Source organism: Vulpes vulpes, chromosome 13, assembly GCF_048418805.1.
Source record: "Vulpes vulpes isolate BD-2025 chromosome 13, VulVul3, whole genome shotgun sequence".
Taxonomy (NCBI): domain Eukaryota; kingdom Metazoa; phylum Chordata; class Mammalia; order Carnivora; family Canidae; genus Vulpes; species Vulpes vulpes.
In genome coordinates this window covers 20,466,428-20,610,606 of record NC_132792.1, presented here as the reverse complement: position 1 = coordinate 20,610,606, position 144,179 = coordinate 20,466,428, and the positions used below count along the sequence as shown (strand labels likewise).

The 144,179-nt window shown below is 37.8% G+C and overlaps 1 protein-coding gene and 1 pseudogene across 2 annotated transcripts; both read left to right on the top strand.

Moving 5' to 3' along the window:
* The first annotated feature begins 74,779 nt into the window (after positions 1 to 74,779).
* SLC30A8 (solute carrier family 30 member 8) lies at positions 74,780 to 110,725 on the top strand. Of its 2 annotated transcripts, none has more exons than XM_025993371.2 (8): positions 74,780 to 75,092; positions 84,191 to 84,390; positions 93,905 to 94,051; positions 96,554 to 96,707; positions 100,287 to 100,437; positions 102,038 to 102,143; positions 106,941 to 107,075; positions 109,060 to 110,725. In XM_025993371.2, exons 1-8 carry the CDS (start codon positions 75,022 to 75,024, stop codon positions 109,203 to 109,205), a joined length of 1,110 nt encoding a protein of 369 aa, XP_025849156.2. In that variant the 5' UTR covers positions 74,780 to 75,021; the 3' UTR covers positions 109,206 to 110,725. The 2 variants fall into 2 exon arrangements, with proteins under 2 accessions (XP_025849156.2, XP_025849157.2); XM_025993372.2 differs by having other exon boundaries at positions 74,954 to 75,092; positions 109,063 to 110,725.
* On the top strand, positions 108,172 to 108,263 carry LOC112916075 (U2 spliceosomal RNA; annotated as a pseudogene).
* Positions 110,726 to 144,179: the final 33,454 nt, after the last annotated feature.

Here is a 144,179-nt window from a genome sequence, read left to right as displayed (position 1 = left end):
AATGGGAAAAAAATGTGATGATCACTAATGTAATGAACATCTGCATAGAGACTATGTATAAATATCCTCCAGGGAGGGCTAGGGTATGGAGTACTAAGGTATTGGGAAGCAAAGTAGAGGACATCCACATATATGTGTTAGTTATTTAAATGTAGGTCAGTTACCCTGCGACTGAATCCACATATATTCTAAAGCCCTCCTGTGGTGACTTCCTAGCTGCTGCCTAAATTTTCCTTCAGACACGTGGGATGTCAGCATTTCCTTTTTTCTATAAGTATCACTGGCAACTTATCAGACTGGGGAATATAAGCACAGTTTTGCAAATGAAAGCTTCTTAAGATTTTTATTTACTGAAAGTTTACAGTACTATCATGTCCCTGAGAAGACTAATATAGTCTAAGTTAAATGGACAAGAAAGTTCAAACATCAGTTACCTAAAAGGAGAAGGTTGCACATACTTAGATGAGGAGGGAGCCAATGAGTGCAATGGAGAGAAGGAGGTTGACTAGACCCTTCTGCAATTGAGGGTAAGAGGTGAATCTGTCTGGAAGAGAACAGGCTTTGGGTCCAAGTCTGAGTGGGGGCAGATGAAGGTCAAGTACAAAACTCTGACCAAGAGAAAAGACTAAAGGTCAACATGGGGGAAAGTTAATCTCTTGTCAGATCTAAGCTAGAAATAAAAGGCTAGGGGATTTTAGCAACTGCCTCTGTTTTCCCAATGAATTGATAACAGTCAGGTCCAGATAGACACAGATGAAAGCAAGCTCAAGGTTAATTAGAGGATCTTGTGGACACAACAGAAGGATCACACCATCTCCAATCCTCTCCATTTCCAGACTCGTGTACACACACACTACCCTGTCATCCAAATCTGCTTATTCTTATATCCAAATCGAAACACGTTCAAGCATTTTTCCTTATTAAAATCATACTGCCAGTCTCTATGGACTAATAGTGCATTGTCCCGATATAGGTCACAGAATATCACTAAGATCGTTATTGGTTAGAGCTCATTTCCTGACCTTTAAAAATTTATATCCATGCTACTTGGCACAAACTTGCCATTAATATGTATATAGAGTCCTTAGAACAGAAAAAAAAAAAGCTGTGGGCATACTCTAGGGAAACCTGTTTTTGGAAAGTTATCTTTCATATTTGAATAGTTTCTTGGAAGGCAAGATCTTCACCAAAAGCTCTGAAGTGTGAAGTAGGAACAGCTAAGTACTAAGAAGAAGGAAAATAATAATTGCTTGGTAGGGATGGTTCTAGTGACACACTCTCTAAAAAGCTTCAGCCCAAAGTAGAAAGAGTGGATAATAAAATGAGCTAGTGGAAATACCTCTACCATCTTAGACTGAGTCAAGAAAAAGACTCTAAAATGAAGACTGAAACAAATGAAGAGAGATCTGGAGACTTGGATAATCTAGATGCTCTTCCTGGTGGTCTGACTAGTTCTGACTTTAATAATAATTCCATGACCGTAACTGGTAGTAATTTGATGACCAAGCAAAACATGTTTCAAGAAATTAATTCTTTATATATGAGAAATCCACACTTTGGGCAGTCCATTCATCCTCTGGAGAGCCTGTCTGTTGACTTAATTAAGACCTCTGATGAAGAATAGCAGTGCCTTCCCCATGTTGCCAAAGTGTGCTTTGACATTACAGTGCAACATGAACAAGGGCAATAAAATCAATATTGTCTAGAAAAATCCTTCAGGTTCAGAGTGTTTCTGGAATCTCCCAATCTCCTCCCCTGGTCACCATCACCATCACCTAACATGATATTAACCAATGAGTCACTTCTGCTGCTCTCCCCATCAACACTTACTTTCCACCAACAGAGTAGTGATTTTGAGGGGACAGACGTTTGGCTAAAGTCAGGGCTCTGTGCTGTGGTGCCTAACACCTAGTCCCTTCTGAAGGGCATGGATCTGTGTATTTGTCCTTCTCAGAGAGCACCCATCCTCATCACAAGAGGCTGGGTAAGACCCATGAACAGCACAACAGGATCTGATTCCCTCCACCCCACACACAAAAAAACTGGGCATAGCAGGCAAGGACTACAGACCAAGGAGGCCTAGTCTGGAAGAGGGTTCAGAGGAGCCAGACTAAAAGCCTGGCAAAGAAGAGAGTCCTTGTCAACACAAATCTCTGCAAGTTCTTTAGCTTGAGGAGAAGCGTTAGCTATTGCTCATGAACCTTTGGGGGAAGGTGAAATTTTGTGGTTCTTTGTTCTACTTTAGTCATCTTCCCCATGTGTTCATTGTTTGGGAGAATGGGTAGCCACTCAGATCTTTCTTTCTTTTTTAAAAAAATATTTTATTTATTTATTCATGAGAGGCAGGGAGAGAGAGAGAGAGAGAGAGAGAGAGAGGCAGAGACACAGGCAGAGGGAGAAGCAGGCCCCATGCAGGGAGCCTGATGCAGGACTCAATCCCAGGACTCCAGGATCACACCCGGCAGAAGGTGGCCCTAAACCGCTGAGCCATCCAGGCTGCCCCACTCAGATCTTTCTAAATTGCTGTAGAGTGAGGAAACTAGAATTCTGGTCAGATGACATGGCCTAAAATTCTTTCTACTAGCTATTCTAATACCATATTGAGTGATTTCAGATGGCAAGATATTTCAACTTCTGACCTACAGAATCTCACCTGTAGAATGAGGATAGCACCACACTAGGAGTTCTGTGGCCCATGGACCCAATCAGCCTACCTCCTCTCTTTGTATGGCTCAAAGATAGGAATATGTTTTTACATTCTTAAATGGCTGGAAAAAAAGTCAGAAGAATGATATTTTGCGGCACATAAAAATTAGATGTCAAATTTTAGTGTCCATAAGTCACATTTTATTGGAATGCAGACACCCTGTACCGTTACAGACTGTCTGTGGCTGTGCTTTTGCTATAAAGGTAGAATTAAGTGGTTGAGGGCAGCCCGGGTGGCTCAATGGTTTAGCGCCGTCTTCAGCCCAGGGCATGATCCTGGAGACCTGGGATGGAGTCCCATGTCAGGCTCCCTGCATGGAGCCTGCTTCTCCCTCTGCCGTGTCTCTGCTTTTCTCTCTCTCTCTCTGTGTCTCTCTCTTTCTGTCTCTGTCTCTCATGAATAAATAAAATCTTTAAAAAAAAGAATTAAGTGGTTGAGACAAAGATTATATGTCCCACAAGCCTGTATTATTTACTAAATTATCCCTTTATAGAAAAAGCTTGCTAATCCCTACACTATACCTTATTTGCCTAATTAAAAAAATAGTTGTGGGGAGAAAAGTCCATAAAGTCTGTAAAAAAATTTTTTTCATGTTGCAGAACACTTACAACCCTGGTGAATTATTATTATTTTTGTTTTTGTATTGAAATCACATTTATGGGAATCTTAATATCCAACAGCATTACTACCATACAACCTAACTCTGCAGACTTTTCATTGACTGAATAGGGTGTATTGTTGGCTGAGAGATGAAAGAGAAAAGGGCTGCTGTTATTAATCTGGCTCAGTGAAAGTTGTTCCTTCCTGCCCATCAAAAATACAGCTGAATTCTAGCCTGGGGAATGTATTTGTAACAGAGTTTATATTAACAGAAAACTGAGACTAATAAGCCACAGTGATTTAGAAAAGCATAAGAAAACATCTGCTCTTTGGTTGAGATTTGTCCAAATGTAAAATCCTAGCTTAAAATGCAGTAAAAGCAAGTTGCTTAGCAAGAATTCATGGAGCGTCTACTATTTACAGAGTAATGAGCTGTGGAAAGAACTATGCGATTGGCAGGTCTTGTCTTGGACAGTCCTCTTTGCCTTTGGGCCACTTCCTGACCTTCCCACACCCCTACCCATGAATAATATGCATGCCGGAACTTCCAGGCACAGGTCTAATTCTGGATCTTTCTTGATTTCTTCCTTATCACATTGGTTTAGTTGGACAATAGACAGCAGTGATGGATAAATTGAAATAGATGGGCTAAAGTTCCACTGTAAAGTTACCTGAGCAGCAGGATGAAGTGTTTGTGCTTAATTCTAAAGACAGTGAGGTGTTTTAAAGTTTTATAACTGGGGGTGGACAAGGAGATTGGGGCTGTATTTCAGGATGATTAATCAGGTAGCTGTGTGTAGGATGGATTGGAGTGGGTGGAGGCAGAGAGATCAATGGAGTAGTTTTCCCAGTAGGCCAGGCAAAGAGTGATGAGGCTCTGAACTAATGTGGGGGCAGAGGGGATGAGAAGAGAGGAAGAGGCATGAGAATCAGTGCAGAAGCAATTGATTGAACGTGGGAGTTGAAGAAACGCTTCGAGCTACAGATGCCTGCTTAATGGAAGCAGGGAAATTAGGAAGAGGAGCTGGTTTGAGAGGGAGATAATGAGTTTGGTTTTGGACATGTTGAACTGAACGCGTCAGCAGGACATGCAGATTGAAGTCAGAATAGTAGATAGAGATGCTGTTCCTGAGTCCAGAGCTCACTATCCAGTAGTAGTTGGTGGGAGGTAGGAAAGGAGAGGGAATTCTACTCTGACATGGAAAAGGAGTCTACACTAGGCTCAGATGCCAAGAGCAAGAAAGAAAAAAAAGAGAGTGGGAACAACCTGGAAAGCCAGGGAAATATATCAATTACATCTTAAGAAACCTGATGAATAAAGGAAAGGACAGGCGAGTGGTATTAGTGCTGGTTGGAAAGAGAAATCACAGAGGAGAGAATGGCATGGGAGAGGCTGTAAAGACCACAATGCCAACAAGATAAGGCAGCAGAGGTACTCAACACAGCTAAAATATAGATGCAAGAGATAAAGCCAGTTTGTAGTAAATATTGCAATAAAAATTTCATTACCTGGTAGCTCATCAATGTTCCAGAGAAAAGTAAATAATGTTCTCCCATTGTGCTCTATAAAACTTCTTCCTTCCCTGTCTCCACTCCAGAGACAATTTGGCTTTTCCTAAATCTGATTAGACTTAAATCCCCTGTTGGCTCAGTTATGTCTTTGTTTTTATCACATATGTTTTCCAGCTGCCAAAAGCTGTGGAAGGAAATTTTCTGAAGGAAAATATTCCTTTTCCTTTGTCAAACCACTGGGTAGTTTTATTTTCCCCAGGTAGCTCAGCCTCTCACCACTTTATTTTTGTTCTCTTAGTTCAAAATATGTTTTGGGAACAAAAATATTTCAAATGAACTTCATGTTCATATTTTTTTCTCTATGCCTGTATTTTATTTTCTTTTCCTTCCCTATTTTTGAGTGACAATTGAGGTATTTGGGGTCTGTAAAGAATCAGAAGATTTCTTTAGTACTGCTTATCATGCTTTACTCAGCAAATCTGTTCCTTTGCTCACAGATAATTAGTATTTTTTTTTTTTACTAATCAATAGAAGGAACAGCAGAAATTGATGAGCTTTCTGATCAATTAAATCAGATCATGTTTTTAATGATTAAAGTCCTTTTTCAGAAGTTCTCATTATAACTCCAGGATGGATTTTCAGTGACAAACTCCAAATAACAAAACCAAAACCATCTAACTACCCATCACCTATTAGCATGTATTCAGTAGAGCAGGATGTGCACACACTCATACTGGTACACATGAGCATATATACATACATACACCACTGGTAAGATGTGTGCAAACCTACTCAGATAAGTCTTTTTTATAATTGTTAAGTGGTACATTATAGAAAGTTCAGAGATCAAGTTCTTGCATCTTTATCTTTACCCTGAAAACAAGTCCTTTAAATACAAACCTGTTTAAAATAAAGATAATCTCAGAAGCCATTGAGCAAGTTCATAAAATATATCCTATGCATTTTCCACTTTAATATCAAAATATTAAAAATACTTTTGGATAATGACCTTCTTTTAAGTTGTAATAACCAGCACAATTCTTTAAAAGTCATAAGCCAAGATTTGAGCTGCCCAAGCTGTGGGCTGCACTGGGGCATGAAGGTGCTTGGCAGGACCTGGGTGTTTGTTCAACCACCAGCTTTGTCTGTGATCTGGAAGGCAGTATCAGCAAATGGCATTTCTTTTGTGTAGTCCTTGAGATTCATCCTAGCAAAGCTAAGTTTGGAATCATGTGAGATAGCCAAGGAAGAGAGGCAAAGGGAGATCCAAATGATTAAGTCTGTGGGTGGACCAGAAAGAACAGGTATCATGGATAGAAAGGAAAAAGATCAGGCCCAAAACAATGTGGAGGAGTCTGCGGAATTGTTCTTTCAACCAAATGTACTGGCCCAGCCATGAGGACAGGAAATCTCACCCACTGTGGAGCCTCTAAGGCCCTGTCTCATGTGATGCAGCAAAATAAAAAAAGATATGCAATTCTTCTAATATGGGAATTACCTTTATGGGAGTTTTAATATCCCCAACAACATGATTAACTTACCCATAAACACTCTGAATCTGCAGGTATTTCTGTGATTGAATGAATGCATTGTTAGTTGAAATTTATACTTTTTATCTATACTGCCAAGTCAACACTGGAATGCTTGGTACGGAACACTAGAATGGTACCGAATACCAGAGCAACAAAGAAGGCCATCACAAGGTGGTGTGAATACTGTGGCAGTGTGTTATGTTCTTGAGAAAAGAACCAGGCTCATTGTTGGCCTTGACCCCCACCTGCCTTCACCAACTTTTTCCTGTGTGCTTGCAACCAGTCAGATATGCACCTGAGATAGGAGTTATTAAAGCAGAGGCTTAGCTTGGGAAACAGTTGGGCCTTCCACAAGGCAACCCAAGTAAAATCAGGCAGGCAGATGTTGGACTTAACCAATGGACCTAGACAAATAGGCTGAGGAGCAGAGGTGGTCTTGGTCTGATGTAGGGCAGGGAGTTTGCAGAATGGTGGCAGGGATTAAATGGGAGAGGAGAAACCAGTGTGCACAGTGGCACATAGGTGTAGCCATGAGGCTGGGGTCAGAACTAGGAAACTGTAGGTGGAGTTGAGGCAGCACCCAGTTCCCCTATTTGCAAGGCATGGGAACTTTTCTATGTAGGACCATTAGAGGTCTTCAGGCAACAGCTGCTCATGACATACAGCTTAACCATTTCATGCCTAACAATGTGAATTCATGGGAAGTATTTAGAGACCAACACAAGCTAAATTATAATCAGGGGCTAGAGCATCTCATCAATAGACAAAACTGTAAGATTTTTTTCTTGGCAGAAATGCTTTGGATGACTGCTCATCTTCTTTCCAAAATGCTTCCTTTTCTCAGTTCATTTTACTACAGTAGGGAGAATGTCTCATTTTTTCTTTAGCACTTGCTAAATCTCTCGTTTTAGAGAAGTTATGATCTAGGCAAAGCTGGAGTAAAGAAGGGTCAGCCAGAGGACTTTCCTTTGGCGTCCATTTATGAAAGGACATGAAAACACCATAGAAATAAATCAGAAATGTGGCATGGCCTCTTCTTATCGAGGACTCCATATGTGACTCCTTACAGAACAGGCAAAATATAAATCAGGCTAATTCCTTCCAAAGTAGGCAAAACTTCAAATGAAAAACAAAAAACGCATCCTTGAGAGCACTGACCCTTCTCTGATGCAAACACACAAATGTATATGGGATAATATCTTGAAAATATTAAATCATGTGTTTTTTATTCCTCATTCTCATATGTCTCATTGCTTGGTAGCCATCTGACATTATAGTCTTAGAGAAAGTGGGGCAGAAAGTTCTAATTTGGGAAGGAACAGGATATAATATAGAGAAAGTTCTGATTTGAAAGGAAGAGGGTATAAAAATCCTAATTTGTTCAGCTTTCAGATGATTGTCAAAAGGAGAATGGAGTGTTATGCTGAGTGAAACAAGTCAATCAGAGAAAGACAATTATCATATGGTTTTACTCATATGTGGAATATAAGAAATAGTGAAAGGGAACATGAGGGAAGGGGGGGGGAAACTAAGTGGCAAAAAATTAGAGAGGAAAACAAACCATGAGAGACTCCTAACTCTGGGAAACAAACAAAGGGTTGTAGAAGGGGAGGTGGGTGGGAGTATAGGGTAACTGGGGGACAGGCATTAAAGAGGGCACATGATGAGATGAGCACTGGGTGTTATGCTATATGCTGGCAAATTGCATTTTTAAAAAAAGAACAGAATGTCACTAAATCAACCTTATAAGAAATGCTAAGGACACTTTTTTCCCCAAGATTTTATTTATTCATTCATGAGAGACACACAGAGAGAGGCAGAGACACAGGCAGAGGGAGAAGCAGGCTCCATGCTGTGAGCCCGTCATGGGACTCCATCCCCAGTCTCCAGGATCACGCCCTGGGCTGAAGGTCGTGCTAAACCGCTGAGCCACCTAGGCTGCCCTAAAGACACTTTTTTTAAGTGGAAAAGGAAAGGCCAGAATTAGACATAGGAAAAATATGAATAAAAATATGTAAATTATGACAGCAGTATTAAAATGTGGAGAAGGGAGTAAAAAGCAAGAGTTTTTTGTTTTGCTTTAGAATAAATTTGAACTTAGATGACCATCAACTTGAAGTAGACTGCTATGTACTTAGGATCTTATATGTGAACTTCATGGTAGTCAAATCCAAAACCTATAATAGATACACAAAGAATAAAGAGAAAGAAAACCAAACATAACACTACAGAAACTCATCAGTCACCAAGAAAGAGAGCATGAGGAGAAGAAAGGAACAGAAAACTACAAGAACCACCAGAAAACAAATAACAAAATAGCAATAAGTACATACCTATAAACAATTACTTTAAATGTAAATAGCCTAAATGCTCTAATCAAAAGAAATAGGGTGGCAGAATGAATAAAAAACCAAGACCCATCTATATGCTGCCTGCAAGAGATTCACCTCAGACTTACAGACACATATAGACTGAAGTGAAGGGATGGAAAAACAATTACCAAGCAAATGAAAGTGAAAACAAAAACAAAAAAACCCCAGCTAGAGTAGCAATACTTAAATCAGACAAAATAGACTTTGAGACAAATAGTATAACAAGAGACAAAAGTAAACATTACATAATGATAAAGGGATCATTCTAACAATTGCAAATATCTTTGCACCCAATCCTGGAGCACCTAAATACATAAAGCAAATATTAACAGAGAGAAATTAATAGTAATACAATTATAGTAGGGAATTTTAATAGCCCACTTACATTAGTGGAAGATCATCTAGGCAGAGGATCAATAAGATAACAGTGTCTTTAAATGACATATTAATGCCTTTGAATTGAAACATATTACATATTGTTTCATCCAGAAGCAACAGAATACATGTTCTCTTTGAGGGCGCATGGAACATTCTCCAAGATAGGTCACATGTTAGGTCACAAAACAAGCCTCAATATATTTAAGAAAATTGAAACCATACCATAATCTTCTTGACCACAATTGTACGAAACTAGAAATCAATTGTAAGAAAAAAAAATCAAGAAAAAACACAAATACATGGAAGCTAAACAACATGACACTAAACACCAATAGTTCAATGAAATAATTAAAGAAAAATAAAAGAAAAAATACATGGAGACTAATAAAAATGAAAACACAATGGCCTAAAATCTTTGGGATGCAGTGAAAGGCCTAAGAGGGAAATATATAGTGATACAGGGCCTACCTCAAGAAACAAACAAACAAAAAATTTAAATAAAGAATCTAACCTTACACCTAAAAGAACAACCAAAGCCCAAAGTGAATAGAAGGAAGGAAATAATGATCAGAGCAGAAATAAATGACATAGAGACTTAAAAAAAGGAAAGAAAAAAAATCAATAAAACCAAGAGCTGGGTCTTTGAAAAGATAAACAAAATTGATAAATCCTTAGCCAGATTCATCAAGACAAAGGGAAAAAGGACCCAAATAAATACAGTCAGAAACAAGAGACGGGAAATAACAACTTGCATCTCAGAAGTACAAAGGGTTATAAGGGAATTCTACAATAATTATATGCCAAAAAGTTGAACAATGTAGAAGAAATGGAAAAATTCCTAGAAACATATTGTCTTCCAAGACTGAATCAGGAAGAAATAGAAAATCTGAACACACCAATTAATAGGAACAAAATTGAATCAATAAAAAAAAATTACCCAACAATTAAAGTCCAGAATCAGATGGATTCACAAGTGAATTCTACCAAATATTTATCTTCAAACTATTGCCAAAAATAGAATAGAAAAAAATCTAGATACATTTTATGAAGTGAGCATTATTCTAATATCATAACCAGACAAAGATAACACAAAAAATAAAACTGTAGACCAATATCCTTGATGCACGTAGACGCAAAATTCTCAATAAAATATTAGCAAACCATTCAACAATACATTCAAAGGATCATTCACCATGGTCAAGTGAATTTATCCTGAGGATGTAAGAATGGTTCAATATTTGCAAATCAATTGATAGGACACTACATCAACAAAATGAAGAATAAAAATCATATGATCATCCCAATAGGTGTAGGAAAAGCATTTGACAAAATATAACATCGTTCATGATAAAAAACTCTCAACAAAGTGGGTTCAGAGAGAACATACCTCAACATAATAAAGGCCATATATGAAAAATCTATAGCTAATATCATACTGAGTAGTGAAAAACTGAGAGCTTTCTGTCTAAGACCAGGAACAAGACAAGGATATCCACTCTCACCACTCTTATTCAACATAGTACAGGAAGGCCTAGTATAACAATCAGACAAGAAGAAATAAGAGGCATCTATATTAGTAAAGAAGTTATACTGTTACTATTTGCAGATGATGTAATACTATACGTAGAAAACTCTAAAGACTCAACTAAAAAAACCATTAGAAGCAATATATGAGTTCACTAAAGTCGCAGGATACAAAATTAACACCTAGAAATTGGTAGTATTTCTCTACACTAATAATGAAGTAGCAGAAAGAGAAATTAAGAAAACAATTCCATTTACAATTGCACCAAAAAGAATAAACTACCTAGGAATAATCTTAAAAGAAGAGCAAGACCTGTACTCTGAAAACTATACAACATTGATAAAAGAAATTGAAGATGACATAAGCAAATGGAAAAATATTCCATGCTTATGGTTTGGAAAAATTAATGCTGTTAATGTGCCCATACTACACAAAGCAGTCTACAGATTCAATGCAATCCCTATCAAAATACCAACCGCATTTTTTCACAAAACTAAAACAAATAATCCTAAAATTTGTATGGAGCCACAAAAGACCCTGAACAGCCAAAGCAATCCTGAGAAAGAAAAAGCTGGAGGTATCATAATTCCAAATTTCAAAGTACTCAGTGAAACTGCAGTAATCAAAACAGTATGGTACTGGCACAGAGATAAACATGTAGATTAATGGAGCAGAATAAGAAATCCCAGAAATAAACTCATGCTTATATACAGTCAATTAATCTATGACAAAAGAGGCAAGAATACACAAAAGGGAAAAGACAGTCTCTTTGCTAAATGGTGTTGGGAAAACTGGATAGCTATATGTAAAAGGATTTTAATTAGATCACTTTCTAACAGCATACACAAAAATAAACTCAAAGTGGATTAAAGACCTAAATGTGAGACCTGAAACTATTAAAATCCTAGTGAAGAACATAGCCGTGGTTACTCTGACATCAGCTATAGCAGTGTTTTTCTAGATATGCCTTCTAAGGCAAGAGAAACAAAAGCAAAAATAAACTATCGGGGCTATGCCAAAATAAAAAGTTCCTGCACGGCAAAGAAAACCATCAACAAAACAAAAAGGCAACCTACTGGAGAGGAGAAAATATTTGCAAATGATATATTTGATAAGGGTTTCATACCCAAAATATAAGAACTGATAAAATTCACTACCAAAAAACCCCCAAACAATCCAATTTAAAAATGGGCAAGGGGACCCGAGGAGACATTTTTCCAAAGAAAACATACAGATAGCCAGTGGACACATGAAAAGATAGAAAAGATACTCAACATCAATAATCATCAGGGAAATGCAAGTCAAAACCACAATGAAATATCACCTTACACATGTCAGGATGGCTAACAAAGACAAGAAATAAGTATTGGTGAGGATGTGGAGGAAAAGGAACCCTTATGTACTGTTGGTGGGAATGTAACTCGGTATAGCCATTGCAGAAAACAGTATGGAGGTTCCTCAAAAAATTAAAAATAGAAATACCATATGCTCCAATAATTCTATTAGTAGGTATTTACCTAAAGAAAACAAAAACACTAATTCAAAAAGATACATGCACCCTTGTTTATTGTGGCGTTATTTACAGTAGCCAAGATATGGAAGCAACTTCTGTCTAAATGTACCACATCTTCTTTATCCACTTGTCCATCCATACAAAATTCCACTGTATATATATATCTACATCTATATTTTTATATATTACATATATATTTTTTAAAGGAAAAGAGAATGGAAGTAAGTAAAGACAGGAGTCGCAACACATTTGTGTTAACTTTCCTCATCAGGGTTGAAATTCTAACAGGATATATTAGGTAAGTTGAGAGAAGATCCAAAAGTAGAAATACTTTTGACTTTTCTATTATAGGGTTGATAAGAGACCAGCTTTCATGGTGGTTCCTCCTACACCAATGTGTGGTGGCCACCTCAGGATAAAATCCTTGATGAAGAGCATTTATGCAGAGAAGACTCCATCTCTACAATGTGGAAGGTCAAGAGATTCTCACATATTTTACAGAGAGATGTGGGAAGTAGCTGATGGTGCTTGTTGGTGGCTTGGCAGGAGGGATGTCACAGGGGTGTGACATCTCTCACCTGACTACTGTTAAAAAGACCATTCTGCCTGGGGATCAACTGGGAATTGCAATGAGATCTTAGGGATATACATAACATCAGCGATTACTAAAAAGGGGTCAGGTGGGCAGGGATAATCATAGGACACGGATGTAAAGGTGTTTAAAGTAAGAAGACCTGCTACACAGATTTTTTCAATTGATGCCAACAGGATGATTCATCACCAGACGGCCAAAGGACGCTATTTCAGTGACCAAGGTAGCCAGAGAAGAACTCAAGGATTTATGTGTGAGAAAATGATACGTTCTCTTTGCCATGGGGAGGCCATGTGGGCCCTTCCTCCCCATCCCCCAACAACCATCTGCCATCTTGGAGAGGAGCAAGAGGAGGAAGAAAAACATACACAAGGGGAAAGAACTTTATCTGAACAAGATTAGATCATGTAAAGAGATTGTTTAGTTTATTGGTTTAGGCCAAATTTAATAGATAAAATTGATTTTAAGTTTTTTCTCCATTATCCAATAAGCTAAGGGCTTGTGAGGAAGATTAGATTAGCTCTGGGAAAGGAAGAAACTCAATGTCTTTACACGTATGAATGTATGTTAAATTTTGACCTCACTATGTTAATTATGTTTTATGTCTATGTTCATGTTATTTTAAGAACTTTAACGTGTCTCTTAAGAAGTTATCTGAGTAGAAAAATTGTAAAAGTAAACAGGAGACTATGAAGTACAGAAAACTAGGAAAAATATTTTCTGAAAATGAGAAAGATGTTAAACCTGGAGACTGAAGTTTAAAAATCTTATGCTTATGTGCTTGTATATACATTTACACATCCATGTTGGGCAAGAGTGTGTTTAACACCTGTGAGTTTTTACTGATAGAAAATTAGTGAAATGAGTTTAAAAACCATACAATAAATTCCTTATTTGGAACAGAAAAAGGAAGAATATGATTTACATTGATACAAAATATTTTTTCTTCTTATATTAAATAAATGAATGGGCACCAAATTATAAGCGTGCTCATGCCCCTGTATACCTTGGTATAGTCCTGGCCTAAGATTTAAAGTTTTCTACAGGCAGCAGCTATAGAAGCACCCAGACAGAGGCAGTGGCATTGCTCTGACTTGGACATTTGTTATACTGTCTGTTTTTCTCCCATCCCAAATGTTTTTGGACCTAATTCTTGATTTATACAATCACCATGGGAGCAGCTACTTCATTCACCATGTCCTCCTCACTCTAGCTACAGTTGAACAAATGGTGCAAGTTGCAGCAATCAGTCCCTTCAGGGATGTTGAAACCAAGAAGGAAGAAAGGGAGCTCAGTTTTTTCTGTATGGTTAATATGAGTCTTAAGATGTGGGCTAGTGGATGATTCCAGGTCTGCTCATGTGATCAGATGCAGAGGTTACAGAAGGCATAGTAGAATTGAGTGACCCCAATAATAAATACGAATATGACTAGCAGAGTCTGATCTGGCTGGTCCTCAGGAAAACTGAGAAAATTGGGAAGTTTGCCATTGATGGATCCCACCACCCCATTCTGATACTTCATTAGGGTCCCTCATTTGCACTCAGTAGACTTTTAGTCATTGCTTTCAGCTGTTAATTTGTATGTTAGCAGAACATACAACACAGAACACAAGAAAGTGTTATCTTGGGGACAAGGGAACCATCTTCTATCTCTCACAGACCTAAGGGTTGTCAAACTCTCAGCCTCACATGGAGTGGAGCAGCACTATGGGTAAGGCGGCCCTAGCCACATCAAGATGGGGCAGTGAGTGCCCTATCCCAGTGCTCAGTGGTACAGAGGAATAACCAAGCTGGTTAGAAAGTCATCTTGTTTTTGTGTTCAGTCTACTGAGGCTCCCTACTTTATCCATTGCTTTTTAATTTGCTATTTTCTCTTTCTCATAGCTTGTTCAGAGTTTTTTTGTTTTGTTTTGTTTTGTTTTGAGAGAGAGAGAGAGAGAGAGAGAGAAAAGTGTGAGTGAGGGCAGGGGCAGAGAGAGAAAGAATCTCAAGCAGGCTCACGCTCAGTACAGAGCCCCACATGGGGCTCAATCTCAGGACCCTGAGATCATGATCTGAGCCAAACTCGAGAGTCAGATGCTTAAGCAACTGAGACACCCAGGAGCCCCAGAGGTGTTTTAATTATAGGAGGGGTAATTATTGTAGTTTCTTTCTTTAAGCGATTATTGGTGATCCAGACACTGCTTGACTGGTGTAGTTGGCATCTATAGTTTTTACCATCCAGCATTTCCTGGTAACAGAATGATTCTCCCTCAAAAACCACTCCGACCATACCCTCTTGCATGTTTCAGATGGAATTAACTCTTACTGCTCAGGGTGAGCATGCAACACAGCCTAGGCCAATCAAAACATCAGAATCTCCTGGCCAGGGAGATTGATTGAAGACTGGTCACATGACCCAGTCAGTGTTAGGCTTGTGCTAGGACCACTGGGAAAGCCACATACTTTTTTTCTCCCCTTCTGGGACTTTTTGGTAATATGGAAGAAGTTGCCCTAGATTTCTAGGGATCACCTTGTGAAGATGAAGCCAATGACCTGGAAAGACAAAGCTGAGAGATTAAAAAGAAGCCAAGCCTTAATAACATCTTTTAAACTCTTGTATCCAGTTGTGTCTGAAAGCTTCCTCTACTAGATATTAGTCATATAAATCACTAGATGATTTTCATGCTTTGGCCACTTAAAAAAAATCTCTTTGATAAGAGTCCTTACTATCATTTTACTATTTCTCTGTGACTTTGGGAAAACTAAGCAATCTCTCTAGGCCTCAATTTTTTTTATGCATTTATTCAACATATAAAACTTTATTTAGCACACACCAACAAATACCACTTATTCACGACACTTAGAACATTTATAAACAGAAGAGAGCAGGATGTGTGATTGCCCTCCCAGCTTCAGTCTCCATGTGTCACAGTGATTTGGGTCATGTGCCCATCCTTTGATCATTCACCATGGCCAGGAGAATGTGATGCTCTAATTGACCCAGATTGTGTGATTTCTTTGGGTCCTTTTAATTCTATCCTTTTAAGTTTGTAAATAAACTGGCTTTCAAGTTGTACAAGAATCCATTTTAACATCACAAGGAAAGTCTATACAATCTAAAGTGGCTGTGCACTCTGGAGGACTCACATTTCCTTGACACCCTGAAAATACAGATGCCTTTGGACAAGGTCTTATTCTGATGAAGCTATTCAGAATAGCTGTTGTTGTTGACAGTAGTGTTGTTGACACTTAGAAAATGTCAAGTAGTCATTTTCTAACTTTTGGGGACTCTATATGGGTGGTGTGGTAATTTTATTGATGACTCTCTCCTGTTCCTCATTTCTCCCATAACTCATTATTGGCAAAGAAGAAGGCACACAATGTCCTAGTCATACTAAATGTCCTTTAAAAAATAATATTTTAGTGAGCAGAAGGAGCGAGAAGTGAGAGGGGCTTCTTAATTTGAAAGCAATTTTAGGCTGCTAAATTTCACCAGAAAATGGAATATTTTAAATTGACTACAATGGTGAAGAGTAGAACAACTGTATAGAAACTTGCCTACTGTTTCCAAGCATATCAGACATATCTTGAACCTCATAAGACTTTGAACAGATTTATTTTTTATATAAGAAGTAAAAAAATGTTGAAAGTCATTCCTAATGAAAATCAATCTTTTTGTTCTATTATGCATTGATGAAAGAAGTTCATGATTATTAGAACGATTGAAGTCTGAATTCTTTTTAATGAATATTACATTTCTACCCATTAATAGGAAGCACTGCAGCCAGCCAGACTCGAACCCAGTTTTCACTCCCTGTAGTGTTTCCATCAGGGGTTCTCGGAGTCAAGTCCTCTGAGCCTGTCAGTAGTGTAGGAGGATGAGGGCTTCACTAGTCAAATGGAATGCCAGGCAAAATAAAAGCAGAAATTGGGCTTTGGATCCAAATAGACATGTGAAAAGTGAGCAAATAGGGTGATTATGCTAACACAGGGATGATCACAGCTTTAATTAATTGGAAGGAGTCATCCTGCGATGGTATTTTCTGCCACCTTGATCCATTCTCCACATGGAGCTCTTGGGCATTTAATTATTGTCTTTATTTTCTCAATTGCTTCCTTACCCATGGTGTTCCCATCTCAAGGAGCAGCAGAAGTTCCTTATTAACTCTTAACCCAGAAGTTGGTTGCCATTTTTGGTTCTTCCCCTCTCTTCTCTTCAACCCTCCACTTCTACTCTATCTCCAAGACTTATCTAACTTTCTTCTCAAGTATCTCTTGAATCCTCCCTTTCTTGCCAACTATTTTGCTACTTTCTTGGCTCAGAGAATTGGCCATAGAATACTTTCATAGTTTTGTATACTGCTGAGTGTTTTTTACTTTTTAATTTTATTCCAAAGAAAAGAAAAACCCATTAACACACACACACACACACATACACACAAATACACAAGAAAACACACACAGTAAAAGAAAACTATAATGAATAGCTACAATCTCACCTACATTTCAGATTCTTATTAAAAAGGAATTAAAAATGAGACTATAAAAAGCAAACAAAATTGCTTAAAGTTTCATCAACTTTTGTAATACCATCTCATAGTGTTCCAAAACTTGAAATATTGGGGTTATTTATTTTTAACCAAAGAGTTATTTCAGTAATTATCATGCACCACCTTTTAGAAAGTATTCAGTCCATAGCAAATGCTAAGTCAAAACTTGTTCAACGGAAATGCAAATGAGAGAGATATTATCATCAAAAGTGAACATGTTATGGGAAAGAATATATTGATGGGCTGTTAGGGGTCAGTGGACTCTAATTTAGAGGGTTAGGAGCCACTGCTATCATTTGTGGAGCCCTGGAGAAGAGTACAGTAGAGGTCAGAATAACATAAGCTTAAATATTTTAGTTTTAAGTCAAGTTAACAAGTGTAAAATTCTTTTCTTCTTGTCCTGGTAAATATTCTTTCATTTTCATTCTTTCATTCATTATAACTTGGAAGGCTAGATTTGAATTTAGAATTCTTGAACTCTTCAGACTTCTGCTCTAGAATATGATGGTGCTGGGAACACCCATGGGTTACCAGCTTTGTCTACTCACAGTGGCTGTGTTCTGTGCCCTGAGGCACCTCAGACCCCTAGGGCTGGGCACATTGACAACGTGGTATTTCCATGGGGGGATGGACCCAAAGAAGCTCACACATACCCTAGAAGTGGATTTACTCTTTAGTTGTGGTGCGGTTTCAATATAATTTAATTGTATTAATTACCTCTTCCTCTCAAAAACTAACATATCTTGATTTTATCAACTTGTATGTGATCCTTTCACATTTTGTTTTTTCATTTACTTCTAGGAAAAAACTTTCATATTTTATGGTTTCCCGCATCTATATTATAGGATAAAACTGAAATCAGTCAGTGGTTCAGAGACATACTCTCTTATACCTGCATTTATTAACCATTGCTGAGAAACAGTCCACTACGAACTCTAGTGGCTCAAACAACAAGGATTTATTTTTTCTCACAATTCTGTGGGCTGGTTGTGTAGTTCTGCTGGTTTTGCCTGGCTTGTTCATGTGGCTGCATTCAACTGGAGGGTTGACTGAGCTAGAAGGCCCAACATGGCCTGACTCACATGCCTGGCTATCGGTGCTGGCTGTAGACAAAGGCACCTAGTTCTTCTACATGGCCTCTTACCCTGCAGTAGGCTGGATGGGCTTCCTCTTGTTAGCTAGGTCAGGGCAGTGGTCCAAGAGGGTAAAAGCAGAAGCTGCAAAGTCTCCTAAACCCCAGGCTCTAGGATCCCCATAACATCACTTTTGATGCATTCTATTTACTGGTCAGAATAAGACACAAGGCCAGCCAAAATTTAAAGGGTGGGGAAATATGCTTTACCTTTAGATGAGAGTAGTTAGAAAATACTGTGGCCATGTTTCTCCAATCTGTCATAGGATCTTAGTTTTTTCTTTGTTTACCCGAAAGTAGTTTATTAAAAATTATCATTTCGATGGTTTTAGCAAATCACCTTCCCATCTTCATTCTATCCTGTCTTCCTAAATTAAGATAACTCATTCCAGATGTCAGTGGTGGATGGAGGCAGCCAAAGTATTTTATCTTTACAAAACAACAAAAAATTCTAAGCTTCTCAGATTTTTTAAAATTGGAATATCACCTATAAACTTATGCCTTTAAAATTTAAAAAATAATGGTAGAAAATAATGTGTAGCAATTAAACAAATATACCCTAAATAACTAGAGAATAAACTGACACTAGAACATCTTACTTCAAGTAATTTCTTGTAAATGATTCCCTGTAAAAGAGGAACAAGAAAAACCCAGGAACTAATTTCTCTACAGAAGAAAGAGTGATATTGAAAACATATTTAATATTACTACTAATTAAAGAAATGCAAATCAAAATAGGATAGATTTTTCTTCACTGATTGAAATGTCAAATTAAAAATATAAAAATGCCTAGTATTGGTGAGTTTGTACTAAAATGGGTACTCTCATGTATTGGCTGGAGGAGAATTTGGCACATGCACAATAACTTTAGATTTTACAATCCATTATTCCAACTCTAGGAGTTATAAGATCACTATGAGTTAAATGCAAAAATACTGATACATGAGGATATTTGGAAGAGAGAAAAGAAATAATTTATATGTCTCCAATAAATTGTAATATATCCTGTTGATAAAATGCTATGAAGTCATAGAAAATTATATCACAGGAAAAACTTTATGTAATATGGAAAAATGGTCATTGATACAATGCTAACTGGAGGTTTAATATACAAAACTAACTATATATAACTATTTTCCATTTTATTAATTTTTTATTTATTTAAAAGATTTTATTTATTCATGAGAGACACACAGAGAGAGGCAGAGGCAAAGGCAGAGGGAGAAGCAGCCTCCCTGCAGGGGACTCTACCTGAGCCAAAAGCAGATGCTCAACCACTGAGCCACCCAAGCACCCCCTATTTTCCATTTTAATATATGTACTAATTGTTCTCTGCCTGCCAGCCTCCCATCAGATTGATTTTCCATTCTTGATTGCTTTGCTGTGTGCTCTGAGAGGTTGATTCTTATAGATGGCATTTTGGAAGTTTCCTCATCAGAGGGTTTATTTATTTATTTTTAAAAATATTTTATTTATTTATTCATGAGAGACACACAGAGAGAGGCAGAGACACAGACAGAGGGAGAAGCAGGCTCCCCGCAAGGAGCCCGATGTGGGACTCCATCCCAGGACCCCGGGATCATGCCCCGAGCCAAAGACAGACGCCCAACTGCTGAGCCACCCAGGTGTCCCACATCAGAGGGTTTATAATTAGTTTTGGTCAATGAAAGGTGCTAGTCCAATACTGAAGGGCTGGCAAAGAAAGTGATCTGGCATTTGATTTCTTTCCCCTGTGGTACCAAACCTATGGCTCTCTGTGACTATAGCTCCTGCCAGGCAGCTTTTATTTATTTCCCTGTGGCCTTTGGCTAAGGGATGGAAATACTTCCCGTCCTTACTATTCTCTGTGTGCCTCACCATGTCCTGTCTAATCCCTTGACTCTACCCACACTACTGAAAGCAGTCCCTTCATTAAGTCTCTGTATTTCAATCTTCTTTTTCAGGATTCAATTTTCTACCTAGATTCTGCCTGAGACAACATTCACACATAATCATAAAAAATACACAGTTCTTGAAAACATTAACAGGAGTTTTCTTGTGGATGGTAATACATTATAGTACCATATTAAAAAAAAACAAGGGAAAGATTATTAAAAAGTGAGGTTTTTTTTAGATGAAATTGAGCTAATGTGCATTTTAGCATTGTTTATATCACACTAACACTTTGCAGATGTCACTGTTGTTGGAAATACATTCGTATCATTTGTTTTTCCTACTCTGTGAGCTGAGTGGGTAGCCATTACCCTCCTGATTTTTATCTATTAGGAAGCGAGGTTTAGAGAGTGAAAGAGACTTGCTCAAACTCCACAGCTAGTAACAAGAATTGGAGACCAGATCATATTCAGTTCTTTCTACAATGTGGATGTTGCATGGGCCTGCATTTTGGAGTGTACCATTATTACAGATGCTGGTGATGCTTGAAGTATAAGATTTTGCTTAGAAAGTCTTCTTAGATTAAGGCATTTTCCCGATCATAAAAATAGACACGCTTGTTTGGAAAATGCAGACGTAGTGAATACATTAAAAGAAACCTATCCCAAATGATACTATTAGAATATGCTTATTCTTATTTCTTTTTGTGTTTTGTAAGAGAGACTATTTCTTCCTTAATACTTGCATATATCTAATAAGGATAGATTTACCAGATCACTTCAAAAAATAGTCCAATTGTTTATGTTCTTTATTTCAAGTCCTTTTTCTGACTCTCTTTCCCAATGCCCTACTCTTGCCTGCAGTTTTATTTCATTTTTTTTTGTCATCACTTACCTTTGATTTTATTTTCCTCACTCATTCCCAGATGTTTTATGGACCCATTTATAAGTGTTATGTGTCAGTCTCTGCATTAAAGGAACATAAAAAGGGAAATCCAACTGAGAACATCCTAATAAGCCAATAGCAATCTACCCCTACCAAAGAAAAATTGCTCAAATCCCAAATCTTACTTTTCCAAGGCTTATAGGGGTCCTTCTGATCCATTCTTCAAATTAGCAATTCAAATCTTTATTTCATGTATCCAAACTCCAGAGTCTTTGTGCACGTAAAATTCCCATTAAATTTAATGCTATCTTAGGGTATAAAATATATGATGTCTGACATTTATGTGCGATTGAGAGTAGTGTCGTGTCTGGAGCTTTATTTCAGTTGCTGAGATTGCTTTATATCTTTTGATTTCTGGATCATTTTGCTGCATTTCAATAGCCACTATTGTGGCTCTACTTGAAAAATGTTCATTTTGTACTTTTTAAAGTGGATGCAATTCTGCATGGTTGAGTGCACACTACTTCCAAGGCTAGTGCTTTTTGTTAGTAGCACTGCTTTTGTTTCCTTCCCTGAGTCCTTCACCACTTCTTTCTACTTCACAAATAGTTCTTGCTGTTTGCCTTTAAGTAGGCTACATTCTTTAAAAAATTTCTTCTGAAGTCCTGTTCATCCCATTCAATACCATTTCACCTCACATATTCAAAACTCTTTCCCTCTGACAAATAAATAAATAACCTCTAACTTAGGAGTTTTAACCAGTTTCTCCATAAGAGATATATTTGAGGTTAGAGAACATTCTGGTCTGAGTAACTTGGATCATCAAATTCAATAACACAGTGGATGACATTGTTCTTCTGTCATTTTGTGCCCACTTACATTCTCTATCAACCCTCTGTGAGAGTCCATAGGAATGACATGTGGGATCCAACAGTTTGCTCATTCTGTCCTCTCTGTGTGTTTATGAATTAAGGTAAAGGCACAGGACAGCTGAATTCTTGCCACAGGAGAGCAAGTAGAAGGCAATATAATAGATGATTAATTCAAAGTCTCCTTTTCCTCCTCATGATAGGAGGTGAGAATCTTCCAAAATTACATGACAGAGGCAGATCCCAACTTTGGGAGGAAGGAACAAATAACCACCTACAGTACTTTCAGAATTAACCATGTTAAGTTTATGTGTGCTTAAGTTGTTATGATTTTAGTGCAATGGAGACTTTGAAATTTGTTTCTGAATGACTAGGTTTATCCAAGTTGGAGAGCACAGTATTTAGCGCTATAGTCCTTCCCACAGATTTGCACACAGTTATTTTATCGAGTCAGTATAGAACAAGAGAAAGAACACTTGTAATGGAGTTGGAGGACCTGCACTCTAGGGTGGACTAGTGAATTTGGGTGAGTGTTAACCTGTCTGGTCTTTAGTGTATTCACCTATAAAATGGGAATAACTGCCTTTGGATGACCTACCTTAGATGAGATATTATATGGTAAGTGTGCTTTAAAAATTTCTGTACAAATGTAAAGGATTATTATTTCAGTGGGCATCAGTGTCACTGCTATTGTTATCACTAATACACTGTTGATCCTCAAATCTTTATTGCCAAACCCAGTATGTCTCCTGAGCTCAGATCTATATTTTCAAGTACCCCCTGAATATGTTTTTGTTTTGAATATGTTTATGAATGTAAGTAAAGGCACATTCAATTTGAATATATCTTAAATGATACTTATCTTTTGAAGCTACTCTCTCTCCTGCATTTTTATTAATGACACTGCTATATTCCTCATCACTTCAGACAGACATCTGGGAAGTATTCCCCACTCTTTCATCATTCATTATCTTATAAAGAGTAAGACCCACTGGTCTGCTCTACAAAGTCACCTAACTCCACCTGTTTCTCTCCATGGCCATCTAAGTCCTAGGTCAGCCTTCTTGTCATTGTGGAAATAACAGACTTGCGTTAGAATAAATCTCTTGGAATTATGCATTAAAGTTTTTTTTTTCCTCAAATGTGTCTATAGGGAAAAGCCAACAGCAAAGATCAACACTTTCAAATTCATAGCTTTTATGGAGTAGAGGAGTCCCAGGAAGAAGTCAGTGTGCATTATAATTTCATGAAAAACTCAGTTTTCTGCAACATAATGTAGCAAGTGCAAATTCCTAAAAATAGACAGATAGTGAGTAAAATACATCTAATCACAAACATGCAAAACTGACAGTAACTTAGAATTAAGGATTATATTAAGGAGAAAACTATGAATCTTAGTGAAAATTTTAAAGGAAATCTTCATCCCCCTTTAGCAAACTGGCTAGAATCTCAATTTTATTAACAATATATGATGTACTATAGGTTTAATTTTGTTCAGTGCGGTTGAATAATTCTATTTATTTATTATACTTTTGTGATATTGGATTTACAAGTATTTTTCAAGTTTCTTCTGTACTTTTTATAACAAATCATGACTAGCTCAGTGCTTTGCAGATTTAAGGGCTCTTATGCCAAAAAACTTTCCTTCCTGTTGAGATTTCTCATAAAAGACCATGGTGATATGTGCTCTGTGGTTTCACAGCAATTTTAATCATGTTTGAATCAAAATTTGGGTTGTCTTATGATTTTCCAATTCCATATGATCTTTCACTGGACTAATTAAATAACCTTCTTACTTGTTTCTTTTTCTTTCGCTTCATTTTCCTTCAATTAATTCTCCATATTGATACCAATGATCTTTTTAGAATGTAAATGAAGGGGGCCGAGGTGGCTCAGTTGGTTAAGCATCTGACTCTTGATTTCAGCCAAGGTCGTGGTCTCAGGGTCCTGAGATTGAGCCCTGTGTTGGGCTCCACACTTGATGGGGAGTCTGCTCGGGATTCTCTCTCTCTGCCTCTCTTCCTGCTCATGTGTGCACTCTCTCTCTCTCAAATAAATAAACAAAATCTTTTAAAATGCAAATGTAATCAAGTCACTTTCCTGTTGCAAACACTTTATTGGGGTTTGGAATCCTACAAAATGAAAATAAAAGACCTTAGCATGCTATACAAGTTCCTCTATGATCTTGCCTCTCTTGTGTCATATTTGTTCATGCTCTTTCCTATCCCTTATGCCTTGGCTATCTCCATATTCCAGCCTTTTAAACTACCTATCTGGGCGCACCATGTGGGTTCATGTCTCTGTAACCTTGTCTTGAATTCCTTCCCTAGCTACCTTTTCTTGCCTTTCTTATCCTGGTAAAATCCTGCTGCATTCTTTTTTTTCTTTGTTTCCTTTGTTCCTTTGTTTCCTTTGTATCTTTTTTAAACTTTCAATTGGAAATAATTTAAAGTAAAAGGCTTAGGACATTTAAAATAAAAAGTTTTAAAAATAAAACATTACAAAAAAAAATCTCTGTATCCTTTCACCCAGAGTCCACTGGCTTTTAAGTGCTATTCAATTATACCAGGATAAGTATGCTAAAAAGTAAAAAAAAAAAAAAAAAAAAAAAAAAAAAGTATGCTAAAAAGTTTATCCCAACCATTTCTTATTAAAGCACCCAAGTGACACCAATTTCCAAACATTTCTGTTTAAATAAATACCTCAAGAGGAGAAATAAGTCTGTTTTCTGTATTTGCTAAAATGGAGGAGCTACTGATTTTTGTTTTTGTTTTTGTTTTTTTTCCTTTGGAAAGGCAAAAAACCACAAAGGTAATCAGATATGAAACTGGTTCCCTCTGCCTTTTCTTGGTACTTAAAAAAATTAAACTACAGTGAATTCTGAGAAATACAGTTACTCATCAAGGGGAGTGAAGAAAATTGTGAAGCTGTCTGCTATAGTTATCATACCACTTGTTTTGTACTCCCACTACCTAAGAAATAGGGAGATACAGGGCATTTCCAGGAAGAACCAGACTGTAATTAACCACAGCAAGTCTTCTTTCCTCCAAGACAGACCTATTCGAGTTCTTAAGTTTGAGTTCAGTTACTATTTTATCTCTTCTGCTTCTCTCTATCAAACTATACATCATACTCCCTTCCTACCATTATTTATCTGTCTCCACTAGATTCTGAGCTCTTCAGAAAGGAAGGGCATGTTTTAGTCATTTTTCTTTTTGGCAGAACTTATTATAGTGCCCAGGAAATAATAGGAATGGGAAGATATTTGTTGACTGATGAACTAAATTAATGAAGTGCAGCAGAAATTAACAAAGATGACCTTGAGGTTTGTGAAGTATCTTTAGAAGGGAGACATCTTGGCACTAAAAAAAATACTACTGGTGTGACAACTTTTAGGTTCTGCTCTATTGTTTTAAATAGTTTTAGCTGACATAGCTAATTATGAGACTTTTATAGAACTACTGAGATGTTTTTGAATTCTGTAAAGTGATTAGAAGAGGTAGCAATCAAGAGACCACCTGTCTATCCCTCATGCATCCTGAAATGTTGGTGGTTGTATCTCAAAGACATTGGCACCCTCCCATGCTATGAACTTTAAGACTTGACCTACAGGTGTGTTTTACCTATAATTCCTAAAGGAGTCTTTCCATTTAAAAGATTGTGTTCTTAACTGATCCCATTTTTTTTGACCAAAGAAGCAGCCCTTAAACTTGTCATTGAACTAACAATCACTAGGTCAGAAAGGAGTTGTTTTTTTTTTTTTAAACAGTCAGTCTTAAAAAGTAAATGTGAAAAGCAATGTCTTTCCTTCTCCATAACTCCTTATGAATCTAAGCATCGAGGCAGATACACTTCTTACTAGGTTGTCCTTTTAAGTGGCTCTTGTTGGAGTTCTCTTAAGTTACTTTGCTGTGTATTGGCCACTGGCGGTCTATTCACTCTCCATAAGTTAAGCCTCAATATCTCCTGAGGAACTTGTTAAAAATACAGATGTGAAGGCTCTTGCTTATGATGACAAGTGGATGGCCTTTGATGGACATTTCAATGCGTTTGCACTTCAAAGTTTCTGATTCTTTTCAGTAATCTAAAAAGAAAAAAAAAAAGTATCTTAGGATAGCTTTCCAAACTAAATCTCTGTTCTTATTATTTCTAATCAATAAAACAAGATACCTTTCCAACTGAATTTTTTTGGTATCTCTTTCCTTTAACTTTCTCAGTAAGAGTGACTCAATTTGTGTTCAGTTTTTGTTTATTTGATTAACACTATGTTGCTATTGACATCTGATTTTGGTTTTACTATAAGGCCTATGGTCTTTGGAGACAGATAAAACAAAAGCAAAAATAAACTATTGGGATTACACCAAGCTACAAAACATTTGCCCAGCAAAGGAAACCATCAGTAAAGTTAAAAGGCAACCTATTGAATGCCAAATTATGTTTGCAAATGATATATTTCCTAAGGAATTAATATCCAAAATATACAAATAACTCATACAACTCAACACCAAAAACCAAGTAATCCAATTAAAAAATAGGCAGAGAGCCTGAACAGACATTTTTCTAAAGAAGAAATACAGATGTCCAACAGAAACACGAAGAGATGCTCAACAACATTAATAATCAGGGAAATGTAAGTCAAAACCACACGGAGATATCACCTTACACATGTCAGAATGGCTAAAATAAAAAACACAAGAAATAACAAATGTTGATGAGGTTGTAGAGAAAAAGGAACCCTCCTTCACTGTTGGTGGGATTGCAAATTGGTGCAGAAACTCTGGAAAACAGTATGGAGCTTCTTAAAAAAATTTGAAAAATAAATATCACACAGTCCAGTAATTCTACTATTATCTGAAGAAAATGGAAACACTAATTTAAAAAGATATATGCATCCCCATGTTTACTGCAGAAATACTTACAATAGCCAAAATATAGAAGCAACCCAAGTGCCTACTGAACACACACAGAGGAATATTATTCAGCCTTGAAACAGAATGAAATCTTGCCATTCATGACAGCATGGATGGAACTAGAGGGTATTATGCCAAGTGAAATAAGTCAGACAGAGAAAGACAAATACCATATTATTTTACTTACATGTGGAATCTAAAAGCAAAGCAAATAGTCACAACAACAACAAAAACAGAAACTAGACAAAGACTCATGGGTACAGAGAACTGGTGGTTGCCAGAGAGGAGAGGGGTGGGCTGTTGGGTAAAAGAGGAATTAACATGTATAAGCTTCCAGTTATAAAATAAATAAGTCATGGGGATGAAAATCACAGCATAGGGAACCTGGTCAGCAATATTGTAACAATGTATGGTGACAGATGGTGATTAGGAACTGTATAGTATATAGAATTGTCAAATCACTAGGCTGAACACATGAAACTAATGTTGTGACATTGTATGTCAACTATACTTCGATAATAAAAGAAAAATAAGATTAAAACTAATAATGAAGATAAGAGTATTTTATTACATCAACTTCAAGAGTCTTATCTGTAGTATTTTAAGATATCTGAAACTGGGATGTATCTTTCAGTTGATGGCATTTTATAATCTCTCAGGGAAACAGCAGCTGTGGTATGGTTCAGAGTGTCAGAATCAAAACATGCTGAATGGGTGGCAACAGCATGGAAGGAAATCCTGGAGACAGAATTTTAAACCACTAGAAATCAGTTGTTATTCTGAGTATTGGCAATATTTCTAGAGCCAGAGTCAAAGAAAATTAACTACATAATTACAAAGCCATGTTAGTGTGATGCTTGGTAAAGGCTTTTCATGATATTATGGGTTATTTTAGGAAAGGCTTCACCACCAGCACTCTTCCCGGTACAGGAGCTATTATGTGGAATTACTTGGATTTTGATTGATGACTCTAAGTTGGAAAGTGATGAATAGGAGGATTTTGGTTTTGAAGAAGTTGTAGGAATACCTTAACCAATTTATTTTACTTGCATTTTCCTTTTTATGTATGCACAAAGTTGATTTATGATAAAAAGAATCTATGTTTAATTAAGCCAAAAGCATTTTTCCAATAAATATAATATAAAATTACAAGTGATAAGAATGCCTTAGGTTATAGTTTAATCAGAAGCACTTCTTTTCTCTCTTAGTGGTAATAATGGAAAATAATGGAGTTTCTTACCACTGATGGACTCTTAGATTCTATGAAATGAATTTAAGAAAATGTGAGAGCTTACTGCTTGCTTACTTCATGTCAGGCACTCTTCCAAGCATGTCACATATATTAACTCAAATTAATTCTCACAAAACCCTATGAGATAGGTGCTATTGCTGTTCTCATTGTACAGAAAAGGAACAAGTCACAGAGGTATAACTCTGACTCTTAATGAGTTTCTAGATTTGTGACCCAGAACACTTTTTTTCACTGACACAGTTCCTCATATGCAAAATGGGCATCATAAAGTGCACCTCACAGGGCTGTTGTGAAGATTAAATTAGTTGATTATATTATTATATTATATTATATTATATTATATTATATTATATTATGCTATTTAGAGCCTAAAAAGATCTAAGTAAGACCTTGACTCCACAAATTATGGATTCCCTTTCTTGGTCATTGTTGATCACCTACACAACTTCTATTATCCACTTCCTTCATAACAGAACCCTGATTTTGTTCAGATAATTTACCATCTCCCCTAAGTAGCACTTGTGTCTCATTGGAACCTAATTCACCTGAACTATAGTAGTAATCTTTGGTCATTTTAAGCTACTCATGATACCACTCTCCTTCCTAACAATGGGTTTAGGGACAAGGGGCTAAGCCAATCAAATAAGGACATTACCCTAAGAGCAAGGAAATGGCACAGGCATTTGATCCAAAGGGGCATGAAAAGTTTATGGGTTCTGGAAAAGGTCTTAGAAAAATACATGTCTTTTCTTCTGAACATTGTGGGGCTCACAACTGGGCAGCCATTTAGCTACCAGACTGAAGATGAAGTGGGTACACAGCTAGGGACAGAATTAAGGTATCTACAGAGAAACAGCTGGTATTACTGGATTAAGTCAATTCTGCAACCCACCTCAATTTTGGATTTCCAGTTATTGAACCAATTCAACTCCTTACTATTTAGGCTATCTTGAATTGAATTTCTGTTATTTATAGCTGAAAGCATCCTGCCAGAATGAATAGCTCCAATTACCTTGCTCTTATGCATTGCAGGTCCTATGCTAGGCACTTTGTATACATTATATACATCCCTGCATCATTATCTTTATCTTAAAGCTGAGGAAATGGAAGTCAAGGGAACATAAACAGAAGATGGCACAGACAAGATGCAAACTCAGCATTCCTTTCTCCTTTTGCTTCAAAATCAATGATCTTAACTGCCATATTCTCCTTAAACTTACATCTGATAGAATTTTACAAAATCTGTTAAAAATTTTATTTATGGTACTCTGTTTTATGGGAGAAATATTTGCCTTTGTAAGAACTTTTTTTAGCTAAATATTTAACCCAGCGTCATTATACCTATTTTAATATCTTTCCACAAAGTCATTGCTTTTTTAACTGCGGAGCCATCTGTATTTTTATTGTTGGTTAGACTGATTATATCACTGGCAGATTCAAATTCCTCCTGGACCCAGAGAAGTAACGAGTGAAATGACCAGTGATGGCTTGTTCCATGAGCTTTTCCTGCTTCTCACATGTTCTCTCTCCATCTCTGGGTCCTATTACAGTGGAAATACTCACAGAGTGTTTGAGTTGGACTCAAGAAGTTGTCCAGCCAGTCATCCATGGGGTTAGAGGTCATTTAGTCGTCATTCATTATTTCTCTACTCCCTGAGATGGAAGGTGGAGTTTTGAGAAGTCAGCTCTTCTTCAATGGGCTTATGAACTATAATTGGTTCTACTAAGATAGAAACATATCGCTATATTTAAAGAATCAATAGTCTCAGTCAATTATTAAAGTAGGTTAATAGCTACCTAGTGTCCAAGGACTAATGCCATATAGACAGTGATCCATACCCCACTTTAATTATAATTGGTCTAGGTCCTTAAAGCACAGGGTACTGTCTAGATGAAGTACTTAATAACTCTGTAATGATGAGAAGTAATGTGTATATACAAGGATAGTGAGAAAAAAAATCAAGTGATTAAAAGAAAAAAACGCAGCTGGTCACAGAAAATACACTTTCATAAAATTTTAAGGTTCACAAAGTATCTGTTTCTTTTTGTCCCAGTTTAGTGGTATTGGCTGAGTCCCAAGATTTCAAGGTTTCAGGTCCCAGCAATTCAATCAGGTAGGTAGTTAAGGAGACCAGTCTGAATGGCTCAACAAGAGGCAACTGGAATGTATCTAGGCACAGATGTTTATTATGATGATGTGAAGTATGAGAAGATGCAATTTGAAGAGAACAGAATACCACAGTATAGGACATAGTACAATAATGTAGAGTCCATGAATCTGAGTTTAATGGAAATGGGCTTGGGGTAACAAAGGCCTAGACCCCTTGCTTTAAGGTAAGATAACTCAACAACCATTCCAACTCCAGAACTCCTACGGCCAACATCTTTGTTGTTACTCCATCATAGTTCAACAGTTCTCTGCCCAACCAATTCTGTCCTTCTTTTAGATGTCAATTCCAAGTTTACTCCCTCATAAGCTTTCTGCACAGAAATCATCTTGATCTGTTTTCCAGGTAGCCCAACCCAAGATACCTCTCTTCTGCGATTTAGAGAGGCAACTGTTCCAGATTGTGTAACTATAAAATGGCAAAGTCTGTAGTGGCCATGTCACATGAGTGAAAAATAAACCTTTATTGTATTACATTGATATTTAGGGTTAATCTGCTATCACAGCCTAACTTTGCCTATCTTAACTAATAAATACTCACAGAGTCATCCATGTCCTTAGTGTTCCTGGTGGGCTCCTGCCAGCTTCATCCAAGTCCCTATCTTCAGGATACTTTCAAGATGGTCCCACTAGGCTTTGCCAATCCCAGAACAAGAACACAAAGATTAAATAATAGAGCCTTTATATATGTAACCCTGCCCTGAGACTTAAAATATTTTTGGCTGTAATTTCTCTGAGAGTAGCATAGTGGATCTATTTAATAGATGAGACCACTTCAGGTCAATGAAGTATAGCTGGACTCTCGTTTCCTATTGTACACTGTGGGGGTTTTCCCAAATCTATTGGAGTAGGGGGACAAGTTGAGAAGAGGGGAAGAATAAAGCAATTGGCCTCCTAATGTCTCATGCTTATGGAGTCTGACAGAATTTCTTCCTGAGTCATCCACAGAGAGAACTCTAGGGGCCCATTTGCCTGGGTGTGGCAGGAAACCATGTAACTCTTCCCCAAGTTTTGCAGTAGGGATGAATTCTTGAATTTCTCAGTAGTACAGGTGGGACATTATGACTTTATGTATCTAATTTTACTCTTGTGTCACATAAAAGAAAAATGGGGAAGCACTTGTAATTTCATTAGGGTGGTCCAACAGGATGTTACCATTTCTCTTTTGCCCCAATAAGTAAACCCTCACACACAGTCTCCCTGTTATAGCATTGGTCAATCAAACATGCATTTTCTAGAAATTCCATTCTTGTCTACTTAGAAAGCACTACTTTTTCCAGTGTAATTTTTGACTCTTTGATCCTTCTTATGTTTTGTAAATCCCTGTATTTTAGTCTTTTTCTAGGTGTGAACGATTGCTCCAAAGTGGGCAGATTGGGAAGTTCAAACTCATGGGTTTCTCTGATTTTCATACAATTTCTCCACCAGATATATAACTGATTAATTACTTGAAATGAAGCACATCTTGCCACAGTGTCATGAAGAGAGTGTTCATGTGAATTGACTTTGATTCATCTCCTTATGAAATAATAACCAAGAAATTATTTGATTAAGGGTGTTTGACTCCTTCCTGATAACATTGTAAAGGTTCATATTAGGCAAAATGGCTCTGAGCTATGTGAAACAACTGATATAAACCCCAAAGAGATGTTCAAATTATTATTTTTTATGTTCAAATCTTTCCTTTGATGAAGTTTTAAGAATCCATCCTGTTTCAGGAAAAAATATGCACCTAATCAAGAAGAAGAAATGGCTGTTAAGCTACAAAATCTTCATTTTTTCCTAGGCTTTTTAGTAAGTTTTAGAAAAAATTGTAACTCCTATTTATTGAGCAGTTGCTACATGCCAAGAATTTTGTATACCTTCTATTATTAAGCACTCACAACAGTTTTGTTTTTACAGATGGGAAACACCAGAGATCAGTTAAATTTCTTAAGATCACTCAATTATTCATAGTACTCAGCAGAAAGAGGATTTAAACCCATGTCGTTCTGATCCACTATCTAGTTCTTCTCACATTATACCTACTCACTCTGTGTAATGAATACAAATTGGTAGAAATACTCGTCTTCCAGAGATTTCATTATTGATGTCTATATTAAATGGAATTGTAAGTTGTTTCTGAATGTGAGAAGTACAGTTAGAGTTACTCAAATCTGAAGCAACTTATTTTAAAACTATCTTTAGGACATTATGAGACAAAGGAATAAGTACACAGAGGGGTACAGACAAAAATCTGAGAGTGCTATCTGGACTAATACCATCAATAGCACAATAACTTTCATTTATTGAGTACTTCTTATGTGGCTGGCACTATTCTAAAAGGCTCTTATGAATTGTCTAATTTAATTCTCAGGACAACCCTAGCAGACAAGAACTGCTATTAGCCCCATTTTATAGGTAAGACAATAGAGAGTCAGAGGCTGAATTATCTTGTCCAAGGTCATTTAGCTAGTAAGTGTTTGATCCAGGAATTGAACTTGGGTGGTCTAACTCCAAAAGAGTTCCTTTAGTTTGAAGGAGCTTCTGTAGGATAACTGTACAAAGGTATCAAAGACAATTTAAAAGTTCTTGTGGATAAATAAGAAAGAAGATTAAGATATTTGTTGGGCAAGCGTACAGAACAAAGTAACACCAAGAAAGTATGAGGATTTTGGATAAAAGTTGACTAGGGATAAATTCTTGATAAGTCAGGAACTGCTTTCTCCTTCTTGTACATGAATTGATTAAAGTCATAGCTCTTTTGAGGATGTTCCTCATATTTGGTGTAAAAAAAGATAGGATTAACTGTAATCAAACACTCCATTTCCCAAATCAAGATTTTGTTAGAAAGATACCATTGTTATATTTGGTTCCTGATCGTCTGGCAACTCCAGAGGTCCCAGGATCATCCTTATAAAGCCCTTTTATATCTTCCTGGGACCTCACAACCGTGAGTCAGGAATCAGGAGGCATAATCCTACTGAAAAAAGATCAGTTTTCCTACTAGAGCTTCCAGAAAAGAACACTCTAATTCTTGGGAAAAGGGTTGGGAGAAGGAAATTAGATAACTTGTTAACACTTGTAACATTTTGGCCAATACAATCCAATGGTGGGCTCCTGCTTTAAAATCCATACTTAATGCTGCAGCCAGAGTGTTACCTAAAATACAAATCTGATCACATTCCTTCCCTGCTTCTGACCGCTCAGGCTCACATTTCCCTTTGTATAGAGTCCAATCACTGAGATGAGATATAAAGCTCCATCTTACCTAACTCTTGCTGACTTCTGCAAGCCATCTCTCACGTCTTCCTTTCTCACACTCTACGGTCTGGCCATAATTATCTGTTTGGACTTTCCTGGATATGCCTTGCCATCTTTTGCAGCTGGGATTTTGCACTTGTACTTTCTGCATGGAACAATCTTGATAACTCCTAATACATTTTTTAAAGGCTAACTTTATCTATGAACTCCTCTGAGAAGCTTTGCCTTCACTTACTCACTCACACATTCACCAAATATTTATTAAACACCCACCTTGTGCTAGGCGCTACTGAATGCTGGGCTGAATTTTGTGCCAGCACCTAAGATGTCTCATAACACCTATACTTAGCTCTATACACTTGTCACATTGAGTTGTATTTGTTTTCTACGTAATTTTTTTCTCCCACCAGGTTGAGAGGAGCATCTGGGAACAACCAATGTCTTATTTATAGTTTTGTTGCAATACCTAGCTCTATGCTTGACATATAGAGTAACTATTCAGAAATATTTATAAGAAGAATGGATGAATGAACTATTTTTTTTCAAATCCCTTCTTCCCTCATAGAACACAAAACAATCAGATTTGATTCACAATTAATCTGAAAACATCCTCCTTCCTTTCTTCCCTCCTTCCTTCCTCCCTTCCTTCCTCTCTTCCTTCTCTCCTTTATTTTGCAGTTAGATTTACAGAATGGCTTCACCTCAACAGAAGCCCGACCATCCGCCCTCAAGTGAAACCATGGCAGTCTGTCCAGAATCCGTAGCTAGCAGTTCCTGATGTAGCTTCAAATAGTTCAAGAGACAGAAAGCCAAAGCTCCCTAACATATCCCTAGTCCCCTTTCTTACCATAATTTATCTTGAAAAAGTACTGACAAAGCCAGGGTGAGCAAGTGTGCAATTGTGGAAACATTGAAAATAGTTTTCTTTCTTTTTTTTTTTTTTTTTAAGATTTTATTTATTTATTCATGAGACACACACACACACACACACACACACACACACACACACACACAGAGGCAGAGACACAGGCAGAGGGAGAAACAGGCTCCATGCAGGGAGCCTGATGTGAGACTCTATCCTGGGTCTCCAGGATCACACCCTGGGCCAAAGGTGGCGCTAAACCACTGAGCCACCAGGGCTGCCCAGGAACATGGTTTTCTATATAGAATCTTTCTTTTACTTTTCAGAAGCCTTTTATTCCATTTTGCTAAATATCCACGTGGTTCTCAGGGGAAGAAAATCTTGATTTACAGTTGGCTTTCAGCTTCCGCCCTACCTCCTTAGCTGGTCTTGGCATTGACATAGCAAGCATATGGTAAAATTCAATAAATATTTGTTGAATTGAATTATCTTAGTGGTAAGGGAAATGAACCCTGTAGAACCCCACAAAGCCACAGTGGTTAGGAGGTTTATTTGTGTTTAATCAGTTTAGAACCCTCGGGACTTGAAATATGATGGATAAAAATTGACCACAGAAATATCTTCTTGTGTTATTTCCCTCATTGTCTTTTTCCCTTTTACCTCTAGCCACACAGGGAAATCTTACATGGTAATAAAATAAAGGTATTTCTATGGACCAAGTGAAAACAATTTGGTTGACCTAGATGTGGGTGGTAGTTTTGGGGGTGATCCAACCGCTAATACACTGTATATGTTAAAGAGCCTTAAAGTGAATGCCCACAGGGCTTCACTGTGATTCTTTGGAATAGATTCTTTGGAATTCTTTGGAATAGGAATTTCTTTGGTGTTCAAAGAAATGCAAAGGACCAAGGAATCCTATTATAGCTTTTCTTGTTTGTTTGTTTGTTTGTTTGTTTTTTAAATCTCCCTATTTCAGCCAATCACATATGCTGGAAGTGATAACCTAGAAAGAAAAGGAAAGATAGGATAACACATTGTTCCTTTTCTTTTCAGTTTCCTTACTCATCTTTAATCATCTATGAGCCTAAAGTAGAGAGTACTGGTAGAATTATGACAAGAAGTGAGATGAAAACAGTTGAGTTAGTTTTGTTCAGGGTTTGCACTATTATGGTAAGAATAAAATAATTACTTCTGTGAGCCACAAAGTACAAATTGTGCAATTTCAGTGACTCCACATATGAAAGAAATGCTCTTATATTTGCATTTAAAACTCATTGCATGATACAGACAGAAAAGTTCATGCTAATAATTTAAATTTTTAATTTTTCTTGCTGAGAACAAATGAAGCACCAAATGAAAACACATCATGACAAGCTGAGAGAGAAGATACAGACAAAAGGGAAAGATTGTGCCGTAGGACTTTTAACTACACTTTTTTTGTCTGTTTTTTTTTTTTTAAGATTTATTTTTATTTTTTATTTTTTGAGACAAAGTGTGCAAGCATATACACAAGCATCAGGGTAGGGGCAGAAGGAGAAGGAGAGAGAGAGTCTCAAGCATACTTTGTGCTAGTGCAGAGCCTGATATGGGGCTTGATCCCACAATCCTGAGATCATGATCTGAGTGGCAATCAAGAGTTGGACGCTCAACGGACTGAGCCCCTAAGGCGCCCCTGCCTGATTTTTAAATGTGACCCCACATTTTCATTTTGCAAATACGTAACTGGCACGAGTTACAAGAACAACAATGTGAATATTCATTCATTCAACAAATATTTCCTGAGTGCCTGTTTGTGCCTAGACTTACCAAGATAGATTAGACATAGAAGCAGAGCTGAGCCTATGGAGAGAGGGTAAGAAGCTGAGCCTTGGAAGCACAGACTAGTGTTCTTCAGGTGAGACTCTGGTACAAGTTAGGGAGGCTTCTCATGTTGCCCCTGGGAGACAGTAAGGTGAGGCGCCCATGGATACCGCTTAAAGAAGACTCCATCGTATTGGTGGAATCTGTGCTGCATCTCCTCATCTGGGACTGGAGTGAGAAACAACTTACTTCAATAACCAGTGCCTTTCACAGGTTGCCTGACTTCTGGGTTCTACTCTGCTCCTAGTATTGCTTGCATTCCGCTGGAAGATGTGCCACATGTCTCCCAGGTTAGCTAAAGGTATCAAGGACTGGGCTCTTAGCCTGGCTCAGTTCTCCCTCACTTATCCTTATAGGAAGCTAATAGAATTAAGCTCTTAATATCAGTTTTTTTTTAAATAAAGATTTTATTTATTTATTCATTCATGAGAGACACAGAAAGAGAGAGGCAGAGACATAGGCAGAGGGAGAAACAGGCTCCGTGTAGGAAACCTGATGTGAAACTCAATTCCCGGGTCTCCAGGATCACCCTCTGAGCCAAATGCATACGTGCTAACTGCTGAGCCACCCAAGTGTCCCTTAATATCAGGCTCTTAAAAAAGGATGGAACTCTGTTCCTTTGAGTTTGATAGACAACCTTTTTTCTACTTTAATCTCCTACCCTGGTCATGAAGTAAGACATTCCTAGCTATCCTCCTCCTCTTAGAATGAGAGTAGCTGGTGATTATTATGTCTGGGATTCCTCTTAGATCATGGCTTGACAGATTCTAGATCTACAACTTCAGCAAACTTATTTTAAAACAAAATTAAAGGAGTTGAGATGAATTAAAGGAGTTGAGATGGAATTTGAATCTTTAACCAAATAAAGTAAATTTATCCCTATTCTTATCCAGTCCTATTGGGTCTTGAGATAGCTTTCTTCTAGGCTATTTCTTTCCCATTGCTCCTTGATGGCCCATGTCCCTCAAAGTTGTTCTATCAGATTCTGGAACTTATATTATATTGGCTTATGCATTTTTGAAGTTTGGTCATTGATAGTTGGGGGAGGGGGATGCTTTTCATTTGCTCAACTGTTTTGTCCCATTAAAATAACTTTTAGTAACATTAGGGAGTAAAACTTCCTTGAGGAAAGGATTTATTGTTAGAAAAATGCCACTTAGGTGCCTCAGTTGGTTGAGCATCTGACTTTTGATTTCATCTCAGGACTTGATCTCAGTGTTGTGGATTCAAGTTCTGCAGTGAACTCACCCTAGCATGGAATGAGCTTTAAAAAAAGGAAGAAAAATGTACTTTTTTTTCCTTATAATGGTACTTCCTTGAGATAAACAAACTTGACATTCATTCTTGCTCTCCTCATCTCCCAAACTGAGTTAATTGCAAAATGCATTTAAAAACAACAACATTGTACAAATGATGTCCCATGGGTAAGACAGTCAAAGTCTATCAATAAGCTTTTCCAAAATTCTATTGCTTCATTCATTCATTTAGTCACATATTCAATATTTATTGAAGGGCCATTGCTTGCTAGGAAGTGAGGTAGATGTAAAACGGAGTTTTAGTCTTCATGGAGCTCAGCTCATTGTCCAGTGGGAGGCATGTTTAAGATTTTCAACTGATCATAAATTTAAGTAATTACAAGATGTGCTTAGTACTACAAAGTAAATGTATAAAAACCTGCAGTATTGGGACGCCTGGGTGGTTTAACGGTTGATCATCTGCCTTTGGCTCAGGGCATGATTCCGGAGTTCTGGGATCGAGTCCCACATCGGGCTCCCTGCATGGAGCCTGCTTCTCCCTCTGCCTGTGTCTCTACCTCTCTCTCTGTGTCTCTCATGAATAAATAAATAAAATCTTAAAAAAAAAAAACTTCAGTATCATAGAACAGGAGGTCAGGCCTCATTGAGAGAAGACTGTTCATGGAATTTTCTCCTAAGAGTGGAATGAGCTGAAATGCTAAGCTGTTATAGAGACAGCAACAGCTCTCAGCTCTTCATCTTCACATTTCTGGGCTCATTCTTTCATCATTTCATTTTCTTACACCAGCTCTTATGGTTGGAATTGTGGCCCAGGATTCTAGAAAGGAGACAGTGCAGTATTGATATTGAAGACTCTCTTCCATACTGATGGGGTTTGAATTTTGCCCTTTTGCAGGCTAAGAGGAACTTATGAATACATTAGGAGACCACTGCCTTCTCTCACATGGGGGGCAGATATTGTTACATAAGTAGAGGCGCTTCTTCTTGCTGAGCCTAGATGAATAATTCTTACAAAATGTCCAGGTGGTTGCTTCCAAATGATTAGAATTGCCATGAGGTATGTAGCCTACTTGCCAGCCCACATCCCACACTTCTGCCTTAGTTGTTAAGTGGAACATGACTCGTTCTGTCTAGGCTTGAGGCAACTGGATGCTTCTAATGCCTATGGTCTGCCCCTGACTTCTGATTCATCTAACCTTCAGGTCAAGGAAATTTCTTCTTCCAGGTTTCTGCAAACTGCACTCTGACCCACTTCCAGGCTCCAGGGTGCACAGGCATGAGTTATTAAATTAACCCTATAAATTTCTTAGAATTGTATTTGGCACCTAGTATTTGAAAAATAGATATAAGTAAATACTAGCTAATGAGGAATAAATAAATACCAGTTCAAACTCTGATCATCATTAGTAGCATTATTAGAAGAGAAAGGGCATTACTTTCAGGGAGCAGTCAGGCTGGGGACTCAAGACAGAAATGTAGCCAAGGCGGAATGGAATATTGTCACGTGAGCACAGCAACCTTTTTTTTTTTTTTTTTAGCAATATTTTAACCTTGCATTCTGCTTGTCCTTAAAGCCCAGACCTCTCCTCACTTCCTGCTCATACACAAAACCATGGGGACTTGGATCACTTGGCTTCTTTGCTTTCCTAGGGCCACCAGGAGCTGGGGGTACTAAGAAAAATTACCGTGGCCCCTGTCTTAACGAGCTTGCATTCCAGTGGAGAGGCAGAGAATTAAAGAAAGTAAGTGAATACAGCAGACTTCATTCTTTCCTTCATGTAACTTGCAGTCTGGAAGAGGTACCAGTGTCAAATAATTAAGCATGTAATTAAAATTTTACATAAATTATATGAAGCTAAGTAGCAGGGTTCACGAGAATGGAATATAGGGAGACCTAATTTAAAATTAGAGCATCTGGTTAGTGAACACTGAGAAAGTAGAATTCAAGCTGGGGGTGGGCTCATTTTTCTGTGATTACGTGCTTTGAAGGATGAAGTTTTCTCCAGGTATTTCAATAGTTTTATCTCACATAAAGTCATGAACATGCATCCTGACCATCCAGGATAAGTCAACAGACCCAACTCTCTTTGTCTTGGCCTGGGTGCAAGGATAGCAATGTTAAAACGTTCAAAAGCTCCAATACACTATGAACATTTCTGTCCTATTTTAATCTTTGTCTTCCTAAGGAATCAGATTCTCGGGAAAACATGACTTCCTCCTTGCTCCAAACCTGTGTCAGGGGTAAACTGCTACTGAATATACTACGTGGACACTAATGCTCTTGTGGGGAAGGATGAACAGCATATTGTAATCAAAGAAGAAAAGATGTGAATATTCGATTATATTTGAGATAATTTTGGTTTTATGTCAGAGATGTCTAGGTTATCTTTTAGCATAGATATATATTAATAGTATAAACTTCTGTTGGGAATCACCCAAATCTCTTTTTCTTAGTGAAGGTCTTATGACCACCTCTTGATCTTATCAATGACTGGGCATTATAATAGATCCTCAACTAACGCTAGTTTGCTTCTTCTATCCTCTATCTTTTAGTTTCTCTTTGCATTCTTTCTGCACATTCCTTATTCCTTTCCCCTGGCTACAACTTATTACTTATTGATCCAGAGAGTGGAAAAGGACCCACGGAGCCCAAGGGTCTGTAAATTGTATTTTGAGGGTTCCCCGGGATCCAAGGAGGACCGTCAAGGGCATGAGTAAGTAGAAGGACCCAGCAGGCTCAACTCCAGATTCCAACACTGATTTTTGTTCCCTGAGTTCAACTGGAGTAACATATAAACATGCTTTAAAAAAAAATGTCCAGTGCTAAAAAAATATTTGGAAACCACTAATAGTTCTAGTCCTTGTTTTATAAAAGGTGAAACAGCACCAGTGAGGGGAAAAGGCTGGCTCAAGGCCACGTAGACTGTAGAGTGAGACCCAGTTCAAACCTAGGCCTTCAGGCTCATGAGCCAAGGCATTTGGGGCTCTGTTCTCAAATGTTCTGCATTTGGCCTCCACCCCATTTCAGGAAAAGCAGGTCTTCTAGGGGAATTTTGCCTTGGGAACATCACAGTTAAGAATTTCTGATTCTATTCATTTAGGATTAGGTACTCACAGTTGGCTGGATACCTTAAGACATTGCTGAATACAGAAATAATTGAGAAATGCCTCCAGACATGAGATAGCAGAAAGTGTGGGCAGAATTGAAGTTGAGATGCAATTTGAAAAAGGGCATCACCACCTGGGGAGACGATGTCCGAAACAGACAATAAGTGAATAAGAAAAATTCTAGAAAGCTGGCTGCAAGTATGGCATGGGAGTAGCAGGCAGAAAAGCATATTTAGGGTTGTAATGGGATTCAATAACAGGAAATAAACAGACCGTTTGGGATGGGGCACACACACAAAACAATACCAAGTCACAGCGTATTGGGGAGACTGTCCCTATGGTCTTTGGTAATACTGTTCTTACAAAAAAGGCTGTTCCATTTTGTTAGCTCAGCAGCAAAGGAGAGAGATGAATTGGAGGAAGTTCTGAGCAGAGCAATGAATGGGAAGGAAAATTGGCTTTTAGGGTAAAAGGTAAAAATGCATAATGCTTTTGAGGGACTGTCATAACAGTTTTCCATTACAATGCTAGAAACCAGAGACACTAAGTGAGGAGTGAAATTACTCAGGTGCATTGAGATTTAGTGGAAAATGATTGCATATGGTTAGGAATATCAGAAAATAGGTTATACTTGGGGATAAATTTATCAGGAAATCAGAATCAGTTTATCAGGAAATTGAGTCACCATGCTAGAAGTAGGAGCCGCTTAATATGAAGTGTAACATATACATCTTTCCTCATAAACTCTCAGGTATGGGATGCCTGCAGCCAAACCGTTTTGTGTTCTTCTTGAACAGTCTTTGTTGTCTTTGAAGCGTCTTTGCACCTGATGATTCTCTTGTCTGGGTCAGTAGTTGTCCACTTCCTCTCTTATTCCATCGAGATCACTGAATGACTAGTTCTTTCTTACTGTTCAAGTCTCAGCTAATATGTCACATTCCTTTCTATTAAGATGAAGCATTCAGTGGTTAAGTAACTTGATAAATATCAGTGTCTCACTCCAAACCCGCGCTTCCATTTCAATACTGCTTTACTGAACAAGAAACAGATTTCAAGTAAAGAAAAATGAGTGTATTGATATCACAGGAGTCAGAGAAGTAAGAGCCTCCCTTCTTAAGTCTAGGAAAGCTCAGCCAAAAAGAAAGAGTGCCTGGTGACCACAAGTCATCATTTGGGGTATCTTGAAAAAAGCTTTGTGGTAAAAAATGAATGGGACCTTGGGAGAGCCACCAGTTTATATAGAATGTCAAATGGATAGGTTTTCTAGAAATTTTACCAAAATAATTACAAACCAGATCCCTGAGGGCCAAATATCATCAGTCTCTGATACAGATTTTGGTACCAGAAAGTGGGTTAGATATTAAATAATCATATGTATGTGAATATATATTTATGCATGTTTTATTTTAAGGAACTAGTTCATACAATTAATTGTGGCAGCTGGCAAATCTGAAATCTATAGGGCAGAAAACTGAAGGATTTCTATGTTGCAAGTTGTTTTTTTTTTTTTAAGATTGATTTATTTATTTGAGAGAGAGAGCAAGTGCGTGCCAGTGTGTGTGTGTGTGGCGGGGGGCAGGGGCAGAGGGACACCATCTCAGACTCCTTGGTGAGTGTGGAGCCCAATGTGGGGCTCAATCCCACGATCCTGAGATCATGACCCCTGTGTTGCAGTTTTAAGGGAAAAATTCTCTGGAAAAATCATAGTTTTTATTCTTAAGGTCTTTCAACTGATTTTTTTTTTTTACAATCTTTTTTTTTTCTGCTTTCATTTTATTTTTATTTATTTTTTATTTTTTTAAATTAATTTTTATTGGTGTTCAATTTACCAACATACAGAAAAACACCCAGTGCTCATCCCGTCAAGTGTCCACCTCAGTGCCCGTCACCCATTCCCCTCCAACACCCGCCCTCCTCCCCTTCCACCACCCCTAGTTCGTTTCCCCTCTTTCAACTGATTGTATGAGGACTCTCCATACTGAGGGTTATCTCCTTGACTTGACATGAGCCGACTGTAGATGCTAAACACATTTGCAAAATATCTTCACAGTAACACATAGGTTAGTGTTTGATCAAATAACTGGATCATATAACCTAGCCAAACTGACACATAAAACTAACCATCATCAATGCCTGTCTCTATTTGTTCTCCACTTCTAGCTTACCTTTCAAATTACAAAGAGTAGAACTACACCTGGCAGTTCAGGTAGGACTTCACCAAGAATGTAAGAATAGAATAGGGGTTTCTTTTCATTTTCAGTGCACATCATAATTTCTGAATTTTTTTTTGGTAGTAGCTCTTTGTCAGACTATTGGTTTGGCTTTAATTATCTCTCATTCCCTCATTTATTTATTCCACAAATACTGATAAGATACTACTGGGTTCTGGGGGATGGAAAACAGTCTTTATATATCAGTGCTTTGGGGATCCCTGAGTGGCTCAGCAGTTTGGCGCCTGCCTTTGGCCCAGGGCGCAATCCTGGAGTCCCGGGATAGAGTCCCACGTCGGGCTTCTGGCAGGGAGCCTGCTTCTCCCTCTGCCTGTGTCTCTGCCTCTGTGTGTGTGTGTGTGTATATTATAAATAAATAAATAAATAAATAAATAAATAAATAAATAAATCTTAAAAAAAATAAATCAGTGCTTTCTGCAATCATGGAAATGTTTTGTAATCTGTACTATTTAATACAATAGCCACTAGCCACATATGGCTATTTAACACTTAAAGTGTAGCTAGTATGACTGGGGAATTGGATTTTTGTTTTCATTCCATTTTAATTGATTTATATTTACATTTAAATACCCAAATGAGGCTACTGTATTTGGCAATGCTGTTCTAAATTGCTGTTTCTTTTACTAAGATCTAGAGATCCAACGGATTCTGATTATTGCTCCAGAAAATGGGAGAATTAAAAGGGACTTCAGGGATCACTTGGTCAGCCTTTTATAGATGAGGATACAGGGGTCAAACGAGTAGCTGAAGGTTAGAGCTTGTTGGCAACAGAGCAAGACCAAGAACTTGAACCAGCTCTCAGTCCACTGTTGATTGAATCTCTTAGTCTGTACTCTCTCTAATTAGACCATTTGATTTTCCCCTTGGAATCCCCAGCTCATTTAGACACCAATTAACAAATACATCTAAAAATGGAACTCAACCATGCATATGGTTTCAGAATGATTACATCTTGCCTGCACCGTGGCAGAATGATCTGGCATTTTCTCTTTCAGAAGCCAGTTGGCTTCAGATACACCTATCACCTCTGCAGTGATGAAAATGGGATGTTCTCTCCAGTCATGCATGACCTCCATATGCTTTACTGAAGAAAGAACCCCATTTTATCTGCATAACACTTAGTCATCAGTATTTTCTTTGGAGGAAAATGCAACTTGGCCCACATGATTCAACTTTTAACACAGTAGCTTCTTTCATAAATCTCTAGGTGACCGTAATGGGGTGAGCAATGCATCCTAAGACTTTCTCATATGGCCACGGATTGACTTTCTTGTACTATGAATCTTTCTTTGTTCACTCCCACGGTGTAAAATAAATAGATTTATAGACCATGTACCATTGCCAGGATATTGTCCTTGTTAAAATGAGCTTGATACCTTTTAGCACTATACCAAAGCATGATGCCATGTTGACTCTGTCTTTTAATTTAATATCAACGTATAAAATACAGGCCATGAGGACTCAAAGGAAAGTTTGCCTTTGCTTTTTAAAAATAAAGCAAAATTTTAAAATAATGGCAATCATCTGTTGCATGAATGAACCTGTGTCTTGTAATGTGCTTTGGATTTGAGGAGCAGATGGAAAGTGTCTCTGAGATGAGAACGATTGAATAATATAATTTTAAACATGATTTGCCAAAACCGATTTTCTGTCACAGTGATCAGTTATTGAAGATGAAATTCTTATACCAGCTAGCAACGAGGATTTTTATTTAAGGGAAGGAGACGATACTATCTCTTGGTGCAGAGTTTTATTATTTGAGGCCAGAGATCCAATCCACTATCTGTGATTGACACAACGATCCAAGTTCCATCATTCTTATGAGAGGCAAGTCATCCATCCATTGCTATTGGTGAACCAAATTTAGATTGGATATTTGAGCCATAATTACAACTCCTCCAAATCTGCTCAGCTAAAAACAAAACAAAACAAAACAAAACAAAACAAAACAAAAAACAAAACAAAAAAACCCCCCAGCAATAGCTAACATAGAAAAATCTATAGGACAAATCATTACAAAATCAGCTACAATACAAAGACAGTGGTCTGGGGTTGGGATAATTATGTTTATTTTGCTTTTATGGGAAAGTTTCAAAAGTTATAGTAAGTGCAGCAAAACCAAGTTCATTGAAATAATCTTTCATTCACTCTCATCACCTTTACCATTTTGGTATTAATTGCCTTGCTCTGAAATATATGATTAGGGATGTATATGGCCCCCAAATTTTTAGGGAAAGAAGGTCTAGGGAAATTTATTGTTTAATATTTATTGGCATCATTTTTTATTTGTATAATTTTTTTTTTATTTTGATGAGTAAAACTATGTTTCTTCCTTAACCAGCCTTAGGGCATCAGTGAAACAATGAAAACATTCAAAACCATCAGCAGCAGTATGAATAAAATATCAGCCATGTCCTAGCAACATTTCATGTTTAAAACTTTTATTAAAGTTAACAGAAGTTTTGCCTGCACAAGGACTGCTGGATGGGCAATCCATAGAGGAAGCTAATTTTTAAATGGGTAAATTAAAATCAAATGCTCCCAGATGACAAAAATAAGCAGAATGGTGTTTAGAGTGATATGTAATGATGGCCACAGCTGGTCTGATATGCTCTATTCAGACTTTTCCAATTTTATTTGTACAGAAACTCTTTCCATAAATGGCTCCAAAGAGAGAACTGCCATTGCTACCTTAGCAAGGGAGTGTGGACATTGCTCAGAGGAGACACTTTTAGTGCCTAACCTGAACTGAAGAATGAAGAATGATCTTTCTCCTCATGGTGTCATTAGATCACAACTATCCTAAAAAAAAAAAAAAAAATTAGAGAACCACCACTACCCAACTTTCACAGATGATGAAGCCAAGGTAAAGATCAGATGTGTAGCCTGCCTCACACGTACAGCTTCCTCATGACAGAAAGGATTCCAAAAGTTGCTGAAATTCTTTAAAAGTTAAATGGATAAGTGTGGAGCTCTGGCCTTTAGTCCTGCTGGCTCGATGCTACAAGCTGAGGAAGACAAGATCTAAAATCCTTATCTACTCCTCTAACAAATTGTTGCTGAACGTTTATTATGATCCCGCCTTGGGGCTGTTGGCTCTTTGAGGAGTTAACAAACTTATATTCCTGGATTCAATGTCACCATTTGTTTGATAATTCTCTTTCCTTTGTGTCAGTTTTGCTCTCTGGCAGACCCTGTCCTCGTGGTGGCATCCCATGGCTCTAGCTTTCATTCTCCTGAACTGGATATCCCATAAAGTAAGGATGATCTTGACTGATGCTTCTAGCAAAAGTCCTGAGTTTTATTGGATTGTTAGGCATCATGTGCTTCTACCTAAACCAATCATGGTGGCCAGAGGGACTGAATACTGATTGGCTAGGCCTGTGTCACACACCTCATGTAAATTTCATTAGCAAAGAAAATTAAGGTTCGAGGTAAGCTAAAATACTGTTCAGTCTATAAATGAGAAAATTGAGGCTCAGAGAAATTAAATAGCTTGCTTGACTGAGAAAAAGACGGTGATGAACTGTAGGGACAAATATCTTTACTTCTAGCTCCTGAGAAAATCTTCCCACACATCCATCACATTCCTGATCACTCAGGTCAGGAAGAAGTGTTCCATTCATCTCTTAAATCCATCCACTACAAATAGGAGAAAACAAGAGAAGCTACCTTCCAGATTTTATAAACACTCAAGAGCTGAGTATATTTTGGCTGGAAAGTTGTTTGTTCACTTGTGTTTAATAAATGGCCCCTTATCTGACAATACTGAAACACCCATTTAAACTACAACATCTGTATTTACGTTTGCTGAAGACACGCTGTTATTAAGTTGAAAAATTGCTATCTCAACAGTCTCATGTGCTTTCAACTTTGTCCACCAAGGTAAAAAGTCTTTAACAAAGAGCCTTAGTGCTGTTAAGGACAAATACTGAGAATTCAAGGGAGACATTCTATTGAGGGGATGATCTAAGAGGAATTACCACCCTGGATACCAGTCAGGAAAATGCTTCACAGAAGACACAGCTCAGCAATTATAGTGATTAAGATGCTTAGAATTCCCTTTATTTATTGACTTTTTCAAGCCCTCTCTGTTTTGAAAAACTAAACTGTAGTGCAAAGCATTTCTGAATTTTTAAATCCCCATTATACCTTGTAAGATAGGTGCACTGGGCAAGATTATTAGAATAAAAATATGTTGATTAAAAAGAAACCCTCTCTAAAGAAGATGACAGAAGACATGGCTGCTTTGTATGTTTGGGGTGGCCCCAGAGAGAGAGATGTTGAGACTTGTTCAAATTCTTTCCACTTCCCTGAATTTTATAGGAATTCAGCAACATTAGCTTAATAAAAAAGCCATCAAATAGGTGGAAATTGAAGTCTGACACTGTGCATTCTGTTACTTGCTCATTCTGAATGACAGAGCTGAGGATTTCTTTCCAGTCCTGTGGGTGTTAAGTGCCAAGAAAGATAAAATGAGCAGGAGCGATGACATAAGGTTGCCATATGGCATGGCGTACTGCATGGGGATGATGACCCAGAGAAAGGCAAGAGGTCTTCTCAGGAGTGGCCATTGGTCTTGCAGAGCAGGAATGTGAAAAGCTGAGAGGAAAGGACCTGTGGGAGGTGGCCAGACACCAGGTCAGACACTGGACATACAATGAAGCTTCACCTCTTGGGGGGTGGATAAAGTACATGGAGTCCCAGAGTGTCTGAGAGGATTAGGGAACTGGCTAAAAAGGCTGTGTGTTCTTGGCAGAGCTAGAAGTGAGTGACTATGGGAACTGGCTGGTGTGTGTGTGTTTCTATAACCAAATTTATACTTGTATCTTCAATTTGCCTCATTACATAAGAAATAATAATAATCATAATGCTACATATACATCACCTCATCTAATCGTCACAATAGCCCTGAGAAAAGAGATAGGCAGATCAAAGGCCAGTATTGTCTTTCTCATTTCACAGATGAGAATACTAAAGTCTGAAGGTGCCAAGTGATTTGCCATAAGACAGGCAAGTATTTCTTGTAAACAAGTCCATGAAAATGTAGGCACGACAGAGTATAGTGATTAATTGCTTCAACCCTGAAATCAAACAGAAGTTTATATCCTGGTTCTCCCATAACTGTCATGTTACCTTGGGAAAGCTCCTTAACTCTAAGCCTGAGCTGTCTCAACTAAACATGGAGTTAAAATAAAACAAGCCTTTATAGGTGTTTGGATGATAAAATGAGACACATAATGCATTTAGCACAAATTCTGGCACAGAGTAAGTGTTTGATGAACATTACTAGCTATTATTATTGTTATTTTCAGGCAGGTTACCAAGACAGGATCCAAATATAGAGAAAGATAGGGAGCCATTTATCAGAAATGGTGTTCAAACTAGGGACTGGGTTTTTTTTTTGGGGGGGGACTGGGTTTTTGAACCAAAGAGGAACCTAATTATCAGAATTTAGACAAAATATAAAAGCAGACTTAATAGCAGACCTTTCTTGCTTGCCTACTCCTCATCCCTTCCTTCTTTCTTTTTAGTAACAGTGCTCCCAGTTTCCTTCGGGGAACTACGCCTGCCAAACTCTTGGTTACTAGGTTACAGTTAGGTTCCACCCTCCTGAGCAAGAGGAGGCACTCAACTAGACCTGACTAGAACACATCTCTGGCAGTGGTGATTGGTTTATTTGGTCTTGGGCAAGTGGATTAAGTTTACCAAATTGGATTGAATCATGGGACTTTTCTGTGGACTACTAGTCAGGGAGGCACCTTCCTTCTATTGGGGTTGCAGAGAAGCAGGAGGCCATCTTGCCACCCCAAGGGGACACCTTCCTGATAGTGAAGTCCATCTGGAGGAAAACAGACCTGAGAGATGGAGGGAAACTGAGTCCCAGTTACATGGTTTGAGGTAGCTGCACAGCAAACGATCCCTGCTCCTATTGGAGTTTTTTCCCCCCCTCTCTTTATAATTGGAGAGTTTGGTATTCTCAGTTTCAAAATGTCTTTCTTGCTCAACATCTGGAAATGCCTTAGATAATGGGGCTAATGTGTGTCTTAGGTGGAGCCCCAGGTGGGTAAGAGGAAGGCTGAAGAGATTAGGAAGCAAGCAGTAGCATGTGGCCTGAGTCCCTCCGTGAAGAAAAGCAGGACATCCTGGTCCTCTCTATTCTGGCTATTGCCCTCCCACCCCCCAGCCCTACTTCCTGAAAAATGTCTTTGCCACTGGGAGTTTGTGAAGTAACACCATTCATAGGTTAAGTTACACATCACGAGCGCTTTAATGCTTTCCTGAGGTAGATTCAATGTGCCAGAGCGCCTTGTGTCCAGACCTTGAAATGGGATTCCTAGTAAATGGTTTAATGTGTATCATATTGTCCTATCTCACCAACTGTTCAGAGAATTTTAATTAAGTTCTGTCGTATTATCTCTTACTCTTAATAAAGCCCTTTATTTCATAACTTAGTTCAGAACAGTTAAATATTTCATTTGAAGTATAAAACCCCATTCACCATGCAGGAACTCTGTATAGGTAAAAGAAGTTGGTATGCATGAAAAAACCCTTCAGAATCAGCTGAGTAACAAGATCTGGGCTCTAATTTCAGCTCTGCTGGAGAGACCGGGGCAACTCAGACTTCTTTCCCCGGGGCAAACATGAGAATGCTGAAATTGTTTTACTTTGTTGAGCCTTGGCAGGGGTATGAGGGCGACAATGTCCTCATAGCATACAAAGTACTTGGAAAAAAGTCATCATATTATGTATGTAGCATCAAGAACATGTTCTTATGGATGCAAATGCATCAACAAACTGCCCTATGCTAACATAACTTAAGAATTAGCATAGGGCAAGCACTGAGGTGTATTCCAAGGATACTCCTTCTCTGAAAGTCTTTTGTTTTACCATCAAGTGATCACCTGGAGTTCTTCACAGTCAGCACTTTCTCTGTTTCATGGACTGCTTGACTAATTCATGAATTCACTACTTATTTCCTGAGTATTTTACTATTTGCTCAGTGCTGGAGATATCAAAAGCAGGTTAAGCATGGTTGGTTATTCATTATTTCATTGTCAATAAATATTTGTTGAGTACCTAGCATGTGTCAAGCAGTGGATGTATAAAGATGGGATAGCATGGTCACTGTCCACTAGAACCTCACTACTCAAATTGTGGTCTGGAGACCAGCACCATCAGCATCCCCTAGGAGTTTGTTAGAAACCCAAAGTTTCAGATATCGCCTCAGACATTCTGAATTAGAATTAGTGTATTAACAAGATTCTCAGGCAATCTGTATGCACGTGAAATTATGAAAAGCACAGCATGAGGAAGGCAAATGTCATAGTGCAGTTTAGTGGGAAAAGAATGAACTAGTAGAAACTTAGTTGGCTAGTGGTTGCCAACTTTCTGCTCTGATGCTTTCTATGCAATGAAAGCAAGTCACTTATCTATGCTCTGACTCAATGCATTACCTTCAAAATGAAGATAATAATATCTGCCCTTCCTCTCTTGTGTGCTATTGTGAAGATTAGATGAGAAAATAGTTGTACTGTGTTAGTGTCGTCCAAAAGCAAGGCATTGTTATTATAATATTTAAGGTTTAGAGGGTTCTGTATATTGTGCCTCGCTGCGTTGCCCAGGAACTGGGGTTTGATTCTGATTGAACAATTCCCTGCATTATGATTCTATGTTAAGGCACTCTTATCTCTAGGATGCAGAGATGTGAATAACAGTTTTGTTAACACGCCAGCATGCAGTGAGGTTCTAGTGCTTTTTAGCTATATACATACAGAAAGGATTGTAGCAGAAATTTTATAAATCCAACTCATTTCAATAAAACTTATTGAGGGCTTGACTCCTGGGAAAAACCATGGGGCATGGCAGGTTTGGTTCCCACCCTCACAGAGTGTTTATTTTAGGATGATGATATAACACAAAATAATTATAATTAATGATATAATAGGTAGGTGCTCCAAAAGATGTTCTGACAATAGGCAAAGACATGAGTAGGTTTGTAAAACACAAGAGATTTGTAAAATAAGAACATGGCAGATTATTTAGAGATTGCATTTTTGTCACCTGCTCCTTCAGCAAACTCTCAGGCCATTGGGTCATGAGATACCTACAGGTATTGTAGAAAACTGTTAATGGATCTCTAGAAAGTGATGACCCAGCTCTAGGTGGGAACAAACACCTTGTTTTATTAACCATCAAAGTATAGAATTCAGACACGTATCACTTAGGAGCCTGAGCTCTTTTTTCTCCTGTGGTTTAGAGAAATTTCTCCAGGAAAGTGCTCTTGGACTGCTTATAAACAGTTTGAAATAATTATGAGAGGAAATCAAACTAGGATTTGGATGAGAGAAACAATGTACAATAACCATTGCTGAACCCCTAACATTCCTATTTCATACCCTCCTCCCATCTTGCTCCTCTGAATTGCTATTTAGATTCTACCACACAGCTTTCGAGTGGCAAGGGAGTATACTCAGTGGAGTAGCAAGGATTTGATGATGATGGAAAGTGGAAAATCAATCTGGATGAATTAAGTTTTATTACTGAACACTTAAGCAGTGGGGTAATCACTTAGAGTGAATTCCCCCATCAAAGGCTAAGCTGACCCCTGCCAACTTCAAATCCCCAGCCTTTCTATTACACGGCACATCATTTTAAAAAGTGAATTAACTGGTTGTTTAGTGAGCCAGAGGTTCGAGCTTCCCACTTCCCCTCATTCAACAGATTCTCAGCCATGTGAGAACATGGAAACTCGTGACACATCCCACAGCTGTACGAAAATGACCAAGTCAGCCCTCCAGAATGACTGCCAGAGAGGCCTGGAGCCATCTCAGAGATGAGGATAAGGAGGTCTGAAGTCTATTTTAGGCTCTACAAGATAATCAGCTTCTTTGTTTCTCTAAATGGAAAGCCAGCAAGAAGAAATGCTGTAGTTTGCACGTGCACGGGCAAGCTGGTGAATAGCTCGGGGTTATCTTTGCCAAGTACCATCCCTGCCTGCCTTCTGCCTACCCAGTCTTCTCCCATCAGTCTTCTGTTCCAATTCTCTTTGTTCCTTTTGGGTAATTACTTCTTCCCTTGTGCACCTCCTCACTGGGTCCCCTTGGCCGCCCCCCAAGCCCTTCACCAGGCTTGCATTGTCTTTTAGTCGTGGTAAGTATTCATGTTATAATTATTCTTTCCTCACTGTCATTTTATTTCACTTCACAAATAGGCATTGAGCACCTACTATGTGTCAGGCAATAGACAAACAAGATCCCTTCTCTCCCCGAGATTCCTTTTGGGCAAAGGAGGCAGATGCCATCCAAATACATGAAATAGGTTCATTTCAGTTAGCAAATAAGGGGAAGAAAGACAGTTCAAGAGTTACATGATGAAGAGGGGGGCAAGCACTGGGAGCCACATTCTACAGGATCACTGGGGAAATGCTCATTGAGACCGTGGGAGATAAGCTGAGATCTCAGCAATGAGAAAGGGCCAGCCATTTTGAGATCTGAGAGGATCATTCTGGACAGAGGAATCACAGGTGGAAAGCCATTGGTGGTTCCAGATTTTTAATACAGAGGTACTTGAGAATAGGATAATAGGAAAGTGGGATTCAGGATTTATCTAGAAGTTGCATTTGCAGAGCAAGCCCACTCTTCTTGCATATGCAGTGTGTTGAATATTTGCTTTTATTGTGAGTGGCTTGGAGAAGGTTTGTAGAGATTTTATGGAGGGGAGAAGAGCTCGTTTGTCAATGGCATATGTGACATCCTGCTAATAATAATAAGGGCTATGGCTTAGATATAATACAGTGTAGACTATGGGCAATTCCCAGTGTCCTAGCTGCACATCCACTCTTAGTGCTTCAAAAATATATCAGAATGCAAAAGTGCCATAATTAAGGGTATTACTTTCAAGTCTGCTTTGATTTTTTTTAAGAATTTTATTTTACTTTAAAGACTTTATTTATTAGGGAGAGAGAGAGAGAGAGAGAGAGAGAGAGAGAGAGAGAGGCGGAAGCAGGCTCCATGCAGGGAGCCTGAAGTGGGACTCAATCCCGGGACTCCAGGATCAGCCCTGGGCCAAAGGCAGGCTCTAACCCACTGAGCCACCCAGGGATCCCTGCTTCAATTTTTATATAAAAATTTAGAATAAGAATTATGAATTATACATTACTCCCAGCATACCTCACAAACTGTTGGGTAGCCTGGCTATCTTCCAGGTGACTCTCCTTCTTCTTGCCATCATCAAAATTTCTCCTCAGGTAGTTATTAGAGTGAAATTGGAAGTCTAATGATTTAGTTTACACCCAGTGGCCCTTAGGAAATAGTCATCTAATATGTCTATTCTTTAAGTATGAGCATTAGAACAGGGGGAATTATTGGACCAGTAAAAAGTGTTTGGGTGTGGATGAATAAGTTCACGCCTAAACCAGGGTATAGGAGACCAATGTTTGGACAAAAGCCCTTCCTAGCACTCTTGAAACTACCCCATGTAGCTCTCCTCATACATACCGTGTTGCCTACGATTCTCATGTTTAAGAATACTGCTCTCTCTCCCTACTACTTTGTGGTTTTTAGGCTTTTGAAAATTAGTTCTGTGACACACTAGAAATGCATAAGACTCAACAAGGAATGAAAGCAATTTGTAGCTACCATCGTTTTTGTCCTCCTAGAAGGCCCTCTCCTCCAAAGAATTTCTTATTCCTATGAAGCATAAAGGTTTTTTTTCTGAATAACAACACAAAAACAATAATAGTTATAATAATAGCCAACACAGGTGGTGTTTTCTGTGTGCCAGGCTCTGAACTGACATTTTGACTCATTTAATCCTTGCAACAACTCTGTGTAGTAGGTTTTGTTGTCCATCTCCATCTTAAGAACAAGAAAATGGAGGCACTTATGCTAAATTCACACACTTGTAAATGGGTGGATAATTCAGGAACTGAATATGTAAAATCACCTCAATAAGAGCTTCAACCATGAAGTCACATCCCAGAGGACAGGATTTATTAATCACTAAACTCATCTGTGGAGAATATGTCAACGGCTTCCACTGTTTGGGATGAGGATGCCTTATCAAGAAAATTTATTCTTGTTAGGGAGTGCCATAAAGCTAGAGAGAGGTTTTCAACTTTTAATTATTAAACAGTGAAATAGAATTTCAGATGAATCCCTCAGATGTAATTTATATTATAATGTTTTATATTGCTTTATGTACAGATGTCAGGAAAGATGACTCTAAATGAATTTTATAGGATTAAAGAAGGGCTCACGGTCTCGGCTCCAGAGATGAAGGGCTAAAAGAAATCTTCATTGAAACCTGAAAATGTCAGAGGTAAAAGGCCTTTCAGACTAAATATTTGGCTTCCAAGGTAAAACCACAAGGTAATGCTAACAGCAGGATCTGTCTCATCTCTCTTTTTATTATATTTGTCTTTTTCTTATGAACATGATCAAGAATTCATTGCCTAGAGGTCATCAAAATTATGTAATTGTTCTTAACCTAACTTTTCAGAGACTTTTAGCCCTTGCAAATTTAACTCAGAAACAGTCTGGGTTATTTTTCTAGTTGATACTATACCATTTCTCTTTCACTTTCCAAAAAAAAAAAAAAAAAAAAGCCTTACAAAACAACAGTTGTTCACAAATAAAATAAAAGCAATTGCCCATCTGTCATTATTAGTCTTTTTAAAACTAAGACTTGTCTAATTTCTCTTCAACTTTTGACATACAACTCAAAACACCTTTCCACAGACAGGTTATACGGTTATTTCAAATACCGTCTAAAAACTCTATAAAGAGATTTGATTAAAATGGAAGCACAGATGACTGATACTCTTAAAATAATTGCTGTCTTAGTGATTCAACATGAGCCCTGCCATTTATTACACTTTTAAGTGAAATAATCTAAATTAAAATCTTCTAAGATCAATAGCTCATTTTTTTTTAAAAAACCACAGAGCATTCTTAATGCATTACTAGACCGGATAAGTCATATTTTCAGAACTTGAAAGTCTATAGCAGCTCAAAACGAATGTAGATTTAGAGTAATATTTTATAGTGGGCCCCTTTTATTTTTTTTTTGCACAAATATATTAAAAAAGATCTGCTATCCTAAGTATAAAATTTCTCTAAACATATCTAGTTCCTTCTCTCCTTGTACTTCCTCACTTGAAAGATTTTAATTTTTTTTTTTTTAATGTGCAAAACTACTCATCAGTCTGGTCTTTTATCACCTGAACAACAATTTGAGACATCTTTGCATTACTGTCAGGTGAAAGTAAAATTTTGGTGAATGTGTAGGAAGAAAATTGTGCAAATAATTCACTAAAGTTGAAGCTCACTCAAAGATGTGGTATTGGGAAAAGGCAAAGGGCTCTGAGCCTCTGACATAGGCCCGGTGTCCTTGTGGAGTCAGAGTTGATAAAAATCAAATATGGCAGTCCCCTTTTGTGTGGCTTCCATGCCAAGGAATAAAGAAGCTCTAATTTGGAATGGACAGATCCAAGTATTCCTTACCGGTATTAGTAAAAGTGCTCTGGAGTAGGTTCCAGGCAGATTCTGCTGATAGGCTAAGAGAAGCCTCGATGTGATACTGATAAACTGGAGAACAAGCAGGGGTAGGTTGAGGTCTAAACAATTTTCAGAGTTCTATTCTGCCCACAAAGCAATTCACAGCTTTTGTTGTTGTCTCTACCACCTGTAGTTCATCCACTTAGTGTTAGGGAGACATCTGACACCAACCACGGGCTAGAGTTCTTTGGAAGTGTTGCCTATTTCCTGTCTTTGTAATTCAGACTGAGTCTGTAAAGGAGAAAGAAAAGGAGATGCCTGGCCAATACCAGAGCTCTGCTTGCTCAAGTCTCCCTGTCCATTGGCCACTCCCACTCTGGTCAAAGAGGAGGCTAAGGGGAGTGTGAGAGGAATACATTCTCTTAAGAATTCTCCTACTATGTGACCAGGCCTGGCATTTAGTCATCCTTCCTTCTCTGTAATGCACCCCTCTCTGCTCCATCCTCCTGTGCCACATCACCTAGTCACAAGTGTGCTCATTAAGCCCACGTTCCATTCTGCATGGCTAATATCATGTACAGGCCCTGTCTAAAATGCTCTCGGGAAGCCTAGCAATCTTGAGAGGTGATGCAAGCTACAGTACTGGGAAGGTGAGATACTATATTAATATAAAATGTAAAGTGTTCCTACAGCATTGTCTCTGGCATGGGGACTTTTACAGAAATAGAAACCAGGGTATTAGAGTGGTCATTTACATCTAAAGCTGCTTTATTGGGCATTTATACTCAAGCTGATTACTTATTAGTAACTAAGTTTAGAAGCAGTGGTAAGACTGGCTTTTGTATGGCCTGTAGACTCATTCTCATTGGTTTATAGTTGGATCCTCTGTGGGACAATGAGATTAAAGGACCTATTTACATTTGCAGAGTTAAGCCCTTGCATCCTTTAGTAGTGGGTAACATGTCTTGAATTTGAGGAGAGATAGGCAGTCTTCCAAGTACTGTTCATACTTTATCTCTTTTATTTTTCAATTCACTATTTATTTAAAAAGTTATTATTTATTTATTATTTTTATAAGCTTTTATTTATTTATTCATGAGAGAGAGAGAATGGCAGAGACATAGGCAGAGGGACAAGCAGGCTCCATGCAGGGAGCCCGACGTGGGACTCGATTCCGCGACTCGAGGATCAGGCCCTGAGCTGAAGGCAGACGCCCAACTGCTAAGCCACCCAGATGTCCCCATACTTTATCTCTTTTAATCATCATAGCAATCCAATAACTTAGATACCATTCTCATCATTGACCTTTTATAGATAAGAAAACTACTTAAACTACAAGCCCAATTGCCTAGCTCCTAGATGGCAGAACTGGAATTAAAACACAGGTTTCTTGTGCCCAGGGTCACCTCAACCACTGACACACAGCCTCTCCTCAGCTGAACTCATTGAGGTTTCTAATAGCTGGGCTCACTGTCTCTAAGAACTCTTTACTTGAGGACCAAGGTCCACTTTGGGCCCCAGATAAACCCATAGTGGAGACAGGCAATTTTAAACATTGTCTTACTCTCATTTAATAAGACTTAGTATTAGCTTCCATGCCACACTGGAGCTCTGGGTGTCCACCGAAGACTGCTGAGGTGCCTGACCCCTCACTGAAACCTGAGTCTCCTTTCCCACCGCGAGGACCAGAGAGCCCTGCAGTGTCCTGGGCATCCTTGTTGATGACCATACTCTGCCTTTATTCCACAGAGGACCCCAGTCTTTATTCTCCTTCATTGCCTCTGACATTGAATTGGTCATTCCTCTCGACCATTAGAATATACACTCCTTAGGAAAGAGACCTGTTAGACTCAGTTACCACTGCAGCATCAGTGCTGAGCACACTGATTGGCACAGAATTGGCATCATCACACCTTTGTTGAATGAATTAATATGAAGTTTCTCCATCTCAGTTTAAAGGGTGTATGTACCTCAGGCCAGGATCCATCTCCTCTACCTTCATTATTTGCTCCTTTACCACTGAGGAATTAACCATCCTCCCCTGGACCTAAGTTTTAATACATGACAAGAGATAGAATGTGCCAACATTTAAACCTTCCCATTTACTCAGATGACACAGAGACTAAAGGTCTACTCCCCTGACCATATGCCTTCATGTTTTAAATATGTGATCTATCTGATTTTATGCAATGCATAAACAGACATCAGAATGACACTAACGATGGCATTTACATAAACAGGCTATCAATATTAAACTAACACGATGGAACCTTTCAATGTAACATTAATTGGAAACCTGAACTAATTTCGTTATTAGCCATTAATACCCCGAGGACATCATCATACTTCCTGAATGCTGAAATGAAAGTTTGTGGTATTTTTTTGTGCGCAGAGTAATATGAAAACTTCATAACATAAGGTAATAGTTGAGTTTTGAATTTATGCTTTATTTAAAGCAATCACCCTATTTCACTTGGTCATTTTTAATGGCATTTTAAGGTATCATTTACCTAACATAAAATTCACTTGTATTACATGTACACTTCGAGGATTTTTAGTAAATTTACAATTGTGGAATTTCATCACATTCTAATTTCAGAACACATGTCATTCTTAATGTACTTCACACACAAGGAAGTTGCTTATTTTAATTTCTTAATTCATTTTCAGATGTGGCAGTACAAACCACAAAAAGGACACTGAAGATACTGTAAACTATTGATGAAAAAATTTAACAAAGAACCAGCACTAGTTATTAGCTAGAACAACCAATATACTGACCTGCTGTGGGGGCAACTTCCCTTCTATCATCTTTTTGTTTGCAGTTGGGAAGCAAGTGCCTGCTTAGTTTCATTTGCTAGGACTTTGATAGATAATACTGAAGCAGAGGCAAAGCTGAGGAGGGTAATGGATGGGCAAATTCTCCAAAAATGGTGCCTTTTTCAAGCTCTGAGACTCACAGAGAATTTTGTCAAATGGTAGAACCTGTTTCATGTGCTCATTCCCAATAGTAAAACCTATTCTAAGGGAATGCAATCTTTTGCCATAGGGACCAAAGGGTTGTGCCAAACCTTTGTGATAAGAATACTATTAGAAGAAGCTACAGCTCTCAGATGTTTATAGCAACAAAGCAACATGTTTCTCCTCAGATTACAAATCTAATTACCAGAAGGTAATTTTATGTGACTTTCACCCTAACTAAACCCATTGGTAATTAGCAACATGATTACATGCAATATCAAAAGGGCAGAAAAGTCTTCCTCTATGTCCAGGAAGAGGGGACAATTGAATATTAATGAATGGCAGGGAAGATTGTCATGTATATAGTACAATTTCATGAAACGAGGGAAAAGAAGGTCAAGAGACTAAAACTGTAGCATCAGAATTCCTATTAGCAAGCGCAACTCTACTCATTTGGGAAAATATCTTGATAAATGTTTAATGTGAGGATAGAGAACTATATAATCTGGCAGCAGAAGATTATCCTCAAATTACTCTGGAGGTGGTAGAATTCCAGGAGGAAGAGAAAAGAACAGAAAAAGAATAAAGTGAAGAACTCAGCAGGATGGAGAGTCTGAGACAAGGTGAAGGAAAGACTCAGGTGAAAATCTTTTTTTTTTTTTTTTTTTTTTTTTAGGTGAAAATCTTTAAGCCCATTAGTACAACGACTGAAGTGTCTTTTTGGAATGCAGATGCCTACAGTCCTGTTACATAATTTCACATGGCTACAATTTAACTTCCTCCTTCATCTCTGGCCTCCATTTTCAGTAAATCTTCTATGTTCACTAATGCATTGCGAACACAGATTTTTTTTTCTGTGAAAAAAATGGAGGAGAGTTTCTTTTCTGCTTTAATATGTTGCTAACTGAAGACAGTTTACATGGAAGCAGAACATGGAATCAGACGTCTTCCTATTCTTGCAGCCTTTCTGTTCTCCAAGAAAACTGACAAAAATAAAGGGAAGACTTTGGATTTCCGTAGGCCATGGGATGTAGTGTTAAAGTCAGGTATCTCAGGGGGCCAGGAGACCCCCAGTTGGTTATATCAGCATACACCCAGGATTTTTAGCAGGATAAGAAATCTGGGTGTTTAAGAAAGTTCTTCATCTCATTTATTGAGATTATTTGAATCTAGTCCTCAAACTGAAAATGTGATTTTGTCTTATGGGTTTTAGTTTTTTTTAATTTTTCCATTCTCTTATATTGTTTTCATTGTTCCTTCTTCATTTCACACGAGGAGACACCAGCTCAGATTTATGCGAGTCCAGTGTGATCAGGGGAGGAACCAGGAGTTTATGCCATCAATTTTCATTCCTATTTCTGGAGCCTTAAGAAACATGAATCTTTAGGAATTTCTTTTCAACTCAAGGAAAAAATTTACCAAATGTTGTTAGGAATGGAGATGTGCATGAGAAACTGGTGCCACCAATGGGTGACATTGTGAAGAGGCCGGGAACCTCTCTCAGCAATGGCTCTTGAGGCTTGGGAAACCAACATGGCTAGGATGCTTGGAAAGGCAAAGACTTGCCAGGTGGTTGTGCCCTCTTCTAATGTCAGCTGCAATTATTAGGCTGATAAAATGGAAAAATAAATATTTGTGCAATGACTGGGAAAAGCCAATTAGTTTTGCACCAATGAGGAATAATGCAGAACTCCTCATGTCCTATAATAAATTGGCTCTCTGCACACATATTTTTAAATGCATACATACTGTCCAAATGTACTTAGAAGCTTATATACACCAAAATAAAGTATATTCTGAAAGTTTAGTAAAAGAAATAAGCAATAAATTTTCTGCATTTTAAGAAGATAAAACAATTAAAATAGCATCTAGTTGTGTGATATTTTAATTAGTGAAAGTCGGAGTTGTCTTTTTTGCTTCCATGATGTGTCAGCTTGCATGATCTTCTCCTCTCTCTTGCTATCTTTTTTTACCCCTTCAAGGAGGCATAGATAAAGCTAAGACATGCCAGTTAGCAATGCAATTTCAAGCTTAATACCCCCGCCAACTCTAAATCTTTTTGAAAGGCAAAAAGTCCAGTCTATGATAATTTTTCTTCTTATAAGTTGACCTGACAACTAGATCTAAAAGTTCTGTGTGACTTTTTTCATATTTGGTCAAGTAGACTTGCCTATCTGATTACAGTATTACTTTGCATGTGAAGTATTGACATGGATATCCTTTATTTATTGAGTGGCTACTATTAGGTTTATATGTGAAGTGAAACTTACATAAATTACTGCAGTTAATCTTTATAACTATGAGAAAAATCTAATTATTCCTATTTTACAGACAAGAAAACAGAAGGTTCAGAATGGTTATGATAACCCAGCAGGCAAGTAGAGTGGTACCCAAGGCTCCCTGACTTCAAATGGTTTAACTTGAATTACTATGTAATATTTCTCACTGGTATTTTCCATCCATCATCCATTCAGCCATTCATCCCTTCATTCATTGATTTAAAAAGTTAATATTATTAACCCGTGATATACCACATGCTCTATACCCAGAATTGAGGATAGAACACTGTAAAACAGCAGAACTCATTCCTGTCAAGAGCTTATATTCTCTAGGAGTGGATAAGGTCAAAACAAAAACATAGTGAGGGTAACACAGATAGTGATAAGGTCTCTGAAGGCAGTGAAGAGTGCGATGTGGATGGAAACTGGATGTGGCTGAGATCACGCTGCTTTTCACAGGAAGATGTGAGAGGGGCTCTCTGAGATGGTGATATCTGAGCTGAGACCTTAAGATGAGAATGTAGCATTTATGTGTCCAGCCAGAGAGAGAGAAGAGGGAGTGTTCCAGGGAGAGGAGGTAGTATTGGGGAGGTGTCTAAGGGGGCCATTTTCCAGGTAGGGGAAGCTCACTTTTTTGAGTGCCAATTTTAAAAACAAGGTAACTAGTTCAGTGGAAACTATCCACAATCAATTATACACATGCTGCTCTCTAGAAGAGAGGCCGCTGGACATGTCCTCTGGTTTTTGTTGATTACATTAAGGCCACTATTACATCCTCAGGTGTTCATTTTAGATAAACAACTCTAAAGTCTGTTTATCATATGTACTACATTTATTTTTGAAACCTAGGAGAAAGAAATCTCATGTGGAAGTTCTTAGGGAAAATGATGGGCAGTCACACTTCTAATTAGTCTTTTCACATTACTTAATGTCTTAAATTACTTTTTTTTGGTAGCCTTCCCATTTCTTCTCATCTATGGAATAATAAGTTGCTGAGTGTTTGTAAACACTATGCCAAAGCGCAATAACTGAAATTCTCTGTAAAAGAGATATGCAATGTAGAGTGACAGGATAATTTTGCCCTTAGGGTGTGGGAAGAGATATTATTTCTTGTGCACTGTCATTACTTTCATAATTATACTATGCCAGAAAAGATTCACCTTCTTGTGACATTTCCCTAAAAGACAGGAAAATATTTGGAATCATATGACAAAGTAAATGTTTCATTTTAAGTTGTCTAACTGCTCAGAACAATGTTAAAACTTCAGTGCCTATAATTTCAGGCCCTGGAGAGTGAGATTTTCTTTTTAAAGCCATGAGAAACTATAAGATAATGTGTGATGTGTAATATTGTTTTTGATTGACAGAGCCAGATCTAATAACCCAAGGGTGTAAGATAGAAGTTTCTAATTTCTAGTGTTGGCATATGAAGGTAACTGGGATGGTGATAGTCACTTTGATCCCCACTCTTTGCTCAAGTTTTGTGAATGAATATTATATACTTTAAATATAAATATGTTGGCAGTACTTTGACATGTTTGCTAGTTTGTGATTACTATGATATGTCACCCAGCACCAAATGGATTGCTTTTCCAAGGCAGTCCTCCTTTAGATTATAAATTCTCAGACAGTAGGAATTATGTCTGTCTAAATCACTAGAGCTTAGCATAAGCTTACAGTTTAGCTATTAGAAGTGGGAATTTTATCAAGGCTTGGGAGGAAGAGGAGGATGGGTTGATATGCCAACTGTTGGGTTGAGCAATGGAGCTGAGTACTCTCGCAGGGCTTCTTGCTTTCTTCTTCACTTCTTCCTCAGTGAAAGCAACTTCTGTGATTTTTAGCCTGTTCAATTTGCTAGTAAACAAGTCATGAGGTGGATGTGGAAGTGTAGTGCTGCTGACTCATGGGGGAGTTACAGAACGGCAGTTGGCAGCCACAACCATCAAATCTTCTTGGTCCAGTAGGTAGAAGACAGGTCTGGGAGTCTCCCAGCAAAAGGAAAAGGAAGGAAAATAGCTTCATTATTGATGCTATCTTAACATTCACCAAAAAGAAGCCTCATAAAAACTGGACAAATTTGCTTTAAAAAAGTGTGTGAGTGAATTTTAGGGGAGTGAAACTGCTGTGCACGACACTACAATGGTAGATGTCATTGTACACTTACCCAAACCATGGAATGAACAGCACCAAGCGTGAACCCTAATGTAAACCATGGACTTTGGATGATAATGATGTATCCATGTGGGTTCATCAGTTGTAACAAATGTGCCACTTTGGTGCAAGATGTTGGTAACGGAGGAGGTCACGCATCTGTGAGAACATGGGGCATGTGAGAAATCTCTGTACCTTCCACTTCATTTTTCTGTAAACCTAAAACTTGTAGAAACTAGTCTATTAATAATTAAAATGACATGTAAATAATTAACTGTTGACAGGCTTATAAATTATTCCTAAAATATATATTGAATAGGACTGAAAAAGAAAAAAGCGTTGTGTGTGTGTGTATGTGTGTGTATCTGTAATTGCACAAAGAATTTCATGAAGATATTCAGGATGTTCTTGAAACTGAGTTATTCCCTGGATCTTAGCCTGGGATCTTAGGTGGAGGACATATTAACCATTGTCTATCTTTCCGAATTTTTAATGTATTTTGCTGTGTATGTATTTTACTTTTTAAACTAAAAACATGTTTAAAATTTTTATTTGTATGGTATTTACCCTATGTTACATTTTACTTATTTTATCCATAAATGACTTCTCAAATTTTAATGTATTTAACAATATTAAATACCTGGAAATTATTTTGTTACTTTTAAAGGATGAAGTGGATTGCTTTTACTCACAAGAGTCTTCTGAGTTAGCTCAGTACTGTTTTCAAAATTTTCTGGTTAGGAAATTGGGGTAGAAAGAAGCAAACTTATTTATTGATTGACATATTGAAAATCTGCAAAAGGAACAGACTTAGCTCTTACAGCCTCCAAATTACTAACTGGGTGCACTCAGCACGATAGCATAGTCAATTCAGCAGTAGCATCAGTTAAAATGGGTGATTGGCCTGGATTCAGGTGTCAAATATGATAGTTCTGAGGAGAAATATACTCAGAGAAGAATTTAATATGTAGAAGTATGCCATATTGTCTAAGCCATTGGGTAGAAATTAAATAACCACATCTACCTGGCAAAGACTTTGAATTAGTATCTAATGATCACAGGGGCTAGAGTGGAATGCTCAAAGGCCTATCATCTGGCCAGTCAACAGTGGAAAGGATATTTATGAACAGACAATGAATCCAATGTGTTCAAATCTTAGGATTAATCAGCAGACCTTGCTTCAGTTCGGGGGCTGGTCTTTATTAATAGGTTAAGGTAGAAATGACTATGTAGTATAAAGCAACAATTCTTCATTTGCTGACAGCAACATCCATAATAATGATGATTCTAAGAAGTAATGAAGAATTAGTATTCATTGGGACATTGCATTAATCATAGAATCGATTTCTCTTGTTTCCTTCAGGAGAAAATGGCCAAGGGCATCTGACATTACTTATTTACCAGCTTTCTTGGAAACTAACTGGTGATTAGGAAATGCAGGTTATACCAAATCCCACTCTACCCAACTTCTATCAAAAGCCATTCATACTGTTTTGTCATATTGATTTCTGTTGCATAAATAATACTTAAAATATGAGGACATTGTCATTGTGCCTTGGATGTTATTTTTTCCGGCAGTTTAATCTGGGCATTTATAATGTTTAAAATGAAATTTTTATTCTGTGAATGATGAATTATCACAAATCTGGTGAAGACTGAGAGAAAAATCTTAGTTTTCAGTTTTGAAGGGTAAAGGGTATTATTACCCTGGGTATTTGAAGCCTCAAATAATCCATTACAAAATGTAATACTCTCAATAATGCATTATGTATTTGTCCATGACAATTAAACACAGATTTTTGTTCTCTTTTGGAGCTAGCTGTCTTGGAGGGAAATGCAAGCTCCCATCACCTGTTCCTTGACCAATATCTGGGTGATTGAGTAGGGAATTTAGGATTTCAAAAGGTAATCGGATACCTCACTCTTGTGCATTGGATGTAAATTCAAGGAACGCATCCCCTGGTGGTGGTGGAGAGACTTGCTATAATTGGGTTGGTGGCATTTTAAAAGGTAGACTCACTGAATGCAAATTTGTTAATACCCAAAGAAGAGATGAATTAGTGAGCAGCTCCTTGTGGTTGTGCTTTCAAGCAGAAAACCCACCTGCCGCCCCTTGATGCATTTTGGGTTTGATATGAAGAGCAGTGGCTTAGTCTTTCAGGGAAAGCTTCCAGGCAGCTTCCGTCTTGTCTTCTGGACTATCTCCTCAGAGGCAATCTTGTCAGCCTCCAGTCAAATAAATCCAGACTTCAAGATTCAGAGGAGGAGATGAGCTATGTCTTTGCTCTCTTGGCATTCATCTGGGGACTTGCTGTGAAAATCCTTCTCTTAAGACCAAAGGCCCCTCCAGGCCTTTCACTAAAGGAAAGTAAACTGTACTCATACAAATTAAATGGTAGCATTCTGGGTAATGACAAGGGGCTTGCTCTCTCTCTCTCTCTTTTTAATTCAGGAATTCAGTGCTTTAGTTTTCAATGATGCTTCATGCATATAATATGACCAAGGAGCTGGAATATTAGAAAGTATGTTTCTGTCCACCGTTTTTTGAAAAAGACTCAAATAGGGAAGTAATTTTCCAGATAGATCAATACAAGCATTTGCCAGTCGCAATAAAAATGCTCAGATAATAGTACCAACCATCCAAGAAATATCCAAAAGCAGTAACGACAGAAATAAAATTCTGGTGATTAGACAAAACAGACCAATGGGATTGTTGTCTTGAAGCCCACAGCAGAATAAAACCTAACTTGACTGAAATTTTCTATGTAACCTGAGAGATAGACTGACTTTCTACAGTGGTGTCATGGACAAATACTCATTAGCCACTCTGAGGAGCCATCGTCCATCAGCTCTTTCCTTGACAATTAGACACTGTACGTCCAAACTCTGTGCCTTCGCTTCTCACAGAGTAGAGATATGACCAGGGAAAACAAAATGCAGACAGATAAAAGAGATAATTGCCAAGTCAAGAGACTTTTGAAAAGCCCTTTGTAAAACTTAAACTGCCAGACATGAGAGCAGTGGGCTGGATGGGCAGAAACAATCTCTAGGTGACCCTTGGTATATCTCCACTAGATGCAAGAGGCAATCAGCAAGGGAAAGAAAAACTAATTGGATGAAAGGGACCTGCAGAAATGACAGAGAAGTGACCCTTCTGGACATGAAGGTCCCTGGCCAACCATGCACCAGGATCCTCCTTTCAATGTGGAGCTCTTGTGGACCGGAGTCTTCAAGATCCTGCAAGCTCACCAAACTCAGGGCAGCCCCCCTGGCAGCCTTGAGTGTTCTCCTCCAGGTACCCTGTACAGGCATGAAGGCTGTCTGTCCTGATCTCCCTAAGAGCAGAGCAGTTTGTTGCAGTGAGTTGTTGATCTGTAATCACTCTAGGCAATAGACTCTTTAGTTCATTAATTCCATCAGTGCTTGGCACAGAGCCTCACCAAATGAATTAACAAATACACACACGTAAACTTTCTGAGACTTGTGTCTTTTATCTTCTGTTCTCTAGAGCTAAGTGGGAGGCCTGGTACCACGTGACATAGGAGTCACGTGATACCTTCTAAATAAAATCCAACTGTGAATCATGCTAAAGCTCTAATTTTATTTGTTTGTTTGGTTAAAATTTATTTATATCTCTTGAAAAAGGCAGTCAAATGATGTATTTTTCCCCTCTGCTAGCCCCAAAAGAACATAATAATCTGTCTCAAGGAATTTTGAAATTATAACATTTTTTTTCTTCAAGTATTTCAAATACATTTTTTTTCTTTCTGGGTGTTTTTTTTCTGGTTCACTTTTTGTCATCCAATGATGGTAATCTCAAGCTTACTCAATGAAATTATTTACCATTTTTACCATTAACATCCTAAATTATCTTTAATTCATCTGCAATATAACTAGACAGTTAATTCCCCGACCTTCTTAAATGGTATCCCTACATGGTACACATAGGCCGAAATTATAAAAGAAATTGCATTTTTTTTGTAGTTTCCAAAAAGCCAGGAGATAACAATTTGGAGGAATATTTAAGGGTGCTTTCTTTTTAAAAATTTTTAGAATTTATTTTAACTAAAAATTTTAAAAATGTATTTATTTTTTTATTTTTATTTATTTTTAATTTTTTATTTATTTATGATAGTCACAGAGAGACAGAGAGAGAGGCAGAGACATAGGCAGAGGGAGAAACAGGCTCCATGCACCGGGAGCCTGATGTGGGATTCGATCCCGGGTCTCCAGGATCGCGCCCTGGGCCAAAGGCAAGCGCCAAACCACTGCGCCACCCAGGGATCCCTTAAAAATGTATTTAAACTAAAAAATAGTTAATCCATTTTTCCCACCTCCACCAACCACCAGTCTTTCCTCTGTATCTATGTATCAATGAACTTAGATTTTTGTATACATCTAAATTTATATATATATAAATACATATTTTAGATTCCACAGATGAGATAGATCATATTGTACTTATCTTTCTCTGTCTGACTTATTTCACTCAGCATAATGCCCTTGAGCACTGTCCATGTTGTTATTAAATGGCAATATTTCCTTCTTTTTTATGGCTAAATAGTATTTCATTGTATATATATGCCACAATTTCTTGTCCATTGATAGACACTTCTGTTGTTTTCATATCTTGGTAATTGTAAGCAATGCTGCAAAAAACACAAGGTGCATATATCTTTTGAATTAATATTCCTGTTTTCTTTGGATAAATACCCCAAGGTGGAATTGCTGGATCATATGATAGTTCTATTTTAAGTTTCTTAAGGAATCCGTACTTTTTTCCATGGTGGCTGCACCAGTTTACATTTCCACCAACAGTACACAAGAGTTCCTTTCACTATACATTCTTGCCAACACTTAATATTTCTAATCTTTTTGATAATATCCATCTTAATAGATGTGAGGTGATACCTCATTGTGGCTTTGATTTGCATTTTCCTGATGATTAATTATATAGAACATTTTATGCACCTGTTGGCCGTCTCTGTCTTCTATGGAAAAATGTCTATTCAGATCTTCTGCCCATTTTTTAATGATTTTTTTTGCTATCAAGTTCCATGATTTCTTTATTCCCTTATCAGATACATAATTTTAAAATATTTTCTCCCAATCAGAAGGTTTCCTTTTCATTTTGTTGATGGTTTCCTTCACTCTGCAATAGCTTTTAAGGTTGATGTAGACTTATTTGTTTATTTTTACTTTTGGTGTCAGATTAAAAAAATCATCACCAAGACCTGTATCAGGAAGCTTGCTGGCTATGTTCTAGGAGTTTTATGGTTTCAGGTCTTTTGTGCAAGTCTGTGATCTATTTGAATTAATTTTGTATATTATGTTAGTGGTCCAGTTTAATTCTTTTGCATGTGGCTGTCCAGTTTTCTCTGCATCATTTATTGAAAAGACTATATTTTTCCACTATATATATTTGGCTCCTCTGTTATAAATTAATTGATCAGGTATGTGTGGGTAATTTTGGGTTGTCTATTCTGATCTACTCATCTATGTGTCTATTTTTATGCCAATACTATACTTTTAATTACTATATATTTATAATTCAGTTTGAAATCTATATTAAATAGTCTAATCTCTATTAGATGAGTGTGATGCCTCCAGCTTTGCTCCTCCTCCTCAAGATCATTTTGGCTACCTGGAGTCTTTTATGGTTCCATACAAATTTTAGGATTTTTTGTTCCATTTCTCTGAAAAATGCCATTGAAATTTTGATAGAGATTGTGTTGAATATATTGCAGTGGGTAGTATGACATTTTAGCAATATTAATTCTTCCAATCCATGAGCATAAAATATTTTTTTCACTTATTTGTGTCCTTTTCAATTTCTTCCATTAATGTCTTATAGTTTTCAATATACTGGTTTTCCACCTCCTTGATTAAATTTACTCCTAGGTGTTTTATTCTTATTGACCCAATTGTAAGTGGAATTATTATTTTTTATTTAAAAAATATTTCATTTATTTATTTGAGACAGAGAGTGAGTGAGAGAGAGACACAAGCCAGGGGAGGGATGGGGAAAAGCAGACTCCACACTGAGCAGGGGGCCGAGGCAGGACTTAATCCCAGGACCCTGGGATTATGTCTGGAGCCGAAGGCAGACACTTAACTGACCGAGCTACCCAGGTGCTCCCGTGATTGTTTTTTTTAATTTGTTTTTCTGATAGTTCATTATTGGTATTATAGGAATACAACAGATTTTTGTGTAGTGATTCTTGTTCCATAACTTTATTGAATTTGTTCATTAGTTCTAACAGTTTTTTTTTTCTATACATAATAGCATGTCCTCTATAAATAGTGACAGTCTTACTTCTTCCTTTACAATTTAAATGCCTTTCATTTCTTTTTCTTGCCCAGTCACTCTGGTAAGGACTTCCAATGCTATGTTGAATAAAAGCGGCAAAGTGAGCATTCTTGTCTTGTTCCTAATCTTAGAGGAATAGCTTTCAGCTTTTCACCACTAATTGGCTTATTATATATGGCCTTTATTGTGTTGAGATACAGTCCCTCTCTGACCACTTTCTTGAGAGTTTTTAATCATAAATAGATGTTGCATTTTGCCAAATGCTCTTTCTGAATCTATTGAAATAATCATGATTTTCCTTTCTTTTTCTTTTGCATACCTTTCTTATTATAATGCCTTTTTTTTAAAAAAAAGGGTTTTATTTATTTATTCATGAAAGACACAGAGAGAGAGGCAGAGGCATAGGCAGAGGGAGAAGCAGGCTCCCTGAGGAGAGCCTGATGCAGGACTTGATCTCATGACTCCAGGACCATGACCTGAGCCAAAGGCAGGCGTCCCTCCTATTCTAATGCCTTAAATCATGGCTTGGGTCCTTAGAACCCTCTCTTGGTTGTCAAAGTAAATAAAATGATTAAGAGAGACATATATAGTTATAAGAATGTGAAGCTGGCAGATAACAACTTTGGAGTTTGCAAGACAAAATCAGCCATTTCTATCTTGGAGAGTGCATTTAAGGGTTAATGAGTTTAATTTCGTAGAGTGCTTGTAAAAAGAATTGTGGGACATGGAGGCTAATCAATAAAATATGCACTTCATAAGCATTTTAACCACCTAGTCCCAATATTCCCCCCTACCCAAACAGTGCTGGTTTATTTTTGCATTATTTATTTGCATCTATTGGACTTAATAAAGTATTTCTTTTATTGTTTTAGTATCAATATTTTATCAAGTTTTTCTTTTTCAACAAATACAAATTGCATTTGCACTGACACATTTCTATGGCTCAATCTTTTTAAAAATAAAAATGGCAAAAGAAAGAATTACATAGTTCCAATTTATCAAGAAGAAAATAAAACTCTGATGGCTCAGTCCATTCTCACATAAAGTATGAAATATCAGGAAATGGATTGCGTTTTATACGTGTTTACTTTAGATTAAAATGAAATTTTCACAACGTTCTCTAAAATACAATCCAATTAAATTTTCAATGTCTTTGTTTTCACATTTCTGGATGGAACTTTTAAAAAACTCACACTGTAGTAATAACCATAAAACCACCTTGCTAAGGAAATGCCACCAAGCTTAGAAATAATATGTTTATAGCCTGGGTGGGAATACAGAAGTCCAGAATCTTCAGCAGGTGATTATCCTGAGTTCTCATTTCCTTCCTGTTTTGTCCTCTTTATGGAGGACACATTCTGAATTGCATTTGACTGCTAAGTGGGTAGAATGAGGCAGGCACAAAGCTTTTGAGAAATAACAAATCACAGATTATGTGAGAACATTGGGCCTAGGGAGTTTGACGGATTTACCCAGTCATATAGCTGATGGCAGGCTTAAGTCCCCAGGTCTTCTTTGCAATAACTTCTACTTCCTTGACAGATTCTTCCATTCTTGGGTAATTCTTAGCCTTCTGCTAAGACTGAGGTCAATTTCTCAGGGACAGCCAAGACATTTTACTTAGATGTGGCCAAATCCATAGCAACTCACTTATATACAACACTGGTTATATGCCAGACGCTATGCTAAGAACTTTTATACACATTATCTCTTTTACCCTTCACAAGCACTCTGTAGAAAGAGACTCCATTAATGCACCACTCTACAAATGAGAAAATGAGAAGCACAGAGCCAGGTAACTTGTTCAAGGTCACATATGTAAGGAAGTGGTTAAGCCAGAAACTAAGTCTATCAGATTCGAAAGCCCATGCATGCAGCAAGCCACTTTACTATACTGCCTCTCCACACAAACAAGAAAAACCCAAAGAGAATGAAAATCCACGTTATTATTTTAAAACAAGCACACTGTCATGTCTCTTTTTAAAAGATAGTTACATACAAACGATGGCAATGTGAAGTGTTTCTGAAATAAGAGTTTAAATTTGGGGAATGCAAATCTTGGGAACTCAGTACTTTAGGATGAGTCTAAGGATGGTCATGGTGATTTTCCATAAACAAACCCTTTCTGGGTACCGGGGTGGCTCAGTGGTTGAGCGTCTGCCTTCTGCTCAGGTCGTGATTCTGGGGTCCTGGGGTCGAGTCCCAGATCGGGCTCCCGGTGGGGAGCCTGCTTCTCCCTCTGCCTCCCTCTGTTTCTGCCTCTTTCTCTGTGTCTCTCATAAATAAATAAATAATCTTTAAAAAAAACCTTTTCTGCAAGTAAAATATCAAATGATGTGTAAGACACCTGTGTAAATTATTTTTTAAAAGATTTTATTTATTTATTCATGAAAGAGAGAGAGAGAGAGGCAGAGACATAGGCAGAGAGAGAAGCAGGCTCCATGCAGTGAGCCCTATGTGGGACTCGATCCCAGGTCTCCAGGATCACACCCTGGGTCAAAGGCAGGCGCTCAACTGCTGAGCCACCCACGGGTCCTGTAAATTATTTTTGCACAAGTATTAGTTACTACTGTTTGTAAAATCCTATTAAGAAATTGTTGCCAACAACAGCTAGCACTGAGGAGCTGAACCAGTTCTTTGGTCATGTCAGTGATGTTCTTGTGGCTGACAGGATATTTATTCCCAGAGGTAACTGTTATAAATTGCATTTTACCTCTTCAGTTGCTACAAGCTTGTGATGGTGAGTGGGTGGAGAGGACAACCTGTAATTCAGGATGGTTTGGAAGCTGGTTGCCTTGGAAACTGGAAAAAAGCAGCATAATGCCCACCAAAACCAACTGTCAATAAGAGAAAAGATTTTATTTTCTTTTTTATCTGTGTTGCTTTCCAAGTCACATATTTTGTGGCTTTTGCCAGTGTGATTAGGACCATTGGTCCTTGGTGGGCGGTGTATGCCAAAATGGGCCAAATGTTAGGGAGGACGGGAAATTCTTCATAAACACTGTGCTGACCGAATACTAGGGGGAAGGGAATGGTTGTGTAGTTAAAATGAGTTTATATAATGACAAAGTTATCAACAGGTGAATATTTCATACAATGTGACATGCAGGCAATTCTTAATCGTAGTTTATCTAAACCTAAATTTATAGCAGCAAAACTCACTTTTTTTTTTAAACTCACTTTTTTTTTAACATAAAAATTTTATTCGCTGTGATGCACCCTTCGCTGTTCTTATGCTACTGACACCAGAAGTTTTGACTTATAGTAGAGTAGTTATTTTCAAGGGTAGCACTTGGAAGCTCACAGAAATCAGATTTTTGTGTATTTGTTAATTGTGTAATTTCGTAATTCTTTTAAAATATACATATTTAATTTTTTATTACTAAATGTATCGCACATGTACACATATATATTTTATAGGTTTGTATATGTGTGTGCCATGTTTTTTAGAAAATTATATGAATTTGCTGATTTTAGACTGTTAAAATTATAAAAATGACAATTTTATATATTTTAACATATAAGTAAATAGCAGAGATTCCAGAATACATTTTTTTCCTTCTCCTTCTTTGCTGGGGTCCCCATTACCTCTTTTTTCATCTCCACCTCACCCTATTCTGTATCAGTCCTACCCTACACTTCCCATGTATCCTTACTTTATTCTTGCTTCACAGGCAATTCACATTAACAACCTGGTATGTAGCTCTCTGCTCACAGAATCATGAACAGATGTAAATATGTCTGTGCATCTATATATGTGTTAGTGACAAACTCATGGTGCAAAATCACAAACTTGCAGATTATTTTTTCCTGTTGAGATCTATAACTAAATGTTCTCTTCCCTGCATTTGAATATCACTTCTCTTCTTTGTATTTATTATCCTTAATGGATTTCAGCCTAATTTTAAGTAGTTTCTTCACCCTTTTACTTTCATTCACTTGAATTCTATTTCTCTGATATGTGCTAGGAACAATTCACAAATTATTCAAGCTGCAAAGTGTGGCAGCGTGTTACACAGAAGGATTAGTAATTCTTTTCCGGTTTCCTACTTTGCATCCCTAGAATAACCTATTATTTTTTGAAGTTAAGAGTAAGGATATATGAGAAGGAAATATTTTGGATTATTCTAGTAATTCTAGACTCAGAATTTCTCCTGCAAGGGAAAACAGCCTCCCAGAGCCATTTCTTTGGTTTCCATCTCTCAGAACCAAGTTAATGATTGCTTAGGCAATGGAGTCATATGGAAAGACCTTAGAATTTATGTTATGGGTGAAACTGTTTGAAATCTTGAAGATGAGGCACAGCTTCACTGCAGATGTGATAGGACACATAAGGCTCTCAATGTCCGCCAAAAGTGACTTCTCCTCTCACTGCTACTGAAATTGCCATTGAATCCCATTTTCTTCTTCAGAGACAATTTATCTTATTAGGCCATGATGGCAGACTTCTGTTCAGTGTTGAGGGCAACTGGGTTATTCCAAGACTATACTACTCTGTCTGAGTTTCCTCACTAGGAAGTGAGTGTTGACAGAAGGAGAAGGAAATGAGGACTGAGTAGTTGGAGATTTATGGCCTCTTCCCCAGTCTGCATGCACTCCTACTCCCATGCATCTGTACAGGTGTCGGATGCTCTTCAGTCTCCCCACAAATGTCTATCAGAAAGGGCTGCTGCCTTCAGGCTATAGTCCCTTCTCTCTCTCTCTCTTTTTTAAAGATTTATTTATTTATTTGTTTATTTATTTATTTATTTATTTATTTATTTATTTATTTATGGGAGACACAGATAGAGAGAGAAAGAGAGAGAGAGAGAGAGAGAGAGGCAGAGACACAGGCAAAGGGACAAGCAGGCCCCATGCAGGGAGCCCGGCCCAGGACCCAATCCCCGGTCTCCAGGATCACACCGTGGGCCGAAGGCAGGCACCAAACCTCTGAGCCACCCAGGGATCCCTCCTTCTCTTATTTGGAAAGGAAAATGCTTTAAAATGAAGTGAGATGTAAATTCCTAGGAGTTTGGGGGTTGAAGGTCCCTTGGGATCAACTCAGAAGATGCCATTCCTGAGTTGTGACTTGTTTGCCTGACAGGGTTTCCTTGGATGAGACTTTTATCCTCAGCAGTGGATACCCTAACCAGGGGAATACTGATCCTTCCAGGCCTTGTGGGTATGATTGAGGGCTGTAATTTATTTAGCAGCCGAGTCTGCCCTTTCCCTGCCTGTCAAAAGGGCTTCAAAGCTGCCACACCAGGAACTGTTTCAGATTACAGACTTCAGCAACTAATGACCCATGTCCTCCCTTCAGTAGTGAAATCCCAAAATGGTCCTAGGAGAGGAGAAATAAATCCTGACAGCTGCTTAGAGGTCATCTTATAACTAAATCTCCAGAGAAATGTTTTTAGGTTGAGAAAGAGTTTTCCCCCCCAACCAAAAGGAAAGGAAAAGAAAGGAAAAACATGAGACCAGTGCCCAGAAGGGTGTCTGCAGCTCATCCAGGTGTGCTCTGAAGACCAAACCTCTACATCAGCATTTAACAGGAAACTCTTGAGCTTCTCTACCTCTCAGGAAGCACAGTGGAATGAGATAACATGGGAAGCACACACACACACACACACACACACACACACACACAGACGCTTCACCTGGTCCTTCCTGCAGGTCTCTGTAGGAAATGAGTTTCTGTGGGTGAGAAAATGAGACCAGGTGATAGTCCAAGGAGGCTGTAATTTTAGAAGACCTACCAAGAACATTATGTAGGAGGCTTGGTAATCTAAATCCCGGAAGCCTTTTTACTTTTTTCTTTGGAAAGTATGTGAATGATTGTAATGCTGCTTTGCTTCCCAAACTGGGCAGTGAGGTAAGGAGCAGCAGCCTCTGCCACAACAAACAACAGCAAAGCTGTCATCCTGACCACCATGGAGTTTCTTGAAAGAACTTACCTTGTGAATGACAGAGCCGCCAAGATGTATGCCTTCAACCTAGACAGGTAACAGACATCAGTTTCTGCCTCACAATTTTCTATCTTGACTATTTAATAAATCCTCAGACCCTATTGCTTCAAAACTGGAAACTTTCACTCTCCAACTCAGGGGCAGTTTGTAAAATTTGATAAACTGTTGACTGATCTGTATGATTTGCATCCTGAAAAATGCAGATTTGGTTCCTTAAATGCACAAAATATGCACTTTATTAATATATTTTTCACCTGTAGTTTATCTTCCAGGAAATAGGTATATGTGATCGAATGTGTTTACCTTTCTTTTCCTCAATTATTCTCATTCTTAAAGTTCTAAGCAAATTTTATTAAATTATATTTAGAAAAAAAAATTAAGGCTTTTCAACTATGTGACAGAATTGTGGCTATATTGTTCTTTAAACTAACTGCTGTTTTCTTAATCATAAAATGCCATAATCAAATGTACACAAGTATAATGAATATAGCTGAGTTTAATGCACTACAGAATTCTAGTTCCATTTAATATCTACACGGTACCACATACAGTATATTCATTCAACTACTATTCGATTGAATACACCTGGATATATAACAGGAAGAAAACATTTCTGCTCTCAGATCTCTGTCCTCTTGCAACCTTTCGTCTAATGTGGAACGCTCATAGGAAATAGGCAATTATAAAATAGCATAGAAGTGTCATCTTGGGGGTGTTTAATGAGAAAATCTCAAAGGAACCTAGGTCTTAGCTGGACTTTAAGGGTCACAGAAAGCACTTAAGAAGTGGTAGAATAAGAATTGAAAAGTGAAAAGGAGTTAGAAAAAGGTTAGGAAAACTCCATATAGAAAATAGGATTAGGGGATATTTTTCAGACTGAGATAATTGCCTGGTAAAAACAGAGACATGTAAGAATAAGAGTGGGTGTATTTGGAGAGTTCGAGCTGAATGAAGAGCAAAGAGAAACATGCAGAGTACATACAGATGAATGAATAGAAATCTGAAATGAATTCATGATAGGAGGAGAGCTCAAGAGAATACATATAATTAATGATATGTGTAATGTCTGTGTTTGTTTCATGGAACCAAATTCATATTCTAAAGAGTAGCAAATTTGTGCTTGATAGCATTAAATGTCTAAACAGCTATAAAGGGACTTCTTTATAATTTTGCCTTAAAAATATTTGGTAGAATCTAGCACATCTATTATCTCACATTATAAAAGTTATTTTTCTTAGAAAATAATATTAGGTGTGATTTATTAAGACCATAAATAATAAATCCTCATGTTAGGTCAGGCAGAAATTTTAGAGAATGAATTGTTAATACTATGGACACTATTAAAAGAGCATCTCTACATTATTAAAATAACACTATCTCCCTTCTCATTAAAATAGACCACTGGCACTCTGTTACACAAAGTGTGACAGTTATAGTTACATTATACATTTATAAATTTATAGTTACAGGTTCTCTTTCACTTCCTAAACGGGTATGGATTTCAGGATATGGTGATGATAGAAACTGTCAAACTCATTTTTATTTTATTTTCATATAATAACAGTTGAACTTGGGAGAGATGATTTATGCTGATCCGTCATTTTGCCAGTTAGGAACCTGAATGCCAAAGAGAAAAAGTTCAGATGTCTAATTATGACAGAGTTGGGGGCTGAACACACACCTCCTGTTTGTGAATTTAGTGTCTGCTTCCTCCTCCTTCACCTCTCCTGCACCTACACTTTAACCTTGTGGCCTCCTGAATCTTTAATCTATTTCTTCCTGAGGTCACATGAACCTTGACTTCTTCACTTATTCACTTCCTTTTGTCAACTTCCCCAACCTCGTTTCTCATATATTTTCTTCCGTCTCTATTTCCCAGACAACTTATTCCTCGGATAGTCCTTCTCTTTTCTCCTTTCTTCTCTCTTTTCTACTTATAATCAGCTTTCCATTTAAATTGTTACCAGCATTGAGAAACTTAATCTGAAGGAATCTTTTCTCTCTAATTCCACAAAAAGAGTGATTCATTTATCTATGGCTGGGCTACAAACCAGTCCCAGAATGTAGTAGCTTAAATAATAATCATTGTGTTATTCACAATTCTGTGGATTAGTGGGGTTTGCTCATGGAGCTGCGTTCTGCTGGTGTCTGTGCTCTGCCAAAAGTTCCCAGATGGCTTTATTCACATGTCTGGGGGTTTTGTACCAGCTTTTGGTTAGTCTTCATTCTTTTTCCTATGGCCTCAAATATTTCCCCCCTATAAAGGAGTCTGCTATGGATTGAATATTTGTGTCCCCCCCCAAATTCACATTTTGAAGCCCAAACTCCCATGTGACTGTGCTGATAGGACCTTTCAAAAGGTGATTAAGGTTAAATGAAGTCTCCAGGATGGAGCCCTGATATGGTAAAGTGATATCCTCATAAAAGAGGGAGAGATACCAGAGATCCCGCTCCACAACGTGAGGTTATAACAAGGCAGCCATCTATACGTAGGCCAGGAAGAGAGCATTTGCCAGAAACCGAATTTTCCAGCACCTTAATCATGGATTTTCAGCCTCCAGAACCACGAGAAAATAAATTGATAACAGAAGTTGCACATGTAGTGGACATCAGAGGAAATAGATTCCACTTAATTAGATAAGCCATTCCTAAACACATAAAAGAGCAAACAAGTAAATGTCAGCAACATTGGGCCCATAGGGGATCAGTATCCAGAATTGCTAGAGTTTACTATTACAAAATCTGCAAAGAAACAGCAAAAAACAACCCATGCATAGTAAAAAGAGCAGGGAATAGAAACTGCCTTTAAAAGAGCCCAGGTGTTGGACTTTGTTCAGAGTAGTCATTATAAATGTGATTAAAGGACTAAATGATATCATGCTTAAAAAATTAAAAAGAGGTATAATGGCAGTGTGTCATCAAACAGATAATGTCAATAAAAAGATAGAAATCATATAGAAAAGAACCAAATGGAAATTCTGAAGTTGAAAGTGGAATAAGTAGAATAAAAAATTTGTTAAAAGGACGCAGTAGTAGATGATGAACTGACAGAAGAATCAGTGAACTTGAAGACAGATCAACAGGTACGCAACATAATGAACAAAGAGAGAGAAAAAAAAAGGAGTACAAAGTAACAGAACCTCAGGGAAATGTAGCACATCCTTAAATGCCCTAACACATTCATGATGGGAGTACCAGGAGAAGAGAAAAAGGAGGAGAGAAATATTTAAGGAAATAATGTCTAGAATTTTCCAAAACTTGGTGACAATATTAATCTATACATACACAATGGTCAACAGATGCTATGAAGAATCAAGGAAAATGGATCTACACTCTTATATGTCGTAGTGAAAATACTGAAAACAAAACACACAGAAAAAGTCTTAAAAGTAGCAAGAGAGGAAAAAAAGGTAAATTAGTGGCTGTCTGGAGTAGAGTTGTATGCAGGGAGATTGAGGACTTACTGCTAATGGGTACAAGGCTCCTTTTTTGGGCTGACGGACACGTTCTAAGATTGTGGTAATGGTTCTAAGTTAGATTGTGGTAATGGTTGCACTCTGCAAATATGCTAAAACCCATTAAATTGTATACATTAAATGGGTCACTTGTGTGGCATATGGATTATATATATAGGTTGATAAAGCTGTTTTAAAAAGGAGAAATTGGACACTTGTTCTAGGATGAGAAATTACATCTGATTCTGCTAACATTTCTATTCTCCACCCCCTCTAGCTCTCTCCCCTCAAAACACTTCTTCACATCACTCATTTATTTCACAAACATTTAATCAAGCATAATCTCAACAGATGTGTACTGAATATCTACTGTGTTCAAGATGAAGTCCCAGGCACTAAATGCACAGGAGTCTTTCTAGTGCAGATGGAGGAAAGTGGTTAAAAGGGTGAAACGGGCCAGGAACTGCTAAGGGATATATGAATGTTTTCTCCCTCTTTGATACTTATCCCGTCCTTAGGAATAGAGGCTCAATTCCCAGGGTTAATTCATACAAAACTGATGCCTTATTGTCACTTGAGTAGAATCTAGAATAATGGATATGGACAAAGGGGGAACAAAAGAAAAGCTTGCTTTTTGTTTATTCAAGCTCTCACATAAAATTGCTTAACCTAAAGTTATTTCTCTTTAAAATTTTTTTTTCTTAAAGTTGCCTATTTCTTTTTTTAAAGATTTTATTTATTTATTTATTTGCTTGTTTATTTATTTATTTATTTTGAGAGAGTGAGTGAGAGGGAAAGGGAGAGAGAATCTGGAGCAAATTCCGCACTGAGTACAAAGCTCCATTGGGACTTGAGCGGTCCCAAGACCATAAGATCATGACCTGAGTGGAAACCAAGAGGCTGACACCAAGAGTCCCACACATAATCAACTGAGCCACCCAGGCACCCCTAGCCTAAAGTTATTTCACAGTACAACTTACTTTATAGTTTCTGAAGAACAGTGATAATCATGTAATGTGAAAATGGTAGACTAATGTAAAAATCCACACTTTTTGTGCATTTATCTTGTTCCAAACACAACTCTGAAGTATTTATATGAATTAGCTAAAATCTCAGAGTGACCCTGTGAGAGAGATGTTATCATTATCCCTTTTTGCTGATGAGGAAATTGAGGCACAGAGAAATTATTTCCTTAGAGTCATATGATTAGTGAGTGGTAAAGCTGGGAGTTGGCTTAGCAATGGGATGTCAAAGCCCAAATTCTCAGCTTCCTCCCAGTACTGTCATCCACTCAGCCTATCTCAGAAACTGGTATGCCCTTCGCCTAGCTGTTGTAACCAGAAATCCATGAGCCATCTTCCAGTCCCACCCTTCCCCCATTCAACCTTAAATAATGCTATTGGTTAGTAAGTCCCATTGATTGTACCTTCCAAACATCCCTCCTTATGACTGCTTCTTCCCATTTTCCTTCTCATGGCAGTGGTCCAAATTGCCGGTATCTCTGCTCCAGCCACCTCCTAAATGGTCTCCATATTTTGTCTCTATATTCAAGCCTTCTAAGTATCACCAGAAGTGATCATTTTAGAAATGTGAACCACATAATGTTTCCTGCTCAAAACTTTCCAACTGCCTCTCTGCAGACTTTGAAGAAAAGGAGACCCTTTTTAATGGTTCACAGAGTTCTACATGATTTAATTTCTGCCTACTTTTCTGACGTCATCCAATGTCACTCTTCATCTCACAGTGGCCACCTATGTAGTTCCTTTTCTGTCCAGGCAAGCTTTTGAACAAGACAAGCTCTTTCTTGCCTCTGTGCCTTTGCACCAGCAATACTCTCCACTTGTGATGTTTCTCTTCCATGTAAGTCTACTCCTGGTTATCCTTTAATTCATTGTGGAGATATCTCTACAGAGGTGCCTCCTATTACGGCTCTATTTAAAGTAGCCCCAGCTTCTCTTGCCCAGTCACTGACCACATAGCCTCTGTGCCTATCAGCTGGCTTACTTTTGTCTGCCTCTGCTTAAGATACAAGCTTCTAAGGTCAGGAACTTAGTCTCAAGGACCATGGTATCAATTAGCATCTTTGTTAGTGCAGGCACATTGCAGGCATGTAGTACATATTTGTCGAATGAATGAATACATGATGTATTGGATATGCATGGTGGGATGTAAGCTTTCATCTTCTAATAGGAATAGTGATTTTAGGTTCTTGGGAGAAGTGATGTAGAAGCACAAAATAGAAGTGATTTCATTATGTAGTCAACATATGAAATAAGAGGGTGGAAAGTATTACTAGCTCTACTTTAGAGACCCAGAAACAAAGGGGTTTAACATCTACCATCAAACACACAGAAAATACAAAAGAAAAAGAAAGGCTTCACCAAGATCAAAAAATAAACTTCATATTCTAATTAGTATTTTAAGAAATGAACTCAGTTCTAGGCTATTGCAAGAAAATTTCTGAGTATTTCCTTATTTCTCCTGTTACTCCTTTTTTTCTTTGATGCTATAGTAACTTCCTCTGCTCTGGCCTACTATTCCTATTCTTCAGAGCTTCAAACCATCTATGAATTCATGGGAATCTATGATGATTTATTCACAATTCAGTTTTTGATGCATTATAGCATTTGCTTTTTAGAACCTTCTTAAAATTCTTCTTAGGATTCACATCATTTTTTAGATTAAGAGCCTGTTCTGCATCTGTAGGTACCCAGACCACTTTGCTCTAATGAGGCAATGAGAAATGTATTTTAATTTTGGATTTTTAAGTTTTGGGGGGATTACAGACCTTTTTAGGAGCTCAGTTAAAACTGTGGGCTCTTGCATTCCTCCCACATAAAACACAAATATACATATGAACACATTGTATCCAATTTCAATGGAGTCTCTGAAACCCATGTTTAGATAGCCTGCTTAGTATCTCACGGAACAATCTCAGCTTAAACTATATCCGTATTGGTTAATCTTTGAGTCTAGGACAACAAAGCAGTATTTAAAAGTAAAAACTGGCCAGGTTTCTTGCACTTTTCTTCTCATGAGATTGCCCTGAGGCTGTGTCCCTAGTAGGAATCCTGCCTTTGTCTGCCTTCTGCACTGCCCCCAGAATAAGTTCTTTCTCCTGGTCACTTACCACCTGTTTTCTCTGGCCACAAGATTAATGAAAAATATAAAATAAAGCAAAGCTTCATATGACTTCAGCAAATCAGTGGTCATATGAATAGTGCCAGAACAATCGGTGACCCTGTCTTGCTCATGTTGCCTTTTCAGCACAAAGGAAGAGGAAACCTCTATCATGCTTTCTTTTTAGTTCTCTGGTTCCACGGAGTTGATGGCCACTGGTGACCCACTCTGCCCCATGATATATATTTTTTATTATCAGATTATGTATCACATTACAAAGGCAAAAATGTGTAGATATAAATACTTTATGTGCTTATTGCCAAATGGTTCCTATTCTAACAAACAAGATTATTGGGAACTGTTCAAAATCCTGAGTGCTATTAACTTCATCCATATAAAGATTCCAAAGTCAATTTGGCAATAAACGCCAAAATCCTTGAAAATGTAGATACCTGTTGACCAGACAATTGCCCTTTTAGAGTTACATTCTAAGATGATAATATAGAGAGTAAAGATTAACTATAAAGATCAACAGCCCCACTTATATAAGCAAATAAATGGAAAAGAATGAATTGTTTAAGGAAATCAGTTCATTATGTATGACATATTTATGTTAAATACAGTGCTCCCTTTGTGTTAAAAGTAATAGTGAAGAGTATTTAATAAATTGAGAAAATGTCAATAATACATATAGCTAAGAATCAGGTTCCAAAGCTTGTCTTTGGTAGGATTCCATGGTGACACTGTCATTTTATCCATAACCATTCCAGACCTCCCCACTGAGTTGCAGCCATGATTTGGGCAGCATCTACCGCAATCTCAGCTCCACGGGTCAGCATGGTAAGGTTTAGCCAATCTGATTATAACAAGGTCAAGCCAACTAGCCTATTCATGTTCCTCTGGCTATAAAAGTTGGTTCCCATTTGGCCAAATCAGCATGCAACTCAGGACTCTTGTTTAGGACTTGGGAGTGGACACTGTCTCTTCTGTATAAGAAAAGGCAAGTACACAACTCTGATTACCTTGGGCAACCATTCCACTACCATGAGGAAAACCAGCCTGCAGTTAAAGTGTACTTAGAGAATGCAGAGCGATGCATCTGGAGTCTTCCTAAATCAGGTTAAAGCCTAATATATCTAGATTTTTCAGTTGTAGTACCAATAATTCCCATTTAATAATTAATCTAGCATGAGCTTTGTTTTCAGTACTTGTAACCAAAAACATTCAAATTAGTTATGGACTCTGATTATATTTTAAAAAGGCGTGTTTATATATTACAAAGTAAACAACAAAATATCAGCAATAGTTGTCTTTTGGAGATAAGGTTACCAGTGATTTTTCCCTTTGCTTTGTGCCAGAGTTCTATTCTAGAAAATCTAGAATTACAGAAATTCATCTTTAATGAATATATATGTTAGTTTATTCAGGAAAACTAAAATATAATGATAATGAGGATCATAATCATCACCATCATCTAAGCCAAAACCTTCAGACCTTTAATTCCAGATGGTAATAAGACAAATGAACTAGCTCTTCAAGTGGAGGTGAACTTATTTCTCTTTTTATACCTTTCAAAATCATGGATGCTAAGTTCATTCTAAGAATCTTATTAATGTCTTCTAATAACTTTATTTAAGAAATTAAAGTCTTATCAGCTCAAAATTCATGGACATTGATACTGCCATCAGTAGAGATTGGTTTTAGGTGTACTGAAGTTCAGGTAGGGGGCAGTGTGGAGCCCAGTGGGAAAAAAACACTAGGCTTGGAATCCCAGTTCTGCTGTTTCCTGGTTATTCAGTCTCAGGCAATTACTTAACCTCTGTGAACCTTGATTACTTCAGCTAAGAAACTATGGGATTGGACTGAATGTTATCTACTATCTTTCCATCTATGAAATTCTAGAAGTCTATACATGCCTCTAAATAAAATTTTATATTTGAGAAGAGCTGATATGTATTGCCTGCTTTAGGAAGTATAGGCAAGATCAACTCCCAATACAGTTTTGATAGATGATAGAGATTGTTTGCAAAGTTATGTTAAGGTTTCTGAGGGCCCACGTGGACTCAGCAAGAGAAAGTGCTATGATCTATTAACAGTGTTGCTGTGGAGAAGAAAGGAAGAGTTTTGGCATTTAATAGTGAGTATCTGAATCAACAGTCAGGCTCATATGCACATATCTAAGATCGCCCTGCCCTCCTTTTTAAAAATGTGTTACATGGGGTCCAAAATCTTTTCAAAATGCAGTAATTTGGAAGAAAATGCATCAAAGTGTATCTGCTTCCTTTCTCCTGTTCCTTTGATATCTCATAATCACTGCTGGTAATAGACTGAATAAGACCTTGACGGAATAAAAGCAAAACCTTTAGTAGTAGAGAATTCAGAAGGAAATTTCTTGCTTGTTCCTTCTCTTGATATTTCTTATGGAAGGATCTGTGAACAGCAACTTCCTAGCTAGTTAGCAGATGTCCTAATATCAGTTCTGAGAACGGGTAGGGCTGTCATTGAGGTATTTGTTTGCAACCATGTTCACTTCTTGCTTCTGTCAAACTCATCTGTAGTGTGGAACGCCAGCAGAAATCCTTGAATAAAGATCAATGTCCTGGAGAGAAGCCAGAGGAGCTGGAGTCAGGAGCCATCTATCACTGCCACAGCAACTCCAAGGCCACAGAGAACAGAGCAAACGAGCAAGTCTACGCCAAGTGGAAACTCTATGCTGCTTCGGGAGTATGCTTTGTTTTCATGATTGCAGAAGTCGTGGGTGAGTATTATTTAAAAAGACTTCTCTGATTAAACAAGCAAACAAACAAAACCCCACATCACCGCATGACGGTTATCTAAGTTCTCCTTTTAAATAAAGAATTCATATTTTCCGTAAGTACTGAGTAACAATATGCTCATTGTCTATAAGATGGGAAAATATTAGAAAACAAAATTCCTCACCATCCCACATTTGAGTAATAACCTCTAATAATATTGTGGAGTGTTTTTTCCAATATACTTATCTGTCATAACTCAGTTTTTTAACATAACTAAGAGCATACTGAATGTTTTTGGCCATGCCATCAAATACTCTTCAAAAACATTTTTATGTCTGAACAATATTCTATAATAACGCTCTACCGTGATTTACATTACTATCTTTGTATTGTTAGAAATTTAGGGAGGGTTTTTTTTTCCTGCTATGTATGGACAGGCTGTAATAAAAACCATGAATAAAGGTCTGCCTGCCTTTCTAGTTGATCTCTTGAAAGAGATTCCTAACAGTGGAAAAATTGATTGAAGGACATAAATATATTTGTTACTTCTTGATGCATATTGCCAAACGGGTATCCAGAAAGCTTAAAACAATTCATATGTCTGCATGATGTATGTGAAAATGATTCTCCAAATCTCTACCAGAACTTATTTTAATCTTTTAGAATCTTTATTAATATATAGGTGAATATCCTTTATTTTAATATTCATTTCTTTGTTATTGTTAGAATATTTTTGCATGCTTATTAGTAATCTATGTTTCCTTTTGTTGATGCATTTCCTGCTTGCCTCTTAATATTTCTTGCTCATTTGTTTTATAGATAATTTGTAATGCTTTATATTGATCTCTGGGAGCTCTTTATATAGTTAGGATACTGAGCTTTTTATATTTGTTATAAGTACTTTTAAGTTTATTGTTTGTCTTTAATTTTTGGTTAGATGTAGATAAGTTTTAAATTTTATATATGTAACTGTACCAAACATCCCATTTTGAGCTACTTTCTTTTATTGCTCTTTCACTCTTTTAGTGCTTTCGTCCCTGTATAGTAAGAAGATAAATACCATTTTGTTGTTCAATTTTTTGCATTTAATTTTAAATCAATGTGAGATTAGATATACTCTAAGGACTAAAAATTCTTTTTATAAATAACAGAGTTTTCAGAATTATTTATGGAATAATTACTCCTATTGATTTTTGATGTTTCTTTCATCATTTATCAATATTTTATAAAGAATAAGGGGTTGGTTCTTAGATGTTTTATTGATCTGTATTGCTATTCTCTGTTACTAGTAGCATTTAATTAATGTAGATTTTTTGTTATAAAATCTGTTGTTCTCTCATCATTCCTCATTTAAAAGAAAAAAGGAAAAGCTCATTAATTTATGTTTATTATTCTAATTAAACATGAGAACCATTGTGTTCAGTTCCCTCCAAAATTGAATTATGGTTTTACTGGTATGTAAGATAATTTGGAAACACAAATATTTTTAAAGTACTCAGTTTTCTCCTCCAAGAATATGGTATGTTTCTCCATTTAACCAAATACTTTACATTTCTCATATGTTTTGTGATTTTAGTTAGTTGGGTTATTTGTTTGTTCAGAGTCAGCCTATTTTTTTGCCAGGGTTATTTAGATGTGTTTTGTTTATTCTTTTCAGAGGTGAAGGGGGTCTTTCTTTTTGCATGTCCTTTTTTGAGGTGATTACTTTTGGTATTCTGGAAAGTTTTCCATTTTGCATATTCATTTTATACTCAACAGTATACTAGAATTATTTTCATTCTAAATGTATTCAACGCATTTTGTTTCTCTCTCATCCATCCTCCTCCCTCCTAGGAGGTAACACTTTCTTGTGCAAAAAACGTATTTCTCTTCTTTTTCAATAAATTAGCTCTCCTGTATGTTTCATATTTTTATCATGTTAAATAATATGCTAAATCAAATCTTATGTTAAACTATTAACTGTTAAGGGAAATGTTTCCTGAGAGATTAAGTATTTCATTATGTGAACGAAGTGGGTTTTTTCCCTAGTTTTTAAATGATTAACAGATAATTAAAGACACTTGTTACTTTTATCAAGTAACTTTTCTTTTAAACATACTGTTAAGCATTTTTTTTTGACACATTGTTGATATGTATCATATTCAGAGATTTCCTAATATAATATGGTCTTTGCATTTCTGGCATTATGATGATAATAACTAATATCTATTTAATGTGTATTATGTGCCAGGAACTGTGATGAGTGTTTGCCATTGTGTTACCTTACTTAATCCTGTCAGAATCCCTGTGAGGTAGGTCCTATTATTAATTGCACTTTATATATGAAGAATAGAAACACTGTTGAGTACTCTACTTGAGTAGCATGCTTTGTAAATAAGCAGGCAGTCTGAATTCAGGAGCTCCTGGTGCTAGGCTATCATTACAGTGCCTCTAAGTGGACTGTGGTGGACCATTCTTTCAATGCATTGCTCAGTCTGGATCACTTACATTTTCATTAGGATTTTTTATCTTTATTGATAACTGAAATTGAGAGTTTTATGTTTGGAGCTATTTTTCTCAGTTTTTGAAATAGAGTTATGCATATTAAAGTGAAAAGTTTAATTTTAATGATATTTTTTAAAAATAAAACAATAGAAATGATTTATATAACATTGTAATTATCTCTTCCTTTTAAAGAATTCCCTGGCAAATTGTCTGGCTTTAGAGACAGTCTTGGAAATAATTTTTAAGATAGATTTATTAGCTTCTTCCTTATTTTTTGATGTACTCAAAGTTTCTACTTCTCCAGTAAATTTTGGTCATAATGTTTTTACAAAGTCTGCCATCTCACTGAAATTTTCCAATTTATTATCATACATTGGAACATGACAGTTTCATATTAATATTCTTTTGTTTATTCTAGCTACTTTCTCATTTTAATATTGTTGATATATTTTCTTTTCCTTGATTAACTGGGTGGATATCTAGTTTATTGAGACTATTATTATTATTATCTAAATTTTTCTGTTTTTAATTTAGAATTTTGGTTTTAAAAATATTTGTTACTAAAAAAAAAAGTTGTTACTTTCTCCATGTTTCTTCAGGGTTGTAGTCTTATTGCATGTCTTAATGTCTTGAGTTATATCCTTCTCTAAATATTTTTATGCTTTCTTTTTCTAATAAAATTATGTTTAGCTATGAATTTTATCTATAAGTTTTGATATGTCATGTATCTTTTCTTATTTTTCCACCCCCAAAATAAAAAAGGAACACTAGAAACTAGTTGGCATACAGTATTATAAGGTACTATTACTCCATGACAATTCTTACTTGTTACAATCTTATCAATATTTTGGTTTCATTTTCTTCTACCCAAAAGGAGGACTAAATTAATAGTATCTGAGACTAAAGAATAATAGAACCTGCCAAGTTTTTGTTTTTGTTTAGTTTTGTTTTGTTTTGGTTTGGGTTTTGCACTATCATAGCCAATAATCAGAATTAATTGATTTCTGAATCCTATGGAGTCTTATGGCCTCTATATTTATACTCAGACTTTTATCTTTTGAAAACTGGAAAAGAACCTAGACTCATCCAGTCTAAGAAAAATCCAGGGTTGGCAAATAATTTTCCAGTCAAAGATTATAAAAATAATTGATATCACACAATTTCTAGAGCCAGGGTAAGTTTTTTGAAGGAACCAACTTAATAGCTTGATGAAATTGCAAAGAATTTACTTTGAGTAATTCCAATTTGAAAACTCACTGCAAGAATCCACTGATATTTATGCCAGAGATATATTCCTTTTTATTAGTTAAATTCATAAGATTGTGGACAGTATTCTATTGCTTATGTAAGAGACGGACAAAATGGAAAATCTAAAAAACAGAACCTATTCAAAATGTGGCTTAAAAAGGCGATGTTCTGGAAATTTATAGCTTTCCAGATAAAGTACTGGCAAACACTACATGCAAACACAGCTCGGCAAGATGTAGAAACTGGCTTGTTTTTCTCCACTACTTTCTTACTCTGCTTTCCCCAGAATCCATGTAGATACTGAGGACAGACGGCATCTTTTCCCTAGCTGATGTCTAATCAACAGTCTGAAATGAGATGGTCTCCCATTCATAAAACTCATTTTTCTCCTTGTACCTTTCCTATGCCCTGTCATGTTATTTTAAAATTACTTATATTTTGGGGGGAGGGGTATTGAAAAGTTATTCACTTGGAGTGAGCAAATCAATCTCCCTCTTCTCTTTCATTCTTAATAATTAATTAGTCTATAAGTTCTAATCTGGCTTCAGTTTAGAGCCAGAAGAAAGTGATGTTGTCATTAAGGAATTAAGTGGATACTGACAGACTCATTTGGAATTTGAGCTGCATTGATTTTGAACTGATTTTCCTGAAACATTGCTCTCATCATGTTAAATATGTCTTCAGAATTCTTCAATGGCTCTGCTTTGCCTATTTCAGGGCTTCACAATGTTTCCTCCATCACAGCAAGCACAGAAAATGTTACTGAGTATGGGGGTAGACCCAAAAGTGTGCTGCAGTAGGGAGAAGCTGGTTCAGGGGCTGCCTCTGTGCTAGGTCCCCAGGTGAAAAGAGATCAATATATTTGAAAACTCTGCACTCTGGACAAAATGAAAAGTTCTTACTTTGACTTTCAAGTCATCCCACCCTCTGGCTGCCAAACCAACTATCAATCTTTTTCTCTTACTACTTTACTACATGACTTTTCTGTTTCAGCTGTTTCCCCCATCCTGTACAAAATAACCACTATATCTTAAAGTCTCTGTAGCTTTTGCTTATGTCTTTTTATTTGAATAGAAAAGGCCCCTCCTCATCCCCCACATTCATCAAAACCCTGATCATCATTCAGGACCCCAGCCAAACCTCACCAAAAGCCATTCTTGACCAGGTCAGAGAAAGCTATTGTTATTCTCAGGTCACTTTTGGGAATCTGGGAGGTCCTCATACAGGGTAGGATTTGAGACCGGCCTTAAAGTTTGTGTAGGCACTGAGAAGTAGCTAAGAGGGAGATGGAAAAGGCCTTCCAGAGGGAGCACTCTGATGAGCAGCACCTGATTACTTCTGTGGTCCAGGAGGTAGTAAATATCAGCATTGCCTGGAAAGATTTTAAGCAGGTAGGTCTTCAATAGTACAGGAAATCTGTATTCTTAGAAAGCAATTCAAGTGATTCTTGATGTCTAGCTGCATTTGGGTGTCACTGTTTGTCGTGGTCAAGGATTGCCTGTACAGGAAGCTTCCTCCTACTCACTGTACTGAATGCAGTTCTGGTCCTCCTGGACCACAAACCACATGCTCAGAGGCAAGACTGGTTATGAGATGCCAAGCAAGATTACTCAGAGTCTCTGGGTCTTTTCATAGGGAGACTAGAGGGGAGAACAGCTCTTTATCCTCTACAAATACTCTGCTGAAATGATAGAAACCTGGAGCTTCCAGTGTCCAACTTTTCTTGCCAAGGGTGAAGTAAGTCTGTCTCCAGTAAGACAATAAATATCAACGGTTAGAGACAGGGCAGAGCCCACCCCATCCCAAACGTTTTTTGAACCTTAGGATTAGAATGCATTGGATCCAATCCTACCCTGATTTGTTCTAGCTATTTGAGCCAATGTTCATTTTGTGGTTGTTTTCGAAGCCAGTTTGCTTAAGACATTTATGACTTACAACTGAACCTATCTAAGATCTATCTAAATAAGTGATGTAAGATAAAACAGGGTGAGTGCTGAATAAAACCAGAATGGTAGTTGGGGCTCAAGAAAGACCATGAGGCCTGGCTAGGGAACCTGGATTAATTCTGTAGGCCTTATAGGATAATTGACATTAAGAACAGGGGAGAACCAGGTCATAGGGCTGTGTTTAGAGAGAGAATTGGCCACAGAGCAGACTGGTGGGAGGAATGAGAGAAGGTTATAAGCATTAGTGTGTCTACTGTTAATGGGCCTTGAATCTGTTGAATTGGGACTCTTTTTGACTGCTTGTGAAAACTCCTAATTATGGAAAGGCCCTAACATGCACATATAAATGCATATCCCTATTTAAAAAGACAGTTATATGGACACCAAGAACTCACAAAAATCAGCTTAACTATGGCCATTGCTGGAAGCAATTGAGAATGGTCAGAGAGAGAGAGAGAGAGAGAGAGACATCCTACAGGAGGACTATTTAGAGTGTGAAGCACAGATGGAGGATGCAGGAGGTTGCTAGATAGGAAAACAGAGCTGGGAGCTGCCTGGGGGAGATAGTGAATATCTCAGAGTAAGAAACTTCTCTTAGAGAGAGCTATGGCTGGGTGGTTTGATAACCACAAGCTTTACTGATAAGGAGGCTTACTTTGTACTAGAGTCGGTGTCTCAGAGGCTTAGGACACTTGTATTTTTTGAGGTTTCTGATATTAAAAATTGAAGAGGTGTCAAAACACGCCTATGCAAACTGTGGTGTGCGTTAAATACTTGTTAAGTAACAATTCAGTGCATTGTGTTTTTGATAGTATAATTTTGTTTTATATAGTATAATAATTCTATTACTATATATTATTAATAATATACTATGATATAGTATAATTATGCTCTTCATAAGATAGAGGATTTTTAAAATATGAATTATATAGTGGTGATGTCCAGTAATGAGATACAAGCTAATGTTGTCTGAGAGACATTTGCTTCTTTCCTTTTGGTAAGTATGTGTCTGTTCTCCACAGAACATGCCATGTGTATTTACCACCCACTCTCTGAAACTGAGGTTAGTATGAGACCCAGGCCCAATGGCTCCCCACTGTCCACTCACCCCACAGGCCCTAGGAAGAGTGCATTTCCAGAACTTAGTCCCTAGTCCCTCTCCTGTCTTGTCATCAGTGCACTGCCTTCTCCATCTTGCCAGTAATCCATACCTGTGTGAGTGCTCCTGCCTTCCTTCATGCCTTCATTGTATTTCCTTGGCTATTCCTGTTGCGTCTTAACCTCCAGCTTCTCCTCCCTCCAGGTCAGCCTCCACATTGCCGGCAAAGATCGCTCTTTCTCTCTCAAATACAGATATGAGTACATCACAACCTTGCCTCAAATCACAGTAGATTCTCTTATCCCATAGGATAACATTCAAATTCTCCAGCTTGACATAGTTTCCCACAGGTGGGTCCCCAACCCGCATTTCCACTCTCATTTCTAGCTATTCCCCCAACACTCCACATCTCTTGATTTTCCACAAAGGTGCCATCTTCTTTCATTTCTTTCTGTTTTGGTTCTTGCTCTTACCTCTTCCTGAAAAACTCTTCCCTTCTAGTTCTGTCTTACCCCCCTCTCCTGTGAAAAATTCCTCAATGCTCCCAAGGAGAATGGTTTTCTTATCCTCCTAGCCCACGGCACAGTCTTGAGTATGGTGAATGCTCGACAATGAGATCATGTAAGACAGGGACTCTGTTGAACTTTGTGTATCTTTGTGTACCCCATCCCTGTACCATGCACAGGAAGGACTCAATAGATACTGACTGGATGACAACGATCATTATCAATAATACCCCATGTTTTAAAAAAAATTTTTTTTAATTTACTTATTCATGAGAGACACAGAGAGAGAGAGAGAGAGGCAGAGACACAGGCAGAGGGAGAAGCAGGCCCCATGCCTGACATGGGACTCAAACCTGGGTCTCCGGATCACAGCCCTGAGCTGAAGGCGGTGCTAAACCGCTGAGCCACCCAGGCTGCCCTAACCCATGCTTTCAGAAGCAAATGCAAGTTGAGTCAGAAACTACCTCTTGCACACAGTTTTCTCTATAGGGTTCCAGCATGATTGCTCACAGTTTTCTGGACTGTTCTTAGAAGTAGCAATGATGATGCAAAGTGGTTCTCACTTCCTGGGCGTCCAAATCAATATGCTTCTTCCAAAGCAAGTTCTCTTTCTCGCTCAGTCATCTCCTGATTCAGCTGAGCCTGTTGAAGAGCCCCTATAGGACTCCTCTCCCTTGACTTAAGCTACAATTTGAGCTGAGCACATGGAATCGTCACTCTTGTTCCTTGCCGACATGGTGGTCAGCTGCTAATCTGCATGTAGCCATTCTCCCGGTGAGAAATACTGCATTATTAACACAGCTTTATTATCAGACCCCCGAGTTTGGCAGAGAGAGCAACATTAGAGGATAATTGGAAGAAAAGCTGATTTGTTAGCAAAATGTTGCCTTTTGGCTAATGAATCATTGTGATTTTTTGCACTGACAGCTCAGTAACAAGCTTGAAGACTACTTTGCTTCAGACCATTAAACTTTGACAAACCAGTTATTAACTACAGCTAGAGCCAGTGGTCTGTGGGGATTATTGCAATTATGAGCCATATATGTAATTTTTAAAAATCATTAGTTGAGACAAGGTGAGTCTGATGATGGAGGGGCTGGTGACTGATAAGTCTCTGTCGCTTGTCATACACAGGCGATAAACAGCTGCCAGGAAGACACCTGGTCGGCGCAGCTCTTTTTCAGGAAGATGTAGCAATAAAGACTGTTCTCAAACAAGGAGCCCTGTTTGGGAAAGAAGAAACAAAGGTTTCTTTTGATTTCTATTTTGGAGGCTGGAGGTCTTTTCTTGCAGAGCTAGAAGGAGGTAAAGAAGGCAAACCAAATAGAAAGAAAGGCAAGTCAGGATGTCCATGGCTTGGGTTCCCTTCCTACAGTTTATTGGGCAGTGGTTACACTTCAGGACCTCAGTGGAACGTGTCTGCCCTTTCCTTTACTGCTCCCCACTGTTCATAATAGGGATCTTGAACTCAGGTGGGTAATATACATTAGGAGAGCAGAAGGAAGTGGTAAAAACCTTGGTAAAACCACAAGTCAAGTCCAAACACAGCTGTGGGCCTGACCACACCCCCTGGGTTATAGACAGTAGTCCAGGTCCTCCGACTTCAGTACAAGATTCTTCAAATCCAGCCCATACCTCTCCAGCCTCATCTTTTTTTTTTTTTTTTTAAGATTTTATTTATTTATTAGTGAGAGACACAGAGAAAGAGGCAGAGACACAGGCAGAGGGAGAAGCAGGCTTCCTGTGGGGAACCCGATGTGGGACTCGATCCCAGGACCCCGGGATCACGACCTGAGCCAAAGGCTGAGAGGGACACCTGGGTGACTCAGTGGTTGGACGTCTGCCTTCGGCTCAGGTCATGATCCTGGAGTCCTGGGATTAAGTTTCTTTCCAGCCTCATCTTTTCATATTATTTTTGAACTCTGATGTCCCAGTCTAACTGATGTTCTCTAAATGTGCCTACACTTTCCAGTCTCTGTACTTTCCCTCTCCTAGGAATGGCCGCTCCCTTGAAATCCTTTTCCACATGTTCAAATCCTATGTACTCTATGGGTGTCCGTTTCTTATCAAATTGAGAAGAGGTGGATTAAATCAATGTTGATATCTTTTGTCTTACAAAGCTTTGTGAATCTGTGGCAATTTTCACCATGGTTAGTATGCATGTGAATCTAGTTGCCCGAATCCTGGGGCCCCTAGGGGGCCCTAATCCCACGTAATGTTCTGCATTCCCTAGGTGGCCACATTGCTGGGAGTCTTGCTGTCATCACAGACGCTGCCCATCTCTTAATTGACCTGACCAGTTTCCTGCTCAGTCTCTTCTCCTTGTGGTTGTCATCAAAGCCTCCCTCGAAGCAGCTGACATTTGGATGGCACCGGGCAGGTACAGTTCACCCACTGAGCATTAATGGCAAAGCGGTGCTATACAGTCAAACCAAGGATAAAAACAGAAGAGACAAGCAAAGCCTCATTCAAAAATCCCTCGGAGGCACATTGGTGCACAGGATTAAGAGGATGCGTGCCTGGGAACACGTGTTCTCAATGTTGATTTGTCAAAAAGCCAGATTAATTGTGCTCCCTCTACTCCACTGGGACAGCAGGAACTTGTATCACTTTAGCAAGAGCCCCAGCCCAAGGGTCTCAGGGTGTGGTACCATTCATTCAGTTACTCTGCATCTGGGAGGGAGGATGGGATAAAACTTCTACCATTTTGCAAAGTAAGGCACAGAGAGCCCAAGAGAGCTACAGAGATTGAAGAACTTCTCATAGATAAGTTGAGAATAAAATGCGAAGAATATTTAGGGCAGAGCAAGGGTGGCCAACATCTTACATGACCAGCCTTCACTGAAAGTTGCCTCTAGATACAGACCATGACTTATGGCAATATGCACTGTGGTTTTTCAAGCTTAGGATGGCTGAAAGTTCTGATTTCACACCAAACAATTTATCATCGCAAGTGTTTTGGATTGCCTTTCCTGTAATGCTCAGAGAAAAGGAAGGGGAGAGGGAGAGATGAGGCAATAAACATCAATAAAAAGAATTTGTGACAATGTGATCTGAAGTTGCTGTCCAGACCCTGATCGGTGCTATACTTGGAAAACATGTCTTTGTCTGAGCACTTGTCATTTGTCTGTATATATTTTTTATACGTACTTTCTCCTTTCTGATGCTATTGGTCAAAGCTATTTTGTAAACATAGGATGTTTTGTAAACACAGACAGAACTCAGAACTTTTAGAATTTATTTATTTATTTATTATTTATTTATTTATTTATTTAATTTAAAAAGATTTTATTTATTTATTAGTGAGAGACACACAGAGAGAAGCGGAGACACAGGCAGAGGGAGAAGCAGGCTCCATGCAGGGAGCCCAGTGCGGGACTCATCCTGGGACTCCAGGATCATGCCTTGGGCTGAAGGCAGGCACTAAACCACTGAGCCACCCAGGCGTCCCTAGAATTTAGAATACTGCTTGTACTTTCTCATCCTGGTGATGGAAGTCCATGAACACTGATGCTCTAGAAGACCAGTGCTGTTCAATAAGAACTCTCTGCTTCAAGAGAAATGTTCTATAATATAGAGTATAATGTGGCCTTAGAGCACTTTATTTTCTTTTTATTTATTCTTTCTAAGTAGGCTCCACACCCAGCATGGAGCCCAGCATGGGGTTTGAACTCACAACCCTAAGATCAGGACCTGAGCTGAGCTGAAGAGTTGGATGCTCAACCAACTGAGCCACTCAGGTGCCCCCAACAAAGCACTTAAAATGTGGCTACTGCTACTGAAGAACCGGACTTTTTAATTTTACTTAATTTAAATGAAAACAGCCACATGCGATGACGGTTACCCTATTAGGCAGCACTGCTACAGATGTATAGATGAAAATGAACTAGCTTGTCAACATGTAATTTCATGGATGACTTTGTTTAGGAAGAAGCTAAGTATAAAAAGTGAATTTATTAAGAAGTATTAAGCGGTTAATATGACAGGTGGCATGTGGATGTGGTAAAAATCATGAAGGCTGTGTATAAATGACTGAAGCCTGGGAGACAACATGTCCTATGGTTCTGCTCTAAAAGAGGGAGGGCCAAAAGTATGGAATGTGCCTGGCCACTGACTTCCAGAATATTTCTAGGCCCTCCTAAGCTTTTAGTACCTACCTACAAAGTTACATTAAAGTTCAGGGTGAAGTGTTAAGGAACTCCTCAGTGAGCAAACACGCTTTACTCAGCCTGCAGACTGAACGCCATCTTATCTTTAAATATTAATGTAAATGTCTCCACTCTGATCTTTCTTTTCCATATAGTTCCTCTTAAAATGCAGTTAGAGTGTTGATATACCTCTGAGCTTGCCTCTGTGTTTACAATACATTGGGTTGGCAAATGAAACTCATTTTCATCCAGTACCTTCTGAAGCCTTCCCTTGTTACTATTTTATTCCACACAAGGTACCAGTACTGGCAAGTTGTAAATGTTTTATGGTGAAATTGAGAGTTTCTAAACACATTTTATTCTTTGTGTCTCATTATTTCATCTCCTAATAAGTTTCGATCATTTTAGCACCTGTTTAAATTAAAATCCCCAAGGAAAACAGCAATGGCAGATAGCAATTAATATGCTTTAAAAATTTGCTTGAATTACTTAGTAATATGGAGCATAATGAACTCAGACGCTGGTGTTTTATGAATGCAACATTAAAGTGTCTCATCTTGGTGTTAAAATCCATCCACACTTTTGCTTTGTGAATCACTGAGTGGATGAGTTTAAAGCCTCTTTTGCAGGGAGGGGGGTGGCTGGCAAGGAATGTTAATGCCTTATGATTCTTGAGAGGTTAAGGTAATTCACAAATTCTTTGTGTCTGGGTGTCTGTGTGCTTGAATCCCCAGAGATCCTTGGTGCCCTACTGTCCATCTTGTGCGTCTGGGTGGTGACTGGGGTGTTGGTGTACCTGGCATGTGAACGCCTGCTGTACCCTGATTACCAGATCCAGGGGACGGTGATGATCCTGGTTTCAGGCTGTGCTGTGGCAGCCAACATTATGTAAGTCACCCCACACACTGCCCATAAAAGTTGTCTTTAACCCTGTTTGTTTTTGTTTAATTCTTCCACTTTTGAAGATGATAAATTGAATAAATTGTCAGTGAGGTAGTGCAGAGCCGGGATCTGAATCTAGATCTACTAGGCCTGGAATCGAGCTCCTGGCCAGTCTGCTCTCATGCATAGTGATGGTTCCATACGAGATATGACTTATTCCTATTTAGTTTTTGTTACATGAACAACACATTATGGGTTCCCAGAGGGCTGGGTTGGAAGGGATCTTAAATTTCATTTACTTCAGTTTTCTTTCTACTTTTGAATTCTCCTTTGCAACATCCCAATAAAATAGTCATTAGTGTCATATATTTTAACAGAACTAATAACCGGGAATTTATTTCTCTTCAAAGCAGTCTCTCTTATCTTTGTATCATTGTGACTGTATGAAAATTGCTTCTTAAGCTGTATTAGCTAAACTCTCTCTTTAGTTTCCACTTGTTGATCCATTCTCTTACACAGGCAATTTATTCTTATGAGACATGTGATGCCTTACTGGACATGTGATCATTACTATATTGCTCTTCTCTTACCCTAATGAGCTATTTGATTGTTCATGATAAGGGGGTTTTGAGGCCAGGTCTTTGATATTTTTTGGTTGATTTGTTCCTTACCATTTGATAGCTTGATTCTGGGCAACACTATTTAAAACTGTATTATCTATCTATTTATCAATCATCTGTGGTAGACAGAATAATGAATGGCCCCTCAAAGATTTCCACATTCTAACCCTTGAAATTTGTGAGTATATTAATTACATGGCAAAAGGAACTTTGCAAATGTGATTAAGTTAAGAATGGATTTTGAGATGGGGAGACTCTCTTGGGTTATCTAGATAGGCCCAATGTAACAGAAAGATCCATGTAAGAGAGACACTTGGGTCAGAGTGAAGGGAAGATGCTGCATTGCTGGCTTTGAAGATAGAGAAAGGATCCTGGAGCCAAGGAACTTAAATGACTTCTTCAAGCTGGAAAAGGTAAGGCAATGAATCCTCTCCTAGAGTCTCTAGAAGGAATGTAGTCCTGCATACCCATTTTAGACTTCTGACCTCCAGAACTACAAGAGAATAAATTTATGTCATTCTAAGCCTCAAAAGCTTTGTGGCAATTTGTTATAGCAGCAAAAGAGACTCATACACTATGTATCACCTACCTATCCTATAATGCAACATGATACATGCTGAGGTAGGCTTATCCACAAAAGTGAAGAAGACAGTGATAGAAGAATCACATTTCAAACAGTAGTTTTTAAGAGAGGGCATAATGGAATCCCTGGTATTAGAGGAAAATCTGAACGTGGACACTTTGAAAAAGCTCCTCAGGTCACTCTAATCCCTTCACCTTCTGCCTGTCTCAGTGCCTTACCTCCTAGTGTGCAAATCATTGGTCAGAATCTCTGAGCTAAACAGTTAGAAGAGTGGTATTTGACTGCTATTACTGAGTAGGTCCCTACTTCCAATCAGCTAACTTGAAAATGTGTTTCATATTGGCATTGGGAGAAAAAGCGTGTGGAGATCAATGCAAATCTATCACCACAAAGAGACAAATAAGGCAGAGCACATGTGCTGCTGAGTAGGAGTCAATAACATCATCTTTGCATAAGGAGAACAATATGTCCACAAAACAGCAGGGAAAATGAAAATATTAAAAATTTCCTGAGAGTCATATGTCACATAGGTAGTGTCGATGTTACATGAATATGAAAGATACACCCAGCTAACTACCCCATAAATCTAGAACCTTGATGATCAAGTTTGACTTTCTAAATTGATACCATCCAAGTTTTTTTTTTAATGCAACTTCTTTTGAACTTTGACCTTAACATTGAAGGTGCTTCTCATACTTAGAAAGACAAGGGAATTGAAAAGTGGTGACTTCCCTGTGCAAGGAGATAGTTATTTGTGGATAAATATACCGAGTGACTATAATGTTTCCTTCCAGAACTGGGATTATAGGTTTCAAGTCTTGCTAGATGCTGTGTTGTCTGAATATAGAAATATCAGAACTATAATCTGGAATAAATCTATTCCTTGGAGACCCAAAATCAGGAAAGAAAGTTCTAATAGAAGTTGCAAAGGGGTTCTAGGATGAGGATTAGTGATAGAGCCTTAAGGCCATCTCATGCTGTTTTCCCTGCCGGAAACATTCTCTCCTCTCCAGCCTACAATTTAACTCTAATATAACCTTTAGCTCCAATTCAATTGCTTTGTCTAACTAAATCAGACTTCTCTGTTTGTTATCCATAGCACAAGTTCTTAGTAGACTTATTAAAATTAGAATTTTCATTTATTTGGGTCTTTTAAAAATCTCTGCCATCTCCATTATACTTAAAGCTACTTGGGGGAGGGACCATGTTTCATTCACCTTTATACCCGAAGCATTTAGCAGTGCCTCGCACACAAGAGTCCCTGAGTACTTTTTTTTCTAATAAAATGAGTAAAAGAATGAGTGACAATATGATAAGCACATATGAATAGACCTAGAAAGAGAGTATGTTTAACTGCCAGGCATATCAGGCTGTCTGAAGATTCTTAAGTGGTAACTATTAATTAAGGATGAATTTCTGCCCAAACAGTGACCATCTAAAAACCGTTCATTATGTAATGATCAAATCTTGCTGGAGAGCAATCATCCCACTTTGTGGTGATGACGTTCAATTTAACAGGCACTTTAGACTGGGATATGTGGTACTAAAGAACAATTTTTTAAAAATCCTTGTTCCAAAATAAAATCAGATACATAATTTATAGTGGCTAATACTTATCTCTTTGACTTGGATAGGAGATGTTAAATTTTACAATGTGTTATATATAGAGAGAGAATGAGGCCACAGCTTATACTCTTAGGACTGTATAAAATTTATATATGTTTGCATTTCTATATACATTTACATGTTAAATTGCATATATATTTACATATATATTTAAAATACATTAATACGTTTTAGTTTCTTATTAATAGCTACATAGATACAAGCACAAGAGTATCATCACTGGCCATTAAGAAATTATTCAGATTTTAAGTTCTCATAGAAATGAACAAAATTAAGCAAAATAAAATATTTTTTTAAAATATGAACCTAATGAAATTTTATTTTTGTTTTACCCCTTTTGCTGTCGTTTGCATTTGAAACTAGTACATTTAATTTAGCTCCCACCAAAGCACAGCTTTAAGCCTAACTTAATGCCTGACATTCAGTAGACCCTCAATAAATGATATTTTCCCTCTTCATTATCAAATAGTTTCATTTAGGAAGTGATACTTTCCAGTTTTCAGGTGAACCATAGTAGCACTGGGTAGATAGAAGAGGAAACTGAAGTGAACTTTTGTTGTCTCTCCTTGTGTAAAAATTTAAAATTCTATGATACATTTGTTTTCAAAATTAGTCCAAAATAGTACATTTTACAGCATTAATATTTCAACTATCTGCAATCCTAGATAATACATGGTCTTGTGAATCCCCCATTATGCTGCATAGGTTTTCAAGGGCTAATCTCACATGTGCCAAGAATACCCTTCTCTTTTTCAGGCTAAGTGTGATTCTGCACCAAAGACACCCTGGCCACAATCATAAGGAAGTGCAAGCTAATGCCAGTGTCAGAGCAGCTTTTGTGCATGCCCTTGGAGATCTATTTCAGAGCATCAGTGTGCTAACCAGTGCACTTATTATCTACTTTAAGGTGAGAATGTTTGAGTTTACTCACTGTCATAGTAAATTTATAGATTTTGTAGTACAGGAGCTGACATGCCAATATTAACTTAAATGAGGTGGACAGCCTATATTTGCCTATACCAACTGCTTTGCAAGGTTTAAACACACAAACAAATATCCAAAGCCTGAAACCTTAGACTTTCCAAATTCCTAAGTGCTATGTCTTGAACTATAGGGGCACCAGTCTTTCCAAAAAGTAGTTACTTTTGTTATGGAGTTAAGATGAACAGCAATGGAACAATGGATACGATACCTTAGGATTCTTGGGTTATAAGTAAGGGAAAAGATGTCTAGCTTACTTAAGAAAAATATATTTATCGACTGGAATTTATTTGATGTACTCTTGGACAGAAATCAAGGTAGAAATAAAGACAACATTGGGTGTCTTAGATTTCAGAAACTATCCACTTTCTGTCCCAAGTACCAATGTAAAATGAATGTGCCTCAGCCATTTTCCCCCATTTCTTGTCATTCTGCTGAAATGTGTATTTCTGGGAAAGAGTCCAACAGACTAAGGTAGGATCTTGTACCTGCTACTTGGCTGGGGAGGAAGAGAATCTGATTGTCCCACCAATACTACCCGCAATGGGGGAAAGATAATTCTCCTCCCAATGTCAGGGTGTTAATGGGAAGTTGGGATGGATCCTGGATGAACCTCTGATCCTAAACAAACATTTACCACAGATCTGTTAGGCCAAGAACTGATGGAAGTGCACTGAGGTGGAGGTAGGGGTAATGGAGAAGAGCATTTAGCTTTGTTATTTGCATCTTGATCATCCAGTTAGCAGGGATTCATTATCATTTTTATTAAAAAATAAAAACATATAAACAAAAATCACAGACATATCTGAATTCAGTTGAGCATATATTCATTGAAAGCTTCAAGTTTAAGGCAAAATTGTTCAAACTTGCTAGTATTCTTGTTAGTAGAATTTGAGAGTTTCTCAGAGGTAATTGGGCATGGACTTTTCAGTGGCACAAAATTTTAAGGGCAGAGGAACAGGTATCTCACCCTGAGGCTAAGGGGTCCAGTGGTGAGACAGTGCCAAGAATGAGGCCTCAGCTTATACTTTTAGGACTTAATCAAAAATGCCTGCCTCAAATATGTGTCATCCTGAGGAGGGAAAGAAAGGAACTAACCCCAGTCTGCCAAGACCAAGCTCCAGCTGGACCTTGGTCATATGCCACCTCTGGGCAAGTGATACCCTTTCCTCTTATCAAAGCTAAAAGCCATTGAATACTGTATAAACTTGTGCATACTTTTAATTACATACTCTGCGCTTCTATTAATATGAGAAAAGTCAAATCAGGCCTTTGGAGAGAAAACCCAAGGATATTTTCCCTTTACATCTTAGATTTACTTTTTAAAATTTCTTCCGTCACCAATAGTTTGAAGCTTAAAAGAAGGATTGAGTCCTCAGGAAGTCTTACCTCTGAGTTGGACGCCAAATGTTAGGCAGGCGAAGGGTTATAATGTGAAAAAGAAGCAGGGACGATTATTTATTCTATTAATCAAACTTTTCATGGAAGTCCTGAATTCAGTTAACTAAAGTCCCTGTATTTTTTAGCCAGACTATAAAATGGCTGACCCCATCTGCACATTTGTCTTTTCCATCCTGGTTTTGGCCAGCACCATCACTGTCTTAAAGGACTTCTCCATCTTACTCATGGAAGGTAGGAGTGATTTTATTATTATTTCCAGGATCAATGTTTTTTCTTCCCTATAATCACAGCAGGGGAGGTATTGAGGCACATTCACTGTTAATTTGCATTCTAAGGGAAATATAAATTTATAAGGAGTTTTTGTGAAAACAGATATTATTATTTTTATTCATATGGGAACAAATAAAAAGAGCTGGTTTCTCTTTTTTCCTCCAGCAACTATTAAATGATATGGCACGGTATAAAAATGATATGTACAAATACTAAGGACAGACACTGAAGGAGATATTGCAAAAATAGAAATTTCTCCCTAAATATATGGAAAATACTTAAGAATAATTCGATAATCTATCTCTCAGGCAGCATTATAACTACTATGAAGGGCTTGCCTAAAACCCCTTGTAGACCTGGCTAACAGTCCTTAAACTTCAGTGCATCAGAATCACTTGATGTCCGTTAAGGCTGCTGGGCCCACCTTCATAGTTCCAGAACCGGTAGGTCTGTAGTAGAGCCTAAGGGACCACACTTTGAGAACCACTGGAATAGTCTTTTCATACCACTTAAAGGATTACTACATGAGGGCACTGAGAGTAGCACCTAGAAAATTCAATCGGAATTAGAGGTTTACATCACATCAAGCATTCGGACGATCAAAAATATCCAGATCTTGGCTTGAACTTTTCTTTTTTGCCCAGCACATTTTGACATAAGGCTAACACAATCTCAGAGTGCAGGTGCCTTCACAAAAGCCCACACTTCTTAGTGTTCATTACTGATCACATGTTTAAGGATTTTATCCCATTGGGCACTATAAGTGTTAGAGGATGATAATGTTGACAACAGTGAAACAGAAAAGGGAGTCAAACGTCACTGTGGAACAAGTGGACTTCCTCTCTTTGAAAGTGACAATATTTGGTTTGTTAAGTCACAGATGCATCTATTTCCTTTCTGAGGGCTGAGTGCTAAGCTGCAGCTGTTCCTAATATGGAACTTTGCTGACTTACAGATGGAGAAAAACAAGTTGGTGTACTTTGGAGATGAGTATATTCCACTGATTTGGCCAGTGGAATATACTCATCATCTCTGTCTCTTAGTATAGCTCTTCTCAGGTGACTATTTCTTTTTATTTAAGGAAAACGTAGCTAATTATTGAAACTGGCAGGTAACTCCTATGTGGAAAATGCTTAATTTTTAAATTAGGTTTTCAAATTAGGTTAGCATAAAATAATACTTGTACTTAATGACGTTTTCTAAAAATATGGAATGGTATAAAATTATTAAAAGTTTCCTCATTTTTCCATCTTTGAATTCTCAGTCCCATTCTTCAGAGATAACACCTACTAATAAGTCGATATGTATCTGTCCAAGAATATTTAGGCATTTACATATATATGTGTATATATATATAGTGTGTGTTTTTTATATAAACAGAATTATGCATTGATACATATTTTGTTCACCTTGCTTTCTTCACTTGGAGGTCTTTTCATATTAGCACATACAGAGATACATCTTATTCTTTTTTTTTTTTCTTATTCCTTTTCATGGTATGAAGTATTTCCCTGGATGCATGTACTTACTTATTGATGGACATTATAGATAATGGTGTAATTACCATTCTGTCCATATATATTTTTTTTAGTGCTTGAATATCTGTTACTTAGAAGTGGTATTGCTGTTTCAAAAGTTATGTGCATTTAAAAATTTGATAGATATTGCCATTTCTACCAAACATACCATATCAATTTCTTTTCTGCCAACAGCATCTGAGAATGCCTATTTCCTCACATCCTTACCATCACTGAGTATTATCAAAATGTTGATTCTTTTCTAATCTGACAGGTGAAATATTATATTTTATTGATTCCATATGTAATTCTTTCATTATGAGAGATATTGAGTGATTTTTCATATATTTATTAACCTGGGCAATTATTTTTTAAAGACTAATTTCGATATTTTCCTGGATGTATTAATACTTTCACAGGCTCTCCTTCAGAAAAAAACAAACAAACAAAACAAAACTCTAATATACGATGGAGCACTGAAGCCAGTGAGAACATATCCTCTTGCTTGTCAACATTATTTTATATAGTAAAATAAGTAACAGTGAACTTGTATTCTCCATAAAAGTAAAGATATAAGTGAGGCAAGAGGGAAGGGGGTAGTGGGATTGTGATTTCATCTCAAGGGTCCTAGACAATGACAATAGGTTTTTAGAGGATCACATGAAACTCCTCAGAGATGATACATAAGGCATAATAGGCAACTTTGGGTTGCAAGACTTAGACTTCTACCATTTGTATCATGTTTCACGCTCAAACCATGGACTTGAGAATCTGACATCCCCTGTCTCTGCATAGCCTTAGCAATGGTTCTTAACCTCTCTGACTCCCAATTTCCTCTCCCCCAATTAAATAGGAATTGTGACATTGACACTTAGCTCTTAAAGTTCTTACAAAGATTAAGTAAGATAAGCACTATGAATGCAGTACTTAGCACAAACCTCGACATACGGCCATTTCTTGGTAAAGATGGGTTATTATCATTACAATATAACAATGTCGATCACGACTCCATACACATTCTATTTATGACTAATCTAAGAACTCTTGTTTCCAGTGGTCTGAGCTCTATGCAACTCACAGAATAAAAGAACATGTTGACCAGCTCTTTGTTACCTCCATGAAACAATATGAAGTGAGATAAAAAGTAAACTCAAACTGGGATGCCTGGGTGGCTCAGTGGTTGAGTGTCTGCCTTCCGCTCAGGATGTGATCCTGGAGTCCCAGGATAGGGTCCCATATTGGGCTCCCCATGGGGAGCCTGCTTCTCCCTCTGCCTGTCATTTTATGTCTCTGCCTCTCTCTCTGTGTCTCCCATGAATAAAATAAATAAAATCTTAAAAAAAAATAAACTCAAACTGTAGAGAATTTTAATATTAGCTTTAAGATGGAAATCCCCATGAGTAAGCCTTTTAAATCCTGAAAAAGGAGGATTAAGGATTTCCTATTCCTTTAAGTAAGTTGTTCTTGACTCGCTGCTCATTACAATCATTTGGGAAGCTTTTAAAAATACTTATGCACAGGCCTCATACCCAGAGATTCTGATTTAATTGACTCAGTTTGGGGCCGGTTTTGATGGGGTTTTTTTTGACATGCAAGCAAACTTGAGAACTACTGCAAGGTAGGGCTGCCCAATGGTTTGTTAATGTCAGTGCAATGGTTCTCAATCTTGGCTGTGTGTTAGAATCACCAAATGAGCTATAAACATACTGATGCTTCATCTAATCCCCAGAGGGTCTAATTTAATTGGTCCTGGGTGTAACCGGGTAATCAGGATTTCTAAAATCTCTTCTGAGGATACTAATATGCATTCAAGGTGAAGAGCCACTTTGAAAGCATATCAATTTCAGAGCCTTATCCATAGAAATTTTCTTCAGAAGGACTGGAATGGAGCTAAGGCATATTTATTTTTAACAAACACACCAGGTGTTTGTGTTGTGCATATATGATTGAAGTAGGAGCTAAAAGGTGGTCATCCTTAGAAATCTGTTCTACAGCATCCTCTTTGGGTCATCGTTAGTTGGCATGGATTTAATTATTGCCTCAAGTGGCTTTATCATTGTTATGCTGGTTGAGTTGATTAAAAAAACTTATATTAAACTGATGTGTTTTACAATTCTAACCAACCATTAGCTTGCCTTCTCTCTGCCAAAGCAAAGACCCTTACACTTTCATAGCCTCTCATCTTCCAAATGACAATCCTTGCAATGTTTGAAAAAAGTGATCGATCCTTCTGCCCTCAGCTTTCACTTTTTCTTTCCTTTTTTCCCCCTAAGCTTTTATTTATTTATTTATGAGAGACACACAGAGAGAGGCAGAGACATAGGCAGAAGGAGAAGCAGGCTTGCTGTGGGGGACTATTGCAAGACTCGATCTCAGGACCCCAGGATCTGACTTGAGCCAAAGGCAGACACTCAACCACTGAGCCACCCAAGAGCCCTGAGCTTTCACTTCTTCAAGCTAGAGAAACCCCAATTCCTTCAGCCCGAAAGAATAGCTGATTGGCTGACAGCATCTCTACCTTCCTGTATGCCCCCACACCATTCCTTTGGAATCAAGAAAGATGTCAAACTCTGACATTATATGACCCAGTCATTAAACCCTGAGTAATGTACCTAGATCAATAAAAAATCTATAAACTGAATAAGATGGCATTACAATGTTAGTATCACCTATTAACACGGTTCAGTAAGTGACCTATTGCAGAACTCTGATTTACATAGCATTGTAGTGTACAAAGAGCAGAAATTTTCCCATTTGCTCCTCAAAGAACTCGGTATACATATTGCTCTTACTGTCCCTATTTTACCATAGATCTGCTGAGGATCAGAGAAGTTCCAAGATTTGGGTAAATTCATGGTACTTGTGGTCAGAATACTAACCCAGAATTATTTCATACCAAGTCCCATGTTTCTTCATTTTGGTTTCTAGAGTGTATGCAAAGATAGTAGAAATAACTTAATAGTAGATAGTAGAAAAAACTTAATTGGTTTAATAACACACCCCGAAAACAGAGAATGATTGCTATTGTTGGTTATTGCATGGTAAATTTTGCAAACATTCTTTGATGTGAAACCCTCTGACACAGTCAAGTGAATCTGATTTGTAAACATCTGAAGTAAGAAACCAGAAAAGAGGAGGGCAAGTTGAAATTCTGGAGAAGATTTTGCAGCACCATTTAGCCATGTGGATGAGCTATATTTAGTTAAATAACAAACAGCCTCCCTCTCCTTCCTCTTGTTAGGTGTACCTAAGAACCTGAATTACAGTGATGTGAAAGAGCTCATCTTAGCTGTGGATGGTGTGGTGTCTGTGCACAGCTTGCACATCTGGTCTCTAGCAATGAACCAAGTGATTGTCTCAGCTCATGTTGCTGCAGGTCAGTGAGTTTTGTAAACACCCTGCCAAAATTCAGCCCTTGTCCTGTAAACTCAATAATTTCCCTCCTTTTTGTAGAGCTTCTCTTTAGTGTCTGTTGCCTGTCAAAACAACTGTATAGTGTTTCCTATTACCAAAGGCCTTTGAAAACACCCCTTGTCAATGTTATCGTAGCAACAATGATACTGAAGACATCCCTTTGAAGCAGACTGCAGAGGGTAGAGGGTAGAACAAATGGTTTAAATGCCACCCAAACTTCAAAGCCTTAGACTCTGAAAATTGGATCTCACCTGTCTGATTTGGTGCCCAATCAGTTAAATAATGGGATGAATTCAGCAATAAATGCTCATTGAATATCTCCTGGTCTAAGGTGCTCTATCACTGAAGATAAGAAGGGACATAGGTCTCATCCTTAAGATTCTAACAAGCTAAAAGACGCTCTAGCAGGGATTAATTAATGGTAGTTCTCCCACTGGATGGTTAGAAATTCTGTACCATGTGAGATAATTCTTAGGGTGTTGGATTCTAAAAGCTTTCTTTTTTTTTAATAAATTAATTTTTATTGGTGTTCAATTTACCAACATACAGAATAACACCCAGTGCTCATCCCATCAAGTGTCCCCCTCAGTGCCCATCACCCATTGCCCCCCACCCCCCGCCCTCCTCCCCTTCCACCACCCCTAGTTCGTTTCCCAGAGTTAGGAGTCTTTATGTTCTGTCTCCCTTCCTGATATTTCCCACACATTTCTTCTCCCTTCCCTTATATTCCCTTTCACTATTATTTATATTCCCCAAATGAATGAGAACATACACTGTTTGTCCTTCTCCGATTGACTTACTTCACTCAGCATAATACCCTCCAGTTCCATCCTCGTTGAAGCAAATGGTGGGTATTTGTCGTTTCTAATGGCTGAGTAATATTCCATTGTATACATAGACCACATCTTCTTTATCCATTCATCTTTCGATGGACACCGAGGCTCCTTCCACAGTATGGCTATTGTGGACATTGCTGCTAGAAACATCGGGGTGCAGGTGTCCCGGCGTTTCATTGCATCTGTATCTTTGGGGTAAATCCCCAGCAGTGCAATTGCTGGATCGCTTCTCGGCCTTCTGGCTAAGATCAAGTGTAGTATCTGTTCTTATCAGTTTAAAAACTTTCTTAAATAGAAGGTGATTTGCACATTATGTGTCCTTGGGCTGGGGAAACAGGCTGTGGGGGGGGGGGAGGATCTCTCACTGCCTCAGGAGACAGCTCAGGCAAAATGATACGTCAGGCAGCTAAAAAATAACTCAAGAAGTTATTTAGAGGCAGGCAGGCTACAGCAACAACGGCGACAGGCATTTGAGGGTTAGGCTTAGACATCCTCATCTTTGCTGAGAATCTCAGATCTGGCTACAGGTGATTTATAGCATCCACTACACCAATATTTTACTGCAGATGGAAGAATCTAGTAAACAGTCAGGTTGCTACTGGGGGGAAGGGCCTTACAGCCTCCTGATACGTTTTGGGACAAGAGAAAAATGGCAGTAAGGTTGCTGCTCTAGGAGGAGTCTGTAGGGAGCTCTAAATGCTTCCCGATTCCTTTCACTAGCCTTGATATAAATGCTGATTAGATACAAGAGCTGCAACCCAAAGACCTCTGGGGACTGGCGGAAAGGGCTATATGAGAAAGAAAGAGCTTTGTCTTAGCTTTCTTCAGGCCTTATCTCCCCTTCCATGCTCAGCTTCTAAACACGCCAGACCCCAAGAGAACTGTGGGCAGGAAGAGTTCCCATAGTGATGAGTACTTTGCTGCACCAGAATTTCCCCTGTCTTGTCTGTGTGAATGTAACTGATTGTCAGAGCCAACGTGGCTTCTTCTGAGTGCTCTTCTTGGGCCCCTCCCCACCAGGTCAAAGACAAAGTACTTGAAGCTGGAAATTTAGCAGTCACCCATGTGTGTGCAATCAGTGCCAATCTCACTGTGGTTCTTTCTCAACAGCAGCCAGCCGTGACAGCCAGGTTGTTCGGAGAGAGATTGTTAAAGTCCTCAGCAATAGCTATACTGTGCACTCGCTCACCATTCAGATGGAATCTCCAGCTGACCAGGACCCCAACTGCTTTTTCTGTGAAGACCCCCGGGACTAGTTCAGTCACAATGTCAACTTCCCAGGTTTGATGGGCCACTATATACTGCTCTGCAGTTTCTAGAACCTAAGAAATAAAGTACCAAAGGAAGAAGTTTGAGAAATTCATGACACAGTACAGTGCACATTATATCCTTCTTTTTTTAGTCCGCCCACCATAAATGAAAATGCATTTAGATTCATCAGCCAATTGGATTATCAACTCATCAGTAGCTGTGTTCAGTTACAGGAATGTGTGTAGTCTTATTCCTGACTGGGACTGAAATAAAAGCTGTTTGTAACCATAGGCAATAAAAAGTTCCTCTCCATTCAATAATGTATCCTGAGTGAGTGGGTAAAATTGAACTCAGGAAACTCTTATTAGGAATTGGTGCCAAGGAAATCACAAAATTCTCTGAAAACATGAGAAGCAAAATAAGAAGAGCCAAGCAAGGTTAAAAGAGATTCTGAAAACTTAACACCCCACCATAACTTGACTCTCTTAGCAAGTTATAATATTATTTGGAGCAGAATCTTGTCTCTCCCTATCCATATCACTATTTACTAAATGGGGTAGAAATGTCCTTTTTCCTTATCAATTACAAATTATGTTTTAGTATGCCTAAAACTATTGAGTGACATTTTACTTTCTGTATAAAAGCTCTGGACAAATGAAAAATTATGAAATTGTTGCTTTTTGAGTGTTTTCATATGGTATGACCTAATAATAAAACAGAAGCACAGAGCATCAGAATTCTTATCTCAGGTCACATGGAAAATAATTTTTTCAAAGAGTCAAAGAATTGAGAACTTCCAGATCTTGAATAATATTTATGGAGTCCCAGCTATTGTCCAGGTATTGCACTAGGCTATTTAGATATGTCACCTCATTTCATTTGAAAGACAACTTTGGGAAAGTTGGAATTAATACCATCATTGTATAGATAAGGACACAGGCTCACAGAGGTTAAGTAATGTAACCAATGTCATTTATTCATTCATTCAAAAATAGTTTGTCGATGCAGGCTATGAGCTGAGTATTGGTGAACTATGTCAATACGGCCTTTGTGTTCATGGAGCTATTTCCCTTTTGTTGGGGAGACAGGCATTCCACCAGTAAATACCAAGAATGTACTACAAATAGTGGTAAGTGAGAAAGAGGAGAGGCTGGTTTAGATTGGGAGAGGTCAATGGACAGCCTCTCTGAAGAAACAGCATTCAAGTTGAGACCTGAATAGAAAACTAGGTGATAGCCAGATGAATTTAGGAGGAAGTACATTCTAGAAGAACCAAGAGCATGAATGGGCACCATGAAAAAAGAACTTGGTACATGGGAGGAAATGAGAAAGGCCCTTGTGGCTGGAGGGTACTGAGGGGTGAGTTAAAAAAACATGGAGGACATGAGGGAAGGGAGATGAGCAAGTCCATTTGGCAAAGTAAGATTCATTCAGAGTCATTGATTGTATAATTCCATGCTTCTAGCACTGACTGTAACTCATCACCTGTAGAAAGTAAAGTAAAATAAAGAAGTATAGGCCTACACCCTGGAAATTCTGATTTAATGGGTATGGTTTGGAACCTAAACTTCTGGGTTTTTTTTTTCTGTTTTTGTTTTTGTTTTGTTTTTAACACATCCAGAGATATTCTAAAGAATAGCTGGAGTCTAAAAGAACTTCAACCAAAGAAGGTCATTGAGTGGGGGATTCAGACACATATCCAGACACCTACAGTAATATCTTGAATTGCAAACATGTGGATAGGGTCTAAAGGGGCATTGCCATGTGGGCATAGCCACTGAGGCTTCATGTTATTGAGGAGATAGTCATGCTGGACTTTGACTTATATCTGAGATTTGTCTAGACAGATGAAGAAAAGGGCATTCTAGACAAAGGGAAGACTATATGGAAGGTATACTCATGTTTACTTTTTAATTTTTAAAAATATTTATTTATTGAGAGAAAAAGATCACGAGGAGGAGGGGCAGAGGGAGAGGGAGAGAGAAACTCAAGCAGACTCCATGCTGAGCATGGAACCTGATGTGGGGCTCGATCTCATGATCTGAGCCAAAACCAAGTGTTGAATGCATAACTGTGCCACCCAAGCGCCCCTACCTGTTAATTTTTAATTTGAAAGCAGAATATATGTGGTAAAGGAAATGTTCAACTCTGATTTTTAAACTATATAATTTTAACATTGCCATTATTAATTTTGTAGAACAAAAGTTATGTCTTTGATGATTTTTATGTCATTGTCAGCATCCAGCAGGGTGCTGGAAACCTAGCAGGCATTAAATAATTGTTGAGGCAATGACTCTGGGGCTATGTGTGGGTCCTGTCATTATTTTTCATTTATATTTGTATTTTTCTGAAATTTTGAGGGCCAAGAAAACATCGACTTTGACGGAGGAGGTCACATCTGTGCCATCTCTGCAAATCAATCAGCACTGCCGAAATCACTACTTAGCATTCTGCTGACAAATAGACTTGTCCCCCACCTCAGTAAGCACGTTTAGGCAACCAGAATTAGAGCCACTCAGGTTACTAATGTGTCCTGCCTCAGCTGGCTCTTAAAATGGCAGGGATAGTTCGTGTCAAATCATTTCTCCTGTCTCAAAGGCTGTTGAATGGTTTTGCTTTTCCATATTTTGTGTAGGATAGAGCCCTTAAGACCTGGAAAGCACACAAGTTCTAGGGTAACTGTTTGCTTTCTTTTTAAAATCACACTTATCTTTTATTTTAATGCCAGGAACATACTAAATGCCAGGTAAACTTAATCCCCCAGGTAGGGGGATCTGTACAACAACCAAAGGAATTGCCCCATGGCCCCCTAACCATTTCTGCTGCTTCCCTGAATTTCTACCTCTTTTGTCGGCTAGATTGACAACTCTGGACTGTAGATGTTTGGGGGATTAAGTGCAATACAATCTGCAATGGGGATTTTTAGGATTTGAAGGTAAAAGAGCAGATGACACCAAGGCAACTTTATGCACCATGTATCAATTTTGAAAGTCGGCTTCCCCCTTTGCCTCTTCCCTGGAGTCCAGGATTGTGAACTCCAGGTTGTTGACATTCCTGGAGTAGCATAGCAGAATTCTTTACTTTGTGGCCTTGTAGTCTTTCCGGCTATCAAAACATCCTTCACATCATTCAAAGAAACACACTTTATTCTCCACAGTCTTGAAACCAGGCCAACTTCATTGCCACCCTCCATCCTTCATATGCTTCTCTGTCATCCAGCACCCAGTCAAGATTTATCTAGGACTCTATGGTGATGTTAGGGCCCATAAAAGAAATTGATGCGTTCCATATGTTTGGTTACAGATGGGAAATGGGAATGTTCAAGGACATGAGGAAGAGAATGTTTGCACTTTGAACATCACATTTGTAGTTAGATTGCTTGAGTTTGAATCTTAGTTCTTGCGTTTATTAGCTCTGTGACCTCGAGCGAGTTACTTAAATGCTCTGTCCCTCTGTCTCCTGATCTGTAAAAGCTCCCTATTCAGATGTATGAGAATTTAATATATTAGGACACTTAAAGATGTTGGATTTGTACAGAGTATGTGGTTAGCACTTAGTAAATCTTAACTTTACTGTTATGTGAAGTGAGTGCATACGTATGTGTGCACCAACACAGACATTTATATCATCCCTACTTTTAAAAGGTTTTGAGTCTTCAACACAACTTCCGCAAGACTGTGGCAGAATTTTTGGTGAGAATTGAACAGCTCTTTCTCTCATGGAGCCCTGGAGGCCTGCTGAGATAAAGACATCTACTGAGAGCACTGCCTAGTGCATGAGGCACGGATTCATTAAAATAGTTAAGTCCCATTCTGACACACTCTGCCAACTTCTACTTTTATCTTTAAAGTAAATGCCAAGTTAGTCACTTCGTGTACACTTATTAACAAAGTACAGCCGTCCATTTCAAGAAGGCAGAGCCATGGTTCTCCCAGCCATCTTCCCTGGCTCCTGTGAAGGATCCCTTCCTTGGTTTTTCTCTCTCTCTCCTAGCCACAGCTTACTCTAACCAGGTGTGTTTCCTTCTTCTGGTTTGTAAATTGTCATTGTCACAGAGGCACCATTTCCTTACCTGTTAAATTTTGCAGAGGCAACAAAAGGCCTTTAGCACTCAGGTGTCCAAAAAAACACCTGGCATATACATTTTATAGATTCTTGGAGAATGTGGCTTTCCGGCTCCAGGTCCACCCGGTGAACTATGGGCCAGAGAATTTTGCACAGAGACAAGCCTCATTTTCCACAATTAGCTTTAAAGTACCTTCAGGAAATGATTTTCTCAGCTCATCTCCCTGCCTTCCCTGATTTGGATCACAGGGCAATCTGTTTAAATGACTAATTACAGAAATCATTAAAGGCAAATGTCTTTGAATACCCATATCCCAAGTTTTACAAGTCCTGCTTGATGTGACAGTGATGAAACCACTTAATAGTCCAGCACAGGCGGATATTTAAAAAAAAAAAAAGGTGACCATATGTGGCTCAGATTCCTAACTTTCAGATTTCACACTTAACGTTTGTCATTCTGTTACTGGGCACCTGTTAAAATTCTATTTTAAAATGTTAATGTATGTTGTTTAGAAAAAAAATCAGGGAAAAGGGAAAGTTTGGGTTAAGTCATCATCTTTTTATCACTAAAATCATGGCAGAAAATGTTTCTCATAACACCAATCAGGAGTGTAATGAGAATATACTCTTCCACTCTCAATCTTTTATCAGAAGAAAGAACCCACTGAGGAAGCAGATTAGTCTAAAGGAAATGGAAGATGATCTAAGAATCAGAGATACTTTTGAAATCATCTTGGTTATCTGTATGAAACCCCAGTGAGGAAAAGGATGGTGGTCAAAGGCAGTGGTAGCCCTCGACAGTTGTAAAAAAAACAAACACATTTGTGCTTCATCACCCGTAAAGGTCAGGAAGTGAAGAGAGATGTCAAGCTGAATTGCACCCCTTTCAGGTGTGTCAATCAAGCCCTAGGAGACAACCTTTCAGTATAATTGCCCTGTATTTCCTTCCTTCAAAGGGATACCCATTTGCTAAAAACGTAATTATCCTATTTGAAGCCATTGAAGCCATGTGGTTGCTGTACACAGTCCAATGGTCCCTTCAAGTGTGATTTCCCTAGATTGTAGAGTTTAGGAGGTTTTGGGGGTATTACAGAAGAAGAAAGGGCACCGGCTGTACTGAAGATATTATAAACCACGGTGAGTTAACCTGTACAAAAGAATCAGGATCAGATGTGACTTTGGGGTCTTGTTTGAAGTTGAACTGCACTCTTCACATGGAAATCTGTAGGCACTTAATAAGCTAATACCCTGTTTCTTTTCCAACCCCTCTCATTTTTTTCACAGATGAAGAGTGTTTTTTATCCATGGCAATACATGAAAATGATGAACGAGAATTTCTGTTACTATCCCATTCTCCACTCCACATTTGTCTTTGACATGGCAGAGGTCTATGGTCAGAAGATAGGAATACCCTGTGTTGACAATTCTTTAGAGCAATACTTTCTATGAATAATTAATAGCCTAGAAAGATGAAGTGTCCTTTTTCTAGTTTCCACTTTCTCACAGAGTTCAGCACCTTGTGTAAATTTAGAATGGGAAAGGACAGTTCAGATTTCCTTGGCTCAGTAAGCTCTGGATTCATAAACAAGAAGCAGATTCTCTTTCCATTCAATCTCTAATCCTTTATAAACACAAAGCCATAAAGAAGATATTTTAGAATCTTAGATTAGATCATTTTTAATGTTGATTAAAGAGAAAATTCTGAGGGAGGTACTATGATCAAGGGCAGTTGATGAGAACATATAATTGTTTTCTTCCTCCTCCTTTACCTCTTTCTCCATCTTTTCTTTCCCTTCTATCCTCTTTCTTTTCTCCCTCCTTCTTCTTACCATAATTATTATTTTGATAGCTTGTAGATATTCTGGAGTTTATTACTTACATCCAATGATGGAGAATGTTTTACCTTGGCATAAACATTTGCACAATAGTAGACACATTTTCAGATATAGATTTTGAAGAATACCACTAATCTCCTACTCTGAGACTTTTTGTTAATTTTTTTTTACTTATGGAATTCATTTTTCAACTCATTTTACTGATACTTATTGATAAACTACATGCCAGACACAAGGTTGAGAAGTACAATATTGCTTTAGTTATGTTTATATTAGTCTAGAAGACTCCAATTTCTATCATGGATTAAGAAATAACTGTATAACTAAACCCTGGAGGTTCTGAAAAAAATTAATATTCAAATACTAGACATCAACTCTAAGAAGTAAAAACATCTGCATTGCTTCTCCCTTGAAAAATATATTTCATAAAGGTATTGCTCAGGTGCAGTCAAATCATGGAATTAGTCACATTTCCTGATGAAATCTTATTGATTGTTCCAGAATATGAAGTGTTTCACTTCACTTCTTTCTCCAAATATACTGAGATATCAGTGTCTCTCATTGTACAGTAGCAAATACTGGGCAATGGCTTGAGGATTAGATGAGCTTGGAATGTTAGTGCTGAAACAGATTAGATTAAATATTTAGGAAAAGAATTAACCAAGAAGAGAAAAAAATTATACGTGGAAAATGATATGATATTGATGAATGAATCTGAAGAAGAAACACAAAATGGAAAGATGCCATCTGTTCACAGATTGCAAATATTAATATTGTTAAAATGTTTATACTACCTAAAGCTATCTACAGATTTGATACAATTCCTATCAAAATTCCAGTGGCATTTTTCACAGGAATAGAAAAAACAATTCTCAAATTCATATGGAACCACAAAAGACTCTGAAAAGCCAAAGCAATCTTGAGCAAGAAGGACAATAGTAGAGGCATCATATTTCCTGATTTCAAAATTGTCACAAAGCTACAGTGATTGAAACAGTATGGCATTGGCATAAGTACAGACATACGGACCAATGGAACAGAGGTCTCTAAAATAATTCCATGCATTTATAGCCAACTGATGTTTGACAAGGGGTGCCAAGAACACACAATTGGGAAAGGATAGTCTCTTCAATAAATGATGTTGGGAAAACTGCAGCTCCACATGCAGAAGAATGAACCTGGACCCCTATCTCATATTATGTACAAAAATCAACTACAATGAATAAAGAGTTAAAGATAAGACCTGAAACACTAAAACTACTGGAACAAAACATAGGAGAAGAGGTTCTTGACATCAGCCTGGGCAATAATTTTTTTAGATATTACCCCAAAAGTACAGACAGTAATAGCAAAATAGATAAATGGGATTACATCAAACTAAAAACTCCTGCACATCAAACAATCAGCAGAATGAAGAGACAACTTAGGGAATAAAAGAAAATATTTGCAAATCATCCATCTGATAAGAGGTTAGTATGTAAAATATATAAGGTACTCAAACAACTCAATAGCAAAAATCAAATAACATGATTTAAAAATAAGTAAAGGGCCTAAATGAACTATTCCTTAAAAGAAGATGTGTAATTATAGGAAACAAACTTAGGGTTGATGGAGGGGAGATGGATGAGGGGATGGGGTAACTGGTGATAGGCATTAAGGAGGGTACATCATATAATGAGCAGTGGGTATTACATGCAACTGATGAATCCCTGAATTCTATCTCTGAAACTAATAATAAATTATATGTTAATTAATTGAATTTAAATAAAATAAAATTTTAAAAAAGAAAGCAAAAGAAGATATGAAAAAACCAACAGGTATTCAGGAAGGTGCTCAACTTCACTAACCATCAGGGAAATGAAATCAATACCATAATAATCCTCACCAATACTTGTTTGAACGACTAATATCAAATAGACAAGAGATAACAAGTGTTGATGAGGATGTGGAGGAAAGAGAGCCCTTGCACACTGTTGGTAGGAATGCAACCCAGTGCAGCCATTATGGAAAACAGTATGGAAGATCCTCAAGAAGTTAAAAGTAGAAAAACTTTATGATCCAGGAACCCTGATCCCCCTTCTGGATATAGATCCAAAGGAAATGAAATCCGTATTTTGAATGAAGGATATCTGCACTCCCATGTTCATTGCAGCGCTATCAGTAGCCAAATATGGAAACAACTTAAGTTGTCTGTTGACAGATAAATGGATAAAGAAAATATGGTATATGCACACACAGAGACAAAGATACAGAAATATTACTCAACCTTAATAAAAGGAAATCCTGCTTTTTGCAATAACAAGGATGAACCTTGAGGGCATTATCCTAAGTAAAATAAGCCGGACAGAAGGACAACTACTGCATGATGCTCCTTATATGTGGGATCTAAAAAGGCTGAACTCATAAAAGCAGAGAGTAGAATGGTGGTTGCCAGAGGCTGAGGAGTGGGGAAATGGGGAAATGTTGGTCAAAGGGTGCAAAGTTCCCATTTCTGCAAGATAAATAAGTTCTGGAGATCTATAACATATGACATGGTGATTAAGGTTAATAATACTGTATTATATACTTGAAATTTACTAAGAGGGCAGACCTGAAGTATTCTCATCACATATACACACACATACATATACACACACACATACACACATACACACACGGTAACCACCGAAGTGACAGAGATGTTAATTAGCTTGGTTGTGGTTATCTTTTCACATAGTCAAAAAATCAGGTTGTACATCTCATAGACATTATTATTTGTCAATTATACCTCAATAAATCTGGAAAAAAAGAAAAAGTGGGGAAGGGTGAGAGGATGGGGTGGGGCAGGATTGGGAATCTGGAATTAGACATGTTAAGTTATTAAACAAAAAAAGTGAAGATGTCAAACGGGCAGTGTTTATATGAGTTCTACAATTCAGGAGAGAAATCTGAGCTGAAGTTACAAAAGTAGTGGTTTTGTAGGCTCCACATGGTTATATAGGTGTCCATGGTAATGAAGGCCATCTTATAATGGCACCATGTGGAACATTTAGTCTCTGAGGTAAAGGAGTAGAGAGACAAGGAGAGACATGCTGGCTTTTAACCACTTCTTAAACTGGTTAATTGCAATGCTTTAACCTGCATATCTAATTTCTGCTCAGAGTCCACTGGCCAGAATTAACCCCAACATGACTGAAAGGAATCTGGAAAATATAGGTAAGCACATGGACTATTGGTATTAATGATCATTAACTTAGAGAGAGAAGATAATTACTAGAGTAGTATATATGGATAAGTAGGAGGGGAAGGATTCTATTGTGCAAGGGTTGGGGCTGGCTCTAGGGGGGCATGGGTAATGGGTAATCTACAAACCCAAGATTCTACAAGAACAGAACTCTGTGGGTTGGTGGGCAGATGGGTGGTGGAGGCAGCCTGGCATGCTCTTCTGGTTGCTTCATTTTTCTAAGTGAAGGAGGAAGCAAGGTCATCAACAGAGTGTGACAATGGAGGAGTTGGCAACGGGGATTTAAAGCAAGAGGAGAAAGAGTGAAATGGTCATCTAGGAGAGTGAATAGTGGAAAGGTCATGACAAGAGGATGACTAGGTGGCTGTGACAAGAGGATGACTAGGTGGCTGTGCTAAGCCATCGTCTCTCAGCAACCAGCTCTCTATACTTGGCTTCATGATGTTGGGATAGGGACTGCGTTCATGGACTTAGCACAGAACAGTATTCAGTTAATTTCCTTATCCAGAGTAACATACTCTTGTCCAGCAGACTTTAATAGCTATTAATAAGAAGGTTAAGCATTTATTTCTTTCATATGTTATGTTTTAAACACTAGATATGTATATTTAAATTCTAGCATTGAGGGATGCCTGTGTGGCTCAGCGGTTGAGCATCTGTCTTTGGTTCAGGGAGTGATCCTGGGGTTCCAGGATCAAGTCCCGCATCAGGCTCCCTGTGGGGAGCCTGCTTCTCCCTCTGTCTATGTCTCTGCCTCTCTCTCTGTCTCTCATGAATAAATAAATAAAATCTTAAAAAATAAATAAATAAATTCTAGCATTGAATTCATTTGCCCCTGGTTCTAATCCAGGACATTTTTCTAGCTGCAAGGTTTTGGCTACATTAGGAAGTAGAGTTACATTTCTAATAATAAAATGGGGATACTGACTATTGCCATCTTTATCACAAGGTTGTTGTGATTGTTAGATAACTAAAATGACCTCCTCATTGTAGCCTGGACATAGCATGGACTACGAACATAAAAAGTGTCCTCCTTCTGTGAACTAGATACTTGCTTTTAAAACATGAACTTGTGGGATGCCTGATTTTAAAACATGAACTTGTGGGCTCAGTGGTTGAGCACCTGCCTTTGGCCCAGGGCATGATCCTGGAGACCCAGGATTGAGTCCCACATCCAGCTTCCTGCATGAAGCCTGCTTCTCCCTCTGCCTGTGTCTCTGCCTCTCTGTCTCTCTCTGTCTTTCATGAATAAATAAACAAAATCTTAAAAAAAAAACCCATGAACTTGTTAATAAGCACATTGATGTGGTGTCATGAAAGGTATGGGTTCTTTATTGTAAAAGAAAGATGAATGGATTCACATGAAGTATCCAATGATCAAAATATACCAGGAAAAGATCTCTGGCCCATATTAGGGACCTTTAAAATTTAGATTCGTTCTGTTGAATATACAAATATTTTAAGGAATTTAGGGAAATAAATAGGAAATGGAAAAAAGAAGGAAAAAGGAGCTTCCAAATAAAGAGAAAGTTATAATGCAAATTTCTAGGGTCTGACAAAATTTAGAAGGTATTTACAGAAAACTGCATTAAGATAATGCATATAAAATGCCCAGCATAAATAAGTATAAATTCCTCTCCTTTCATATACTAAAACAGAATAGGCAGAGAGAGTGGAGATATGGGGTAAAGGATGGTGTATGGTGTAAGAGAGAAGGGTAACATGTTGGGGATAATAAGGAAAACTGATTTACAAATTACACAAATTGTGGGTGAAGGCCATTGAAATAACATGATGCAAGCATAAGACAAAATGGCATTTCCCTCCTTGCTTAGTGATGTCAAATAGAAATTGGGTATTTGAAATAGTAATGCCAATGTAGGACAGAATTTAAGTCACCCTAAAACTGTCTTTGCTTTTTCATCCACTTGTTTATTTAATGAGTGTTTAGTAGCTGCCAAGTATGGGCTAAGCTCTGTGGTAGGCATGGGCATCTACGAGTGACCAAGACACTCACTCTCTAATGGGGAATATGGACAATAGACCAATAAATAAAGATTTAAATGAGAAATGTTCAGATATTGATAAATGTGAAAATAAAGTAAGAAAAATTCATTTAAAATGGATTTAGAAAGCCCTGAAGTGGGAGATCTCATGCATGTGGCCCTCACTGCAGCCTGCAAAACCAATAGGAAAGAGAAAGATAAGAAATATTTTAACAAAGGAGGGCCCTTTTCACATAGGAATTCAACTCCTGCCTTTACAAAAAGGCAGGAAGATCCCTCCCTGCTTCAGCAATAGTGCAGGACCTACCACTGGCAGCCAATGGGAAACGACACAATCTCAAACTCTTGTTCTTCAATAAGCTTTTGTTCAGAATAACCCTCCCAATTTTATCCTAAAACCTAATAAAAGCTGACCTTCCCATTATCTCTTTGGACTTGCCTCTGGTTTACTGTAGTTTGCTTTTCCTGAACCACAATTCCTCTGTTATGCCCAAATAAACTCCTTTTTTTTTTTACTTAAATTAATAAGTAAGTCATATGACTTAGGGGCTGAGCCTGAACATCAGGAAGGAGCCAGACATACAAAAGGGCAGAGGTAAAGGGAGTCCAGTGTGAGCAAAGGCTGAGGTAGGAAGAACTTGACATGCTTGGGTAAGAGAAAGGAAGTCATGGTGCCTGAGCATTGTGAGCAAGGCTAGGGGAAGAGGGAAGAGCTAGGCTGGTAAGGGTAAAGCCTTGTGGGCCATGATAAGGAATTGGAATTTTAGTAAATGCAGAGCTCTCCATGGGGTGGAAGGGGAAAGTACCACAGATGCTTGGCACGTTGCCATTTGGCAGATTTGTATGCCTTGGCAAAACACATTTTCAGACAAATTGATCAAAGATTGACCAAGTACCCCAAAACCCCTTGTAAAAAACCCTTTGCTTTCAAAGACATGAACAGAAATCTCACAGAGGAAGACATAGACACGGCCAAAAAACACATGAGAAAATGCTCCGCATCACTGGCCTTCAGGAAAATACAAATCAAAACCACAATGAGATACCACCTCACACCAGTGAGAATGGTGAAAACTAACAAGATAGGAAACAACAAATGTTGGAGAGGATGTGGAGAAGGGGGAACCCTCTTGCACTGTTGGTGGGAATGGGAACTGGTGCAGCCACCCTGGAAAACTGTGTAGAGGTTCCTCAAAGAGTTAAAAATAGACCTGCCCTACGACCCAGCAATTGCACTGCTGGGGATTTACCCCAAAGATACAGATGCAGTGAAACGCCGGAACACCTGCACCCCGATGTTTCTAGCAGCAATGTCCGCAAGAGCCAAACTGTGGAAGGAGCCTCTGTGTCCATCGACAGATGAATGGATAAGGAAGCTGTGGTCTATGTATACAATGGAATATTCCTCAGCCATTAGAAACGACAAATACCCATTTGCTTCGATGTGGATGGACCTGGAGGGTATTATGCTGAATGAAGTAAGTCAATAGGAAAAGGATAAACATTATATGGTCTCACTCATTTGGGGAATATAAAAATTAGTGAAAGGGGATAAAGGGGAAGGGAGAGAGAATGAGTGAAAATATCAGTGAGGGTGTCAAAACATGAGAGACATCTAACTCTGGGAAATGAAGAAGGGGTAGTGGAAGGGGAGGTGGGCGGGAGGTTGGGGTGATTGGGTGATGGGCACCGAGGGGGGCACTTGGCAGGATGAGCACTGGGTGTTATGCTATATGTTGGCAAAATGAACTCCAATAAAAAAATAAAAAATAAATTCTTTGCTTTCAACACACACACACACACACACACACACACACACACGTGCAGGCATGTGTGCAAAGTGAAGCACTGCCCTCAGGGAAATACAATCCATGATCAGTGTCAGGAGAATCACCAGGAGGACGTGGGAGATGAGATAACTATTAGTCTCGTCTCCATGCTCCTGAGATGCACCTCTTCTTTGGAGCCCTTCTCCTACCTGCCATCGCTACCATTTGAACAAGATAATAATAAATAAACCCATACTTGGATATCTTTCCTTTTTGGCTGTGATGGTATGGCTTCCTCCTCTAGATCTACAGAAGCTGTCCCCCTTCCTTCATGCAGCCGCCAGGGAGAAGTCATGGTACCCAGACAATTCCCACCATGAATTTCAAGGCCCATATACTAATCCATATCTGGCACAACCATGGCCTCTGTCCAGAGGAGGAATTTTAAAGTTTATTAAGCAAGTACATAGGTACAATGCTTACTTATAAATCTTGTGCCTTTTCAGAAATTAAGTTCTGAGACTATACATTACACACAGGATTAAAAACCAAACTTTTCAGTATGGGGTCATCTGGTTTGATTTCATTTTTCAGTTTCATCCACTATCACTTCTCCCAGGCATCCTATACTCGTAGCACACTGAGCTCTGCATCTGTTCACAAGTGGCCATACTAGTTCATGGCTCTGCACTCTGGCTCACTTTCCCTATCTGAAATATGCTTCCTTCTCTTCTCCTACTCCTTAAAAACTCATATTCTACAAACTTCAAGTTATAAGATAAATACATTCCAGGGATGTAATGTGTGACTATAGTTAACAATACTTTACTGTATATTTGAAAGCTGCTAAGACAGTAGATCTTAAAAGTTCTCATCATAGCAACAACTAAAAAATCTTGTATCTATGTCAGGTAATGGATGTTAATTAAACTTATTGTGATGATCATTTCAGTATATATACATGCATATATCAAATAATTATGTTATACACCTTAAATTTATACAATATTATATGTCAATTATATCTCAACAAAACTCCAAGGAAATAAAGACTCCTATTCATTCTCTAAGGCCTTGCCAAAGACCACCTCTTTCCAAAGCTTCTCTGACTTCCACCCTCAGAAAAATTAGTTCTACCACCTGCTTTGCTTATTGAACACTTTGTAGGCATTTATTACATTCCACAAAAAAATATTTACTTACAAATTTGACTTTCCCAATTAGATTTCAAGTATCTCAAAAGCAGTGATCTTTGTCTTATTTAGCTTTGTATCCTCCCCTAGAACCCATCCCTATGCCTAGCATCTAAGTAATCACAGGATTGTTTATTGAACAAATAATTATAGAATATATTAATTTTTTTATTTTTTTAAGATTTTATTTATTTATTCATGAGAGATACACAGAGAGAGCCAGAGACATAGGCAGAGGAAGAAGCAGGCTCCCTGTAGGGAGCCTATTGTGGGACTTGATCCCAGAACCCCGGGATCATGCCCTGAGCCAAAGGCAGATGTTCAACCACCTAGCCACCCAAGTGCCCCTAAATTAATGTTTTTTTTTTTAAGATTTATTTATTTGTGAGAGGGAAGCCGGGGGGTGGGGTGGGGAGAGGAGAGGCAGAAGGAGAGTTTCTTTAAGCAGACGCCCCGCTGAGTGCAGAGACTGAGATGAGGCTCCACTTGATCCTCTAGACCCAGGAGATCCTGACCTGAGCTGAAACCAAGAGCCAGACATTCAACTGACCAAGCCAAGCTTGCACCCTGGAATACACTAACTTTTAAAATATAGGAAAGGCTCATGGATGCCTGCCTGAGCCTTTAGGAAAGAGAGTGCAGGGAGCAAATGGAAATAGAGGGTAGCAAGTGTAACAAGACGGGTATCAACAGAACCAATTATGTCATTGTAAATCATTCACAGCCGACTCTGGAGCTGTCTCACTACAAGTAAAATGGGGAGAAGAATCTTCTTGATCTTTTTTACTCCCTGCACTTGTTATGGAGATCAAATGGGAAATCTTGGGCAAAAGCACTTTGTAGACTGTAAACTATCACATAATCAGCGGCTATTATTATCATTATTTTATTATTACTACTCACTGTAGAAATTGTATCATATAGATTTGCCTCTTTTCATAGGACTTTATAGCTGCCCCTTTTCTGCTCCCCAACCTTCAACATATCTAAAACACACACAGTTGTATACACAATGACTATTTGCTTCTTTGAATTGTAGAGAATTGCTTATTGAAGTTTTCCTGCAAGACCACTTGACCATGAGGTTGCAAATACAAAACGATTTAGGCTGAGAAATAATTCTTTAGGCCGTAACTATTGTACTCTGTTCAGCAAACATTGACTGAGCAGCTTTTATACACCTGACACTATATTTGAAGAACTCAAAGTAATTCAATGGCAAATGAAGCAGAGGGTCTGATCTGAAGTTTCCCCACTGTAAGTCAAATTTATAAAACAGGATTTTAATAGGAAGTCTTACTTAACTTGTTGTGGGAATGTGAACACAGTTAGACTTCTTGGAATGCCATTTACCTGGCTGAAGGAGGTAATAAAGAAAGCAATTACAGGATGCATTTTGTGACTTAGAATAGAATCCTGTTACTAATTAACATGTTGGAGGAGTCAGCTCCTGTACTGATGTTATGTCGGAATTCAGGACAACCTTGAAACCCTTGGGCTTCAAACAATTTTTGGAAGGATTGGAGGTCAAGGACTGGGTGATTCTAGAAGGTATGGTTGGCCTGAAAAAGTCAGCCCACTTTCCTAACAAGAAAGGGAACCTGGCATCTATTCTAGGAGAAGTATTACTGGAGTGGTAAAGTCATATACTCCCAAATGAGTTTAGGCCTCTTAAAGTGAGGGTTTGGCAGTGGTGTTTATTCAAATTAGGGTTTTGATTTATTATAAGGGAAAAGTCTCTGTTTTCCAGTGGATCAATCCAGCTGACAGGAGTGAGATGGGGGCAGAAGAAAAAGCAGCAGCCTGATTGATGCAGGCTCCTATACATCACATGCCTCTTTATGAGGAATTAGCATCTTAGACAGGAGGGCTTGGAGAATTTTAATGTTAAATTGATTAGAAGCCAAATAATTTGGTTTAGTCAGAGGCCCTACAGGTTTCCTGGGAGCCCTTACCGCACTGGGCCAGATGGTCTTTTTTGGCTGTGTTGTTCCCAGCCACACACCCAGCCAGCTCTCTGCTCCCAGCTCTACTCAGAGCTGGGGAGGCTGCCCCCACACATGCTGTACCTTCCCAGCACTTGGTGAATATTTAATAATCAAAATCACATTAGTAGCTCAAGCTTGGCATCTCCCTTCCAAAGTCTTGGACAGGGGTCAGATACTGTCTTGAACTGGCTGCTAGAAGGAAGGAACCTTTTCCTCATTATAAATGATAATCATGATAGCCGTATATTGTTGATATAATATCCATAAGAACGATGACAGAAGCTAGCCAGGTGTCAGGTACTGGGATGAGAAATTAAATACATTTTCCTCTTTAACTCTCAACAAGCTTCATGATACATATGATATCCTCCATGTGACAGATGGGAAACAGCTCACAGGGGTGAAGTGACTGGACCAGAGCTAGCAAGTGATAGAACATAGATTCAAACCCAGGATTGTGTCATTCCCAAACACATGCTCTAAAACTTTATTTTATATTCCTTATTTCTCATTATGGCTACATGCATAACATGAAAATATAACTTGAGGGGCAAGAGGGAGTCTCCTTAACCAAAGAGACAAAACTGCTTGCTAGTCATAGAAAGTGAGGTGGTAAGGCAGGGGTTGGATTAAGCAGACTCAAAGTAAAGTTTTTTTTGTTTGTTTGTTTTTTTTTTTTGAGAGCGAGAGAGTGAGAGAGCATGCATGTGTGTGAGCAAGGGGGAGGGTCAGAGAGAGAGAGAGAGAAAGAGTCTCAAGCAGGCTCCATGATCATCATGGGGCCGGATGCAGGACTCTATCTCACAACCCTGGGATCATGACCTGAGCTGAAATCAAGAGTCTGATGCTTAACCTACTCAACCACCCAGGTACTCCAATATTTCTGTCCTTGTGCATTCTAGTTCCTGAGGCCACAACCCTAAGGAGAGATGAGTTTACCTCATTTGAGGAAGCCAATTGTATAAATAATGGTGATGTTGATGGCCACAGAGCTTCAGAGAAAATCCTCCCAGCTGTTGGATAATAGTCAAAATATTAGCAAGGTTCATGAGCTATAGAACTATAAACACAATCTGTACATGCTACGTCCTGAAAGCATTGTCCAAAGAAATTCATTCATTCATTAAATAGGCCTCAATTTATTCTACTTAAAGAATGGGTAAGTAGAATTTTATATGTACATGAATATGTATATATTTTTTAGTGGATTGGTGGAAAGTTGTGTTTCTGTTATGAATATATTATTTATTTTAATTTAAAATTTTTATTTATTTATTTGAAAGACCACTCCAGGGTCCATGAGGGGGGAGAGGCAGAGAATGAAGGGAAAAGAGGGAGGAGAGAGACAAGTAGACTCCCCAGTGAGCCCAATGTTGGTCTCCATCTCTCCACCCTGAGATCATGACCTGAGCCAAAATCAAGAGTAGGAAGCTCAACCTACTGGGCCACTCAGGAGCCTCTCTATTACTCATTTTAAAAATAAACTTCGAAAAACAATCACCTTCAACTTAAAATGCTTAATTAATATATACTTAATCTAGAGTTCTACATCTATAGTCTCTGAATTTTCCATATGCAAAAAAAATACGCAAAACAAAATTAAATGATTAGCTTTTTCCACTGCATTCCCCCTGTTTCTCATACTCTGGATTTGGGGAAGGCAGACATTTATGTAGAACTTCAAAAAAAACATTTTTGCATACGAGGGTGATCACTGCTCTCTTGTACAAGTCATTTGAGGGAAAGAAAAAGTCCAAAATTTCCATTCTTTCTCGTCATCATTAAAAGCTGGCTGTAGTTGCCAAATGACTCACAACCACTCAAGCGAGAGAGCCCAAGATCTGGGTGTGACCTTGTGCATCTCACATTAAGGTAATTAGACTGTGCTATCAGGAGCAGACTATAGGATGACTGGGCAGGTGTGTGTGTGGGGAACTTCCACTAAGTAAAGAAGATACTAATCCAAGACTTGCTATAAGGCAGGAAATGCAGGGAAGGTATATGACAGCTTAATGGAAGTTGCTGAAATATGGACTGCTTCCCATTTTTGCAGAGCCTCTTAAGTGCAAAATGTCTTATAGGTGCAGAAAGTACTTCTGCCAGTGATGGTCACATTTGTCAAAAGGCCTCCTCCAGTAGTACATACCCAAGGCAGATAGATGACTAGTGATTTCTTCTTGAAGTCTTAGTCTACTTTCATTCATTCATGTATCCAAATGATATAACTGGTGTATGGAACATGTTTATCAATCCACTCTCCTCTGGACCACAAAGCTAATCATTACAGGCAGCATCATGTAAGAATTCTAGGGATATGGAGCCAGACTGCCCAGGTGTGAATCCCAGTTCAGTTTTTTGCTGGTTGTCTGACATCAGTTGCTGAAATTTTGTGAGGCTGAACTGTCCCATCTATAAAAGAGGGATGCTCAAATTATCTACCTGACAGTGTCGTAGAGCTAACATTTAAAGTACCTAGAAGAATTTCTGGCTTGTTATTATGTCACATCCCAGCTTAAAATCCTTCATATAATTTCTCAGTGCTCTTAGAATAAAATCTAAAATGCAAACTACAGTTCACAAGGTCTTCCATGACCCATCTCTACAGTCTCACGTGGTACCTCTCTTCCTTCTGTTCTTATTCCAGCCACATTCCCATTCATCAGACATCCCAACTTTCTCCTTCAGGGACTTGGCATATTATAATCTTCTCTCTCGGAAAATTCGCACCTTCTTCCTTACAGAATAAGGGTTAAATTTTCAAGCTTGATTTAAATGATGCACTGAGGCCTGGATTAGATCCCTTATATTGCATCCCCATAGCATCCTGAACACCTCCTTTGTAGCACTAATCACATTTATAATTAAACATAGATTTTCTGTATTTTTAGAATGTCTCTTCCTCCACCCTATATTGCCTGTACTTGCCAGTGATGAACGCAGTCATTGACACTTAATAATATTGAATAAATGAATGAATAAATGCAAGCCTACCATGGGTAATGGTTGGTAAGTTGTGTTACATAATAATAAACATGGTTTGCAGTTTATCAACATGGGCCTGATTTCACAAGGTTTTGTAGAAACTTTTTGAGGTAATAGATAAGATTGTAGCATAGACTGAATCCATGATTTCATGGTATTTACTTATCTCCAAACTTATCGAGTCATATCTATTAGATATATACAGCTATTTGCATGACAGTCTTAACTCAGCAATGTGATTTTTGAAAAATATTCAACTATGATATTTCTAGATTGTTTTTTTAAATAGACCCCAATGGCTGTTCATGTGCCTATCTCTCCACAACATCCTATAATCTTCAAAGACAGAAGTCAGTGACTAAAACATACTGAATTTAACATAAAGCATGCAGAAATGTCATAACTGAAAAAAAATAGAAAAGACTGGTTATTCTGTATAACAAATATTCACTAATAAAAATATATGTGTAATATGTATCAACTCAACTAGAGGTTGACACTTTAAGAGTGCTATTACTTATAATTATCTAAGTGCTGATAATGGCCAGGCTAGGACCACAGCATCTAACATCTCTGTGCCACATTCCTGATAAGCAGCTATGCCTACTGCTGTGTATCATCTGTCACGTTCTGCCTCTTTGCCCTGGTAGCTGCTAAAATGCTTTCTGCTCCAAGTCAGCCTGTCTCAAGTTACCACCTACACCTATGTCTTTCTGCCAAGAAAGGGTCTAGGTTGGATTATGCTGCTGCAAGTTGGCTGTATGGATCTCCTTTATCAGTGTTTTGGCCTGTCGTGTGTATATATTGGAGCATCTGTAGGTAAAGCCATCAATAATCTTTGGCTTCAGCTTAGCACTTGTGCATCATGAAAGTCAGCATGATTTCAGTTTCTCTAGGAACAACACAGAGAAATAGTTAAGAATATGAACTTTGGAGTCAGATGACCCTGAGTTCGGTGCTGCCTCTGACACGTGTTAGATGTGGCTTTGAAAACTTGACTCAGGGGATCCCTGGGTGGCTCAGTGGTTTAGCGTCTGCCTTTGGCCCAGGGCATGATCCTGGAGTCCTGGGATCGAATCCCATGTCAGGCTCCGGGCATGGGCCTGCTTCTCCCTCTTCCTGTGTCTCTGCCTCTCTCTCTCTCTATGTCTATCATAAATAATCTTTAAAATTAAAAAAAAATGACTTTAAAAAAATAAGAAAACTTGACTCAGTTTCTTTAGCTTTTAATAGAATTGTCTTACAGATTGTCACAGGATTTGGTGAGACAATGTAAATGAAGTGATCAACATGGTGGCTAGTATTATTGCCAGTATTATTACTATACTGATATTACTATTGTTATCTCAAGTTAACCCTGAGCTGATTGCATTTCCTCAATCCACATGACATAGGGCAGGTGCCAGAGACTGCTGTCCTACAATCAAAAGTATATTAAAATATCTGAATAGATAGTTCTATACCCCTTGGGGAAAACTTCAGGCAATTCTTTAGCATCTTCATCCTGATGGAACCACTGTAGTTCAAATAACATCGAAGGGAGGAAGGGCAGATGAAAAGTGAAGACCGATGAAAGACTTGTAAATTGAAAATTATACTTGAGAATCACATGGAAGCCCTTGCTATCTATTTTGCAAATTAGTTTGCTTTTTAAATTTCCAAAAAGCTCAGCCTCACCAACTAGCAAGTCAGCAGGAAGCAAAAATTTTTGTGAGTTTCTTATATTACACTGCATGTTCTCAATAATTCATTTCATAGAGTATATAAACACATATAATAGATCTTTATGGAGAAACACAAAGGCTCTCTTTTGGAGTTTGATTTTGAAAATTACCATTTCTTTGCACCAGGCAGTTTTGGCCCAGGGCTATTCGGGATGGGGGAGAACAAAGACAGAGGTATGAACTTCTAAAAAGACCATTGTTATCCCCTGCCTTCTGACAAACTCTTCTTGTATATGTTAATTGGAGGCCCCTCCTCCTGGTGATAGGATAGATCCAAGCCACACTTCAGGCTTATAGATAGAAAGAGCCAAGAGAAAGAGTCTTGTGGAATTTTCAGGTAGAAGAACATAAACTTTTTTTTCATCTTGGATGACTTATTTGGAATTTTGGTTTTTGCTGTTTGGAATTTTAATCTACTCAATTGGGCATGAGTATGATAATAAAGTGATTGACCCAAGTATTGAATATCTATTCCAGGCACTATATTCAGGTTAGAGTCAGATTTGCCCTGTTTGCTTGTGGGGCTTCCCTGCTCACCTTCACAGGACTTAGGACCCACTTTCTTGCTGACTTTTACTTAATCTTACACATAACTTTTATCTCAGCAAAACCACAGCCTAAAGGACGCCTGGGTGGCTCAGCAGTTGCGTGTCTGCCTTCAGCTCAGATGTCCTGCAATTGAGTCCCACATCGGGCTCCCTGCATAGAGCTTGCTTCTCCCTCTGCCTATGTCTTTGCCTCTCCCTGTGTCTCTCATGAATAAATAAATAAAACTTTAAAAAAAAAAAAACCCACAGCCTAAAACTTATATTTAATAGTACCTGCCACCATTGTAGGTAATTTATAGAGGTGTGTTTATGATACATGTAAATATATATGTACGTGGATACATATACACATACATATATATGTAAACACAACATACATATACAAACAAATCATGTATACATACAAAAATGTGTTATGTGTGTGTATATATATGATGTCTAATATAAATACATTTACATAGTTTTTATAAATTTGCTTTACAAATTTTATAACTCACAAACAATATTTCTACAGCTCTTCTCAAGCAGATCAGAGATGGGAGGTGGTCTTCCACAAACATCAGTTTATAACGTACCCAAACATTCAAATGTATTTATATAAGTATTTATTGTATTTTAATATAAATATATCTTTTATTTGTTTATATATAAATATATTTAAATATGTATAATTAAGTATATTTAAATATACTTTATATTTATAATTTATATATATATATAAAGATTGAAAGAGAAGACCAAGAACAAAGGAAAGACCAAGTTAAGTTGAGTACTCCTGTTTATTTATTTATTTTTTTTGAGTACTCCTGTTTAAATGCAGGAGTTGAAGGCTAGAAGCTATTGGTTGGGTCACAAGTTCTTTCTCTTAAGGCCCTGGCAGTCTGATCCATTGTGCATAATCTGAATTTTATTTAGCAGTATCAGAATACTTCACTCTGGGGTCCAACAAACTGTGAGCCTTGAGAATTTATAAGTCCCATTCTTGAGAGTCACCTTGAAAGTCAAAATAAATTAAAAGTTCAGGAATAAAAAATATTTTCAACCTCTAAATAAAAGATAACTGTAAAGGTTTTCAGTATGCAAAAGAATAAATTTACCAATAGTAGCATGTATCAATGGTTTATGGTAACCACACCCTTTATGATGAATTGGTTCCATATCTACTATGAGGAGGTGGAGTCTTTCCCTCCAACTCTTGAAATTGAACTGCTTTGTGACTTGCCTTAGTAACAGCATGTAGTGGAAATGAAGGAAAGCTAGTTCTAAGTTTAGGCCTTTAAAAGTCTTGTGGACTTCAGCTCTTTCTTCCTCCTTTTTCTAGGCTAGTCTTCTAGAGGATGAGACACATGGAGCAGAACAGTCAACCTAGTCATCTCAGATGAACCACTCACTAGTAATGTGAGAAAGGTCATTCTAGACCAGCAGTCCCCAGCCAACTCACTAGTTAGCCGCAGATTCAGCTGTGAGGCCAACCAAGGTCATCTAAACCCAGAGAGGAAAATTTCCCAGGTAACCCATAGACTTGTGAGAAATAGTAATGCTTGCTGTTTTGAGCCATTAAGTTTTGGAATGGTTCTCACATAGCATTACTGTGACAATCTTAATTGATATACCAAGTGTATAGAAATTCAGAGACAGATCTATAGATAAAACAGAGATAAAATAATTGTCAAGACAGTAGCTGATCATTGAAACTCGGTTATTTCCTACCGTGCTGAATGTGAGATGAGAGGAATTACCAAAGTGAGTGGTAATTACCAATTACCAATTAATTATTACCAATAGCTAAAATTACCTTTCAGTACTAAGACTTTTTAAGATGGGCTACTTGGAGGTCTTTGTCTTTCTCTGACTTATTTCACTTAGCGTAATACATAAATCAGTCAGAGAAAGACAAATATAAAAGATATCACTCATATGTGGAATTTAAGAAAGAAAACAGATAAACATATGGGAAAGGGGGAAAAAAAAAAAGGAGAGAGGGAAACAAGCCATAAGAGACTCTTACTGATAGAGAACAAACTGAGGGTTGATGGAGGGAGATGGCTGGAGGACGGACTAGGTGGATGATGGGTATTAAGAAGGGCACTTGTTATGATGAGCACTGCTGTTGTATATAAGTAATGATCACTGAATTCTACTCCAGAAACCAATATTGCACTGTATGTTAACAACCTAAAATTTAAACTAAAATATGTTTTGAAAATGATAAGAAAGAGAGAGAGAAGAGAGAGAGAGAGAAAGAAAGAAAGAAAGAAAGAAAGAAAGAAAGAAGAAAGAAAGAAGAAAAGAAAGAAAGAGAAAGAAAGAAAGAAAGAAAAAAGAAAGAAAGAAAGAAGAAAGAAAGAAAAAGAAAGAAAGAAAGAAAGAAAGAAAGAAAGAAAGAAAGAAAGAAAGAAAGAAAGAAAGAAGAAAGAAAGAAAGAAAGAAAAAGAAAGAAGGAAGAAAGAAAGAATTTAAAAATGGGCTACTGGGAGGAGCAATGTCTAATATGTGCTCCACCTCCATCTGAGATTTGTCTATGATTTGCCCACTATACAAAACACCTTGGACACTCAGGAATATGACTAAGGGAGCACAGGCTATTAGAGTCCTATGGGGGAGTTAATGCATGTTTGACCAACTGCTCAGAGTGATACAGGATTCTGATGACTCAGAAGTTAAGTTCTTGAAAGTCAGAGATTTCTGATGCAAAAATGGGACATTCTGCACTTAGAAAATAAACACCAGAAGAGGTTATTTATTAAAAATTCAACCAAATGATGTTTGAAACTATTTGAACAACCCAAAACGGAAACAGAGGCTGCTACTGACTGCACTAAAGCCAGCGGGGCTTGGGGTTGTTACAGCGTGACCATAATCCCAACGTAAATTCTGGAGGCCTCACATCATCTTAACTATGGAGATTAAGGCCTATCCACTCGGCTTTATGTGGCACAAATCTCATTTGAGGGCCGTCTGTGCAAAGGGTCAGAGGAGAAGTGCAGATTTCCCCCTTCTCACCTATAGGGAAGTGATGTCTCCTGAGACTGCAAGCTGTGTTCTCTTTCATTGGCTTCCCAGACAATCCTAGGACGGTGAGCTGTTTGTGACATATTAGGATTTTGCTTTCTCAACCTCAGCAGCCTTCTGTGGATTGATACTTAGAAGTTACCAGCACACTAAATATGACTTCTGCTGTCTTTGCTCTTTCGACATCAGGCAAAGATAACTTGTTTCAGACCAGATGGTGTCAGTTTAATCATTGGCACCTAATGTAGCATGAGACACTACTGTTGACCCAAAGTACATTATGGGTAATTTTCTGAGATTTTGCTTTAGAAAGGAGAATGGAGGAGGGTTTAGAGAAAAAAAAATATTTGTAGTAGTATGAAAATCTGTTCTTTTTTTTTTCTAAACTAACATAAAACACACATATATTAACAATTTAATAGTAGTACCACTCTTCTATTAAAAATCTAAAATATGCTATTGAATGCAATTGGTTGCTTTATTTTTAGTTAAAATTTTTCTTGTATTCTTTTTTCAGCCTCATTAATTTTTACTTAATACACAAAAATTGCACATATTTAATGTATTCACTTTGATTTATATTTGGATATATATTGGATATATCCAAGTGCATATATGCATATATGCATATCCATATATGCATATACCTATGATAATATCACTATAATCAAGGTAATAAAGATATTCATTATCTTGAAAAGATTTCTTGACTTCCTGTGCTTTTATGCTTTTTTTAAAGATTTTTTTTAAAGATTTATTTATTCATAAGAGAGACAGAGACACAGGCTGAGGGAGAAGCAGGCTCCCTGCAAAGAGCCCAATGTGGGACTTGATCCTGGATCCCGGGATCACACCCTGAGCTGAAGGCAGACACTCAACTGCTGAGCCACCTAGGTGTCCCTAGAGTTTATTAATTTATCTGAGACAGAGAGAGATGTCTGAGGAACATCTCCTAAGAGAGAGAGTCCCAGGACTCTGGGATCATGACCTGAGCTGAAGGCAGATGCTTAACTTTGACTGAGCCACCTGGGCACCTCACTTTATTTTTTTAATCGGGGGGTCAGAGGCAAGAGCACTTAACACGAGATCTACCCTCTTAACAAGTTTTTAAGTGCACAACACTGTATTGTTAACTATAGGCAGTATGTGATACAACAGATCTGTAAAATTTATTCAACTTGTATAACTGTAAATTTATACCCAATAGACAGCAACACCTCATTTCCCCTTGCTCCATCCCCTAGAAACTACCATTCTATTCTCCACTTTTATGAATTTGACTACCTTAGATAACTCAGATACGTGGGACCTGCAGTATTTCTGTCTTTCTGTGTCTGGCTAATTTCATTTAGCATATCTTCCAGCTCTATTCATGTTGCTGCAAATAGCAAGATTTCCTTTTTTTTTTTTTTTTTTAAAAAAGGCTGAATGATATTTCATTGTATGTATATACCACACTTTCTTTATCCACTTGTCTATCAATGGACACTTAAATTGTTTCCATATCTTGGTATTGTAAATAAACGCTACAGCAAACATGGGAGTATAGGTATCTTTTTGAGATTCTGATTTCAATACTTTGGGGTATATATCCAAAAGTGGAACTGCTGTATCATATGATAGTTTAATTTTTAATTGTTTGAGGACCTTCCAAAGTATTTGTATCAATTTACATTTTACATTTATGTACAGGGTTCTCTTTTCTCTACACCTTTGTCAACACTGGTTATCTTTTGTTATTTTGATAATAGTTATCCTAACAGGTTTAGATTTGCATTTCTGATGATTAGTGATGTTGAGCACCTTTTCATATACCTGTAGGCCATTTGTATGTCTTCTTTAAAGGAATGTTCATTCAAGTTCTTTGCCCATTTTTTAATCTATTTGTTTTTTGTTACTGAATGGTAGGAGTTCCATATATATTTTGAAAATTAACTCCTTACCAAACACATGGTTTACAAATATTTGCTCCCATTACATCGGCTGTCTTTTCAGTTTGTTGTTTGTGTGCTTTGTTGTGCAGAAGCTTTTTAGTTTGATGGAATCCCTCTTATTTATTTTTGCTTTGTTGCCTATGCTTTTGGAGTCAACTCCATGAAATCACTGCCAACATCAATGGCACGAACTTTTCCCTTTGTTTTCTTCTAATGATTTTATAGTTTCATGTCTTACCTTTAAGTATTTAATCCATTTTGAGTTGATATTTTTGTACATATGTATTTATGTACATATTTTGTACATATCTCATACTATGAGATAGGGGTCCACATTCTTCAGAATGTGGATCTCCAGGTTTGCCAGTACTATTTTTCAAAAAAGACTATCTCTTCCCCATTGGTGTTCTTGGCACTCTTGTGGAGGATCAGTTCCCCACATATGTGTAAGTTTAATTCTAGGCTTCCTATTTTGTTCCATTGATCTATACATTTGGTTTTATGCTAGTACCAAACTGTTTGATAACTGTAGATTTATAATATATTTTGAAATCAGAAAGTAATGCCTCCAGCTTTGTTCTTCTCTCTTTAAGACCTCTTTGATTATTCTTTTGTCTTATGTCTTTTATCATCCATATACATTTTAGATTTTTTTTTCTATTTCTGCAAAAAAAAAATAGAGTGTTGATGTGAACAGAACTGGCTCTGTAGATTGCTTGGGTAGTATGGACATGTTAATAACATTAATTCTTCCAGTCCATGAACATGAGATATCTTTTCAATAACTGTGTTTTCTTTAATTTCTTTCATTAATGTATTGCATATTTCAATGTAAAAATATTTCACCTCCTTGGTCAATTTTATTCTTAAGTATCTTATTCTTTTTGATGCTGTTATAAATGGATTGGTTTTTTTAAAGATTTTATTTATTTATTCATGAGACACACAGAGAGAGAAGCAGAGACATAGGCAGAGGGAGAAGCAGGCTCCATGCAGGGAGCCCAATATGGGACTCAACCCTGGGACTCCAGGATCATGCCCTGGGCCAAAGGCAGGCACTAAACTGCTGAGCTACCCAGGTGTCCCGAGATTGTTTCTTAATTTCCTTTTGGATAGTTCATTTTCACTGTCTAGGAATGCCCCTAATTTTTGTGAGTTGATTTTGTATTTTGCCAACTTTACTGGATTTGTTTATTGCTTTTTTTGTGAAATATTTTATTTATTTTTGAGAAAGGGAGAGAGAGAGAGAGGTTGAGAGAGAGAGAGAGAGAGAGAGAGAGAATGAGAAAGGGGGAGCGGCAGAGGGAGAAACAGGCTTCTCTTGGAGCAGGGAGCCCCAAGCAAGGCTTAATCCCAGGACCCTGGAATCATGATCTGAGCCGAAGGCAGATGCTCAACTGACTGAGCCACCCAGGTTCTAACAGTGGAGTCTTTAGGGTTTTCTGTGTATAAGATCATGTCATTTGAAAACAGGCAATTTTATGCCTTCTTTTCCATTTTGGATAATTTCTTCTTTTTCTTGCCTATATGCAATCTTTAAATTCTAGACTCTCCTATGTTCTATAGGACTCTGTGTGGTCTGACTTCTGTTACATCTACAACTGTATCACTTAAGAAGTATGGTTATATGTTCAGTACAAAAAAAAAACCCCTCAACAAAATGGGTTATTAAAGAAGGGGACACATTTTTCTCATATAATAATTTCCCAAAAGTACAAAGTCTAAGCAGCTAGCTCAAGAGAGTCATCCAAGATCCCAGCCTCCTTATATCTTTTTTCTATACTATTTTTACCATGTGATTTTTGTCCTTATGACTACAAGATAGTTGTTGTATCTCCAAGCACTGGGGAGGAAGAGAGAAACATAAAGGACCAAAGGCAAGAGTCTTATCATTTGAGACCTTGTTAATGTTTTTATTTCAGAAAGAAAGACTCTCCAACAGGGGACCTAGGTCTTATCATCAGCTACAGCAGTGTCATATGGTGATCCTCATTCAGACAAAATCAGGATATTGTCAAGAGTGAACAAAGACAGGGCACCTGGGTGGTTCCGTGGTTGAACATCTGCCTTTGCCTTAAGTCATGATCCTGGAATTCTGGGATTAAGTCCCACATCAGGCTTGCTTCAGGGAACCTGCTTCTCACTCTGCCTATGTCTCTGCCTCTCTCTGTGTGTCTCTCATGAATAAATAAATAAAATCTTAAAAAAGAAAAAGAATGAACAAAGACAGAATAGGAGACAATTAGTGTATGCCTCAAAAATTTCATCTTATACTACTCTGCTTCACTCCTCTTTTTCCAGCCACATTAATTTCCCTTGGATTCCTTCAGTGTAGCAATCTCTTTCTTCCTCATGGCATTTCTGCATTTATTGATTTTTTTTGCTTAGAATATGCTTGCCCTTACTCTTTCCCATGATGTGCTTCTACATAGCTAAGCCTACAGTATGTACAGTGGTGCCCCCACAACCCTTAAGCAGTTACTACTTAGCACATCCTTTTGTTCATGGCTCTAGTTACCATCTGTAATGACTATATTTATTTGCTTACTTGAGTGGCATCTGATTGAATTGAAATCTCCATAAGCATCTTTTAAAAGTTTTCTTTGTTCCAAGTGCATAGCAGGTACTAAATAAGTAGAAGTTGACTAAGTGATTATTTTACTGTGTTTAATATTCCCAGCAGCCCTGGGAGATAGATAACCATTTCCTGTGGTTATAGAACTATTAAATATATCAGAGTCAGCTTTCGAACCCATGTCTGCCTGGCTCTAAAGCCTTTTCTCTCACCAGAAACACTGTTTTCTCATAGAAGAAGAAGGCTCAGATGGCAGTTCTTAGATGTATCTCTCTATTTTGGAGCACAGAGGTCATGTTCTACACCAAGATAATTTGTTTGTTTGCCACCTCCTCAGCAGCTTACTGACATTAGCCCTCCCCCAAAAAGCAAGGCTTTTTCATTTGATTCTCTCCAGAAGACCAGAAACCAGAGTGTTTGTAGTTCCCCTTGAATGGCTTCATCTTTAATGATGAAAAATTAACTTCATTCTGCTGACCAGTAAATGGGAAACCCCAGTCCACACTATATTTATTAACAAAGTGTTTTACTTCAGAGATAAGGGACTTATTCTCCTCAGAGAGAGGAACCCTTGGACTCAGGTTAGTTGTTTCTAAGCATTATTACTTAATTGCAGTCACAACCTGTTTTGCCTATAAATTTCCTGATACAACTTTTATCAAAGCAACTACTGACCAGGGTTTCTAGTAATTAAAAATGACTCAGACATTGAAAATGGATTAGTTGCCTAGTTCATCTCTGGGGCAATTCAAAATTTCTATCTCTTGCACACTTGTACATTCTCATTTTGAATAATTTGAATGCATTCCTATTCTTATTCAGAAAATTTCACTATATATCTTGAAGATTTTTTATTGCTATTATGTTTGTTTATTTTTCTATCAGCCATGCTTCTTCTCTCTCTGCCTCTCCCTGAATTACCACTAAGAACCTTCCTTGTTTGCCTTTTTTCTGTGTTAAGTTAATGGGGGTTATGGTTGGTTTGTCTCCATGATAAATGCTGTTGGTTTTCTTCCTTAGTTTTTAATCATGGATCCTGAGAGAGGGCTGTGCCCAACAAGAAGTGTTAATTTTTTGGCCTTAATTGTCATGCCCTTCTACCCTGGGTCAGATGCACCTGCTGTGTGGTTTCACTGCACTCTTCCCCTATCTCTCCTCCTCATCAGATTAAATAAAACCCATATCAAACTCGATCCATACCAGATATTACTCTTTCTTCCTGCTTCCCATTTATCATATGAATAAATATTAGTGAAAATAATAAATGAATGAATGGATTGCCAGTATTTTTCTCCTGCCCTATAGGAAACTGGAAAAAAGAGTACTTGACACAAAAATAGTATTCAATAAGTATTTGACAAATAGGCGACTGATCGCTTACTTTGCATCATCTTTTGGCAGTGACTATTACTTTATCTCCAGTTATTTTGTCTGTGGCCTTTATCTTTTCATCAGTAAAACTCAATGAAATAACTTGAGGGCCAGTGGGCAAATCAAATTCATGTCTCCAGTTCAAATTATTGAGCACCTATATTGTTAGGCACTGAAGAGAATACACAGATGAGAAAGACATAGCCTCTATCATTTAAAATTAATAATAATAATAATAATAACAAAACTAGAACTATACAGTCCTGTAGTTATGCAAGGAGAAATGCAGTCAGGGCTAGAAATCAAATAAGAAGTAAATGATATGACAATCCAATGAAGAAGGTGGTAATTTCTGTGTCCTAAGTATGAATTAGGAAAAAATTCCTTGGCTAGAAATAGAAATAAAATATGATTTCCCTTTTCAGAAAAGTTAAAATGAAAAAGAGTGGCATAAGCTGGGCTAGTTTATTAGCTTACTGTGGGTTGACTGGATGTCTCTAATATATTTCAGTTTCTAGTAGGGAAGCCTCTATTATACTCAGCATGGGTAACCACCCCTCCCTGCTAGGACTAGTAATGGGTCCCTGCTGTGGCTAGCCCTGTGTTAGAGGTAGAGGAGCTACTCTCCCCCACTAACTCCCAAGACTTTGCCCTTCCCCTTATAAAGAGTCCCATTATTAGATAGTGTCAGAGATTCAGCTTGAATCCCTGCTGACTACCAGGGCAAAACTGAAATAAGTAACTTGCAAAGCACTAAGCACAACACTTTTTTCTGATTTAATTTTCTTTTTTTTTTTTTGATTTAATTTTCAAAACAAAATTGTGGGGTAGAAATTACGATTACTGCTTTAAATATGAAAGATATTAATTTCTGAAATATTAACTTAGAAAGTAGCAGGGGGACCAGGTAGCCTGAATCTGTTTTCAGTTATCTAACCTCCCCTTCCAACTACAGAAACATGACTTCAGCAGATTTTTTCTTATTTTCCTTTATTTTAACGCTCAGTGTCTATTCATTATCTTTTCTTTTAGACTTCCTCACCCCTCACCTCCCGCCTTTATATGCTCTACATATATGCTTTTCGAGGGACTTCCCTGTCAACTCTTTTATGAATAGTCGGCGAAAATGAAAGCACAGAGAAGACCATTTCTCATCCACTCTAGGTACATAAGAATGCCAAAGAAAATAAAGTTCAATTCTTGCAAGTGACAACCACAGATAATAGATATGATCAAACCAGGAATTTGAGAGTGGGTTGTAAATCAAAACAACACAATATGCAATCAAATAGATAGAATAGGAATGATCAGCGTTCTTTTCATCTATATATTTATCTACTCTTAGCAAAGGCTCTGGCTCTGGGGAATTTGAGCTCCTAGAAATGCCAGTTCTCATTGCTAAGGAAGGTTGGATACTAAATATTATTTCACACACCAGGCATCAAGCTGCTAGTGTGATCCCCATGGCAAAATCTACCAAATACCAGAGAAGGCCATGATGGAAGGATGCACATTTTCCATAACAGAAAGAAAAATAACAAGGCCCCAAATGGAAGCATCTACCAGAGTAGAGGTTGGCTAGTGTTGTTGACAGGAAAAGGGTAGAAGCTGCTTCACTATAATACCATGAGAAGCTGGATGGCATTTCAATACCATGATAGTGATAATGCCATTTTAGATTTATAAAGCCCTTTTTATTTTGAAGGAGACAGACAGTGGGAAAACTGCAGGAAGCACTGTAAGTTTTACTAATTTGGTGCTAATTGCCCTGCTTCAAGACAGTTTATGGTCTGGAGAATGTAATAGGATTACATAGAGTATTTATCATGCTTTTGAATTAGCACTTTCATGATTCAGGAAAAATGGTATCTGACAGCAAATATTTGTTTCACAATATTCAGGCACATGAAACATCAAGTCGCTCTATTTTTCTAAATCAAATTAAATCTGGTTCTGAGTGTCCCCAGAGCCACTATGGGATAGCCAATATCTGTTATTATCAAGGAGTTTTCTTTTTCATTCTAGTTCTGGCTCCCAAATGGCTTATGCACTCCAATGAACATGAGCAAATGTACACACCATGCAACTACTACCATTCTTAAGACATAAAACATTTCCATCCCTCCAGCAAGTTCCCTGGTACAGATTTTACAGGGAATCTATTCGCTATACTTCTGTCCTCAGGCAATCGTTGATCTGCTTTTCTGCTACTATACATTAGCTTTAGATTTTCATATAAATGGAAAGAATATAGAATGTACTCTTCTGTTCTGGCTTCTTTTGCTTAGCAGTGTGTTTCTTTAGATTTATACATGTTTTTTGCAGGCATACCATACATACATACATCTACACACATACATCTACAGTTTATTCATTTTATTGCTGAGTAGTATATCATTGAATACCTTCATCACAATTTTTTTTATCCATTTTCCTGTTAACAGGCCTTTAGATTGTTTCTATTGTTTGTCTACTCTGAACAAAGCTGTCATTAACATTTGAATACTGGTTTTTGTGTGAATATGTTCATTTTTTTTCAATAAAAACCTAGGAATAGAATCGCGAGATCTTATGGTAGACATGTTTACTAAATAAGATGCTAATGACCACTTTTCCAAGGTGAGTATACAATTTCATATTTCTATCAGCAATATTTGGCAATTGCAGTTGTTATATAGCCTAACCAAATCATGGTATTTTAATCTTTTTACCGTATCCATTTAATCAGTGTATAGTGGTATCTCATTTGCTTTTAATTAGCTTTTTATCCATGACTAATGATGTTAAGAATCTTTTCATTTGCTTATTGTTTATCTTCTTTTGTTAAATCTGTTCAAATCTTGTGCACATTTTTGTTTTTTTATTCTTGAGATGTAGGAGTTCTTTATAGATTCTGGATACAAGTTCTTTGTCATATATATATGAACTATATATATATTCTAGTCAGTGGCTTATATTTTCATTTTTGGAATGTTGTATTTTAAAAAAGCAGAAATGTGTGTCTTTAACAAAGTCTAATTTATTAATTTTTAAAGTTACTTCTGCTTTTCCTGCTTTATCTAAGAAGACTTTGCTTCTTCCAACTTTGCAAAGATTATTCCTTTTGTTTTAATCTTGTACTATCAAAAATTGGCAGTATTTCATCTCCTTATGTCTTTGTTCCTAGTTTAATTGCCTCTTCACTTTCTAATTCTCTTGGTATAAAATTATTACTTTCTTTCCTCTTCCCTTTTTTTCTCTTCTCTTCTTCATTTCCTTTCTCTTCCACAATATTTTTAAGTACTAAGAATAGACTTGAAAACATAAATGCAAATACCTGATAATGTTGAGTAACTATGACATTCTTGAAATACATGCATAAGTGCACACACATATGATGAAATCTCCAGGTGCCAGAAACAAGAATTAAAAACTAGTGTGGTGCAGTTGTGATTAGATAGTGGGAAAAGGGAGATTTGGTGTCAATAACCCATTGTTAGTGGTTTTAGCACCCTGGTAGACACAGGCAGTAAGGACTAGGAGACAGATAGATGTATAGAGAGCTGGCAGTTGGAGTTTTGCATAGTTCTGGGAACTTGAAGAACTACATTCACTGTTAATGTAGATTGGAATAGAGAATAATGACTCACTGGAACAGGGAGAGAACAAAGATTATTGTCTGTCCATGTCTGGTCTATGGCAGGAAAAGATAATTTAAGATTTATGCCCCATTCAGGTGTGTGTTTTGAACTCATACAGCCTGTGTTGGGGAACCCAGCCCAAAACTTTAATATAAAAATTGGCTCCAAGAAGTACCTGCCAAAAACAAATGCAAACTCACTCTTGAAATATGCTTCTAAAATCTAGGTCACAAAATATACTCAATTATAACAACAATAACAGGAGCATCTGAGTGGCCCAGTGGTTGAGGATCTGCCTTTGGCTTAGGTCATGATCCTGGGGTCCTGGGATTGAGTCCCGCATCAGGCTCCCTGTGGTATATCTGATTCTCCCTCTGCTTATGTCTCTGCCTCTCTCTGTGTGTCTCTCATGAATAAATAAATAAAATCTTTTAAAAAAATAACAAAAGAGACCACTTAAATAAGCCTGTTTTAAGAGAATGTATGAGGAAATAATTGAAGTGCATTAGAGTCAACGCACAAAATAACTGCAGAATTAGTGTCATTGAAACTTGAAGTATTAGAATGGCAATCTGAAAAATATATATATTTAAGATGAATAGAGTTGAATAAAGGAATCAAACACATACAAGATACTACAGAAAAAGAATATGAAGATTTGGAAAAATAAGTTAAACATTGAGAAGTAGAAAGATACAATCACTAAACTGAAAATTCAATATATATGTGCTTAACATCAGATAAACACATGCAATTAATGAATAGAAACATGTGTCTGAGAAAAAAATCAATAATGCATCGTGAATGATAAGAGATTAAAAGTAGGAAAGCACTGTTTAGAAACAAAAGAGATAAAATGAGAATGTCCAAAATAGACCTCATAGGAATTCCAAATGGAAATACTAGAAAGGATGAGACATTGGTTATATTAATAAGAAAAAATAGCTGTCAATTTTCCAAAATTAATGAAAAAAGAATCTACAAATTCAAAAGTAAAATGAAACTGAAGAATTATAAAAATTTTTAAAAATCACAGAAAACAGGTTACTTCTAATAAACAAAATGATTACACTGAAATTGTAATTTAATTGTAATTCTCAACAGCAATAACAAAGATCAAAAGACTTTAGATGC

Bases quoted from the DNA above. Each gene is read 5' to 3' on its own strand.
- SLC30A8 (XM_025993371.2), top strand. From the start codon at position 75,022: ATGGAGTTTCTTGAAAGAACTTACCTTGTGAATGACAGAGCCGCCAAG. The intron at 96,708-100,286 runs GTAAGTCACCCC...TCTCTTTTTCAG, and splicing joins GCTGTGGCAGCCAACATTAT to GCTAAGTGTGATTCTGCACC. The intron at 100,438-102,037 runs GTGAGAATGTTT...TGTATTTTTTAG, and splicing joins CACTTATTATCTACTTTAAG to CCAGACTATAAAATGGCTGA.